The sequence below is a fragment of the Xyrauchen texanus genome, chromosome 27 (assembly GCF_025860055.1).
Source record: "Xyrauchen texanus isolate HMW12.3.18 chromosome 27, RBS_HiC_50CHRs, whole genome shotgun sequence".
NCBI lineage: Eukaryota > Metazoa > Chordata > Actinopteri > Cypriniformes > Catostomidae > Xyrauchen > Xyrauchen texanus.
In genome coordinates this window covers 42,505,590-42,649,768 of record NC_068302.1, presented here as the reverse complement: position 1 = coordinate 42,649,768, position 144,179 = coordinate 42,505,590, and the positions used below count along the sequence as shown (strand labels likewise).

At 38.3% G+C, this 144,179-nt stretch overlaps 7 protein-coding genes across 7 annotated transcripts in view; 5 read left to right on the top strand and 2 right to left on the bottom strand.

Moving 5' to 3' along the window:
• The first annotated feature begins 49,817 nt into the window (after window positions 1–49,817).
• Window positions 49,818–56,516, top strand: LOC127621061 (calcium-binding mitochondrial carrier protein SCaMC-2-A-like). Its single transcript, XM_052094496.1, has 10 exons — window positions 49,818–50,058; window positions 50,879–51,005; window positions 51,142–51,229; window positions 51,438–51,549; window positions 53,299–53,457; window positions 54,376–54,528; window positions 54,623–54,730; window positions 54,853–55,020; window positions 55,108–55,258; window positions 55,335–56,516. Exons 1-10 carry the CDS (start codon window positions 49,900–49,902, stop codon window positions 55,517–55,519), a joined length of 1,410 nt encoding a protein of 469 aa, XP_051950456.1. The 5' UTR covers window positions 49,818–49,899; the 3' UTR covers window positions 55,520–56,516.
• A 3,790-nt stretch (window positions 56,517–60,306) lies between these two features.
• On the top strand, window positions 60,307–67,874 carry zdhhc12a (zinc finger DHHC-type palmitoyltransferase 12a). Its single transcript, XM_052094737.1, has 5 exons — window positions 60,307–60,582; window positions 60,768–60,904; window positions 61,642–61,737; window positions 64,801–64,967; window positions 67,379–67,874. Exons 1-5 carry the CDS (start codon window positions 60,486–60,488, stop codon window positions 67,692–67,694), a joined length of 813 nt encoding a protein of 270 aa, XP_051950697.1. The 5' UTR covers window positions 60,307–60,485; the 3' UTR covers window positions 67,695–67,874.
• A 1,673-nt stretch (window positions 67,875–69,547) lies between these two features.
• seta (SET nuclear proto-oncogene a) lies at window positions 69,548–81,279 on the top strand. The gene is made up of 8 exons (XM_052094544.1): window positions 69,548–69,783; window positions 71,215–71,272; window positions 71,390–71,532; window positions 73,341–73,444; window positions 73,533–73,646; window positions 73,740–73,910; window positions 74,056–74,175; window positions 79,660–81,279. The coding sequence occupies exons 1-8, from the start codon at window positions 69,711–69,713 to the stop codon at window positions 79,681–79,683; spliced, it is 807 nt and encodes a 268-aa protein (XP_051950504.1). The 5' UTR covers window positions 69,548–69,710; the 3' UTR covers window positions 79,684–81,279.
• Window positions 81,280–83,709: 2,430 nt separating this feature from the next.
• Window positions 83,710–97,352, bottom strand: LOC127621090 (mRNA export factor GLE1-like). Its single transcript, XM_052094543.1, has 16 exons — window positions 97,178–97,352; window positions 96,433–96,666; window positions 96,210–96,344; window positions 92,442–92,590; window positions 92,277–92,337; window positions 91,783–92,037; window positions 90,548–90,773; window positions 90,164–90,273; window positions 89,989–90,058; window positions 88,122–88,264; window positions 87,794–87,984; window positions 87,057–87,186; window positions 84,602–84,706; window positions 84,431–84,513; window positions 84,296–84,359; window positions 83,710–84,208 (listed from the first exon to the last, which is right to left on the bottom strand). Exons 1-16 carry the CDS (start codon window positions 97,274–97,276, stop codon window positions 84,140–84,142), a joined length of 2,124 nt encoding a protein of 707 aa, XP_051950503.1. The 5' UTR covers window positions 97,277–97,352; the 3' UTR covers window positions 83,710–84,139.
• A 30,072-nt stretch (window positions 97,353–127,424) lies between these two features.
• Window positions 127,425–133,183, top strand: acaa2 (acetyl-CoA acyltransferase 2). The gene is made up of 10 exons (XM_052094323.1): window positions 127,425–127,556; window positions 129,787–129,953; window positions 130,260–130,388; window positions 130,479–130,595; window positions 130,728–130,875; window positions 130,960–131,135; window positions 131,973–132,102; window positions 132,199–132,269; window positions 132,367–132,521; window positions 132,620–133,183. The coding sequence occupies exons 1-10, from the start codon at window positions 127,541–127,543 to the stop codon at window positions 132,702–132,704; spliced, it is 1,194 nt and encodes a 397-aa protein (XP_051950283.1). The 5' UTR covers window positions 127,425–127,540; the 3' UTR covers window positions 132,705–133,183.
• Window positions 133,184–136,617: 3,434 nt separating this feature from the next.
• Window positions 136,618–139,965, top strand: LOC127620878 (60S ribosomal protein L6-like). Its single transcript, XM_052094213.1, has 6 exons — window positions 136,618–136,788; window positions 136,876–136,989; window positions 137,149–137,292; window positions 139,382–139,430; window positions 139,519–139,703; window positions 139,784–139,965. The coding sequence occupies exons 1-6, from the start codon at window positions 136,636–136,638 to the stop codon at window positions 139,934–139,936; spliced, it is 798 nt and encodes a 265-aa protein (XP_051950173.1). The 5' UTR covers window positions 136,618–136,635; the 3' UTR covers window positions 139,937–139,965.
• A 1,069-nt stretch (window positions 139,966–141,034) lies between these two features.
• LOC127620879 (dynein light chain 1, cytoplasmic) overlaps window positions 141,035–144,179 on the bottom strand; it is a 3,357-nt gene continuing 212 nt past the window's right edge. The window contains exons 2-3 of the mRNA XM_052094214.1: window positions 143,304–143,440; window positions 141,035–141,363 (exon numbers count right to left, since the gene is read on the bottom strand). Coding sequence (XP_051950174.1) covers window positions 141,226–141,363; window positions 143,304–143,435 — 270 coding nt within the window. The 5' untranslated portion in view covers window positions 143,436–143,440 and the 3' untranslated portion in view covers window positions 141,035–141,225. The remainder of the gene's footprint in view (window positions 141,364–143,303; window positions 143,441–144,179) is intronic.

Here is a 144,179-nt window from a genome sequence, read left to right as displayed (position 1 = left end):
ACATTCAACGAAAGACAAGGACTGAACCAAAAACCAGGATATAAATACACAAGGACAGGATGATTACAAATGATGAACAGGTGTGAACAATGACACAAAATGGCAGTGATGATGACAGGTGGATACTGGGAAGTGTAGTTCTTTTAACAATAGACTAGTGAGACAGTGGAGCTAAACAAGGGACAAAAGTGAACCTATGGAAAACAAAAGGGGCAAAAATGGAAACCAAATGGGCAACGGTAAAACAAGACAAGGTAACCCTAACACAACCGGTACAACTAATAGATTTGAGATTAATCGAGGTATACAGCAGGGTAGCCCATTATCTCCATTCTTCCTCAAATTATGACCCTACACATAAAAAAGAGCAGAATTAGGAAGAGTATTTAAATTGTGCCAACTGGCGGACGATACGACTATTTTTCTTAAAAATGACCTAGAAGTAATAAAGGCGGTTAATTGTATTAAAGAGTTTTCTTCAGTATCAGGTCTTAAAACGAATATTAATAAATCTGTGCTGTTTTCACTTAAAACATGTGATTTAACAGAATTAAACGGTATTCCCATTAAGCATAGTTACATATTTAGGAGTTATAATAGATAAAGATGAGAATGAACGCAGTGTGCTTAACTTCAGACCTATAATTAACAACATTACAAGGAGATTTAATGTATTGATCCCTGAATGGAGGGTCTTACTGTCTAAAGCAGAAGGGATATCACGATCTGTGTATGTGTCTTTAGCTTTACATATGCCATCTAGTGTATACAAGGAATTAGACACAATATTATTTCATTTTTTATGGAGAAACAGACAACATTATTTGAGAAAGGACATTTTATGTAAGCAAAAGAGTAAAGGTGGGTTATCTGTGCTTACAGTGAGGAAAATAAGTATTTGAACACCCTGCTATTTTGCAAGTTCTCCCACTTGGAAATCATGGAGGGGTCTGAAATTGTCATCGTAGGTGCATGTCCACTGTGAGAGACATAATCTAAAAAAAAAAATCCAGAAATCACAATGTATGATTTTTTAACTATTTATTTGTATGATACAGCTGCAAATAAGTATTTGAACACCTGAGAAAATCAATGTTAATATTTGGTACAGTAGCCTTTGTTTGCAATTAAACGTTTCCTGTAGTTTTTCACCAGGTTTGCACACACTGCAGGAGGGATTTTGGCTCACTCCTCCACACAGATCTTCTCTAGATCAGTCAGGTTTCTGGGCTGTCGCTGAGAAACACGGAGTTTGAGCTCCCTCCAAAGATTCTCTATTGGGTTTAGGTCTGGAGACTGGCTAGGCCACGCCAGAACCTTGATATGCTTCTTACAGAGCCACTCCTTGGTTATCCTGTCTGTGTGCTTCGGGTCATTGTCATGTTGGAAGACCCAGCCTCGACCCATCTTCAATGCTCTAACTGAGGGAAGGAGGTTGTTCCCCAAAATCTCGCAATACATCCTCTCCTTAATACAGTGCAGTCAGCCCTGTCCCATGTGCAGAAACACACCCCCAAAGCATGATGCTACCACCCCCATGCTTCACAGTAGGGATGGTGTTCTTGGGATGGTACTCATCATTCTTCTTCCTCCAAACACGGTTAGTGGAATTATGACCAAAATGTTATATTTTGGTCTCATCTGACTCACATGACTTTCTCCCATGACTCCTCTGGATCATCCAAATGGTCATTGGCAAACTTAAGACGGGCCTTGACATGTGCTGGTTTAAGCAGGGGAACCTTCCGTGCCATGCATGATTTCAAACCATGACGTCTTAGTGTATTACCAACAGTAACCTTGGAAACGGTGGTCCCAGATCTTTTCAGGTCATTGACCAGCTCCTCCCGTGTAGTTCTGGGCTGATTTCTCACCTTTCTTAGGATCATTGAGACCCCACGAGGTGAGATCTTGCATGGAGCCCCAGTCCGAGGGAGATTGACAGTCATGTTTAGCTTCTTCCATTTTCTAATGATTGCTCCAACAGTGGACCTTTTTTCACCAAGCTGCTTGGCAGTTTCCCTGTAGCCCTTTCCAGCCTTGTGGAGGTGTACAATTTTGTCTCCAGTGTCTTTGGACAGCTCTTTGGTCTTGGCCATGTTAGTAGTTGGATTCTTACTGATTGTATGGGGTGGACAGGTGTCTTTATGCAGCTAACGACCTCAAACAGGTGCATCTAATTTAGGATAATAAATGGAGTGGAGGTGGACATTTTAAAGGCAGACTAAAAGGTCTTTGAGGGTCAGAATTCTAGCTGATAGACAGGTGTTCAAATACTTATTTGCAGCTGTATCATACAAATAAATAGTTAAAAAATCATACATTGTGATTTCTGGATTTTGTTTTTTAGATTATGTCTCTCACAGTGGACATGCACCTACAATGACAATTTCAGACCCCTCCATGATTTCCAAGTGGGAGAACTTGCAAAATAGCAGGGTGTTCAAATACTTATTTTCCTCACTGTACCTTTGAAACATTGAATAATACATTTAAGGTTAATTGGTTAATTAAATTAATTGGAATTTATTTGGAATAATAGAAGTATTCAATATAAAAATAGATCTCTCTCCTATAAAAGCTGGTATGAAAATAATTTTGTGTTAGTTAGACAACTTTTAAATTCAAACGGTAATTTGTTAACTTATAGTGAATTCCTGGATAAATTTGGGTTTCCAGTTACACCAAAAGAGTTTCCTGTTGTGTTTGACGCCGTACCTCAGCAGGTTACACATTTTGTAAGATCTTGTGGAAGTGATATTTCTGAGACAATGTTTGTTAAAGACGGCATGTTTATAGGAGATATTGATATCCTTAAACAACATTGTACCAATAACCATATTAGGAATATTTTAATAGGCGAAACAGCTACTCATAAAAGTTCATTGTGGAACAATATATTTAGACATATAAACTGGACTAAAGCTTGGAATATTTGTGAAAAATATTGTTTAAATAAAGTAAAAGAGGTTACATTCAAAGTTTTACATGGTATATATCCAGCTAAAGGTGTATTAGAGAGATTTAATTTAGATATTGATTATTCCTGTGATTTTTGTACATCTTTTTATAATTGTATATCCTCTAAACTTTTTGGGTGGATATGGAAAATGTTATCAGAAGGAAAACCAAAACTATATTCAAACTAAATAATTTTGATATATGTATTTATTATTCCAATGAAAATAATGATAATAACTTTATTTTTCTTGTGCAACTTTTTATTATTCTGGGGAAGTTCCACATACATAACAAGAAATGGTCAGGGTCCAAGCCAAATTTCATTCATTTTCTCCAGGAGATCAAGAACTACAGCACCTGTTTGGAGAATATTGGCAACAAAAAAGCAAAAAAGACTTGTAGTATTTTTCGTGGTTATCTTTTTGATTAAGGAATTAACATTTTGTACACTCTGGTATTTTCTGTATATATTTGTATAATGTTGTATATTATGTTCTGTTAATAAATTTTTAAAAAAAAAAAAACAACGTTTGTGGTCGCATATGGCGGATATCCCGCCCATTTGGCGCCTCGAATGATTCCTATTGGATGAGTTTTCTTATCCATGATGACGTTGCTTCTTGTAATTGGTCGATTTCTGCTCAATCAGGAAGTACCTTTATAGAGGCTCATGCTAGAGTTTTTGTCAGCCAGAAGAGGACGCAAATTCATAACAAATCTTTTGAAATCCGAAATGTGACACATGACAAAAAATACAGATTAAATAATGTATTTTAAAAAACAAATGGAAAAATACCAGGTAAAAAGCATAAAATATTGTCATCAACATTTACTATTTACAAATAATTTAAAGGGGCACGTGTTTACAGTTCTTTGAAGATGAAACTGTTTGGATGTATTGCTTGATTTATTTTTCAAAAACTATTATTTTAAGCCTAAATAAGAGATAAAGATGACCAAATCTTCTTCTGTGAATGTGAAATTCATAATAAAATACTTATTTTCTATTATTTTGTTCATGCCATAAAACCCCCAAAATACATCCTTAAACAACAGAGAAAAAATAAATTAAATGTATTAATACAATTTAAAGAGTAAGAAAACCTGATGGCAGGAGTTCTTCAGTGCCAACCTGGAAGGCTTTGGGGTCGAAAGTCGGAAGCAATTACAAATGAAAAGTTTTTTTTTTTAAGTCATCTTTATTGCCAAAAAAGGATACAAATCACAAGTGACTAATCAAAATATACATAACAATTTTCAAACATAATATGTAAACAAAATATAAGAATTTTGCCAGGGAAGCTAGAGCCATATAGGTCATTATAACGTAAAAAGAGGACCATATGTTGACAGTTTTAACTGCCTTTTTGTTGTTGGAGCCAGAAATCATATTAATATAATGTACAACTTCATGGAGAAAAAGTACAAAATTAGTTTTTTAGTGCTGAATTTACTTTTATGAATATGAAATTTAGCCAACAGAATTAGTAAATTTATAATGAAGTACATCTTTTCTTTACTTTGCCTTCTATAAAAGCAAAATAACAAATGAAAAGTTTCGAGGTGTTTCGAACACAGCATTAGTTGCATGGATAAGGGGTTCTGCTGTCCATGTGCTGAAAACTGTGAACTTTACCAGAAACCAAGAGTTGTTTTACATTTCTGAGGCATAACACACCTCATTATGACAGACAGAAACAATCTCATTATGTCAACCTGAGTGGGAGGAGCCAAAGCACTACAGCAACAACACTAAACCTCAGAGAAAAATTCAAGAGGTCAGATAAGTTTGGCATATAGTCACTGCTATCTGTAATCTGTAGATACATAGCCAAACTGATCATAAATGTGGTGTATTTTATTGGCTCTAACTGGGGAGTTAAGAAAGCTTACAACTACCTTACAACGTTTTGGCCTTGATCGAAGATATATTTATTTACATTTATGCATTTGGCAGACACTTTTATCCAAAGCGACTTACAGTGCACTTATTACAGGGACAATCCCCGGAGCAACCTGGAGTTAAGTGCCTTACTCAAGGACACATATGACTATATATGACTGGATAAATGGTGGTGGCTGTGGGGATCGAACCGACAACCTTCTGGTTAACAGTTCAGTGCTTTAGCCCACTACACCACCACCACCATTTATCCAGTCATATATAGTTACCCCCATTTTAAAGAAAAGTTTCATGTTTTCATAGGCAAGGCTCTTGTCTGTTTTTTGTTGAACTAAATAATACTGGATTATAAGAACTCAACTATTATAATCCTCTGTCAAATTTGTCCTTGATAATTCCATGTTGTTTTGGTTTAATGATAATAAAAGAGTCCTAACCCCCAAATAGAGGACAAAAATATGACAGACTCAAGCCCTAAAAAGTGAGCACAAGCTTTCGACATGCAATTTTGAGAACACTAAGGAATGAGCATGTTGTTTTCGCCTGTTTGGTCACTTCAAACACACTGCCTCTTTGGTTTACCTGTTGACACGTTCATAACGTCGAGGACGCTTTTGACGGGTCAGTGTGCGATCAGACGCCCGACCAGCCGTATATGAATACTTTGGCTTGCCATATGGGTGCACGAACACCGCTCGCGCACCGATGTGCCTCTTTCCGCGTGACTCTCATTGAAAATGAACTCGATACTCGTGAAAGTGAACGTTCTAAACACTTGCTAGTGTGTAACGGCCTTTAGAACGTTCGCTTTCACGCATCCAGTGAAGACAGCTTCAAGCCGGCAACATTGATTATGCCAGACAATCCACCAGAACTCAAGTAAAAGAGGATGCGGTCAGTCTATTACTGCTCATATGTGGCTGTTGTTTGTGTGTTGGATGTTAAGTATCCTACTTCAATAAAGACTAAACGTGATCAATTATCTGAGAAGCGCGACATGACCCATTTCATTTCACCAAAACCATATCAACTATCTTATTTGAAATAAAAGCAATAAGTACATTTTCTTACAGGAATATGATGATTATCATGTGAGCTATTTTGCGTGTGACAAAATTTTGTTTATTTTGATTTGGAGATTATTAGTTTATTCTGACAGATTTGATTGGGTGGACCAGTGCTGCTCGTCATAGTAACATCATTACATTTGTGCATAACTTTATAAACATTTGTAATTGACCTCCCTGGACATGTTAATTAACTATATAATTAATTTTTTTTTTGCAATAGTTTGTGCAGAACTATTGTGTATTTCTTTTACACAATCATTGCTTCAGTGGCGGAGCTAGGGGGTGGCCAGAGGTGACCATGGCCACCATGGACCGAAGCCTGGCCACCCCATTGGTCACCCCACTCGCAACTGCCACTTTGATCATATTTTGTCTTGGGCACAATTTAGTTTTTAGAGGTGGAACTGTCTGTGTACAACCGCAACACACAGGAGTCTTTAACATGTGCGTGCAACAAGGTCGCCGCACCTCTCTGTCCCGGTGTCACTTCTTATTATGGAGCACCAAACAAGGAGACTTGTGGAACCTGCGCATTAGGGACATTCACCAAACAAGAGGTCTGCTCTTTACTCCTAGAGGGATAACAGTGGCAGAAATGTGATGCTGCACAACTCATGTTGTCTTTGTGTCTCAGAAAGGAAGAGGAGACGATGAGAAAAGTCATTGACATTTTTCTGCTCTCTCTGATTTTATTTGACCTATTCATCCATTTATATTTATATTTTATACATTATTATTATCATTATTATAATTATTAATCTTGGATGGGTTTCCGAAGCACTAAGTAGGACGTTAGTAACACTTAAGTAGTACTTTCACATTTCCAAAAATCATTGTTATCTAAACATTTCGTAAAAACATTCACAAATGAGCGGCTCTTGAACCGCTCTTAAGTCCATTAAGTGCACATTAAACATGTCTTTCTGGCATCTTTCACAGTTTATCAAAGACGATGGGACATTTAATAAATTATATTAATATATATAATTGAAACACCATTGAAAACTATTTCAGAGGATAAAAAAGTGTTGAAAAAATCGCAATGAAATCAATAGGCAGTCTCCGCAGTCGTGATCGGTGTAAATTGTCATGACACGCAATACAGTACAACATTATATTAACCTTCATCGATAGGCATAATTATAACTATAATAGTATAACTATAGCTGTATAGACGGACGCCTGGTGAAACCGGAAGTCACTATGACCCCACTCGCTAAACCAAAAATCAACCATGGCGTCTTTTGCAACTATATTCCACCTCTTTTTCTTCTTCTTCTTCTTCTTCTTCTTCTTCTTCTTCTCTGGGTTTTCACAAATGTCTCCTTTTATAGATGACAATATCAGGATGTTTGTGCAGATATTAATATGATGCCACTAGACAACCTGACACATGAATTTGAGAATATTTCTTTATTTAGTTTCTGTGTCGACTGTTTTGACAGCATGAACCTTTAAAATAAAATATTTATCAGATGGATATGTTAATGCTTTTAAGAATATGTTTGTGCAGCATCATTATGAGGACTCTCCATAGACATGATGATTTTTATACTGTATGATTCTGTCCCCTAAACCTCACAAAAAACTGTCTGCATTTTTACATTTTCAATTAAACATTGTTTATTATGTTTTTTTAAGCCATTTGAATGATGGGGAGACTAGAAATGTCCTCATGAACCACATTTATAGCAGAATACCCTTTTAATGACCAGTTTATAACCTGAAGAAAATGTCCTCATAAACCACCTAAATCTGCCCAAACACACACACACTCAAAATACACACAACACACACACATACACAAACACACACACACACTCAAAATACACACAACACACAAACACACACACACACAACACACACACATACACGTTTACTAAAGACCAAAATAAAAAATTATAAATAAATAATACAAAAACATGATAAAAATGATAATGTGCATAATAAACAAATGCTTATTATAAATTATAGGAATTGTACAACCACAACCTAATCACTTAGTCTTTAAGACATTTTATCCATATCCAGAATAAAAAACAAGCTTTCATGATATTAATATTTGATGAAATGGTTTGTGACCAAACTTCCTTTATCAGGGAAAGTGCAGTTCTGATACTCAAGAGATGTTGAACAGAAACACTCAGAAAGCCTTTAGTACATATTGTACAGAGTAAATGTGAATAAATGACAAATATATTCTACATATATAACATGTAAATATACAGTATATACTGTATGCAGGGTTGGGGAGTAACAGAATACATGTAACAGGATTAAGTATTTAAAATACAAAATATTAGTAACTGTATTCAACTACAGTTACAATTTAAATCGTTGGTTAACAGAAAAGTAATCATTCAAAAAGTATTTAGATTACTGTGGCAGGGCGGAGGGCGGGGCTGGGTCGTGATTCTACACACCCGTTCCCTTATTCGGCTAATCAAGCCTCCGAGAGGATAAAGGCCGACTCGCGGAGGATGTTGCTGGGAGAGAGAGATCGTTACTGGACATGTCCGTCATGTGTGTTTGTGTCTTTTGTTTCAGTTTATCATTAAAATATTATTTATATTATCAAGCCAGTTCTCGCCTCCTCCTAGCCCGTCTGAAATCCCTTTACACTGGTGTCGAACCTTGGGAAGGAGGAGGGATACGCCGTAGTAGAGTTCTCGCCACTACCGTCCACCCAAATGGAGCAGCCGCGACCATCTGCTGGGGGCGAAGTAAGTTTGGAGTAAGTTTGGAGTAAGTTTGGAGTAAGTTTGAAGTAAGTTTGGAGTAAGTTTGGAGTAAGTTGGGAGTAAGTTGGGAGTAAGTTGGGAGTAAGTTTGGAGTAAGTTTGAAGTAAGTTTGGAGTAAGTTTGGAGTAAGTTTGGAGTAAGTTTGAAGTAAGTTTGAAGTAAGTTTGGAGTAAGTTGGGAGTAAGTTTGGAGTAAGTTTGGAGTAAGTTTGAAGTAAGTTTGGAGTAAGTTTGGAGTAAGTTTGGAGTAAGTATGGAGTAAGTTTGGAGTAAGTTTGAAGTAAGTTTGGAGTAAGTTTGGAGTAAGTTTGGAGTAAGTTTGAAGTAAGTTTGGAGTAAGTTTGGAGTAAGTATGGAGTAAGTTTGGAGTAAGTTTGGAGTAAGTTTGGAGTAAGTTTGAAGTAAGTTTGGAGTAAGTATTTAGTAAATAGAAATAAACCTTTTGTAAAATGTCATGTGAACATTTAGCTTTATGCTAACATGATCATATTGTTTATCAAGAATATTCATGTAAGATCATATTTGTTTTCTCTCTAGTAAGAACTTTGATAATAGGCCAAAAATCTTATTCTTTATGATCATTTATGTATTTTTGTATTTTTTTGGTAAAACTATCTAAAAATACTTAAAAAAAATGAAGTAGAAAGCCTTTATTATTGTCAAACATTATACATTTGTTTTTCATATATACAGTGAAATGTCATTGTTGTCACATATCTCAGCTAAGCTGGGGTCAGAGTTCAAGGTCAGCCATGAGACGACGCCCCTGGAACAGATCGGGTCAAGGGCCTTGCTCAAGGGCCCAACAGTGGCATCTTGGTGAAATTGGGGCTTGAACCCCCGACCTTCTGGTCAATTAAAAGGAATAATTCATTATGAAGAAGCATGTCTGTGTTTAAATAGGATGATTCATTAAGTAGAGATTTCATCTTTAGGTATTGTTCTGGAAATATCAATATTTGGATCACATGAAACTGCAAGTACAGATGCATTTCTTTTGTTTTCAATAATAAAAGTTACTGATATATTTCTAATAATTCACTGAAAGTTGACTATTCTACCTTTCATTTCATGTTTTGTCTTTTTTATATTCTGTTCATATTGTTGTTTATTTTCCTGTATTGAATTCTGTGAAGTCTCCAGTTTGATCCTTTCAACTAGTTTTGCATCTTTGTGGTTTTTCATGATTTTGATTCATTTGCTGATTGCTCGTGTCAGTCGACATGCGGTTCGTCTAAAACATCTACATTACAGATCGATGATGTTTAATGCAGCTTTGAGGTTTTTCTGTCAGTCATTATCTGACATAACCACTGTCCATTTGAAGTGATGTTTCCTGAGTGAATTCAGACTATAAAAGAAGCACGATCAGCTCATAAACACCATCATCTACTGATGAGCAACATCTTCAGTCCTGATTCCAGGTAAGATCTTGTCATCTCATGTGGACATTGTGTTGTCTATATAGTCAGCTGTCATTGTGGATCTTTACAACATCTTTTCTTTGGGTGTTTTCTTTCAGGTCCTTGATGTGCCAGAATCACTCTGTATTTGACGTGTTCTTTGTTCGTTTGGATGATTAAAGTCCTGTAAGATATCACGATCAGCTCCTAAACAGCATCATCTACTGGTGAGCAACATCTTCAGTCCTGTGAGTGGATCTACAGTCTGATTCAGGTGAGATCATGTCCTCTCATGTGTGTGTTCATATTGTCAGCTATCTTTGTGTTTTACACTCTGATTCTTTCAGTGAATAAATCTAAATGCATGTGATTTTTAATCATGTTGATTCAACTTGAATGAAAATGTAAAGTGTGAACCTGATGAGTAACTCGAGTGACATCAATTAAACAGATCAAAAGAAACATGTTCAGTGATTTGACCGACTGCATGATATTGACTGAAAACATCAACGTGTTTATTTCTGTTGTGAAATCATGTCAAATTAATGACAGGTTTGATATTTTATATTTCAGTGTTTACTGGGAAGATTTCATGACATCATGACACAATACAACAACATCAGCACCAACAACACCAACGATCTGATTGATCATGCACTGAATGAACGTGATAAACTAGCGTTTGCAGAATCGTGGTTTATTTGGGTGATTTCGATCGTTGAGGTTCCGTTCATGCTCGTGACTCTGTGTGCGATGTGTTTTCTCATCAAGTCTCAACGTGCTGCTTCAGTTTTTGTCATAAATTTGATTCTTTCAGATCTCGTACAGATTATTTGTCTGTTAATATCAGCAGCAGCACAGGACTGGTCTGGTGAACTGTGGATTACATATTTTTACTCTTTGATGGTGAGTGTGTATTTTATGGCATGTATCGCTTTTGAAAGATATCTGTTGGTTTCTCATCCAATCTGGTACAAAACTCACAATTCACTCAAATTCTCCTGTTTGATTTCTGTCATCATCTGGTTTGTGCCTCTCATCTTTACAGCAATGGCCTTCTATTTCTCTTCTGGTAATTTTATTCTCCTGTCTCTTTTTACTGCCTTTTTGATCCCCTTCCCAATCATCATTCTGTGTTTTGTTGGTACTTGGAGAGGTCTCTCTCACGCAATATCACTCACTTCTCACAAGCGCAAATTAATTTTGGGCAGTCTGTTCCTGGTGCTGCTGAATTACACATTTATCATCCTCCCTTCAGCAATTATGATGTTATTGTGGTACATGAAAGTTATTGAGGTGTGGTGGGGTTCAACCAATTATCGAGTTTTTAGATTTCTTTTCTGTCTCCAGTTTCTGAATCCACTTGTTGACTGTATCTTGTACTTGTTCATGAGGAGTGATGCTGGTGATATAATGAAGGCTCTCTTTCACAGACATCAGAATTCATCATAACACACAACCAGTACAAACACTGAGCATCATAATGTGCAGTAGACTAACAGGTGTGTAAAGTGTGCAAGTATTTCCATGTGATTGTGACACCATTATTTGTTCATTTCTGTCTGATGGATTTTGTGTGTATATTTTTCCGACTGTATCTGTAAATATGTGTATAAAAATATATTGAATGTGTTTGTAATATTTATATTATTATAGACGATCTGATTAGAAGTTCATAGATCAGTTTGTATAAAATATTTATCATCTCAGAAAATTATATGTATATCTACAGAATATTGTGTGTGTGTGTGTGTGTGTGTGTGTGTGTGTGTGTGTGTGTGTGTGTGTGTGTGTGTGTGTGTGTGTGTGTGTGTGTGTACAAGATCTTCAGCACAATAAAGTTTTATGTACCGTTAACAATCTTTGCATTTCTGTCATTTTTGCTCTAAAGGTTTTTTAGCTGAGTGTGTTTCTCAAAACTATTCACACAGATCACTAAATAAACTCTTCATTTTGAGAACAATTCAATTTCACAACATTTTCTGATAATGCATTTAATTAAACGTAACCTCAACATGCTGTGCAACATGTCTAACTAAATCTGGGTTGTTATATGGTTACATCTATTACAGTTTTATAACCTTCATTAAAAAAAACAGGAACTTCAGTAACTGCAATTTATCCTTTGTGCGAGCTTCGGGACATTTTTGTTTTTCATTTTTTATTTTTTCCATCATTTTGTCTGTGTTAAAGTGATAGTTCACCCAAACATGAAAATGTGCTGATAATTTACTCCATCCATGATGCATCTGAGTTTCTTTCTTCATCAAAACAGAATTTAAGACTTTTAGGATTTCATTTCAGGCCTCCTCCTTTAAACAATGCTAGTGAATGTCCTCCATTTCAGGCCTCTGTGATATAGTGAAAACAAGTTATGTTTATGTATATTTCTATTTTATATATAAAATTGCTAAATGTTATTTTTCTAATATTGCTAAATATTGTTATATTTCATATCTGTGCTTTGTTAAAGAAAGAGTGTTATGTGCATTTAACTAATTAATTATTTTCATTTGACGTCATCGCACACTTCAGTTGATATTTCGGAGAATTCGGCTCTTGTGTGCAGAGATTGGGGTTCATTTAAGGGTTACAGTTTTTCACAATTGTTAAGACTTTAAACTCTTCAGAAAATCTTCAAACTACATTCAGAAAACCCTGACTCTTCTGGCAAAATCAAACAATGCTTTCACATCATACACACAGTCAGTCAATATATAAACACTACAGATCATTCATTAGACACTACATTAGACAGTTCTGGTGTCTTGCCTCGTCCTTTTTACATCACTGGGCTTTCACTAGCATCTTAGCAGGATGCTATGTTACGAGTGTGTTTCAGTCTGATGTAATGACAACATAACACACCCAAATACTCACATTTCACAGGATGAACCCTGAACTCAGTGACAGAATATTCAACAGCAACAGGGAGCTGATAAGAAAATATTGTCAAAGTTCACAATCTGATCTTTGCACAAAGGGTTCTTGATCACAATGTATTTACAATGAAAACTTGGCAATGCCAAAATTAACTTTACAACTGTTCTTATGTGCACATGTGTGTCGCTACCTGCATCGTGTTAAATGATGTAATTATGAAATGTTTTTGACATGCACAATGTCAATACTGAACTCTACAACTTCATTGTGTTGCACTGTTGCAAATATTTCAGACTATTTTTAAGATTTACACATTTCAGTTAAATAGAAAATTTCCATCAACTGAATCAAGGAATTTTAGGGAAAAATGTAAATAATAATAAAAAGTTGATTCTCATTTATTTCATTTTGCTAAAGATTTCTCAATACAGTTTGTTGGAAATGTGTTATACAATGGAAATGCGAGTTTGCTTTAACAAAATAAAATTAAATATGCTCTCCAATAAATCAGAACTGTGATATCAGTAACTATCATGTAAAAGATGCAAATGCAATACATTTTTATAAAGACTAAATTGTCTTATATTTTAAATAAATATTTGTATTTGTAAAATGTTGATAGCAATGTGCTTAAATGACAACATCAACATAAACTACAATTTCAACATGTCAAATATTGTTTTGTTTTTCGAAGTACAATAAATATAGTGTTGGGGCTTCGTTCGGAGTGGGTGTGGTTATTAGCAATAATGAATCATTAAAGATATTATGAATTATTAAAATCAATAGCTTTAGTGGGCAACCAGTCAAGAGCTGCAGGGTGATATGGCTGCTGGTATGCGGTATATGATATGGCAGGAGAATGTGGCAGCAAATGTGGGCGGAGAGACTGGTTAATGGCATCTGCCCGTTTAACGTGTCTCTCTGCTGGAACGATAACTTAGGGACAAAGCGGGGCTCTGTCGCCAAGTTATCTATTCACCAAATGTGTGTGCGGGTATGTTTGTGAGGGGTCATGTGTTGCGCGGTTAGTACGAGAGAGAGAGAGAGAACAGGGTGACGGCACCGAAGCCGGTTTAGCGATCGTGGGAGAGATGGCAATTGTTCGTTTTATCACTCAGAGATGCGGTGAACGGCTCGTAATCCATCCACTATGGCCGTGTGTTCTTTGATAAATAAACTCAGTGTGCCAGTCTCACCCACGATGGCGGATATGTGCAAATAGACCAATGTGGTTGGATAACATAGCACAACACAGCAAATCTTTTTCGTGGTATCAGTAAGTTACAGTAATACCTTTGAGTATAATTAGCAGCAATGAGCTGACTCGGCAGTTCGTAAACTGTACAAGCTATAACATTGATACACAAGAATAACACATTGTGGGGGTCTGGGTAGCTCAGCAAGTATTAATGCTGACTACCACTCCTGGAGTTCGAATCCAGGGCGTGCTGAGTGACTCCAGCCAGGTCTGCTAAGCAACCAAATTGGGCTGGTTGCTAGGGAGGTTAGAGTCACATGGGGTAACCTCCTTGTGGTCACTATAATGTGGCACGCTCTCGGTGGGGGCTCTCAGTTGCGCGTGGATGCTGCGGAGAATAGCGTGAAGCCTGCACAAATACTATGTGTCCGCGATAACGCATTTAACAAGCCACGTGATAAGATGCGCGGATTGACGGTTTCAGGTGCGGAGGCAACTACACCACCATAAGGACTTAGAGCGCATTGGGAATTGGGCATTCCAAATTGGGGAGAAAAAAAAAGAATAACACACTGTAATAATCTATCTCTGTCCAGACGTAAACCTCTTACTAGGAGTGGTGGTGGTGTAGTGGTCTAAGCACATAACCGGTAATCTGGTGATCAGATGGATGCTGGTTTGAGCCCCACAGCCACCACCATTGTGTCCTTGAGTAAGGCACTTAACTCCAGGTTGCTCCAGGGGGATTGTCCCTGTAATAAGTGCACTGTAAGTCGCTTTGGATAAAAAGCGTCTGCCAAATGCATAAATGTAAATGTTACTAGGGTCACGTAAGGATGAGGGTAGAATGTGTGTTCGACTGTAGTTTGACTCCGAATCGGTTCCTCGAATCTCGGGTGATAACAGGAGGATGTTTCCTCTCTCTGTCGGCAGGTGGTATGGCGAAGTCGACTCGGTTGAAGAAGGAAGAGAAATCCGAAGGAGATTGCTCAGCAGTCTCCATTAGCATACTCGGTGGAACACAGAGATGGGCTCATCCTGCGAGATGGAGATTGTATGGTCAAAGTTCAGTAACATACGCTACTTCCTTGGGCAGCGATGCTACATCTGGGAGCAGGAGGGCTGCAACTAGACGAGGTGCGTACTGTCGCTCCAATAGGAGTTGAGAGTTTGATCCGTCAGAATTTCAAACCTAGGTGTAAAGTGAGCAAGGCTTGATGAGATCTGTAGTCTGTTTAGACTCCCTTTGTTTGATTTTGCATTTTGTGTTATCAGGCTTTGAGTGTTCCTACAAGCCTCAGTCAGGCTTTATGACTGTATGTAGGTCTACCTTTGTCTCCTATCTGAGCACGAGTCCCAACAATAAATGGTAAATGGTCTGCACTTACAGTATATAGAACAGAGCTGCCATTTAAGCCGCTAGCCTGCCATTGGGAGCAATTTGGGGTTCAGTGTCTTGCCCATGGACACTTCGGCATGTGGCGTTGGGAATCGAACCGCTAACCCTGCGATAATAATAATAATAATAATAATAAGTTCAATTTTTGTGGTTTATATCTGTCTTTATTTAAAGATTTTTCCATTGCAAATGTGCTATTCTAATAAATTAGTAACTAAACAAGAGCCTCTATACAGGATTTCTTTAAGTCCTGTTTTTTGTTGTTAAGAGTTTTTGAACCTCTGCAAAATCTTTGTTGACAGCTTTTTGTGATTCAGTGTCCCGTTACAGTGACGGTGATGTAATTGCAGGTAAAGCAGAAGATCGTGTTTTTCACCTGACAATCTAACTTCTTGGTAAAGTTTATTGGATGTACTTCAAGGGATCAGGGGTAATCTGGAACGAGATCAAAACAAAGACAGGACGTTTGATGCATGTTAACCTGGAACTTGACCTTAGCCCTGTATTTTGGTTAATATACACAATACATATACACAATAGGCCGGTATTTGAGTTGAGCATCAGGTTGAATGTAAGAAACTTTTTATGAATGGGCTGTTTACATCTTCATATATAGGATTAGGATGTATCCATACGGGACATAAATAGATAACGCTGAGGTCTTATCAGTATACAGTCAGCAGAATGCAGACAGTTCAATGTTACCTGAAAAACAAGCTAGTTTGTTTCATCATTTGTTTTCAGAATAGCATTATCACCTCATGGCCTGATTATGACTGAATGAAAAAAAATCTTTAATAAGGCAAAATAGTTTATATGAGATGAAATAAACACACACACAAAAATTAAATACTCTAAATGTTCATTTTGGATTTGACAAATTATCATAATCATTCAAGATAAAGACTGCAGGTGAAATTTATATAGAGAGGAGAAATGGGCTAAAGGCACTTTTGATTTTATTTTCACCCAAAATAGCAACAAAAAGGGTTAGCGGTACTTTCATAAACACCTGTGTAAACAACCCCATAAAACACATAATTTTTCTTAAAAACAGATCAAATAGATTTGTTATGAAAAATTATAAAAGTTGGCTCCCATTGACTGATTCAATCCCAATGGAGATTCATTTGTTTATAAAATACTATTTTATAAACAAACTTTTATTTAAAATGACCGCTGTCCTCATATGTGGACATCATGTTTATTAGGTGCTACAACTTATGGAAAATGGAAAATGTTCACATTTGGGTCTCAGGAGGTTAAAACCTCTTGTTTTTATCAAACAACCTTCCATTATTTTTACTTTCATACAGATTATATTGCTTTATAATATTCAATAAAAAGATACTGAATCTTGAATCTTGATACACATTACGACTCAGAAAACTGCACAATTCCCTTATAAGGAATAGTTCCCCAAAAATGAAATTTGATGCCATCCCATATGTGTATGACTGTCTTTCTTCAACAGAACACAAATGAAGATTTTAAGGAGATAGAGCGCTGTCAGATCCTTATAATGCATGTACTCACGTCCAGCACTTTGAATGTCCAAAAGTCACATTTAGGCAGCATAAAAGTAATCCACACGCCTCCAGTCGATCAATGAATGGATGTCTTCTGAAGCGAATCGATACGTAGGACGTTAACTTTTAAAAAGCGATTTCTGCCAGCAGCTGACGCGAAGCGTGACGTAAGTGCATCGCGAATTCAGAAGCGCCGCTTATTTACGACAGAAGAACGAAGCTCACGCGAGAGTTCGCCCATTTCAAACAGCATCAGAGCCCTGAACGGAGGTGCAGATTTAAAGTTAAAAACTTTATAAATATTGACTTGTTTCTTACATAAACCTATCGATTCACTTCAGAGGACATTCAGTGTCATGTGGATTACTTTTATGCTGCCTGAATGTGACTTTTGGACATTCAAAGTGCTGGGACGTGAGTACTTGCATTATAAGGATCTGACAGCGCTCTATATTATTGTGTTATTATCAAAAGCTCAGAGTACTGAGACGTTAGTGAAGGAAGCTGGTTTATATTACAATGCTGAGCTCTTTTGACAAATGTTATGACATTATCCATTCCGGTTTGGGAGTAAAGGAAAGGCTGAATGTAAATGTTTAAGAATGAGTTCACTCGGTAATTACTCTCTCGTGTGACACTATCATTAACCCCACTTTCATGGATTGAAATGAAAGCTAAATGAAAGAGTAATTCAAAAGTAACATTGTTTTCTCTTACATGTGTTATTTTGAAGAGAGACTTAATGTTATTATCACATGCTACATTGGAGCCCTTAGTGGATGAAATGATCCATGACGTTTGAGTGAAAGTTTTCCTGTAAATATTGTGAATTTTGATATTTGAACAGGTCTAATTCACAGCCATTTCAAGACTGGGCTTTTCCCACTCAGTGTGCAAATCTCTGCAGGTTACAGATGGTTAATAAGTTTGTGTCCCCTTCAGCATAGACTACCTTATAAATCTATCTAGAGCTCGTCTCGGCAGGATCACTTGTCCTTCAACTGACTCTGACGTAAGATTGCAACTATTTTTTTTATTCCCTCATCATGTAAATATGTATATGAATATGGTAATCATATATCAAATTATCATGGTAGTAACATGGTATGCTTTGAAGAATTTTGTTGAAGAATGGTGCATGAATAGTTGTTTATCAAAGTACCATGGTATTACCATCTGATACCATCAGAAATCACATTGTTATTGCCCAGATGTGCTCTCGCTCCCTCTCTCTCTCTCACACACACACACTCGCACACACAGTACCGCCACTTTCATAAAATGTTTATTACAGGGATGTAAACTCATGAGGGGTGAAAAAGTGAAGACAATCACTGGTCCAAGAAATGTTTTTCTGGGGATATTTCTTTTAAAGAATAATCTAAAAGCACCAATTCCATCTATTTTAGCGACTCAATTTATTCAAGTTTACAATTGTGCAGAATTAGCTGCAAAATAAAGAGTATTTTCACAAATTTGTTACATTTAATGAACTGATTAGTTCAGTGAAACCTTCTGGAAATGTCTCTAGGTGGCAACAAATGAGCGTCTGATGTGCGATGAGTGAGTCAGTGAATCATTTTGAGTCGTTCATGAAATCTACCAAGAGACTTTATAGTGTTTAAGCATTAAAAGAACGAAGCAGATCTAGAGTCTTCCTTCAGTCTGAGCATTATTCTTCATCCAACAAGACAACAATAATAGTCTAAGAATAGTGAGTTTCAATAACGTCCTTCTCTTTTATTTAAACTTGCATGAATCTGCAGACTTCAGTATAAGAATTATAAACACAAAGCAGATCTACAGGATCATTTTCCTACAGCATTTAAACTCTGAGCATGGCTTTTATCAGAAAAGACCACAATAATAGACAAATAATAATCATGTTGAGTTTCAGTAATGTTTTTACATCATTGTAAAGCGCATTTCACATGAGTTGAGTCGAGGCGTCAAGCGCCGCATCGCCCTGCACATGACAAGAGTTGAAGAAAGTGTCACAGAGGGCCGATTGTACGAGTTTGGCATGTAAAAAAGCGGGAGGTGTGCACAATAAACATTGAAAACATGTATTTGGAAGAGAGAGAAATAGCTTGCAGTTGCTTTGATAGCAGAAAGAAATAAAAGGACTCGTTTATGTTTTGAAGCGTTTTCTTGTTGAATTTAAATGAGTTCAATAACTGGGGTCTCTGACACTCGTAAACAATAAGGTCATATTTAATTAATAGAAATTATGATACATTCAAGAACAGAGTGGTGTAACATGCCAGATGTGCTGCTGCATTCTGGATCATTTGCAGAGGTCAATTTGCACATGCAGGGAGGCCTGCAATGAGAGCGTTACAGTAGTCCAGTGTAGTTATGACAAGTGACTGAATAAGCAGTTGTGTGGCATGTTCAGAGAGGATAGGTCTAATTTTCCTGTTATTGTAGAGTGTAAATCTACATGATCTTCCAGTCTTTGAGATGTGGTCTGTGAAATTTAGCTTGTTATCAATGTATACCCCTAGATTTCTGACTGTTTTGTAAGGTGATACTGTAGTTGAACCCAGCTGCACGGTGATGTTGTGTTCAACAGCAGGGTTGGCTGGAAAGACGAGGAGTTCGGTCTTGGCTGGGTTGTCTTGCAGGTGGTAGAGTTGGTAAAGACAAGTAGAGTTGCATGTCGTCAGAGTAGCAGTGGTAAGAGAAACCATGTGACCGAATGATGGGTCTCAGTGAAGTTGTGTTTATGGAGAAGAGAAGTGGCCTAAGCACTGATCCCTGAGGTACCCCAGTAAGTAACTGATGTGGCTTGGATACCTCACCTCTCCAGGCTACCATGAAGGACCTATCTGAGAGATAGGAGGTCAACCAGTCAAGCACAGTTCCTCTGATGCCCAGAGTAGAGAGGGTGGAGAGTAGGATCTGATGGTTGACTGTGTCAAAGGCTGCAAAAAGGTCCAGCAGAATCAGAACAGATGATCTGGATTCAGCTTTCGCCTGTCTCAGTGACTCCGTGACAGACAGCAGGGCAGTCTCAGTGGAGTGTCAACTTTTGAAGCCTGACTGATTGTCATCCAGCAGCTTGTTCTGTGAGAGATAGGCAGAGATCTGATTGAAAACTGCCCTTTCAAGTGTTTTTGCCATGAATGGGAAGAGAGAGACTGGTCTGTAATGTTCTATCTGTGTGGGGTTAAGGGCTGTTTTTTCAGCAGTGGGGTTACTCGAGCCTGCTTAAATGTAGTGGGAAAAGTGCCTGTAAGTAGAGATTTGTTAATTATGTGTGTAATTGCACTTAGGCTAGACGGAGAGATGGCCTGGAAAAGGTGAAAAGGAATGGGGTCAAGGGAACAGGAAGCCATGAAATGCTTATCTTTAGACAAATCTCCAGGTTCAGATGGTCTAACAAGCAATTTCTAAAAGAATTTTGAGGAATTTCTCAAAGATCTAATTTTCCATATGCTGAAAGAAATATCTGAATATTCTTCCAACTACTGTGAAGCAAGGGACCATCACTCTCATCCCCAAACCAGGAAAACATCCAAAATTAATAGACAATCTTAGACCCATATCACTGCTTAATAATGACTATAAAATCTTGGCTCATATTCATGCCAACAGATTAAAAAACAGCATTACACAAATGATCTCAGATACACAGTCAGGTTTTTTAAAAGGTCGTTCAATTCATAACAATATACTGATTCATTCTTGATTTACTGGATTACCATTATTTAATTGAAGATGAAGGTTTTATTTTATTTTTAGATTTTTTTTTTGAACATAATTTTATGTTTCAGTACATTAGAATTGTTTGGATTAGGAGAAAACTTCATCAATTTTGTTTAACTAATTTACAAGGACACCAATAGCACTTATTACCACATGGAACATCTCCAAGATTTTCAGTTGACAAAGGAATTAAACAAGGGTGTCCTATCTCTCCTTTACTATGTATTACTGCTGCTGAAATGCTCTCTATTCTTATAAAAGAAACTCTTTGAAAAATGAAGAAAAACACACTACATTAGGAAAGGAATTATGGTGAGCTTGATGAAGGAGGTCTGAAAGTCATTGATATCGAGTGTACTAATGGTACTATCAAAACGAATCGGCTTAGATTCTTTGTGAAAAATGAAAACAGCTTTTGGGTCCATAACAACATTATTATGAAACTAGGGGCATCAACCTCCTTCTTAGATGTGATTATGACCTACAAATCTCCCTGTCGAGTTATCAGATTTTCATCAGCAGGTATTATTATATTGGACAATGATTTACAAGCACAATTTTAGCCCTCATAACATCCCGTTGTGGAAGTGTAGATATGTGGTATTTAGGAACAAGTCTTTATTCTACAACAGTCGGTACGAGAGAGGAATATGGTCTGTGATGCACCTTTTGGAAAATACAGGAATCATTAAACCTTTTGAGACTTTTTGTTTAAAATGTAAGATAAATGACTGAAAACAGTATGATATTGTTATCAAAGCAATCCCACAATCTATAATTCAAATGTCTTATAGTTTATGTCAAAGTAATGTAACTCCTTATCTTCCTAAACTCTTGCTGAACGGACTAGCTCTTACTAACCTGAAACTGCCGAACATCACAATCCGGAAAGCTTTTGTTAATTAATTATATCCATTTACTTATTTTACATTTTCCAATATTTTTCTAATAATGAGGTTTAGAACTTGAGAACAAAATTATTTTACATTTCCAGTCGTACCAAAAGCAAAGGAAGTCCAGTTTAAAACTCTTAATGGATTATTTCCTTCTGGAGAGTTTTTAAGATGCAGATTTGGTCTCGATCAGAACAGTTGCTCATTTTGTGATGAACAAATTGAAACGACAGAACACTTATTTAATGAATGTAAATGTGTTAATGCCTTCTGGGAAGATTTACATTATTGATTATTTCCTAAATTTGACAATTTCTCTGAATTAACAAAAGAAAATGTGATATTTGGTATATTTGCTAAAGAGAGAACACACAATTATTATTCTTGAAATATAAAATAGATTAATTAAAACAGAACTTTTATACATTTCACAAGGAGCGATGCCATTATTTCATATCACTGATGTCAATGAAGAAGAAGGTTACCTTGTAACTTTATAGAAGAACTTAAACTTGCTGAGAGTTTCTTTAGTTGTTTATGTATTTATGTTATGTACTTTAGTTACTCATCCTTTATGCTTGTCTGTTGTCTGGATAATAAATGTTTGCTATTGTACCAGGTCATTTATGTTTGTAATGTACCTTTCTTACTAGTCAATAAAAGTAAAAATGTCTCCTTCAGTATTACAGACTCTCTGGTAATGTTGAATGTCTGACTGTAGAGCGCCCTCAGCTGGTCAAACTACACATAACACTTACATTCACTACAGAAACTTCATGGGATCACATGACTCATGTTAGAAAAACATGGTACTTTTTAATAGTGTTGCAAATATCTGCAGTTAACGGAGTTAAAGGAATATTCCGGGTTCAATACAAGTTAAGCTCGATCAACAGTGTTTAGCATAATGTTGCTAACCACGAAAAATTATAAGATTTACATTTCTGCATTTAAACCCTCCAAAATTTGGCCACATTCATTTCCATTGCAAGTGCTTCAATGTAGAGGTCGAGCGATGGTAGATTTTGCTGATACCGATAACTATTTTATTTGTATTTTTTCTTTTATCGATTTCTAGAATGATCAAATAGTTCTTAGTCTTTCCTTAGTATGAAGGAAACATACAAGCTACAAGAGTCCAAAATGAATCAAATCCCAAAAGCAGTTTATTGTGCAGCCAACCTTCCAATTATAACCAGAAAATTAAGATTTGGTGCATAATGTGAGACTTTTAACTACAAACAAGCCTGTAAAATGATTACGTTTTTCCCACGACTGACGCAGCGTAATGGCTTCTTGAATCGACTTCCGACAACGTTTGTGTTCGAGGGAGTTCAGCCAAGATGGCGGAAAGAGTGGTTGTGCGTTTCCACTGAGGAATGTTGGTAGTATTGTCACACACAGTCAGCAATATTTACATAACATAGTTGCATAGCTGTTGTTTAATATATGTATATAGTTGTTAGTTTAAGTTAAATTGTGCACGTTTGGTTCATCATATTGAGAGCTGCAGCTTAGAATCTGTTATACGTGGATATGGACGGAAATTCGACAGGTGAGTCTTGTACAACGGAAGAAATGGAAGTGGTTACCATCAAAGATAAAAGAGTGATTCAAGACACACACTCCTACTCATGCAAGGCTTACAAGGAAAGTGATGGGACCTGTGATTCAAGCCCTAATACACCGGATAAAAAACTTGCTGAAAGAGCAGAATAATTTGCAAGGAATGCAAGTAAGTTCTGAACCATCTCTGGCTGAGTTACAGGACAATATCATTCACGTCATCACTGATCAAATCAACGAAAGACGGACCAAACTGACGAAGCTGTTAAACAAAACGCGCTGCAAATCGACGGGCTTAAAAAAATATCTGGACTTTTGTCATCAAGAAGTGGGAGATTTAAAAAAAGAAAATGCTTCAATGAAAATGAAAGTGGAACAAATGCAAAGGAAATTTGGTGAAATGGAGCAAAAGGTGAATGAAGCTGACCGATATACTCGTCGTTATAATCTTCGCATGGAGTCACTGAAAAACAGGAGGAAAACGTTAAAGTTGAGGAGAAAGAGATTTACTGTGCAACAATTCCAGGCAGTGATGGAGAGACAATCGCGGTGGATGAGGCCCATCGCATCGGCAGAATGGACAACAGAGGAAAGCACAAGTTTCATCGGCCAGTGATTGTCAGATTTATGTCTAGATCAGCAAGAGTGTACCGGTGTGTAAATGTTCAATTACTGCATAAATGGGGACAGCGCCATCTAAAGGTGAATGATGGTATTTGACGAGTGGAATAACTCCCACAGCAGAGCTAATGAGACATGCTGTGGGTAAGTGGCACATTTTGAGTGTCTAGAGAATTATCTTTTAAAAGTACTAAAAACACATAAATAACTGCCCTATTGTGAATTGATCTTGTAATGAACATGTTCGGGATCTGTTGACATGTGTTTGGCGTCGAATGATTTTTTTTATATTGAGTTATTCTGACTTTGTTTCACGAGCCTTGATCGTAATTGTGTCACGAAACCATTATTTCCATTTTTGTATCTCCATTATGCAGGTAATGTTGCAAAATGTTATTGATTTAATCAGTTTAATTGATTAATTGCATTATATGTACTGAATTGCCTGTGTTCACCACTAGGTGGGACGTTTCGTTTCATATTGAATTTATTTGAACTCTTCTAGAAAGAATTGAGTGAAAATGTTTATTGTAACCGTCAGTTTGCTAAAATTGTACAAAGATGGTATTTACTCATAATTTTACACCACATGGCTCCACCCTGTGGAATAACAGAGTGATGATAAGTAGAAAAACACTTTTTTTCAGAAATTGGTTTGAAAAGGGAATAATTTTCATCACAGATATATTAGATGAACAAGGTAATTTTCTTATGTTTACGGATTTTAAAACAAAATTGAATATACAAAGTTTAATAAGGGATTATAACAAGGTATGTAAAGCAATACCAATAGCCCTATTAAAAACTATCTACATTATTCCAAAAGTCAAATAAATTTGCCTATACTGCAACTAAATCAAATTCCCCTAAATAGCGAAAAATGTAGCAATAATTGTATTAGCAAAATACTCAAATGTAGACTCTCTCATGATTTTGACCAAAATGTAAAAATAAGGCATTATGATGACAAAATAACAAATAATTACATCAGGTTCGTGAAATGGCCTATACCTCCTAAAATCAAAGAAATGCAATTCAGAATTATAAATGGTTATTATCCAGCAGCAGCAATGCTTAAAAAAGATTTGGTTTTGCAGTGGAGCCATGTGTGTTCTGCTCCCAGGAGGATGAAACTATTGAACATTTGTTTTTCTCTTGTCCAGTGATAAAAAGATTCTGGCAAGACGTCATGAATTGGCTGGAAATAAAAATGGAGAGAATTATACAATTAAAGGTAGAGCAAATTCTTTTTGGTGATGAAAACCTTCCGAAGGAACTTTTTAGAAGTTACAATATCATAACAATTATGGGGAAATACCATATTCATAAATGTAAATGGCAAAATAAAAATCCATCCATAATGGTGTTTAAAATTGAACTGAGGGAACATTTTGCTTCTTTGAAACTTCTGAAAGTCTCCAGTGATTGAACATTTATTCTATATGTGAAGATGTCTCAAAATATTTGTCATTATAATTTGCAAAGCTTCCAGGTTACTTTATTTTAAGAATATATGAAGACTGAGGACAATATATATTTGTGAATAACTTTGACATCCCTTATGGACTGAAGTGCCTTTGCTTAATTTATTGTATAGTTATTTGTATTTATTTTCTTTATCGAAATTTGTTGTATTTAACTGTTTATGTTCTGCACATGAGTCTCCCAACGAGAGATTTTGTAAATTGTGTTTTGTAAATAAGTGTGTTTATAAATAAAGAAATTTGTACAAAGAGCTGATAAGAATTTCTCACTGTATGATCACAAAGTTAAAAGATTTAAAAGGAAAAAGAACAGTTTTAATTAAAACAGAGCAGAGCTAATGAGACATGCTGTGGGACTGATTCATTCTCTGTCACGAAACCATTATTTCCATTTTTGTATCTCCATTATGCAGTAAATAGACCACTCTGGCAAGACCGTCACAGATGCTTTCTGGAAAGGCGCCGAGAACAACGAATTCCTAAAAAGTGAAGGAAGTCCTGACAGCTGAAGACAGGGCAACGCCTGCTCGTCTGTGGCCATTAGTTGAGAAGGCGAGGAAAAATGGAGAGAAGGCTTACCTAGTTGGCAACAAAGCATTTGTGAATGGAAAAGAAGTTAAAGTAGGATGAACATTTCAGTTGTGTCCCGATTTGTGCTTTTTGCTCAGAATAAGGGATTTCTGATATACTGACTGGTATCACTTAGTGTCTATTGAGTGACCGTTATTGCAGTCCGAAGTTTTATTTATTTTTCCCGGGTTAATGCAACACGTTCAAAGTGTGACAATGTTCTCTTTAAGTGTATTTAAGATACAGTAAGTTCATTTCTGTTGTGTTCATGTCAATTTCAATTTTTTCTCTTAATCCCAGAGGTATAAGAAACCAACTGAAAAGGAAATCTTTATTTTTGTATTGTCAAAGCAAAAGTGCTGATTTTTATTTTATTCAGGAGTCTCGTGCTTGTGAAGTAGACGTGACTTCTTGGAGGAGTCAGTGGGGTAATGATATTTGGTTCTCAATCTGCAGGGGTAGTTATATTAAAATTAAATTTCAAAGGACAAGTTCACAGTAAACAAACAGATACTGAAGGTAGATGGATAATTCTACATGTTAGTATTGATCTCTCTCACTTTATTAGAGTGAATGTTTATGCCACTAACAATAAGCAGAAGAAGAAGAAGAATTTGTTTTTAACAATTGAGAATAAAATTAACCAAATTAGTTCTAAATTTCCTTGTGCAAAAATGGTTTGGGACTTTAATACAGTTATGGATGAAGAAATAGACAGATGGCCTCCAGGAAATAATGGAAAAACATGTGAATTAAAACACATATGTGTGCAAGAATGGATCTTTTAGATATTTGGAGATCTACATACCCGCACCAAAGAACATACCCGGAGTAACAAGGATTTGACTGAACAATCTCGTATTGATTTTTGGCTCATTTCTGCAGACAGTGCAAATAATGTTGAATTAGTTAAAATTGATACTTCAATACTAACAGATCATAAGGCTATAATTATTCAAATCAATGATGTTGAAGATCCAGTTGGTCCAAAAAAAGCCTATTGGAAGTTGAATCAAACCTTGTTAGAGAATGAATGGTTTAAAAAATAAAGCTGTTGAAATTATTAAGAAATATTGGAAAAGGGCTTGTACCCTTAATACATTTGGTCACAATTGGGAATGAATGAAATTTGAAATAAGGAGTGTAGCTATAGGTTTGGGGGAAAAAATTGCCAAAATAAAAAGAGAGAAAGAAAATAAATTAATTGAAGAGATAATGAAATTATCCAGTAAGCAAATTTTAACAAACGAAGAACTTAAACAATTGGCCTCCTTGCGGTTACAATTGGACACAACTGATGAAGATAAAGCTGGAGGTGCCTTTATAAGGAGTTGACAGAAGTGGATGGAACGAGGGGAAAAGAGCACTAAATATTTTTTTAATTTAGTAAAACAGAATTGTGAAGTATCATCTATGCGTAAACTCATGATTAATAATAGAATATGTGAAAACAATCAAGAAATTGCTGAATATGTCACTCGGGTTTATAAAAGTCTTTACACTTCAGACCCTTTTAATGACATACAAACAGATTTATTTTTGAGCAGAATTTCTGATACAACAAAGAAAATACATGAAGAATTTAAATTATTTTGTGACAAAGATATTAAATTGGAAGAGGTTCAAAACTGTATAATGGGATTAAAAGATAATAAATCTCCAGGGAACGATGGGCTTATTAGTGAATTCTGTAAGACGTTCAAAGTTCAGTTATCTCCTTTTTTAGTAGCCATGTTCAAAGCATCTATAGCAAACAGGGAATTACCTGCAACTCTTAAACAGGGTCTTATTACAATTATTCCCAAGCCTAATAAGGATCAAATGTATATTGACAACTGGAGACCAATTACCCTTCTGAATAATGATGCAAAGTTATTTGCTCTGATTTTTACAAGAAGATTAAAGAAAGGTCTGGAAGAAATTATTGATGAAGAACAATCAGGGTTTATGACTGGGAGGCATATCAGTACTAATATTAGGTTCATTTTAGATATGATTGATTACAATTGTTACATACCAAATGATTCATTCATTTTATTTATAGACTTTTACAAAGACTGATACCGTGAGTCATGAGTTTATGTTTAGATGTATTGAACACTTTGGTTTTGGAGAATACTTCCAAAAAGCTATTAAAACTATTTACAATAGCTCAGTCAAATTAACAACCGGTACAACTAATAGATTTGAGATTAATCGAGGTATACAGCAGGGTAGCCCATTATCTCCATTCTTACTCAAATTGTGGCCCCACACATAAAAAGATCAGAATTTGAAGGTATTAGCGCATTAGGAAGAGTATTTAATTGTGCCAACTGGCGGACGATACGACTATTTTTCTTAAAAATGACCTAGAAGTAATAAAGGCGGTTAATTGTATTAAAGAGTTTTCTTCAGTATCAGGTCTTAAAACGAATATTAATAAATCTGTGCTGTTTTCACTTAAAACATGTGATTTAACAGAATTAAACGGTATTCCCATTAAGTATACAGTTACATATTTAGGAGTTATAATAGATAAAGATGAGAATGAACGCAGTGTGCTTAACTTCAGACCTATAATTAACAACATTACAAGGAGATTTAATGTATTGATCCCTGAATGGAGGGTCTTACTGTCTAAAGCAGAAGGGATATCAAGATCTGTTTATGTGTCTTTAGCTTTACATATGCCATCTAGTGTATACAAGGAATTAGACACAATATTATTTCATTTTTTATGGAGAAACAGACAACATTATTTGAGAAAGGACATTTTATGTAAGCAAAAGAGTAAAGGTGGGTTATCTGTGCTTACCTTTGAAACATTGAATAATACATTTAAGGTTAATTGGTTAATTAAATTAATTGGAATTTATTTGGAATAATAGAAGTATTCAATATAAAAATAGATCTCTCTCCTATAAAAGCTGGTATGAAAATAATTTTGTGTTAGTTAGACAACTTTTAAATTCAAACGGTAATTTGTTAACTTATAGTGAATTCCTGGATAAATTTGGGTTTCCAGTTACACCAAAAGAGTTTCCTGTTGTGTTTGACGCCATACCTCAGCAGGTTACACATTTTGTAAGATCTTGTGGAAGTGATATTTCTGAGACAATGTTTGTTAAAGACGGCATGTTTATAGGAGATATTGATATCCTTAAACAACATTGTACCAATAACCATATTAGGAATATTTTAATAGGCGAAACAGCTACTCATAAAAGTTCATTGTGGAACAATATATTTAGACATATAAACTGGACTAAAGCTTGGAATATTTGTGAAAAATATTGTTTAAATAAAGTAAAAGAGGTTACATTCAAAGTTTTACATGGTATACAGTGAGGAAAATAAGTATTTGAACACCCTGCTATTTTGCAAGTTCTCCCACTTAGAAATCATGGAGGGGTCTGAAATTGTCATCGTAGGTGCATGTCCACTGTGAGAGACATAATCTAAAAAAAAAAAAATCCAGCAATCACAATGTATGATTTTTTAACTATTTATTTGTATGATACAGCTGCAAATAAGTATTTGAACACCTGTCTATCAGCTAGAATTCTGACCCTCAAAGACCTTTTAGTCTGCCTTTAAAATGTCCACCTCCACTCCATTTATTATCCTAAATTAGATGCACCTGTTTGAGGTCGTTAGCTGCATAAAGACACCTGTCCACCCCATACAATCAGTAAGAATCCAACTACTAACATGGCCAAGACCAAAGAGCTGTCCAAAGACACTAGAGACAAAATTGTACACCTCCACAAGGCTGGAAAGGGCTATGGGGAAATTGCCAAGCAGCTTGGTGAAAAAAGGTCCACTGTTGGAGCAATCATTAGAAAATGGAAGAAGCTAAACATGACTGTCAATCTCCCTCAGACTGGGGCTCCATGCAAGATCTCACCTCGTGGGGTCTCAATGATCCTAAGAAAGGTGAGAAATCAGCCCAGAACTACAGGGGAGGAGCTGGTCAATGACCTGAAAAGAGCTGGGACCACCGTTTCCAAGGTTACTGTTGGTAATACACTAAGACGTCATGGTTTGAAATCATGCATGGCACGGAAGGTTCCCCTGCTTAAACCAGCACATGTCAAGGCCCGTCTTAAGTTTGCCAATGACCATTTGGATGATCCAGAGGAGTCATGGGAGAAAGTCATGTGGTCAGATGAGACCAAAATAGAACTTTTTGGTCATAATTCCACTAACCGTGTTTGGAGGAAGAAGAATGATGAGTACCATCCCAAGAACACCATCCCTACTGTGAAGCATGGGGGTGGTAGCATCATGCTTTGGGGGTGTTTTTCTGCACATGGGACAGGGCGACTGCACTGTATTAAGGAGAGAGGATGTATTGCGAGATTTTGGGGAACAACCTCCTTCCCTCAGTTAGAGCATTGAAGATGGGTCGAGGCTGGGTCTTCCAACATGACAATGACCCGAAGCACACAGCCAGGATAACCAAGGAGTGGCTCTGTAAGAAGCATATCAAGGTTCTGGCGTGGCCTAGTCAGTCTCTAGACCTAAACCCAATAGAGAATCTTTGGAGGGAGCTCAAACTCCGTGTTTCTCAGCGACAGCCCAGAAACCTGACTGATCTAGAGAAGATCTGTGTGGAGGAGTGGGCCAAAATCCCTCCTGCAGTGTGTGCAAACCTGGTGAAAAACTACAGGAAACGTTTGACCTCTGTAATTGCAAACCAAGGCTACTGTACCAAATATTAACATTGATTTTCTCAGGTGTTCAAATACTTATTTGCAGCTGTATCATACAAATAAATAGTTAAAAAATCATACATTGTGATTTCTGGATTTTTTTTTTTAGATTATGTCTCTCACAGTGGACATGCACCTACAATGACAATTTCAGACCCCTCCATGATTTCTAAGTGGGAGAACTTGCAAAATAGCAGGGTGTTCAAATACTTATTTTCCTCACTGTATATCCAGCTAAAGGTGTATTAGAGAGATTTAATTTAGATATTGATTATTCCTGTGATTTTTGTACATCTTTTTTATAATTGTATATCCTCTAAACTTTTTTGGGTGGATATGGAAAATGTTATCAGAAGGAAAACCAAAACTATATTCAAACTAAATAATTTTGATATATGTATTTATTATTCCAATGAAAATAATGATAATAACTTTATTTTTCTTGTGCAACTTTTTATTATTTTGGGGAAGTTCCACATACATAACAAGAAATGGTCAGGGTCCAAGCCAAATTTCATTCATTTTCTCCAGGAGATCAAGAACTACAGCACCTGTTTGGAGAATATTGGCAACAAAAAAGACTTGTAGTATTTTTCGTGGTTATCTTTTTGATTAAGGAATTAACATTTTGTACACTCTGGTATTTTCTGTATATATTTGTATAATGTTGTATATTATGTTCTGTTAATAAATTTTTTTTTAAAAAAAACAACGTTTGTGGTCGCATATGGCGGATATCCCGCCCATTTGGCGCCTCGAATGATTCCTATTGGATGAGTTTTCTTATCCATGATGACGTTGCTTCTTGTAATTGGTCGATTTGTGCTCAATCAGGAAGTACCTTTATAGAGGCTCATGCTAGAGTTTTTGTCAGCCAGAAGAGGACGCAAATTCATAACAAATCTTTTGAAATCCGAAATGTGACACATGACAAAAAATACAGATTAAATAATGTATTTTAAAAAACAAATGGAAAAATACCAGGTAAAAAGCATAAAATATTGTCATCAACATTTACTATTTACAAATAATTTAAAGGGGGCACATGTTTACAGTTCTTTGAAGATGAAACTGTTTGGATGTATTGCTTGATTTATTTTTCAAAAACTATTATTTTAAGCCTAAATAAGAGATAAAGATGACCAAATCTTCTTCTGTGAATGTGAAATTCATAATAAAATACTTATTTTCTATTATTTTGTTCATGCCATAAAACCCCCAAAATACATCCTTAAACAACAGAGAAAAAATAAATTAAATGTATTAATACAATTTAAAGAGTAAGAAAACCTGATGGCAGGAGTTCTTCAGTGCCAACCTGGAAGGCTTTGGGGTCGAAAGTCGGAAGCAATTACAAATGAAAAGTTTTTTTTTTTTTAAGTCATCTTTATTGCCAAAAAAAGGATACAAATCACAAGTGACTAATCAAAATATACATAACAATTTTCAAACATAATATGTAAACAAAATATAAGAATTTTGCCAGGGGAAGCTAGAGCCATATAGGTCATTATAACGAAAAAGAGGACCATATGTTGACAGTTTTAACTGCCTTTTTGTTGTTGGAGCCAGAAATCATATTAATATAATGTACAACTTCATGGAGAAAAAGTACAAAATTAGTTTTTTTAGTGCTGAATTTACTTTTATGAATATGAAATTTAGCCAACAGAATTAGTAAATTTATAATGAAGTACATCTTTTCTTTACTTTGCCTTCTATAAAAGCAAAATAACAAATGAAAAGTTTCCGAGGTGTTTCGAACACAGCATTAGTTGCATGGATAAGGGGGTTCTGCTGTCCATGTGCTGAAAACTGTGAACTTTACCAGAAACCAAGAGTTGTTTTACATTTCTGAGGCATAACACACCTCATTATGACAGACAGAAACAATCTCATTATGTCAACCTGAGTGGGAGGAGCCAAAGCACTACAGCAACAACACTAAACCTCAGAGAAAAATTCAAGAGGTCAGATAAGTTTGGCATATAGTCACTGCTATCTGTAATCTGTAGATACATAGCCAAACTGATCATAAATGTGGTGTATTTTATTGGCTCTAACTGGGGAGTTAAGAAAGCTTACAACTACCTTACAACGTTTTGGCCTTGATCGAAGATATATTTATTTACATTTATGCATTTGGCAGACACTTTTATCCAAAGCGACTTACAGTGCACTTATTACAGGGACAATCCCCCCGGAGCAACCTGGAGTTAAGTGCCTTACTCAAGGACACATATGACTATATATGACTGGATAAATGGTGGTGGCTGTGGGGATCGAACCGACAACCTTCTGGTTAACAGTTCAGTGCTTTAGCCCACTACACCACCACCACCATTTATCCAGTCATATATAGTTACCCCCCCATTTTAAAGAAAAGTTTCATGTTTTCATAGGCAAGGCTCTTGTCTGTTTTTTTGTTGAACTAAATAATACTGGATTATAAGAACTCAACTATTATAATCCTCTGTCAAATTTGTCCTTGATAATTCCATGTTGTTTTGGTTTAATGATAATAAAAGAGTCCTAACCCCCAAATAGAGGACAAAAATATGACAGACTCAAGCCCTAAAAAGTGAGCACAAGCTTTCGACATGCAATTTTGAGAACACTAAGGAATGAGCATGTTGTTTTCGCCTGTTTGGTCACTTCAAACACACTGCCTCTTTGGTTTACCTGTTGACACGTTCATAACGTCGAGGACGCTTTTGACGGGTCAGTGTGCGATCAGACGCCCGACCAGCCGTATATGAATACTTTGGCTTGCCATATGGGTGCACGAACACCGCTCGCGCACCGATGTGCCTCTTTCCGCGTGACTCTCATTGAAAATGAACTCGATACTCGTGAAAGTGAACGTTCTAAACACTTGCTAGTGTGTAACGGCCTTTAGAACGTTCGCTTTCACGCATCCAGTGAAGACAGCTTCAGGCCGGCAACATTGATTATGCCAGACAATCCACCAGAACTCAAGTAAAAGAGGATGCGGTCAGTCTATTACTGCTCATATGTGGCTGTTGTTTGTGTGTTGGATGTTAAGTATCCTACTTCAATAAAGACTAAACGTGATCAATTATCTGAGAAGCGCGACATGACCCATTTCATTTCACCAAAACCATATCAACTATCTTATTTGAAATAAAAGCAATGCAAGTACATTTTCTTACAGGAATATGATGATTATCATGTGAGCTATTTTGCGTGTGACAAAATTTTGTTTATTTTGATTTGGAGATTATTAGTTTATTCTGACAGATTTGATTGGGTGGACCAGTGCTGCTCGTCATAGTAACATCATTACATTTGTGCATAACTTTATAAACATTTGTAATTGACCTCCCTGGACATGTTAATTAACTATATAATTAATTTTTTTTTTGCAATAGTTTGTGCAGAACTATTGTGTATTTCTTTACACAATCATTGCTTCAGTGGCGGAGCTAGGGGTGGCCAGAGGTGACCATGGCCACCATGGACCAAGCCTGGCCACCCCATTGGTCACCCCACTCGCAACTGCCACTTTGATCATATTTTGTCTTGGGCACAATTTAGTTTTTAGAGGTGGAACTGTCTGTGTACAACCGCAACACACAGGAGTCTTTAACATGTGCGTGCAACAAGGTCGCCGCACCTCTCTGTCCCGGGTGTCACTTCTTATTGCGGAGCACCAAACAAGGAGACTTGTGGAACCTGCGCATTAGGGACATTCACCAAACAAGAGGTCTGCTCTTTACTCCTAGAGGGGATAACAGTGGCAGAAATGTGATGCTGCACAACTCATGTTGTCTTTGTGTCTCAGAAAGGAAGAGGAGACGATGAGAAAAGTCATTGACATTTTTCTGCTCTCTCTGATTTTATTTGACCTATTCATCCATTTATATTTATATTTTATACATTATTATTATCATTATTATAATTATTAATCTTGGATGGGTTTCCGAAGCACTAAGTAGGACGTTAGTAACACTTAAGTAGTACTTTCACATTTCCAAAAATCATTGTTATCTAAACATTTCAGTAAAAACATTCACAAATGAACGCTCTTGAACCGCTCTTAAGTCCATTAAGTGCACATTAAACATGTCTTTCTGGCATCTTTCACAGTTTATCAAAGACGATGGGACATTTAATAAATTATATTAATATATATAATTGAAACACCATTGAAAACTATTTCAGAGGATAAAAAAGTGTTGAAAAAATCGCAATGAAATCAATAGGCAGTCTCCGCGAGTCGTGATCGGTGTAAATTGTCATGACACGCAATACAGTACAACATTATATTAACCTTCATCGATAGGCATAATTATAACTATAATAGTATAACTATAGCTGTATAGACGGACGCCTGGTGAAACCGAAGTCACTATGACCCCACTCGCTAAACCAAAAATCAACCATGGCGTCTTTTGCAACTATATTCCACCTCTTTTTTCTTCTTCTTCTTCTTCTTCTTCTTCTTCTTCTTCTCTGGGTTTTCACAAATGTCTCCTTTTATAGATGACAATGACAGGATGTTTGTGCAGATATTAATATGATGCCACTAGACAACCTGACACATGAATTTGAGAATATTTCTTTATTTAGTTTCTGTGTCGACTGTTTTGACAGCATGAACCTTTAAAATAAAATATTTATCAGATGGATATGTTAATGCTTTTAAGAATATGTTTGTGCAGCATCATTATGAGGACTCTCCATAGACATGATGATTTTTATACTGTATGATTCTGTCCCCTAAACCTCACAAAAAACTGTCTGCATTTTTACATTTTCAATTAAACATTGTTTATTGTGTTTTTTAAGCCATTTGAATGATGGGGAGACTAGAAATGTCCTCATGAACCACATTTATAGCAGAATACCCTTTTAATGACCAGTTTATAACCTGAAGAAAATGTCCTCATAAACCACCTAAATCTGCCCAAACACACACACACTCAAAATACACACAACACACACACATACACAAACACACACACACACTCAAAATACACACAACACACAAACACACACACACACAACACACACACATACACGTTTACTAAAGACCAAAATAAAAAAATTATAAATAAATAATACAAAAACATGATAAAAATGATAATGTGCATAATAAACAAATGCTTATTATAAATTATAGGAATTGTACAACCACAACCTAATCACTTAGTCTTTAAGACATTTTATCCATATCCAGAATAAAAAACAAGCTTTCATGATATTAATATTTGATGAAATGGTTTGTGACCAAACTTCCTTTATCAGGGAAAGTGCAGTTCTGATACTCAAGAGATGTTGAACAGAAACACTCAGAAAGCCTTTAGTACATATTGTACAGAGTAAATGTGAATAAATGACAAATATATTCTACATATATAACATGTAAATATACAGTATATACTGTATGCAGGGTTGGGGAGTAACAGAATACATGTAACAGGATTAAGTATTTAAAATACAAAATATTAGTAACTGTATTCAACTACAGTTACAATTTAAATCGTTGGTTAACAGAAAAGTAATCATTCAAAAAGTATTTAGATTACTGTGGCAGGGCGGAGGGCGGGCTGGGTCGTGATTCTACACACCGGTCCCTTATTTGGCTAATCAAGCCTCCGAGAGGGATAAAGGCCGACTCATGGAGGATGGTGCGGGAGAGAGAGATTGTTTACGGACATGTACGTCATGTGTGTTTGTGTCTTTTGTTTCAGTTTATCATTAAAATATTATTTATATTATCAAGCTAGTTCTCGCCTCCTCCTTGCCCGTCTGAAATCCCTTTACACTGGTGTCGAACCTTGGGAAGGAGGAGGGATACGCCGTAGTAGAGTTCTCACCACTACCGTCCACCCAAATGGAGCAGCCGCGACCATCTGCTGGGGGACGAAGTAAGTTTGGAGTAAGTTTGGAGTAAGTTTGAAGTAAGTTTGGAGTAAGTTTGAAGTAAGTTTGGAGTAAGTTTGGAGTAAGTTTGGAGTAAGTATGGAGTAAGTTTGAAGTAAGTTTGGAGTAAGTTTGAATTAAATTTGAAGTAAGTTTGGAGTAAGTTTGGAGTAAGTTTGGAGTAAGTTTGAAGTAAGTTTGAAGTAAGTTTGGAGTAAGTTTGGAGTAAGTTTGAAGTAAGTTTGGAGTAAGTTTGGAGTAAGTTTGAATTAAATTTGAAGTAAGTTTGGAGTAAGTTTGAAGTAAGTTTGGAGTAAGTTTGGAGTAAGTTTGAAGTAAGTTTGGAGTAAGTTTGGAGTAAGTTTGGAGTAAGTTTGAAGTAAGTTTGGAGTAAGTTTGGAGTAAGTTTGAAGTAAGTTTGGAGTAAGTTTGGAGTAAGTTTGGAGTAAGTTTGAAGTAAGTTTGGAGTAAGTTTGGAGTAAGTTTGAAGTAAGTTTGGAGTAAGTTTGAAGTAAGTTTGGAGTAAGTTTGGAGTAAGTTTGAAGTAAGTTTGAAGTAAGTTTGGAGTAAGTTTGGAGTAAGTATTCAGTAAATAAAAATAAACCTTGTGTAAAATGTCATGTGAACATTTAGCTTTATGCTAACATGATCATATTGTTTATCAAGAATATTCATGTAAGATCATATTTGTTTTCTCTCAAGAACTTTGATAATAGGCCAAAAATCTAATTCTTTATGATCATTTATGTATTTTTGTATTTTTTTTGGTAAAACTATCTAAAAATACGTAAAAAATGAAGTAGAAAGCCTTTATTATTGTCAAACATTATACATTTCTTTTTCACATATACAGTGAAATGTCATTGTTGTCACATATCTCAGCTAAGCTGGGGTCAGAGTTCAAGGTCAGCCATGAGACGGCGCCCCTGGAACAGATCGGGTCAAGGGCCTTGCTCAAGGGCCCAACAGTGGCATCTTGGTGAAATTGGGGCTTGAACCCCCGACCTTCTGGTCAATTAAAAGGAATAATTCATTATGAAGAAGCATGTCTGTGTTTAAATAGGATGATTCATTAAGTAGAGATTTCATCTTTAGGTATTGTTCTGGAAATATCAATATTTGGATCACATGAAACTGCAAGTACAGATGCATTTATTTTGTTTTCAATAGTAAAAGTTACTGATATATTTCTAATAATTCACTGAAAGTTGACTATTCTACCTTTCATTTCATGTTTTGTCTTTTTATATTCTGTTCATATTGTTGTTTATTTTCCTGTTTTGAATTCTGTGAAGTCTCCAGTTTGATCCTTTCAACTAGTTTTGCATCTTTGTGGTTTTTCATGATTTTGATTCATTTGCTGATTGCTCGTGTCAGTCGACATGCGGTTCGACTAAAACATCTACATTACAGATCGATGATGTTTAATGCAGCTTTGAGGTTTTTCTGTCAGTCATTATCTGACATAACCACTGTCCATTTGAAGTGATGTTTCCTGAGTGAATTCAGACTATAAAAGAAGCACGATCAGCTCATAAACACCATCATCTACTGATGAGCAACATCTTCAGTCCTGATTCCAGGTAAGATCTTGTCATCTCATGTGGACATTGTGTTGTCTATATAGTCAGCTGTCATTGTGGATCTTTACAACATCTTTTCTTTGGGTGTTTTCTTTCAGGTCCTTGATGTGCCAGAATCACTCTGTATTTGACGTGTTCTTTGTTCGTTTGGATGATTAAAGTCCTGTAAGATATCACGATCAGCTCCTAAACAGCATCATCTACTGGTGAGCAACATCTTCAGTCCTGTGAGTGGATCTACAGTCTGATTCAGGTGAGATCATGTCCTCTCATGTGTGTGTTCATATTGTCAGCTATCTTTGTGTTTTACACTCTGATTCTTTCAGTGAATAAATCTAAATGCATGTGATTTTTAATCATGTTGATTCAACTTGAATGAAAATGTAAAGTGTGAACCTGATGAGTAACTCGAGTGACATCAATTAAACAGATCAAAAGAAACATGTTCAGTGATTTGACCGACTGCATGATATTGACTGAAAACATCAACGTGTTTATTTCTGTTGTGAAATCATGTCAAATTAATGACAGGTTTGATATTTTATATTTCAGTGTTTACTGGGAAGATTTCACAACATCATGACACAATACAACAACACCAGCTACAACGACACTAACGATCTGATTGATCATGCACTGAATGATTATGAATGGCAAGATCCACTTGATAAACTAGAGTTTGCAGAATCGGTGTTTATTTGGGTGATTTCGATCGTTCAGGTTCCGTTCATGCTCGTGACTCTGTGTGCGATGTGTTTTCTCATCAAGTCTCAACGTGCTGCTTCAGTTTTTGTCATTCAATTGATTCTTTCAGATCTCGTACAGATTATTTGTATGTTAATATCAGCAGCAGCACAGGACTGGTCTGGTGAACTGTTGTATGCATATTTTTATTCATTGGTCGTGAGTGTGGATTTTATGGCATGTATCGCTGTTGAAAGATATCTGTTGGTTTCTCATCCAATCTGGTACAAAACTCACAATTCACTCAAATTCTCCTGTTTGATTTCTGTCATCATCTGGTTTGTGCCTCTCATCTTTACAGCAATACACACTTATTCTGTTTATTTTACTTTCTTGTCTCTTGGTATTGAGTTTTTGATCCCCTTCCCGATCATCATTCTGTGTTTTGTTGGTACTTGGAGAGGTCTCTCTCACGCAATATCACTCACTTCTCATAAACGCAAATTAATTTTGGGCAGTCTGTTCCTGGTGCTGCTGAATTACACATTTATCATCCTCCCTGCAGCAATTATGATTTTATTGATACACATGAATGTTATTGAGGTATGGCCGGGTTCAACCAATTATCGAGTTTATAATTTTCTTCTCTGTCTCCAGTTTCTGAATCCACTTGTTGACTGTATCTTGTACTTGTTCATGAGGAGTGATGCTGGTGATATAATGAAGGCTCTCTTTCACAGACATCAGAATTCATCATAACACACAACCAGTACAAACACTGAGCATCATAATGTGCAGTAGACTAACAGGTGTGTAAAGTGTGCAAGTATTTCCATGTGATTGTGACACGATTATTTGTTCATTTCTGTCTGATGGATTTTGTGTGTATATTTTTCAGACTGTATCTGTAAATATGTGTATAAAAATATATTGAATGTGTTTGTAATATTTATATTATTATAGATGATCTGATTAGAAGTTCATAGATCAGTTTGTATAAATATTTATCATCTCAGTAAATTATATGTATATCTACAGAATATTGTGTGTGTGTGTGTGTGTGTGTGTGTGTGTGTGTGTGTGTGTGTGTGTGTGTGTGTGTGTGTGTGTGTGTGTGTGTGTGTGAGCGTGTGTGTGTGAGCGTGTGTGTGTGTGTGTGTGTGTGTGTGTACAAGATCTTCAGCACAATAAAGTTTTATGTACCGTTAACAATCTTTGCATTTCTGTCATTTTTGCTCTAAAGGTTTTTTTAGCGCTGAGTGTGTTTCTCAAAACTATTCACACAGATCACTAAATAAACTCTTCATTTTGAGAACAATTCAATTTCACAACATTTTCTGATAATGCATTTAATTAAACGTATCCTCAACATGTTGTGCAACATGTCTAACTAAATCTGGGTTGTTTTATGGTTACATCTATTACAGTTTTATAACCTTCATTAAAAAAAACAGGAACTTCAGTAACTGCAATTTATCCTTTGTGCGAGCTTCGGGACATTTTTGTTTTTCATTTTTTATTTTTTCCATCATTTTGTCTGTGTTAAAGTGATAGTTCACCCAAACATGAAAATGTGCTGATAATTTACTCCATCCATGATGCATCTGAGTTTCTTTCTTCATCAAAACAGAATTTAAGACTTTTAGGATTTCATTTCAGGCCTCCTCCTTTAAACAATGCTAGTGAATGTCCTCCATTTCAGGCCTCTGTGATATAGTGAAAACAAGTTATGTTTATGTATATTTCTATTTTATATATAAAATTGCTAAATGTTATTTTTCTAATATTGCTAAATATTGTTATATTTCATATCTGTGCTTTGTTAAAGAAAGAGTGTTATGTGCATTTAACGAATTAATTATTTTCATTTGACGTCATCGCACACTTCAGTTGATATTTCGGAGAATTCGTCTCTTGTGTGCAGAGATTGGGGTTCATTTCAGGGTTACAGTTTTTCACAATTGTTAAGACTTTAAACTCTTCAGAAAATCTTCAAACTACATTCAGAAAACCCCTGACTCTTCTGGCAAAATCAAACAATGCTTTCACATCATACACACAGTCAGTCAATATATAAACACTACAGATCATTCATTAGACACTACATTAGACAGTTCTGGTGTCTTGCCTCGTCCTTTTTACATCACTGGGCTTTCACTAGCATCTTAGCAGGATGCTATGTTACGAGTGTGTTTCAGTCTGATGTAATGACAACATAACACACCCAAATACTCACATTTCACAGGATGAACCCTGAACTCAGTGACAGAATATTCAACAGCAACAGGGAGCGATAAGAAAATATTGTCAAAGTTCACAATCTGATCTTTGCACAAAGGGTTCTTGATCACAATGTATTTACAATGAAAACTTGGCAATGCCAAAATTAACTTTACAACTGCTGTTCTTATGTGCACATGTGTGTCGCTACCTGCATCGTGTTAAATGATGTAATTATGAAATGTTTTTGACGTGCACAATGTCAATACGAACTCTACAACTTGATTGTGTTGCACTGTTGCAAATATTTCAGACTATTTTTAAGATTTACACATTTCAGTTAAATAGAAAATTTCCATCAACTGAATTAAGCAATTTTAGGGAAAAATTTAAATAATAATAAAAAAGTTGATTCTCATTTATTTCATTTTGCTAAAGATTTCTCAATACAGTTTATTGGAAATGTGTTATACAATGGAAATGCGAGTTTGCTTTAACAAAATAAAATTAAATATGCTCTCCAATAAATCAGAACTGTGATATCAGTAACTATCATGTAACAGATGCAAATGCAATACATTTTTATAAAGACTAAATTGTCTTATATTTTAAATAAATATTTGTATTTGTAAAATGTTGATAGCAATGTGCTTAAATGACAACATCAACATAAACTACAATTTCAACATGTCAAATATTGTGTTGTTTTTTGAGTACAATAAATATAGTGTTGGGGCTTCGTTCGGGAGTGGGTGTGGTTATTAGCAATAATTAAACATTAAAGATAATTATGAATTATTAAAATCAATAGAACATTGATTAGAATCAATTAGCTTATTAATCCTTCAAATCAACAATCATTAAAGATAACTATCAATAGAGCACTGCTGTGTGGCCATTAAAAACCCTACCTGAGAAGAGCAACTCGTCTTCATGTCCTCCCTAACGTCCTTAACCCGTTACAATACATTACTTCCTTAGGCAGCGATGCTACACCTGGGAGCAGGAGGGCTGCAACTAGACGAGGTGCGTACTGTCGCCGGAAGCAAGGCTTAGGAGGAATCTCCGGGGTTTTATACTCTCGATGACATCTTGGTTGAGGGATGCGTTCTATTGTGCATTTCATCCAATAGGAGTTGAGAGTTCGATCCTTCAGAATTTCAAACCTAGGTGTAAAGTGAGCAAGGCTTGATGGGATCTGTAGTCTGTTTGGACGCCCTTTGATTTTAGTTTAGTTTTTGTGTTATCTGGCTTTGAGTGTTCCTACAGGCCTCAGTCAGGCTTTATGACTGTATGTAGGTCTGCCTTTGTCTCCTATCTGAGCACATGAGTCCCAACAATAAATGGTAAATGGTCTGCACTTACATTATATAGTGCCTTTTTTTAACCAAAGTGCTTCACACTGCATCTCATTCACCCATTCACACACACATTCACACACCAATGTCGACAGAGTTGCCATGCAAGCCGCTATCCTGCCATTGGGAGCAATTTGGGGTTCAGTGTCTTGCCCATGGACACTTAGGCATGTGGCGTCGGGAATCGAACTGCTAACCCTGCGATAATAATAATAATAATAATAATAATAAAAAGTTCAATTTTTGTGTTTTATATCTGTCTTTATAGAGTTTTATTTAAATATTTTTCCATTGAAAATGTGCTATTCTAATAAATTAGTAACTAAACAAGAGCCTCTATACAGGATTTCTTTAAGTTTGCCTTTTCTCCAGTTATTTGTTGATTCAGTGTCCCGTTACTGAGGGACACACAGTGACGGTGATGTAATTGCAGGTAACGTAGAAGATCCTGTTTTTCACCTGTCAATCTAACTTCTTGGTAAAGTTTATTGGATGTACTTCAAGGGATCAGGGGTAATCCGGAACGAGATCAAAACAAAGACAGGACGTTTGATGCATGTTAACCTGGAACTTGACCTTAGCCCTGTATTTTGGTTAATATACACGATACATATACACAATAGGCCGGTATTTGAGTTGAGCATCAGGTTGAATGTAAGAAACTTTTTATGAATGGGCTGTTTACATCTTCATATATAGGATTAGGATGTATCCATACATGACATAAATAGATAACGCTGAGGTCTTATCAGTATACAGTCAGCAGAATGCAGACAGTTCAATGTTACCTGAAAAACAAGCTAGTTTGTTTCATCATTTGTTTTCAGAATAGCATTATCACCTCATGGCCTGATTATGACTGAATGAAAAAAATCTTTAATAAGGCAAAATAGTTTATATGAGATGAAATAAACACACACACAAAAATTAAATACTCTAAATGTTCATTTTGGATTTGACAAATTATCATAATCATTCAAGATAAAGACTGCAGGTGAAATTTATATAGAGAGGAGAAATGGGCTAAAGGCACTTTTGATTTTATTTTCACCCAAAATAGCAACAAAAAGGGTTAGCGGTACTTTCATAAACACCTGTGTAAACAACCCCATAAAACACATAATTTTTCTTAAAAACAGATCAAATAGATTTGTTATGAAAAATTATAAAAGTTGGCTCCCATTGACTGATTCAATCCCAATGGAGATTCATTTGTTTATAAAATACTATTTTATAAACAAACTTTTATTTAAAATGACCGCTGTCCTCATATGTGGACATCATGTTTATTAGGTGCTACAACTTATGGAAAATGGAAAATGTTCACATTTGGGTCTCAGGAGGTTAAAACCTCTTGTTTTTATCAAACAGCCTTCCATTATTTTTACTTTCATACAGATTATATTGCTTTATAATATTCAATAAAAAGATACGAATCTTGAATCTTGATACACATTGCGACCAGAAAACTGCACAATTCCCTTATAAGGAATAGTTCCCCCAAAAATTAAATTTGATGCCATCCCATATGTGTATGACTGTCTTTCTTCAACAGAACACAAATGAAGATTTTAAGGAGATAGAGCGCTGTCAGATCCTTATAATGCAAGTACTCACGTCCAGCACTTTGATGGTCCAAAAGTCACATTTAGGCAGCATAAAAGTAATCCACACGCCTCCAGTCGATCAATGAATGGATGTCTTCTGAACCGAATCGATACGTAGGACGTTAACTTTTAAAAAGTGATTTCTGCCAGCAGCTGACGCGAAGCGTGACGTAAGTGCATCGCAAATTCAGAAGCGCCGCTTATTTACGACAGAAGAACGAAGCTCACGCGAGAGTTCGCCCATTTCAAACAGCATCAGAGCCCTGAACGGAGGTGCAGATTTAAAGTTAAAAACTTTATAAATATTGACTTGTTTCTTACATAAACCTATCGATTCACTTCAGAGGACATTCAGTGTCATGTGGATTACTTTTATGCTGCCTGAATGTGACTTTTGGACATTCAAAGTGCTGGACGTGAGTACTTGCATTATAAGGATCTGACAGCGCTCTATCTTCTTAAAATCTTCATTTGTGTTCTGTTGAAGAAAGACAGTCATACACATCTGGAACGGCATCAGGATAAGTGAATCACATTTTTGGGTGAACTATTCCTTTAAGGGGTGCCTTTAGCCCGTTGTACCATATGTATAGGATAAAGTTCATATTTTTGAAGCTGTAACTTGCCACCAGGTTTTTGCAGTTTATTTCAACAGCCATGCAGTCACATAAGATTTAAGTACAAATGCATGCATAATAATTAGCAAAATGCTGTTTAACACAATTTAAGATGGAGTACAGCCTGTCAACAACACGATATGTTGACTTCCAAAATGTATGTCATGTACATTTGAAGTATACTTTATATTTATTGGTCCTAACATATACAGTGAGGAAAATAAGTATTTGAACACCCTGCTATTTTGCAAGTTCTCCCACTTAGAAATCATGGAGGGGTCTAAAATTGTCATCGTAGGTGCATGTCCACTGTGAGAGACATAATCTAAAAAAAAAATCCAGAAATCACAATGTATGATTTTTTAACTATTTATTTGTATGATACAGCTGCAAATAAGTATTTGAACACCTGAGAAAATCAATGTTAATATTTGGTACAGTAGCCTTTGTTTGCAATTACAGAGGTCAAACGTTTCCTGTAGTTTTTCACCAGGTTTGCACACACTGCAGGAGGGATTTTGGCCCACTCCTCCACACAGATCTTCTCTAGATCAGTAAGGTTTCTGGGCTGTTGCTGAGAAACACGGAGTTTGAGCTCCCTCCAAAGATTCTCTATTGGGTTTAGGTCTGGAGACTGGCTAGGCCACGTCAGAACCTTGATATGCTTCTTATAGAGCCACTCCTTGGTTATCCTGGCTGTGCGCTTCGGGTCATTGTCATGTTGGAAGACCCAGCCTCGACCCATCTTCAATGCTCTAACTGAGGGAAGGAGGTTGTTCCCCAAAATCTCGCAATACATGGCCCCGGTCATCCTCTCCTTAATACAGTGCAGTCGCCCTGTCCCATGTGCAGAAAAACACCCCCAAAGCATGATGCTACCACCCCCATGCTTCACAGTAGGGATGGTGTTCTTGGGATGGTACTCATCATTCTTCTTCCTCCAAACACGGTTAGTGGAATTATGACCAAAAAGTTATATTTTGGTCTCATCTGACCACATGACTTTCTCCCATGACTCCTCTGGATCATCCAAATGGTCATTGGCAAACTTAAGACGGGCCTTGACATGTGCTGGTTTAAGCAGGGGAACCTTCCGTGCCATGCATGATTTCAAACCGTGACGTCTTAGTGTATTACCAACAGTAACCTTGGAAACGGTGGTCCCAGCTCTTTTCAGGTCATTGACCAGCTCCTCCCGTGTAGTTCTGGGCTGATTTCTCACATTTCTTAGGATCATTGAGACCCCACGAGGTGAGATCTTGCATGGAGCCCCAGTCCGAGGGAGATTGACAGTCATGTTTAGCTTCTTCCATTTTCTAATGATTGCTCCAACAGTGGACCTTTTTTCACCAAGCTGCTTGGCAATTTCCCCGTAGCCCTTTCCAGCCTTGTGGAGGTGTACAATTTTGTCTCTAGTGTCTTTGGACAGCTCTTTGGTCTTGGCCATGTTAGTAGTTGGATTCTTACTGATTGGATGGGGTGGACAGGTGTCTTTATGCAGCTAACGTCCTCAAACAGGTGCATCTAATTTAGGATAATAAATGGAGTGGAGGTGGACATTTTAAAGGTAGACTAACTGGTCTTTGAGGGTCAGAATTCTAGCTGATAGACAGGTGTTCAAATACTTATTTGCAGCTGTATCATACAAATAAATAGTTAAAAAATCATACATTGTGTTTTCTGGATTTTTTTTTTAGATTATGTCTCTCACAGTGGACATGCACCTACGATGACAATTTCCAAGTGGGAGAACTTGCAAAATAGCAGGGTGTTCAAATACTTATTTTCCTCACTGTATAATCACTCTGTAGTTTGCATGCTTTAATTGTCGTGAATAAATAAAACCTCACTGTGAAGGTATCACAGGACCAAAAGGTTGTTTCTCTCTCTCCATCCCACATCCCTGTTTGTTGAAATAAGAGAGCTGTACCGACTCCTAAACCCTGCGTTCAGTGTATGTCACCTGTGTTTCGTGATCCCCTCTGTGTGACTTGGCTAAATTTAGTTTTTCGAGATCACTGGAGTCAAATGGTATCACAAGGCCGCTGTAATGCCCCCATGGGTCAATCAAAAGCTCAGAGTACTGAGACGTTAGTGAAGGAAGCTGGTTTATATTACAATGCTGAGCTCTTTTGACAAATGTTATGACATTATCCATTCCGGTTTGGGAGTAAAGGAAAGGTTGAATGTAAATGTTTAAGAATGAGTTCACTCGGTAATTACTCTCTCGTGTGACACTATCATTAACCCCACTTTCATGGATTGAAATGAAAGCTAAATGAAAGAGTAATTCAAAAGTAACATTGTTTTCTCTTACATGTGTTATTTTGAAGAGAGACTTAATGTTATTATCACATGCTACATTGGAGCCCTTAGTGGATGAAATGATCCATGACGTTTGAGTGAAAGTTTTCCTGTAAATATTGTGAATTTTGATATTTGAACAGGTCTAATTCACAGCCATTTCAAGACTGGGCTTTTCCCACTCAGTGTGCAAATCTCTGCAGGTTACAGATGGTTAATAAGTCAGTGTCCCCTTCAGCATAGACTACCTTATAAATCTATCTAGAGCTCGTCTCGGCAGGATCACTTGTCCTTCAACTGACTCTGACGTAAGATTGCAACTCAAGCAGACGGCTTTGCTGCAACATTATGCCTCACAAAGTACAGCAACAGTAAATTAGGAAACAACCTACTGAGTGGCCATTTATATAACATCAATTGCTGCTACTAACCATTACAACATCCTATATGGACCTGCTGGTATGTTGAATTAATATTTAAGCCTCATCGTTGAGAAACGAGTGCTACGGTCACAGTTCACCGTAAAATATATTACAGTATGAAGGTACAGATATCAGGAGATATCATGAAATGGAGTGCAATAATGTTGTTCATGTTATAGGAAAGTAATATCAAATATTATTCTATTATTATATATACGTATATAAACAGTGATGGGCAGAAGCTTCGCTACAAACTGCTCTCAGTTGTCAACAAGTTCATGTAATATTTGATAACACGGCAAATAAAGATAACGCTGGTTACAGTGGATCTACAATCAATCAATGGAAAACAAACCTGTAAATGCATATCGTTTGCCATTAATGAAGAAATTCTTTATAAAGTTTAATACGAGTGCAGCTTGTGAACGACTTCTGCAGGTAAATACATTTTCCAACCAAAAGAGTATCAAAACACTTATTAGCCTACACGAAAACACTTAAAAATTACCATGATATTACCATGTTTTTTGGACATGTACCATTACCTGGATGCACCATGTTAATACATTGGTATATGAATGTGGTAATATAGCGAGTAATATATGCTAAAGGAGTGGTGGTGGCGTAGTGGTCTAAAGCACATAACTGGTAATCAGAAGGTCACTGGTTCAATCCCCACAGCCACCACCATTGTGTACTTGAGCAAGGCACTTAACTCCAGGTTGCTCTGGGGGATTTTCCCTGTAATAAGTGGAAAAAAGCGTCTGCCAAATGCATAAATGTAAATATATTGTATTTTTTTAATTCCCTCATCATGTAAATATGTATATGAATATGGTAATCATATATAAAATTATCATGGTAGTAACATGGTATGCTTTGAAGAATTTTGTTGAAGAATGGTGCATGAATAGTTGTTTATCAAAGTACCATGGTATTACCATCTGATACCATCAGAAATCACATTGTTATTGCCCAGATGTGCTCTCGCTCCCTCTCTCTCTCTCACACACACACACAGTACCGCCACTCCATATAAGCAGACTATGTCGTCTGCGTAGGGCACCAGCTCCCTAGGGGGGCACCATCTTGCCCTAGGATGGCACCAGAAAGTCCACCAGCTGCCCTTACTCGCACGTTATACATTATTCAAGGATCCAAAAGCAGTTGCGGGACACAGATGATTGCTTAACGCTTATATCACTTCTCACCGGAGCTAACGCTACACCTACATCATACACCGGAACTCAACTCTCTTGTGAACGTGCAGACGGCCGTTACCAGAAGCCAGTGATTATAGTTTATAAAGTTATAAATATGGATATTGTTCTTACAAACACACATTGCTTTGCTTCAGAAGGCCTTTGTTAACACCCTGGAGCCGTATGGATTACTTTTTTGATGGTTGATGTGCTTTTTAGGGGTTCTAAGGTACCATTCACTCCCATTATAAAGCTCGGAAGAGCCAGGATATTTTTTAATATAACTCCCGAATGTGTTTGGCTGAAATAAGAAAGAGTGGTGGTGGCGTAGTGGGTAGTGGGCTAAAGCACTGAACTGGTAAGCAGAAGGTTGCTGGTTCGATCCCCACAGCCACCACCATTGTGTCCTTGAGTAAGGCACTTAACTCCAGGTTGCTCCGGGGGGATTGTCCCTGTAATAAGTGCACTGTAAGTCACTTTGGATAAAAGTGTCTGCCAAATGCATAAATGTAAATGTAAGATACTGACAAAGCTCAAACTTAAATTGTGAAAAACTAGGTGAACTTTTCGACCAACGACAATTATGAATGTGATATTTCCCTGAAATAATAAACAAATTAAGAACAAAACAAATGTTCTTTTCTAAAGGCTTATTGTAAAAAAATCTCATATTTATTTGTCCTCCAAAGTAATATCAGATCCAGAAATGTACATATACATTTACATTTATGCATGTGGCAGACGCTTTTATCCAAAGCGACTTACAGAAATCTCCTTAAAAAAAGACCTTAAAATCACATCAGAACACTTTAGTGCAAATACATAAAAAAATAAAATAAAAAAAAAGCCTCTCTTCATTCAAATTACAAAACACACATTCCAAATCAATATCTTTCTTAAATATTTGTATGACCTGATTTACTGGGTAAAATACAATGAATAATTTTAAATGAAACCTCTCGAATTTCTCCTGGAAACCATAAAAGCCTCCTCCCACTCAATATCCTGGAAAACTTTTAGCTAAGGGTATCCTAAAATACCGACAAATCTGTCTAAGCAAACTGCTTCGAAAAGTTCACATGGTTCATTCTGGCAGTGCATGCTGATATTCATCCCGCCCTGGAGTAGTGAAAGGGGCGGGTCCCTTTAAAGGAACTGGCCTGTGATTGGACATTCAGTATCTGCCATCGTGGCCAGGCGTTCAAATGGACGCATGCGTACGAAACACTAGCCAATCAGAATCCGACGCTCTTTACTAGACGGCCGCGTCTGAGGGTTTTCCTCGGCGTGATCAGCTAGCTTACCGGCATTTCAACACCGACGGGCGAGACTGTCCCTCGTACTATTTATTTATTGTCGAAAAATTTTATATAACGTTAAATATGTTGTGCCTTTGCCTTTATGTGCCTGTCCACAATTCCGATCAAATCGAAGTGGAGTATTTCGAATCAAAAGGATTACCGTCCGAGCTCAAGTCGCTCTTTAAACTCAGTGTTCTTCTGCCGTCCCAGGAATTTTCGACATACCAAAAATGGAGAAAGGTAAGACATGATAAAATGTTCTTTTCTCCTTAACATACATTCATGCAGTGTATATGTAAATTAATACAACGTGACTGATAATAGTATTGACTAATAAAGAGTGTGGACGATAATTATTTAATATGCATATATTTGTATGTTAAAATTTTAAATTGGTTTTAAGGATTTTTAAATAAATGCACTTTTTCGTCATGACTCATATCATTTCCGGTTCGCTTTTCGCACTTTCCGTTCAAATGACCATATATGGAGTTCTACGTCCTGAAATTCTGACACTGCGTGTGGCGCCCCTAGCGGTGGCCTTTAAACGATGGAATATCATTGCCTCCTTAAATTCAAAATGTATAATGAACTTCTGCAGTTAAATTCTTATCTGTGTTGTATCTGGATGAGTGCATAAACAGGACCGTGATCTCATGAGCTAATCTGAGAATGCATTCAGCAAATCTTGTATGTAGAGGAAATTATTATGGTGGCTTAAAGTCTGATGATGAAACTTTTAGGGGTTTATGTCATTTAAATCTTTATCAGATGTACCAGTAAAATCACCAATATTTTTCCAAGACCTCATTGACAAGGCTAATAGTGGCCAAATGTTGGGTGTCCTTTTAAAATTAGGTGACCGCAAAGAGGTTTGTTAATTTTAACCATGCAATAAACCTCTCATGATTGGGATTTTTACTAGTTTGACAGCTGTTGGCATTCGCACACTTACCCCTATTGATTGCAATAATTTACAGAAGTGTTTTCCACCTGTGTTTGATAAAATCCCAAGCGTATATGTGCTTGCATTAAAATGCATGCAAACTTTCCCCCACAGAAAGCCTTTAAAACCGAAGAGAAGGAACATGGTGGGCAACTGGATTTTGAGGAGTTTGTTCACTATCTCCAAGACCATGAGAAGGACCTGAAGCTTGTCTTTAAAAGCCTGGATGGGAAGAATGCCGGTACTACATCTTGATTTTACAAAACTGTCTCCACAGCACAGCTTGCTGGTTAAAATCTGCCTTAATTTATTATTGAAAAGCTTTTCTTTTTAAGTCTTTTCAAAGCCTGATCGACACTGTTTTTGTTTCATGTTAGGTCAAGTGAACGCCAATGACATTGTGAACTCCTTGCAAGATCTTGGAGTCCATATTTCCCTGCCGCAAGCAGAGAGAGTGCTTAAAAGGTGAGTTTGAAAGGTGTTTCTTTTAGAGATTTTCTGAGGACTAATTGAAATTGCTGTGACTAATCATGATGTCGATAAAGTCTTGAAGCTGCCATTATGTGTGCTCTAATACTGGAGAGGTTTTTATAATCACTTGTTATGCAATTTGGGCATTACAGGCTTTTAAAGAGTTCTCTTTCTGTCTTAATTTCTGTTTTTGTTCCTGTAGCATGGACAGAAATGGAACAATGACCATTGACTGGAATGAATGGAAGAAGGATCCATCAAAACAGCCTGCCGAGAACATTCCAGAAATCATCCTCTACTGGAAACACTCGACTGTAAGAATTCCTCTTTTCCCACACGTTCACCGTATTTCAACCAATACCAGTCAAAATCCCAAATGCTTAAACAATCTACAAATGTTGTATAGTTAAAAGCTGCTTCACTCGTGACTGCAAATGGTTGTTTGTCTCTGTTTTGACTGCTGGGAATTATTTAAAATTCCTCCAATTTGCTTCGATTATGCTGTTTAGACCTTTTCACTAGTTAAAAGATTTTATAAGCATAATGACAGTTTGTAAAGCGTTAAGCATTATGGTATAGGTTTGTGACCGTCTTAAAGTGAGTGTACCTAAAAATATCCAGTCCCATTGGAACACCGTGCTCTAGGACAGGGTCCAGTTTAATAGGTGTTGTGTTGCAGCTACTAAATCTTGACTAGTCTGTTTCCTAAGCATCCTCATAATCGTGTCTTGCATGAGTTCCCTGCTATTAATATGGCCACTACAGTCTGAGCATACATCTGCCAATCAAAAATGCCTAGCAAATGTCAAAATACCCCAATTAAATTGGGGCTACATGTCCTGGCCAATGGGAGACCACCTTATGCAATGAGTCTTCTTGATTTCTGTGCTGAGTGTTGCTAGTATTAAGCCCTTGAGGCAGTAGACTTGGTGTGGAGGTTTAAATCTTGAATTTCAATATCAGTGACCTACTTTAAACTTTTAACATTTGTTTAAACTGGACCGAAACCTTCAGACTTTGTCCGTATGTGACATTGTAAGTGCATAATGAGACTGACACAAAGTTCACAAGAGTTTGTGAAGTCTGTGATGGATTTTTGGATGAAGTGGCACTAAAACCATTTTGGCTGCGTCAGTGATCTGTCAGACCCCGTTGACGCAAATGCTTTCCCAGGTCATTGCACCTTACTGTAAACTTAACTGAAGTAATGCTTTATGGATATTTAATCATTTCAAGATTTATTTATTATGAATATAAAATGGCAGATTTTGTATTTTAAAATTAAGATTTAATTACCATGGTTATGTAATAATAAAACTGGTTTCTAGACCATGAAAATCTTCGATTCATGCTCCATTCTAAAATATTTCATGAGCTATAAATGTAGTAATTTTCCATTTTATGATTTCTGGATAGATCACTGAAATTCATTGGTCAATTCAATGTGAGACCCCTGTAAAATAGACGTTGACTGAAGGATGATTCCCAATTAATCGACCGATTACTTTACTTTTTCAGATAGTCAATTAATAGGATGTTAAACTTTCTTAGCCTTTCCACACTATGATTGGCCCATGTTATAAAATCCTATATGCAGTTTGTGAAACCAAAAAATTAAGATTCTGAGCAAAATATTGGACTATGATAGATCCCAAAATACACTTCGGGGCTCTTAATTTGAGACTCTTGAGTCTTTGCTCAGTTACAATGCTATATTTTAAACTATTTACCGAATTAAGCTTTTTATAGCCTTAAAATTCACCAGATTAGGTTTCGTGTCATTTATTTACAAGATATGAAGTTGGAGACACACTGTATGCGCTGACGACTTATTTCTATAGTGTCACATTTTTCTTGTTATGCGCATGTCAATTTGGAACATTTGATTATCTAGCTAAAACAACCAAATTTCCATTTGAAGTGAGGATAAAAAATATAGATGAGTATTGTCTGACTCGATCATAATAATCGATCATTCCAAAAAGCAACTATCGGCATAGTTTCTGTAAAACCGATATATCCTTCTACCTGCAATGTAAATATATTTATCTCTTTCTCTGTAGATCTTCGATATTGGTGAGAATCTGATGGTTCCGGATGAGTTTACAACACAGGAACACATAACAGGGATGTGGTGGAGACACCTGGTAGCAGGCGGAGGTGCTGGAGCTATTTCTCGAACATTCACTGCTCCACTTGACCGACTCAAAGTTCTTATGCAGGTGAGGCGATGCATAGGTACACCTTTCATTACCTGCAAAAAGATGAAATTCCACCGTAATCCTTTGCCAGAGTACTTCTAGGTTTTATAGATCTAAATTTGTGTTCTATCTTGTGTATTGATCATTGTCCCTGAATTCTATGCATTAGATTAAGATTTGTATCCTATATTCAAATGTTGCATTCATCTTGCAGTATCATTGAGTAACTTGCTCTATCAGGTGTGTAAGGTTTTAATGCATGCCAATTCTAACTTCTCTATACACTGAAGCAGGTCATTTTTAATTATTTACAAAAGCAGTTTCCATAATTTTATGAGCAGAGGAAAGTTGGTTTCATAGCATTATGGGAATTTTAGTCAAATTGGAACAATTGGTCTTGTTGGCCAAGAGCCATAAATAAGATTATCTGTATCGGTTCATAAGTTTATGTTCTAGGTAAAGGATCTTGACTCTTTGAATGGTTATACGGTCAAGTCAAACACACAATCGGAATCAGAGAAGTCCAGCTCACCCTCTGTCTTGTGCTCAGATTGGTTACAGACGTTAATGTGTTTTGCAAGGCCACCTTTGGTTTGATGCGTCACAGCTTGTGCGATAGTGAAGATAGGTCAGTTAATCACATCAGTTGTTGCATAAGTGCGTTCAGTGACTCTGTCCAAAACCTTTCACCCAGTAACTGCAATTTTTTTTTTTTTTTTTTTTTTTTTTAAACTGAACATTTAACTACGTTCCCTGTAGTCAAGTGAGTGTAAAGGCCCAATGTTTTGTACTGTTTTTAGATGATTAGTGTCTTAATGATACACAATCCTATCAGTGAATCCAAAAGGCAATGCAACAAATATGATTCTATTTAATATTCTTGACTTTCAATATATCCTTAACTTCTGTTCTTTGCATTTTCATTTTATTTTTTTGTAGGTTCATGGTTCCCATAGCAACAACCTGTGCATCATGACCGGTCTCACCCAGATGATCAAGGAAGGAGGGATGCGATCGTTGTGGAGGGGTAATGGCATCAACGTCATCAAAATCGCCCCAGAGTCGGCCCTCAAATTCATGGCTTATGAGCAGGTACTAAGCTCTGGCATGCCTCCTTTATGGTTGGATTTTGAGAGAATATTTGTATTAAAAATGTGTACATAACTTGTTTTTCCTTACTTGATAGATTAAGCGACTGATGGGCAGCAGTCGGGAAACTTTAGGCATCACAGAACGTTTTGTAGCCGGTTCTCTAGCAGGAGTCATCGCTCAGAGTGCAATTTACCCCATGGAGGTGAGTAGCTGTCCAATATTGCCCCATATGTTATTTTTAGGACCCTTTAGGGTCCTTCCTCATGCTTTCAAATGGACCATAAACTGCCACTGAACTTAAATTTGTAATCCCATTCTGTTCAGGTTCTCAAAACTCGCCTGGCATTGAGAAAGACGGGCCAGTACAAGGGCATGTCCGATTGTGCCAAACAGATCCTGAGGGGTGAGGGAGTCTGTGCATTCTACAAAGGCTACGTACCAAACATGCTGGGCGTCATTCCTTACGCTGGCATCGATCTAGCCGTCTATGAGGTAGGAAATGGGAAAATGTTCTAATGGTACAAACATAAAGGGTCTAAGAAAAAGCTCACTTTTCATTTTTTGGTCCGTTCTCTTTAGACGTTGAAGAACACATGGCTTCAGCGCTACGGTACGGACAGTACAGATCCTGGTGTGTTTGTTCTTCTAGCCTGCGGTGCCATTTCCTGCACTGGTGGCCAACTCGCCAGCTACCCGCTTGCTCTTGTACGAACACGCATGCAGGCACAAGGTAAGCTCGCAGACCAGCATTTATATTCTTGATATTTCCCTCCTTTGTTTTACTAAATTTAATTTTTTTTCTTCAGCCACGGTTGAAGGTGCTTCCCTGGTCTCCATGACTGGGCTCTTCAAACAGATCTTGAAGACTGAAGGTCCCATGGGTCTCTACCGGGGTCTGACCCCAAACTTCCTGAAGGTCATCCCTGCTGTCAGCATCAGCTATGTTGTATATGAGCACATCAAGTCAGTATTAGGAGTGCAGTCAAGATGAGGAGCATATCAAGGGACTTTGGGTTGTAAATCTTGGGGTTTTGAACCTTGAGGTGTGACTGCCATCTCATTCTGTGAATGTGAGTGGGTAGGGGATGAAACGGTTAACGTGCACAAAGGTATTTTTACGGAGAAAGGGGAAGAATTTACTCCCCAAATCTGTAACATCTAATTTATTGTTCTAGAAAGTAAGAAAATAACCACTGTGTTAATGTTGTTCAAAAGCTGAAATCAGGGACCAACCTTTTGGATTTCATGTGGCGATTATGCTGATCTCGACAAAGGTGGCACTGTGAGAGAATCGAATACTGTTATGATCCATTTGGGTATTGCAGAAAGGTGTCAAACACTACAACCAAAACTGTCCAGTTTGTACTGTGAAATATTTGCATTATTACTTGCACATCGAACTTTCACTGCCCTTTTTCTTACAAATGCTGCTTTATATTGACTAAAGTAATATTTATGTACCGTAACCAGATATTTATTTGTTGTGGCATCCAGTGAAGTTTTACAAATGCATTTCTTGGCACATCTTAAAGCCTGTTTTTGTCAGCAGTGTTAACCGTGTTATAGGGTTAAACTGCTGACTAATTTAATATTAAATCTGCACACACTTAAGTACTTTGCCTTAATGTAAGAGAACGTCTGGTTGAATTGGAAAATGAATGCACTTTAATTGCTTTGGTCAGTTTGGAATGTGAGCTTAATCTAAAGGAAACCGAACGATTGTTAACATCGTCAATCGGTGTGAATGATTTGTAATCTGGGACCACGTGTTCAATGAATAAATGCACATGATATGCTTGCAGTATTGTTTGGGTGAAGAGGATTTGCATACACCAAGCAAAAGTATGTGTTTGAGATTAATTGGTGTGGCTGGATTTGTGGAAAGCTCCATCCAGAATACCTGGAACTGCTTTTGAGGTCAGCTTGGCTTTTGTTTTAGTTTATTTTAAACATTTTGTAATTTATTTTTCAATAAAAAATGTCATTTATGTTTTGTCTCCTAGTAATTAACTTGTGCAAGCAAATGAGCTACTTTTTAATGTCCTACAATAAGTTTGGGTACCAAGAACTCTTCTAGGTGTGGTAAATTATTATATGCTTTGTTAAAAATAGTGTTTCTATAAATGAGGTGTGTGTGAGTAAGGAGATTTCTAATGAAAAGACTGCCAATTATCTATGAAAGCACACTTTAGGGAACATGTATTATGTGAATGGTAATATTTAACAGCTAGTAGCATTATGAATAATGGCTTTAAAGCCATCTAATACAATTATGAGCATTAATCTTGGTTGCTTTGGGGCTTGATAAACGAATCTATTATGCCATCATTACATAATGTGTCTGTGATTAAGCCAATGTGGCTGGCCTATTTTCACAAGGTTACAGCTTCAGCCCTAGTTAGATGTGACCTGGTCTCTGAAGAGAAACCGATAATATCTCTGTTTTATTTTTACCTTTACTAACCACAGTAGTGCACGCCTTGCTATGTTTTTGATAGGTGTTTGAACACTGCCACCTGTAGTTTAACTTTTATCACTTCAAATAACACACTTGTGCTTATTAAGGGTAAAAGATACAATGGTTTGGCATCATTTTCTATAATTAAGCACATTTTTCCTTCTCCGGTTTAAACATAACCTCTGTGTTTAATAGCTCATTTAATAATCACTTTAAATATCACAGCCTATAGTAATGAAGATTTGTAAGTAATGAGTGTTTGAGGCTGAAGACACCAATCTGGACAAGCACACCGATACCATAACATCATATACCAGGGGTGGGTATAAAATATTGTACAATCATGCCAGGAACACCCTGAATAAGGAAATCAGAATGGCTAAAAAAAACAAGTTTTCAGCTAACGACCCTGCATCAGTGTGGAGTGGCCTGAAACACCTTACTAACTATAAGAGACTCACCCCCAACATTGTAGTGGACCAACATCTGGCTGATGACCTGAATTGGTTCTACTGTAGATTTGAAAGTCCCAATCTCACACCCCACACCTGTTCTGACTTTCACTTCACACAAACAGCAACACCTCCTGCAACTTCCCTCCTCCCGTGCTCAACAAGCACTTAAGATCTGTGAAGATGTGTGCCATGTCTTCTGGAAACAAAAGACAAGGAAAGCACAGGGAACAGAATCCTGTGCTAACCAACTGGCCTCCATCTTCACACTGATCTTCAATAGATCACTGGAGCTGTGTGAAGTTCCATGCTGCTTCAAACGCTCAATCGTCATTCCTGTCCCAAAGAAACCAAAAAACACAGGACTTAATGACTACAGACCTGTCACTCTGACGTCTGTGGTCATGAAATCATTTTAGAGACTGGTGTTGACCTGAAGGACATCACTGGACCCTTGCAAGGATCCTTTTTGTGGACTTCAGTTTGGCTTTCAACACCAACATCCCAGCTATTCTCCAGACTAAAGTGCACCAACTCTCTGTTCCCACTGTCAGTGGATCACCAGCTTTCTGACAGACAGGCAGCAACTAGTGTGACGGGAAATTCACTTCCAGCACGTACAATCAACACTGGTGACCACCAGGGATGACTGCTCGCCAAGGACCCTCTGTCAAGCTCCTGAAGTTTGCAGATGACTCTACTGTCTGTATACAGAAGGGAGGTTGATTGGCTGGCTCACTGGTGTAGTCAAACAACCTGGAGCTGAACAAACTCAAAATGGTGGAGATGATTGTGGACTTTAGGAGGAACACCCCAACATTGTCCCCTCTCACCATTCTAAACAGCACTGTGGCATCAGTGGAGTCATTCAGGTTCCTGGGCACTACCATCTCACAGGACCTGAAGTGGTAGACCCACATTGACTCCACTGTGAAAAAGGCCCAGTAGAGGTTTTACCTCCTTTGCCAGTTGAGGAAGTTCAACCTGCCACAGGCGCTGCTAATCCAGTTCTACTCAGCAGTCATTGAGTCTGTCCTCTGCACTTCAGTAACTGGTTTGGTCTGGTTTGGCTCAGCTATGAAATCGGACATCAGAAGACTACAAAGGACAGTTCGGACTGCTGAGAGGATTATTGGTTGCCCCATGCCCTCCCTTCCAGAACTGTACACTTCCAGAGTGAAGAAAAGGGGCTAGAAAAATCACTCAGGACCCCACTCACCCTGCCCACTACCTTTTTGAACTGTTGCCTTCAGGATGGTGCTACAGAGCACTGAGCACCAGAACCGTCAGGCACAGGAACAGTTTTTTCCCTCAGGCTATTCATCTCATGAACAGTTAAAACTGGCCCATTGAGCAACAATTATGTGCAGTACACCACTTAGTCTATTTATATTTATCCAATATATTTATCCAATATGTCATAGAACTGTACACTTCCATGCGTATATATATATATATATATATATATATATATATATATATATATATATAATTAATGCATATGCAATTAATCGCAATGCCCCTGTATAAGGAAGATTCCTGAGAAATGCAAGCTTGTAGTACCACCTGTTTACTCCAGAGGGCAGTAAGTGAAACTACAGCTGTATGAGCAACACACAGTTTATACAGTGAACGAAACAACCCTTCAGCAGAACAACACAAACATGCGTTACGTTCTTGCATTCAAAACACTTGATGGAGCGCAAATCCGAACTATGGGATCTCAAGATGTGTTTAAAGATTAAGTATTAAACTATATTTAACTTGACACAGTGACCTAAACATTTTATGTTTATGACGCAAAACACACGAGACGCTACACAAGCATGTCTGACGCAGGTGTAGATTGACGGGTCCTTAAACAAGCCCTCATAATAAATCTCAAACTGATTGACAAATTCACTTGTGTAGTGGATTGCTGTGAACTGCGTGTCAATGATTGACTTATGATCAATAATATGGTATTAAACAATACATTGTATTCTAAAGCCGCTTTTTGTATTGTCTTATCAATGATGAACTCTTATGCTACAAGAATGTAATGCATTTTAATTATCTGAATATATATATATGTAAGTATTAAATATTTAAAGATAACTATGTATAATTATTTCATCATTATATATTGAATTATTGTCATATGAGGGGCTTTCTCAGCAAATATTTGTATATGCGATTAATTAATCGGGCACCATGTAATTAATTAGATAAAACATTTTAATCGATTGACAGCCCTAATATATATATATATATATATATATATATAGTCCTATTGTGTATTTCTACACATATATATATATATATACTTTATTTTCTATACACTTTTTATTTTTATATTTATATTTATATACTTATTATGAAGTCAGTTTTAATGAGGACTCTTATTTTGAAGTCGGTTTTATTGAGGACTCGTATTTTGAAATCTGCTTTATTGAGTACTCCTATTTTGAAATATGTATTATTGAGGACTCTTATTTTGAAATTGTTTCATTGAGGTCTCTTATTTTGAAATCTAGTTTATTGAGGACTCTTCTTTTTAAATCTGTTTTATTTATGACTCATTTTGAAATCTGTTTTATTGAGGACTCTTATTTTGAAATCGGTTTTATTTATGACTCACTTTGAAATCTGTTTTATTCATGACTCATTTTGAAATCCGTTTTAATGAGGACTCTTTTTTAAAAATCGGTTTTATTCATGACTCATTTTGATTTCTCTTATTTTGAAATCTGCTTTATTTGTGATTCATTTTTAAATTGTTTCATTGAGGAATCTTATTTTGAAATCGGTTTTATTAATGACTCATTTTGAAATCTGTTTAATTGCGGACTCTTATTTTGAAATGTTAAAAGCGCTCATTCCCGGAAATGTCAGACAACGCAGTCTGAGAAATAAAAACATCACCAGCGATTAAATGAGAAATGAATTGAACATTTCTCTGAAATGTTCCTGAATATAAGAACACGGATATCATATTCATTTCATATTCAGTCTCAGCCATGTTTTGGATGTTTTCTTGTCATTTTGGTTTATAACACAGAGGCAGGATGTTTAAAAGCATGTTTAAATCAGGCTGTTTAGTGCGAACTGCACATGTTATTCTCACCTGGTTCACAACTTTAATTCTGTTTCTCCATAGCACAGGTACATCTGATTCTATAAAGGATGTCTGTGATTTTATTGATTGTATTGTGTGTGCCTTAACTGTGGAAATACCTTGCAGTGTTATTTAAATGCCAAGGTATTACCATTGCTGAATACTGGCACTACTGTTTACTATTAAATGTCTAATAAAAACGATTCTCTAATATCTTCATAAAATCTTGCAGATGTTCGGAAGTGTCAGGAGAGAGGAGAGCTTTTACAGCCTGTGATGTTCACATCTATAGTTCTGCTCTCAGTACTGCTGCACTTCACCGTGTCACTGATGGATCCTGGATTTGTTCTGTCTGACAAGGACACAAAGGTAGCCAAGAAACCAAAGTCCTTATCAGATCATTTCTTACTAAAATAACTAGAAAGGTGCTCTGAGCATTTCATCAATACTAATTCAAGTCTATGTGATATTTGACCATTCATCGTAGGAAAACACATACAGTGCCTGGCCCCCAAAAAAAGAAAAGTCACTGTTTGTATGATTGGATCATTATTGCAGTGATTTATATGTTTCAGCTGGCGATAATTATTTTAAGGTTGCTTCAATTGGTCAGGTTTAGGGTCAGCAATGTTATGCGGCAATATGAAGTCAGCTGACTACCTGAATGACCAGGATATCCCATCAATTGATTTTTTCTTCCCTGACGGCACGGGCATATTTCAGGACGACAATGCCAAAATCCATCGGGCTGAAATTGTGAAAGAGCGATTCAGGAAAGCATGAGGAATAATTTTCACACATCCCCACAGACTCCTGACCTGAACCCCATTGAAAGTCCAAAGACTTTACGGAGTGGTTCGACTCTCCCGTCATCAATACAAGAGCTCGGACATAAATCAATGCAACTCTGGATGGAAATAAATGTTGTGACGTTGCATAAGGTTGTCGAAACAGTGGCATGATGAATGCATGCCATATTCAAAGCTAAATGCGGTCCAATTAAATATTGGATTTTGACAAAAGCGTAACCCAAGTTTGTACAACGATATATAATTTGTCATGCCACTATAACTGTTTAAAATAGACATATGTTTGGACTCTTTCAGGAGACCTCAGTGGATAATAATGAAGAATTGGAAAAGATGATTCCTCAAGAGGAAAGTGGGATAAAGCAGCGACGATGTGGCTACTGTTATTTACTGGTACGGTACCTGGGGCCGGATTCACGAAAATTAAAAACTAAAATTAAGTGTAATAAATGAATGGCATTAATTGATTTAAAAAAAAATAAAAAATTTTACAATAAATTATAAAAAGTTCATAAGAATGTTCCTAAGTGTAATTCTTGAAAAATTCTTTAAATGCTCTAAAAATCTATTTTTTTTTTTGGTTTGTTTTTGTTTTTTAAGAATAAAATGACATTATCTGATTAATCTAGCCTGCTCATGAGGTTGCCTTGTCTAATACAAAATCTCTCTATCTATCTATCGCCCTTTGTTTAGGTAGCAAACACCTCCCGGTCATTTTTTTTAAATGTAAAGTGTGTGGGATGTTTGCATTAAAGCAGTGTTTCCCAAACTTTGGGAACCGTTGAGCTGTGGCACACTTTTTAGGACTAAAACATTCTCTGGCACATCACTATCCAACATGGGCTAACCATCGTCAATGATTTTCCTTTTCAAGAACTCGCCATGTTTTCTGTCCGTCTTAGTAGCGTGTTTACGTGTAATGTGTGAAAATCGTCTATGCAAAAATGTCTCATATATTAGACCTTCTCATCATCCATCATATTGATCGAGAGGGTCGTAAAAATTCCATCATAATCGATTATTACTCGTCATTTTAAATGATAATAAGACATTTAATAGCTTATATTTTCATTCACATTTTCATTTTTAATCATGAACACACCGGACGAGCATACTGTCGATTATGCATTTATTTATTTATGAGGAGAACAGACGAACAACTGAGACACGAAGCAGATGAATGTTTCAGCGGAGGCACTAAAACACGACATATGAACTAGGCAATATTACAAAAAACAAATACTCAAACCTTCCTCCTGGTCCGCATCGACTTAAACTCGCCTTTGCGTAATCAAACGCATCAAGTGAGACTGACGCGGAGGTGATCGTTATTAGATTTTGTGTCTATTCATTTTTTTGTGTCATTCATAATTGATGATTATTTCGCTTGATTTGTAATTGCAATTATTCATTTAGATTAAAATGCTTTTTGTGGTGCAGCTGCATGCTATATTCTTTATGTAGGCTACACATCCAACAGAACGCGTGAAACACAATACACGAATACTAGGTTGTCATTTATGATATGCTAATAAAACATTTTGTTAGTAGAAAATCTTAACACTAGAGGAATATATCTAAATTAAATGACGTAATTCACACTTTTCACCATTTGGTAATTGCAGCACCTGTGATTGTAATTTCAATAATTTTTTTGATTAATGTGCATAATTTGAAATAGTTTATCAATATACAGCCGTGGCCAAAAGTATTGGCAGTGACATACATTTTGTGTTTTGCAAAGTTTGCTGCTTCAGTATATGTAGATTATTTTTTCACATGTTTCTATGATATACTGGAAAACAATGATAATAATTTCATGAGTTTTAAAGGCTTTTATTGGAAAAAAAAAAAACTCAATTTATGCAAAGAGTCAATATTTACGGTGTTGAGCCTTGTTCTTCATCACCTCTGCAATTCGCTCTGGCATGCTGGATATCATCTTCTGGGCCAAATCCTGACTGATGGAGATCCATTCTTGCCTTATTAGTGCTCAGAGTTGATCACAGTTTATGGGCTTCTGCTTGTCCACTCGCCTTTTGAGGATTGACCACAGGTTCTCTATGGGATTAAGATTCGGGGAGTTGCATGGATCCAAAATGTCAATGTAATGATCTCCGAGCCACTTCATCATCACTTTTGCCTTGTGACATGGTGCTCCATCATGCTGGAAAATGCACGGATCATCACCAAATTGCTCCTGGATCATTGGGAGAAGTTGCTCTTGCAGGACGTTTTGATACCATTCTTTATTCATGGCAGTGTTTTTGTGCAGGATTGTGAGTGAGCCCACTCCCTGTGATGAAGAGCAACCCTGCACATGGATGGTCTCAGGATGCTTCACTGTTGGCACAGGACTCATGGTAGCGTTCGCCTTTTCTTCTCCGGACTATCGATTTTCCAGATGTCCCAAACAGTCAGAAGGGGAAATAACTTTGCACCAGTCTTCTGCTGTCCAATCCTTGTACTTCCTGCAGAATTTCGGTCTGTCCTTGATGTTTTTCTTGGAGAGAAGTGGCTTCTTTGCCGCCATTCTTGACACCAGGCCATTGTCCAAATGTCTTCGCCTCACTGTGCAGATGCCCTCACACCAACCTGCTGCCAATATTGAGCTCTGCACTGGTGGTGACACGATTCCATAGCAGACTCCTCAGGAGGAGACTGTCCTGGCACCTGCTGGACACTCTGGGACTTCCTGAAGCCTTCTTCACTGTAGTTGAACCTCTCTCCTTGAAGTTCTTGATGATCCAGTAAATGGTTCTTTCAGGTGCAATATTCTTTGGCATTGCATGTGAGGCCATTTTGATGCAAAGCAATGATGGCTGCACGTCTTTCTTTAGAGGTAACCATTGCTAACAAGAACACAATGATTGGAAGCACTTCTTCTCTCCTTTTATTGCAATAGTCTGCTCTTATAATCCAATCAGATAGAGTGATGTCACCTGACTAGTACTCGTTCACACTTTCCCAGGTGCTGCTGATATGATTAGTGAAATGATGTTAGCTGGTCATTTTGTGCCAGGGCCAAAAAACAGCTTTTTGCAATGATTTAAAATGCATCTGATCAATCTAGAAACAATGTGAATCAACACCACAACAACTGAAGCAGAAAACTTTGCAAAACACAAAATTTATGTCACAGCCAATACTTTTGGCCACGGCTGTATTATTGTTCTGCAATCAACTGAACATTGCCCATTTTATGTGGTTAAGTATGGGTTCCTTTATAATTCCTTTATAATTATTATGCTTTTATGACCCCATATTAAATGAAAGACTACATGGAATATTTGTACTTTTTAAAACACACTGCAGGACCATTTAAAAGGAACCTAATACAAACGCTTCCCCCTTATATGTAATATGTTGTACATTGATTTTAAGTGCACTTTAAATTCATAGTCCATAGACATGCGTCAACTACTAAAAAACCTGTTTCTCTTTTATGTGAACCAGCAACCAATGAGGGCAAAGCACTGTAGGATATGCAAGTGCTGTGTGAGGCGTTTTGACCATCATTGCCCCTGGATAGACAACTGTGTTGGGGAAAGAAACCACAGATGGTTCCTGTTGTATCTGTGTGTGCAGTTCATTGCTGTATTCTGGGGACTACAGGCTGCATGGTGAGCAAAGCAGAACCAGTATAACATGCTGTATTTGTTATAGTACTCCATAGACACCTATTCACATACATAAATGGGCTAAATTTGGAATAGCATGCTAGCATATTAATACCCATGCTATCTGTATGTTTTGTATGCACATTGCCATGGTTCAGACATGTTTACACAAAATTGGATTTTAAGGAATATTCCACATCATTTTTTACCAGCAGAATTAATATAAGTGCTTTTATGAAATTGTAAGATTCACATTTCTGCCACCAAAAACTGCCCCCATTCACTACCATTGTAAGTGCCTCGCTGTAACCTCGAGTTTTTCTTTTTGTGGTAATCTGCATAATCCACAAAGGCTGTCGATTGATCTTAATTTGTATTAAACCCAGAATATTATTTATCTAGATGATGAATGTAATCATGCACATTATGTGTGTAAAATGTTAATTGTTGCATGATAAGTATGGTTTCATTTGCTGTTGGTAAAATTTAGAAATTTGCTGAAATAGTTTTGCGTTCCCTTGCGATACCTTTAGCATAGTTTTACTATAGTAACCATATTTTAACCTTGATATTTGTAGTAAAACCACAAGATTAACCATGGCAATCTATAGTAAAACCAAGGTTGCTATATGGATACAGTATACTGTATTAAAACCAATGTTTCCTCCAAAAAAATGGTTACTTTTCATAGTTACTACAATATTACTATAGTAGACTAGTATTTCTGCCAACAAAAAAAACTAATATTTAGCCTACTTCCAGGGGCGTTGCCAGACTTCATTGACATCCGGGACTTATTAAAATAGAAATATAAGAAGAATCCTTCCTTCCATGGCATCAAAAATGACCACCCTACCTGTCAAATAACAATTAGGGCCTATATATATAATTATTATTATTATTATTATTTTCTCCCCAATTTGTAACTCCTATTTCCCAATGCTCTCTAAGTCCTCATGGTGGCGTAGTGACTCGCCTCAATCCGGGTGGCGGAGGTCGAAACTAGGTTGCGTCTGAGACGTCAATCCGCGCATCTTATCACCTGACTTGTTGAGCGCGTTGCCGTGGAGACGTAGCACGTGTGGAGGCTTCACGCTTTTCTCCGGAACATCCGTCAGTAGAATAGGGATGGTCACGAAACGGGGCCGAATGGGCCGCCATGTTTTGCAGAACGGGCCACAAAACGCCGCTGCGATATGCAGAAAAGGACAGCGACCATCAACAACATTTTGTGCCAGATTTCCACCCCCGCTCAACAACTTTTGGGCCAGTTTCTATGTAAAATCACGGGCCGATTTCTCTTCCCAGTCCGCTATTCGAATCATTTTAACTCTATTCTCATACGACATTTAATATTGTAATGCTTCAGTTTTATTCTCAAACTATGACGACTTTAATCTCATAAAGCTTCAATTTAATTCTTGTTTTTACATTATTCGTGAAATATTACGACTTTATTATCGAAACCTTTATCTATTTTTTTAACCTGCCAATAAAACGCCATCGTGGGATCACAGAGTAAAGTTAAAAATAATCGCATTAAAAAAAACGCATCTCGAAACGCCTCCGTTGGGTTTCACGATTCCAGGTTGTTTATAACAGAGCAAAGTTTCGACAGCGTGATAAACGGTAAGACCTTTTGCACTAGTGTGCAGACTTACAATACGAAGTACAATCATTTGACAAGTTCAATGTCATTTTATTTTATACCTCTTAAAAATCAAGGCACCACAAAAAGCCGACTGACTCCCGACTAAACCCGAATAACCGAACAAGTTGACTGGTGCATGCATTAAATTCTACTTATAGATTATGTATTTAGAATTAAGGCTTGTGTAATAAAACCTCAGTGCCTCTGATACACCTGTGATAGAAAATAGAACGAGGTCTGATGAACTTGAGCAGCTATAAAAGTCAAATTAATGCAATGGTAATATAATGTTGGGCTCATTGATTGGAATTAATTTACATTTGCTTTTGTACCCTGATGAAATTAACATTAAGCCTTCATCACAAAAACACATTCAGGGCTATTAACAAAAGATCCGGGGCTTCAGTCCTATCAGCCAGGGTCCAGCTACGCCGCTGGTTACTACAATAGTATCTATGGTTTCACAAACAAAAATATATAATCGTAAAAATATGGTTACTGTAGTACAGCCGTGGTAAATTATAGAGAGGGCAGCGGGACACGCAAAACGTGAATGTGGCTGCTTCGGAGCCCCTTGGAGTACAGGGCGGGATTTTATTTCTAAAATAGTTTTGCGTATCCCTTTAAGCTGATTTACGCTTTCTCCTCATTGCAAGTGCTACTTTATTGATCAAATGAAGCTGCTTAACTATCACTCTCCAGTTGCAAAGAGCAGTAATGCATCACTTACAGTATGAATTAACCTCAAGCTTATCTCTGGAAGGTCTGGCATCGTCTCTGCGCCCACCTGGCAGCAGTGGTTCACTCAGAATATCTTCCTGCTCGGGGCGCTTACAGTGACCGCTGTGTTTACTGTGGTCATGGTACTCCTGCTGTGTATTCACCTGTACCTGGCCTCCGTCAACATCACCACCTGGGAGTTCATGTCACGGCATCGAATCCCATACCTCAAACACTGTGACTCAGAGGAGAACCCCTTCGACCGAGGTGTGATCTGCAACCTGTGGAACTTCTTCTGCATCTGTGGAACTGTAGCGTGGGAGAGAATCTATATCAGACACACTAATGAGACTGTATGACTGATTCTGCTTTATTAAAGGCCACTAGAGAACTTTGATTATATTTTTTTAAATAATACAGATGGGATGTATTGATTACGAAGCTGTGCTCTAAAACAATGCCTATTTACATAGAGCATACCTGCAGGAAAATGTACAGATTCTACGTTTATGAATTAACTAAGCCATTCTTCATTTTTGTACCACTATTACTGTTGTTAATAAAAGAAGGGTGTGTACCCTTTTTTATTAAAGGAATGGTTCACTCATTATTTACTCGGCCTCATATTTGATTCGACAAGAAGAATAAACCGAATATATTCCTATAGAATTTATATGGGAATATAGATACACATTTAAAAAGTCATGTGACCGGTCCTGGGTATCTCAGCGAGTATTGACGTTGACTATTTCACACCTGGAGTCGCGAGTTCGAATCCAGAGCGTGCTGAGTGTCTCCAGCCAGGTCTCCTGAGCAACCAAATTGGCCAGGTTGCTAGGGAGGCTAGAGTCACGTGGGGTAACCTCCTCGTGGTCGCTATAATGTGCTTATAGCGTGGGGTACGTGGCGAGTTGTGCGTGGATGCCGCCAGGGGCGGACTGGGAAGTGAAATCAGCCTGGGATTTTACATCGACTCTAGCCCAAAAATGTGTTGATGGGTCGCTGTCCTTTTCTGCATAACATGGCGGCCCATTTCAGCTTATCGCGGCCCATTCGGCCACGTTTTCATGGCCGGCCCTTCGGGAAAATTCACGGTTCTCCCGATGGCCAGTCCATCCTGGATTTCGCAGAGAATGGCGTGAAGCCTCCAAACACGATATGTCTCCATGGTGACGCGCTCAACAAGTCACATGATAAGATGCACGGATTGACGGTCTCAGACGTGGAGGCAACTGAGATTCGTCCTCCGTCACCCAGATTGAGGTCCCCACACCACCACGAGGACTTAGAGCGCATTGGGAATTGGGCATGCCAAATTGGGGAGAAAAATTTGAGAAATAAAATAAATAAAATATCAAGTGGCTTTTCCTCAAGCCATGTGAATACATCATTTGCTCTGAGAATATCAACAATATAATCGCATGGCATCTGAAATGTTGCTCTGGTTATTCGGAAACGCCAGACTGTACATATTATATTAATAGTACTACCACATTACCTCTAGGTGGCGCTTATTTGCGACATGGATTATTTCAGTCCTTATTTTGTTATTGTATGTAACATGAATGCAAAAGTGACAGTGTGCAATGCAAAATTCAGATTCTACGCTTTCAAATGATACCACATATGCCTGACTTATGTAACCAGAGACTTTATCGTTTTTAGCGTCATTTTACTTAGCGAAAATAATTTGGCATAGGACCCCATAGATAACTTTATTTTCTGTGCAGAGAAAATATAAATATTTAACGGAGAAAACGGTTAAATATTTTAACCGTTTGACAGCCCTTGTTTTTATATCACATTATAATAGTTTAAAACTATTAAATATTATATTATTGCCGGCTAAAAAAACACATTAATGCAGCAGAAAAGTAATCCATTAAACTCCTTACTTCTTTTAATTCTTTCAAATAAATTATTTAAAATCAAATAAATTATTCATGACCTGGCCAACGAATTTAAGGGGCAGCGTTAAATTAGAAAACACATAATATTAGATTTTAAATTTCGCTTTTAAATTCACAATTGTTTTATATAGGATTGTTCTATGTTTAACGCAATTACAGCAGAAGTAACTTTAATTACATGACTGAAAAATTAAGCGTAATTTCGGTTCCACGCTACGCCCCGCCTTCCCCTGGCGCTGCCCAATCAGAGCTCCGAACCGGGGGCGAGCGTCAAGCTCGGCGGGTTGTTCTGGAAGGGGCGGAGTTCATTTGTCGAGCGCATGTGAGTGCAAGTTTGTGTGTGGAGAAGTGCGGGCTCAATCATTTCAGTTTTTGTCTTAAATAAAATCTACACAACCCGAGTTCAAGGAGGACGATCTTCTACCTCAAGGAGTTTGAAACCTCACAGTCACACTCAGTGAAATCATGTCTGCCTCAGCGGCGAAAGTCACTAAGAAGGAACTGAACTCAAACCACGACGGAGCGGACGAGACCTCGGGTGAGCGGCGGCCATTTTCACTTTCTCGTTTATCTTAGAAGGGGTTTTAATCGCCATTATCGCCAGATAAATAGCGGGGACTTGCGTATCCCTCGTTTATGTCGACAGTGGCGGTTTGGCGACCTCTCGGTGGGCCGTTGCTCCGGTTGGAAGCTCGCTGAGGGGGAAGAGCGGCAGCAGTAACCGCATGTTTGATATTCAGCGCGCCACAAAGCCCCAACAGACACGCACGAGAGCCGCATCGCGCGGGAGTTTATTTGTCATCCGCGCGCTGAAGGAATGTTTAAAGGGGCGCGCGAGATTAAAGAGCGTGAAACGCGCCGCATGTGCAGCTTAAGCGTCCGCGTGCTGCTTTTATTGTTGTTGTGCTTTAGCTTTAGCTTAGCGTCTCCGCCATGATGTAGCGCGTGCTAATGATTGCTTGTGCACTTAAAATGGGGAATGATGGAGGAAATAAATATTAAAGCGACTTTAATCTCGATTTGGCAGTTTTAGGTAGTTGAAGCTCACTGCGGAAGCCAAATGTGTTTTTTGGGGAATTTAGATTTTTCAACCTCAGTTCCTATAATATATCTATTGTATTTTATTATAGGACCTTCAGGACAAAAATGTGCAAATTAAAACGGCAATATTTGATCCCAGTGTCGTTTAATGCTGAAAATAATGAATTCTGTAATATAATATAATTTTCAGAGCCCTGGCTGCAAAATGTACATTTTTATGTTCCACCAGATGGCGCCATTTTCCTCATGTTTAGCCTATGGAGCAAATACAAGCTTTTCCCCTATTTTCTGTTTGCTGTATTATTGAGCACTGCAGGACAACTGATTAAATGATGCAGCTAAAAGTTTGTGGGTGTGTTTGTATGGATGTCAGAGTGTGTTTTGTAGGCTTGTATCGAGAAACGTGTGTGTAAACAAACTGGCATTTAAGGAGTAAAAATCCTGAAAAAGAATTAATATTTGGTGGTTATGATCAGGACTGGTGTTAGTCCTCAGACTTTCACTTCGCGCCTCGCCGTTGAAGACTGGTGTTCAAATGGCAGCTGTCTTGCCGCTGCAATCCTGCTACAATTTTAGGAGCGCTCTTGGTGTGTTACTGTTGTGCTACATTGATCAAATGCTTTGCATATGTATCAGCATAATGCCTCCCATAGTCTGTTTTCCCTACGGTCAATGCATGTGACATTATCGGCGTTTGCACGAATTGACTCTTCTAATGAACTATGGTTTATTCAAAGGTCATATTATGCGTTAATATGTCGTATAAACTGCATTTAAAACATTTGTGGCGTTAAACAAATTTTTGCGTAAACTTCGACAGCTCTAATTAAAATGCATTTTTGTACTTGCTGTAATTTAATACAGGAAAATCTTTTGGCTATGTTATGTGCATTGTATTTTCTGTAACACTGTTTTCTCATTTATTCAGAAAAAGAGCAACAAGAAGCCATTGAGCACATTGATGAAGTACAGAATGAAATTGACAGGTATGTTCAATATTTATTGAATGCTTAAGTGTTTACTTTTTACAAGGTTCCCATTGTAATGTTGTAGGGAACACAGTTTGAAAGGTTAAAATGTGTTTTGTGCCTTATTCTGTCCAGGCTGAACGAGCAGGCGAGCGAGGAAATTCTCAAAGTTGAACAGAAATACAACAAACTCCGTCAGCCGTTCTTTCAGAAGAGATCCGAACTCATAGCTAAAATCCCCAACTTCTGGGTCACAACATTTGTCAACCACCCACAAGGTAAGATCTAATACGACCTGTTATACTTTAATTGAATCATCCACTGAAATATATTAAACTTGTGCACTGTACGGTTTTTAATAGTCCTTAATAGTCCTTTACGATTGTTGTTTGTCAGACTCTATGATACAAATGCATTTATATCGCCATGGCAAACTGAGCGACAATGTCAGACTGTACACATCGTAGCCGACTGTGGTTCCAGTTGTCCCGATCAGTGAACGTGACTCGCGTTAAGGTAGTGTTGCAGAATACAAGTGAAATGGTGAAGTTTGCCCACCACCGAAGAGCATTTTTTCTCTCTCTCTGAAAGTCAGGACGTCCGCATTTCTGTTGCTTCAATACCTCAAGTGTTTTCTGCTTTTTTATTTATTAAAACGTTGTATATAAAATGAAAAGCAAAATATTGAAAGTGCTCGAGTAGAGTGATTACTGGGCACAAATGTTGCTATGGTGCAGACGCGGCGGGACAGGTTTCTTTCGGGTGCGAGAGAGGACCGGAATATCTCATCTGGCCATCGTAATGGCAGTCACACTATACGGCTGCGATGCTAAATTTCAGACACTGCCAGAACTTCGTTGGAGGTTGAGGCCGTCTGTGAACATGTCACAATGAACGTTGTAAGATTGTCGATTTTGCCCTGCGACGACAGAAATCCCGAAATTTGTCTCTGATGGCAGTATTGTGACATAAATCGTACAGTGTGCTCCCGCCTTTAGACTCGCTTTTTTATTGTTTGCGGTCAAATTTGACCGCAAACAATAAACGTGTAATTGTATTTTTATGAAAGAAATGTACTAACTAACTTCAATGAGGAAAAACACTAATGTTGTGCATATTTGGGTGGATTGTATGCTATTTAGACCGTATCTACCTTTTATGAGTGGAGTGGTGGTGGTGTAGTGGGCTAAAGCACATAACTGGTAATCAGAAGGTTGCTGGTTTGATCCCCACAGCCAACACCATTGTGTCCTTGAGCAAGGCACTTAACTCCAGGTTGTTCTGGGGATTGTCCCTGTAATAAGTGCACTGTAAGTCGCTTTGGATAAAAGTGTCTGCCAAATGCATAAATGTTATATTCAGGGATTCAAACTACTCGCCTTTCAGCTAGTCCCCTTTTCTGAATCTAATTTGACCTAATTGTTTGGTAGTATTTTCTACATTCTCCTTATTAAAAGGGTCACTTGAAAGGGTTATTTTATGCTTAAACACTTAAAGCTTTAAAGACAAGAAAAAGCTTTACATGCAACAAACAGATAAACTGAAAATGTGCATCTGGAACACTGAGTTTACATCCCTGTACATTTCTCACATATTTCAATACAGTATAAAGCTACAGTTCTATAAGTTGAAACATGAAGATGAATGAGAATGTGTCATGTATTGGGGCCAGATGGTGCAAAAAAAAAAAAAAAGAGACATTTCATGACAAAAACAGCCAGTAAATGGATGCAGAGATCTACTAATTCATTCCTTGTTGTAACTAGATGAGTTTGTGTGTGTGTGTTCTGCACTGTGGCTGAATTACTGATTTTAATTGACAAATTCCCCCCAAAAATTGCTCTGTGTTATAGTCTCGCCCATTCATTTTCTATGGTGGTGTCAAAAGTGTCACTTGGTCTAAACTCAAGATGTCAGATGAAAGTTAAGAAACTAAGCCTCAAGCCACTCAGATAAAGTACATCATATTTATTAAAGAAACCAAATTGATTTCGGTCAACTGACCGAACCAAAAGGGTTAATCTGTGCTGGTTGTTTGTTTGAACATATGAATGAATTCTTGTGTAATATCCATTTGTTTCTCTAGTTTCGGCTCTTCTTGGTGAGGAGGATGAGGAAGCACTTCACTATCTGACCAGAGTAGAAGTGACAGAGTTTGAAGACATCAAATCAGGCTACAGAATAGATTTTGTAAGTATTAATAATTTGAATAATTTCATGGTTGAAGCTGCTTTACTTTCATACCTCACTGCCTCCTTTCTGTTGTTGTCTTTTTTAGTATTTCGATGAAAACATGTATTTCGAGAACAAAGTCCTCTCCAAAGAAATTCACCTGAATGAAAGTGGAGACCCAACTTCAAAGTCAACAGAGATCAAATGGAAACCAGGAAAAGTGCGTATGGTGTTTATCATTGCTCCGTTTGACTAGCTCCTCGCGGTTTTGCAGTCCTGGGGTTTTATGTGAAATGTTTGTACTTTTTGAAAGGATCTCACAAGTCGCTCCGGTCCGACACCGAGTAAAGCCGGCAAGAAGAGGCAACATGAAGAACCGGAGAGTTTCTTCACCTGGTTCACCGATCACGCCGATTCAGGGGCGGACGAGTTGGGCGAAGTTATCAAAGATGACATCTGGCCAAATCCTCTCCAGTACTACTTGGTGAGAACATTTACATGCAAACTGAAGCCTTTGTTATTTGGGTAAATATGTGGCTGTACGGTTCTTCCTGTTGAGGCAGCTGAATGGAAATTCAGATTCATTTGCATTCAAACCACACCGGACACCAATTTCAATCTGCGTGCAGGTCCCAGACATGGAGGATGAGGAAGGAGAGGGCGAGGATGAGGAAGATGATGAGGAAGGTCTGGATGATATTGATGAGGAGGGAGAGGATGATGGAGAGGAAGATGATGACGATGGAGAGGTTTGTCATGCGCTGCCGCTGACTTCAGTAGAATTGACACTGGCATTTTTCACATCTAAATGTTATTTAACAATGGGATAAAAAGTGCTTTTAAAGTGTTACGTCATCCCCAAAAATTTGAATTGTATATTTGACTCACCCATATGCCGTTCCAAACCAGACACAAATTTTTGAAGAATGTTAAGGCCACTCTTTTCCATATAGTGAAATCACTTATTGTTTTTTTCTATTTATATTGTTGGAATTGACGGTCATTGAAATGATTAAGTGTAACTTTAATAGCATATATGAACTTTTCAATGCTTGAGAAGGGCCAACTTGAAATGTCAGCCTGATGTTTTGTTGTTGTTGTAGAAAATCCGTTCCACCAGTATCTATAATATGATTATGAAAATCCTATTTGATAATCGTGAATAGTGTCTGGTTTAATCTGATTGCAAAGTAACTCGTTAGAGTAATCTAATTACCCTTTAGTCAAATAAGTAGTGTAAAATATTTTTGCTCTCTTTAATTACTTTTAAAGTACATTACTTGAGTTACACATTTCAGAAATATTTATGTAGAATTGTTGCGCTCTCGTTAACATGCGCTAATTTAAAGACACCATTTACAGAAATGCCAGGTTTCCTTAAAGAGACAGTACCGTTTTTTTTAGCAGGTGTTCAATAATTCAATGTGACTATACCATAGACTGTAATAAAAGATGGACGACGCCCCTTCACTCTTTTCCATTGGTGAGAACTGAAGCCGCCGGTGTCCCGATATGGCGCTGACATCTTGGGACTCGAGTCTGCGCAGTTGCGATTTCGGGAGATTTGAGCTTTAAATTTAATATCTACATTTCTATAATTAATTATTTCACACCGTCATAAGTCAAAAGTGCAGGGGCGTGTGCTTGCGATTGATTCAGCGAGAGTGAGGGCGGGGCCTTGATTTCGTGGCTTTACTTCCTGTTCACTACTGCGCAGGTCTGGTCCACTAGTAGGTATATACCTACTAGTGTTGTCAAAATATTCGGTACTTCGGTACCAAGTCGGTACTAAAAAAAAAAAACGTCTCAGTATCAAGTACCAGTGGTACCGAGTACCCGGTCAAAGTTCACGCATGCACGCACGAAGCGCGTGAAGTTGCGTCGTCCTCATGAAAGCGCTGAGACATGGCGACCGCCGGCGCTGCTGTGGTGACTGCTCTTATTGATAAGAAAGGAGGAAAGAGCCATGTGTGGAAATATTTCGGATTTGCGGCTGATGACGAGGGGAACATCATAGATCATCAAAAACCAATTTGCAAACGATGTCATCGAAGTTTTCTCTCAAAAGCAGGAAACATATCAAACTTGATAAAACACCTTAAAGACCGACACCCGGATCTAATGAAAGAGTTCAAGCAGGTAAGTTTCAAATTAATTTCATATTTAGAGGTTCTGTTTTGAGTTATATACCATATTTTAATTTGAATGTCGGATTGAAATAAACACAATGTTAGCCCTGTAGTAAATCATTAGCATAACGTTACGTGGTGCAGCTAACGCAAATATAATGAGTGTTAGAATTAAGCTTCTTTATTGACTATTTAATGCTACTATACATTTTATTAGGGTTAAAAAAAAAAAACAGGAGGACAGTAAATTTGTAATCTTATCTAGATTTATTATAAAAGCTGATGTTTGTTATTTACAGAAACATTATATTTTAGCTGGTGTCAATGATCTAATGTTGCATTTGGTCAGACAGACTTGTATCATATGTTCCTTTTACAGCTGCAGGCTGAGGATGATCATGAAACACCCCAGCAAACTCTAAAACAGCCAACAGTTACAGAAGCTTTTCAGCGGCAGCAGAAATATGACAAAAACTCACCTGAGGCAAGAAAGCTGAACCGAGCTGTTGCTGAATTCATATGTATGGATAAAGTGCCCATTTATACTGTTCAAAAATGTGGATTCCAGCAGCTGCTTCATCACTTCAACCCAAAATACCAGCTTCCAAGTCGAAACTTTTTTATGTACAATGAGATTCCACGCATCTACAATGACACCAGAGACCTCATAATGCAGCATCTCGGAGAGAAACCGTTTTACAGCTGCACAACAGATCTTTGGACAAGTAGAACTGCAGACACTCATGTCTGTAACTCTGCAGTACATTATAAATCGTGGGAATTGCAATCCTGGTGTCTTGGCTGTTGTGGTCTCAACACAGATCACACTGCTGAAAGTTTGAAGGAGGCCTTTGAAGAAAAACTTGAAGACTGGAAGTTGGACATTGTAAGAAGAATGTCAGGCATCACAACAGACAATGCCACAAATAACAAAAAAGCCTTTGAGGACTACACCTGGATTCCTTATTTTGGACACAATCTTCACCTTGCTGTAAATAAGGCAATAGACATAAACAGGGTGTCCGCAGCGCTGTCAAGGCTTCGAAAAACTATTTCTGCCTTCACAAGATCACCAAAACTTTCACGCCAGCTGGCCAAAAAACAGAAAGATCTGTCCTCTCCAGACCACAAACTCATTCATGATGAACCCACTCGCTGGAATTCATCATATGGTATGGTGGAACGTTTCTTGGAGCAGCAGCAGGTTGTCTGTGCAGTCCTGGCTGAAGACAGGAAAAAATGGTATCTGATGCCAAAAGACTCGGACATTACAGTTTTAGAAACTGTTAAAGCAGTTCTTGAGCCACTCAGTCCTTTTACTGATGCACTTAGTGGGGAAAAACATACCACCCTGTCCTCAGTCTTGCCATTACTCTGGAAGATATTTGAGTGTCTCAGTCATGAACAAAGTGACTCTGCACTAGCCCAAGAGATGAAGGAAAAGATACACGAGTATCTTAAGCATCGCTATGATGACCTGCAGCTGCAGTTTCTTTTGAACACTGCAACTTACCTTGATCCAAGATTTAAAAACAGCTTTGTTTCTCTTAAGGTTGATGATGTGAAGCAAAGTCTCCTGGATGAGGTGTGGAAAATGGGCAATGAAGGAAGTGCATCTCGGGTGTCTGGAGCAGAGTCAAGTCAAGAAGTCAGGCCATCAAAAAAATCCAAAAATGACCTGAAGCATCTGCTTTCCTCCATACAAGGGGAAAAGAAAGAAAAAGGAGAACCAACATCCTCAAGTCAAGCACATCTTTCTGCAAGTGACGAGTTAAATGGTGAATTCTTGGTGTACGGTCAGATGCCTGAGGTCAGTGCTGAGGATGATCCACTTTCCTGGTGGAAAACAAATATGGGTACACTACCTCAACTATCACAGTTTGCCAGGAAGTATCTGTGCATTGCTGCATGAAGCTGTTCATCTGAAAGAGTGTTCAGTACTGCAGGGTATATTGTTAGCCCAAGACGCTCAAGACTGAGTCAGGAACATGTTGATATGTTAGTGTTTCTTTCAGAAAATCTGGAAATGGCAAAGAAAGTAACTTAAGGAATAAATGTAACTGTAGGCCAGTATTGTTTTGGGTGAAACTTTAAGCATAGATTAGAAACTTGTATCTAGTTATTTAATTACTCAAACGTTTACAATCCTTGGCTTGATATACTTAAATTATGCCTTTTTTTTTTTTTTTTTTTTTTTGCTTTTTTTATAATAATATTTTAGTTTATAAATTGTTGTTCAGTCATGGCATATTTTGTTTAATTTATAAAAATGTTTAAGTTTATAAATATAACACTGAGTGTTTATTCAGTCATGGCTTATTGTTGTGTTTTTTAGGTGTGTAATTTATTTTCATTTATTAGTTGTGGAAAAACTTGAAACACAATTTTAAATAAGTATAAAGAATGGCATTGTTTACCTTTTATTAATAAAAATAGTGTGTTGTTCAATTAGCATGTTTTTGTGTTTTGCTTTGGTACCGAGAACCATGGATTTTTTCTTGTAAATTTAGTCTAAATTAAACTTTGGTTTGGTACCGAAATTGGTACCGAGAACCGTGGATTTTCACTGGTATCCAAATTTTGGTACCGTGACAACACTATTAAAGAGACAGTACCGTTTTTTTTAGCAGGTGTTCAATAATGCAATGTGAATATACCATAGACTGTAATAAAAGATGGACGATGCCCCTTCGCTCTTTTCCATTGGTGAGAACTGAAGCCGCCAGTGTCCCGATATGGCACTGACATCTTGGGACTTGAGTCTGCGCAGTTGCGATTTCGGGACCAGACCTGCGCGGTAGTGAGCAGGAAGTAAAGCCACGAAATCAAGGCCCCGCCCTCACTCTCGCTGAATCAATCGCAAGCACACGCCCCTGCACTTTTGACTTATGACGGTGTGAAATAATTAATTATAGAAATTTAGATATTAAATTTAAAGCTCCAATCTCCTCAGTCCTCCGAAGATCCCGAAAAAAGTCAGTTGGTGCTTCAGTGACTACTTCGCTCAGAGAACCTGTCAATCACAGCTGTCAATCATGATGTCACAGCACCGTTTTATAGCATCAAATAACTAAAAACAAACTTATTTTGAAAACAAACACTTGAAATGACATCAACGTGATAGAAACGACAGTAAATGACAGAAACTATCTTTGGAAAAAAGATATGTGAAGTGTAATTTAATTGTTTAGTTGGTCTCACGTCCCGTTGAATAACATGGGGAGGCGGGGCTTATGACCTATACTAGGACCAGTCACCGGGGGGCGATCGAGACGTTTTGGCTTCACTTTTGAGGGCTTGTGCGGCACACTTGGTATATACCTACAAAGTATGCAGTTAAACGATACAAATTTTATAAAATATATATGCAATATATTTGTTTATTTTTTAAAAACCTAAAATGTGGAAAATGTAAAAAAAACTAATAAAATATTATTAGTAAAAATAAATATTCATATTGTATCTGTATTGATAACTAGCCCTGTGTATAATACTTTTAAACATGAATTATTTAAATGTCTGTTTGTGTTTCTGTGCCCGCTGAAGTGCGTGCAACAATAAAACATACGGTGGCCCAAGGGTGCACAACAAAACAAAATTTGCAAAGTAAATACAAGCTGAGGACACAAAGGCAATATAGCACAGCAGAACGGAAATAAACCACAAATTGAACGAAATCATGACCGAGTTGCCATAATAATAATAATATATATAATAGTTTGAGTTGTGGTTTATTTCCGTTGTGTTGCGGCTTAATTATGTTTTTTATTTAGTGTTTTCAACTTTTTTTGCATTGTCAATTTTGTGTTGTGCACCTCTGGGCCACCGTAGAAATGGAGGAAATATAGACGTTTTGAATTTGAGTTGAAAAGTGTAAAGTTTCTATGAAAGTAACGAAAGTAGTTGGAAATCTGATTACATGGCGGTGAAGCGTTTTGTAATCTGGTTAGATTTTAGGTAACTTGTAGTGGATTACTTTGAGTAATTCATCAAACCCGGATGAATGACTGAAAATGTCAGTTTAGCATTTGTCAATGCTGATGTAAAACGTATATTAAACAGTGATTTTCTGCTTATTTATACCCGATTTGCCTCTCGTTACAGGATGACGAAGGCGAGGATGACTGAAGCTGAAGTCGAGGAGGAATATAATCCCGTAATTTCCCCAGTCCCACTTCCAAATCGCTTCTTTGGCTTTTTTTGTTATTGTTTTTGGGGAGCTAGATGCTTCGTATTTTCTTCCGTTTTGTTTTTTGGTTCTGAGCTTCATCACATGTTCCTCTATCCTGAACTCGCCATGATCCAGTCCCCCTCGAACAGACTCGCGCTAAACTGACTGCAAGATCTTGCCGACATGGCATCCACCATCTCAATTTTCCAAATGCGTGTCAAGGTTTATAGCAAAACACTGTAGTTATTGGCAGCAACGCTGTCTGGAGTAGAATTGCGAGTAGTGTTTTCATTATTTTTGTTTTTTAATAAATATATATATGTACAAATATGTATAATTTTCCTTTGTTTTGTGTGGTTAATTGAACTGAAGCCATGAAGTGCAGTAATTGCTAGTTCTCCACGGTTTTGTTACTTTATTCGTGGTGTTTAATCAGCAGATAGACATCAGTAGTTGTATCGATGTTGCCTCTTGTTACCATGTCTGTTCAGGAGGGTTGAGGAAAGAGGGGTGTGAACGCCAGCATTGTGGGTTTTTGATTTTTATCTTGTCTTGTTTTACAGACACAACCAGATTTCAAATCATTTTTGATAAAGAAAATAAAATCTTCCAAAAAAAGTCAAAAACATGCTTGTAACTTTTGACCCCACTGCCTCATGTTTTGTTTAGTGGTCGTATGTACATCCCTTGAATATTTTTTTTTTTAGCTTGTTCTGTTGAAATAAAACACCCTGTTCGGGATTCGTCCATTGGCAAAACATAATATAAAAGTTTTGTAACAAAGTGAACAAAAGATTTTCATTTCCTTTGGGTCACTCAAAGGTAAAGGCAGGCAATCTAGTCATAATAAGTAATTCCCATATAAATGGCTTCATTGAAACTTAACGGGACAAATTGTCAACTTTTAAAAGTGATCAGAAGTAGTGATCCGTCAAACTCTTCTCGGGTCACCGTCCTGGGCCAGTTACTGGGCTGAAATGCCCAACCTGATGATATGATGTTACACCATACACTACATTTCCAAAACGGAAGGTACTTTTAAAGCACCTCAGTATGAAGTTAATATTGACATTGTTATTAATGTCAGGATTTTGTGTTAAATGTCTGAGATATTTGCATTTCACTTAACCCTCCTATTGTGTTCGGGTCATTTTTGTCCGGGGAGCGGTAGATAATTTGGTTTCCATACTAAAACTATCAAAATACATGAACATTTTTAAAAGAGACCCGTTAAATTGTCCACATTTAACCAGCTTACAGCAACCGTTCATGAGTAAATAAGAGTAGATTTAGCTTAAAAACATAGTAAGGAAGTATTAATGTTGTATACTTGAGTTGTTTAAAATTATGTTTAGTTGAACGAATATGTTGGTTTCATAACTTTTGACAACCAAGTTGTATAGAGCAGTTATAGGTAATAATAAATGCATTCAAATGACTAATAATCCCCATACTTTGTTAATATAAAGGACATTTCATAAAGAAGTGTTCACCTGTATATCTGGTTTTGCTGCAGTTAATGTATATTTTGAATTTCTAAAATAAAATTGCATAAGTTAACATGCCAAAAATGTTTATTATTTGATTTGTATTAACAGTTAAGAACCTATTAATTACTTACAATATAGTTTTAGGTCAAAAGCATCACGTTATGAATCATTTATAAGCTTAAAATCCACCGGGTCAAAATCGACCCACAAAAGGTTTATACCGATACTGAATGCAATATATATATATCATGCGGGTAGGTGTAGAGCAGGACTATTCAACTGGCGGCCCGTGGGCCAAATTCAGCCCATTTCATTTTCAGTGGCCCGCATGAAGTTGTCAGCTGTCTTAGGGGCTGTTCACACTGAACGCATTTCGTGTCTGTTTATTTAATTGCGTTCCTAATTAAATTCGTACTCGACGGACGTTGTGCCACATCTCGGTGTTTTTACAGTGGTCTCCTAAGCAACCAAATTGTCCCAGTTGCTTGGTAGGGTAGAGTCACATGGGGTAACCACCTCCTGGTCACGATTAAGGTGCGTACACACTGCCAGCGACAGCGACTCAATACCATTCATTTTCAATGCGAGCACAGCGACTAATGGCGACACAAGCTGTCGCGACCGTTGGCGCTAGATGTGGGCGTGTCCAGCGACAAAGTTGAGAAAAGTTCAACTTTGGAGCGACTTACGGAAGCGACAGCCAATAGGAGAGAAGACGGGAGAGCTCACGTGATCCTTTCTCTCTCTCTCAGCTCCTGCAGTAACGGAAAGGTGGATGAAAGGCTAATTCTTGCTGTTAGAAATTTTCCAGTGCTTTATATGTCTCTTCCCACGTACAAGGACATTTTTAAGAAAAATACTGCGTGGAAAGGTGTATCTGAGATCGCGGGGATTTTATGGACCCAGACAGACCGGCATTTGCATTTTCGCCGCAGATAAACAGCCGCTATGGCAAACAGCACGCCTTGTTTCTCATTCATCTTTGATATAAAGCATTTTATGTACTGATTCCATTTATATTTAGTCTTTTCCCTCCAAAATGTTTGTTTTTAGTGGCAAGAAAAGAGATTCGCTGTCAACAGCAATGGAGTGGCATCCGTGAATGTCATTTATAAACGTTACTAGGCAACCAGTAGTGGGAACACCCACTAGCGACTTCACCGCCAGCCACTGGCGACCTGCAGCGATAAAGTCGCTGGCAGCGTGTACGCACCTTTAGTGGTTCTCGCTCTCAATGGGGCGTGTGGTGAGTTGTGTGTGGATCGTGGAGAGTAGCATGAGCCTTCACATGCTGTGAGTCTCCGGGTGTCATGCACAACGAGTCACGTGATCAGATGCGCGGATTGGCGGTCTCAGAAGCGGAGGCGACTGAGACTTGTCCTCCGCCACCCGGATTGAGGCGAGTAACCGCGCCACCAGGAGGACCTACTAAAGCTGTGTACACACTGCCAGCAACATCGCGCGAGACCGACACATCCCATTCATTTTCAATGAGAGCAAAGCAACTTCCGGCGACACGAGCTGTCGCAACCGCTGGCGACTAGATGTGGGCGTGTCCAGCGACAAAGTTGAGACAAATTCAAATGAAGAGCGACTTACGGAAGCAACAGCCAATAGGAGAGAAGACGGGAGAGCTCACGTGAGCCTTCTCTCTCTCTCTCTCTCAGCTCCTGCAGTAACGGAAAGATGGATGAAAGGCTAATTCTTGCTGTTGGCAATTGTCCAGTGCTCTGCCTCTATGATATGGATATGGTATATCCAGCCACAGCTCTTGCACCAGCCGGTGGTACTCGCCGTGCTGACTCCGAGATTGAATGGTTTTGTGGACCCAGACAGACCGGCGTTTGCGTTTTCGACGCAGATAAACCGCCGCTATGGCAAAGAGCACGCCTTGTTTCTCATTCATCTTTGATATAAAGCATTTCATGTACTGATTCCATTTATATTTAGTCTTTTCCCTCCAAAATGTTTATTTTTAGCGGCAAGAAAAGCACTTCGCTGTCAAGAGCAATGGAATGACATCCGTGAATGTTATTTATAAACGTTACTAGGCGACCAGTAGTGGGAACGCCCACTAGACACTTCACCGCCAGTCGCTGGCAGTGTGTAGGAGAAAAGGGGATACAAATTAATATAAACAAAAAAAGTATGTAATATGGCTCAAAAATTCACGTTTGAGGTATTAAAGTGTGTAATTAGTTAAACGGCCACGTATCGTCAAGTAATGTTTACAACAAACCTTATTTTACTCGTAGTAAACACCCATTGCGAATACTCCGCCGGGATTTTGCACTACCTATTTATAGAACATGCCGCCCCGGAGCGTTCCAAAGATGGCGAGTGGACTGACTTGCCTTGAAAAGGGCTTTGGCATTACTGTACATAAAAGCAATATGTAGCTCATTAAAATATTAAGAGATAATTTAGAAATTTCCATGACATTTCCAGGCCTCGAAAAACACAATTTAAACATATACGATACTTGAAGTGACTTTAATGTTTTATTTCATCTTCTGCACAAACCGTATCTTACATTACAGTGAAGATAAATGAAAGCCACTTTCTAGGTAATCAGTATACTCTTAAACATCCCATGTCGATATACATTTCATCCCTATACATGCACAGGAGACATCTTATTCCGAAAATAAGGCTTGCGTTCAGCGGTGATCTGAAAAAACTAAATATTGACTTGCTTTGTGGGATAACTGGGAATTGGACAGATACAGTGGTTAAAAGTAAGATGCTCGCAAATATTAAAAACCAATTCAGTAAAGTTGATAGTTCCTCAAACGCACTGATAAAAAAAAATACAACTGAATTTAGGATGGCATGATATTAACGTTAAACGAATCCTACAGATGCTTATGTACACAGCAACTGCGTATTTGATTGGTTAATATCCAGCAGAGTTGTCCACCAATCAGGACCTCCAGAAGGCAGAGTTTAGCTGGCCCTTGGGAGAGGGGATCTGCTTTGTTCTAAGAGAGGTCTAGGGAAGATAAAGATGTCACATTGAGTATCACAATGGCGCAAAAAGCAGCGTGCACAAAATATGCCATAAAAACACAAAGCCTGCCTCTAAAAACTGCTTCAGTCTGGTTACAGAGCCCATCTGACCAGAACTGGTGACCGCTTCAATTCTGAAAAGAATCAGATGAGGTTTAGAAGACAAAACAACAGTACACCGAGGTGAAATGAGGTCATGTCGTACCTGGGAAAATATTCTTCTTTAATGAGCAGCAGCAGTTTCCAGAACTGGCCTTGATATTGCTTCATAAGGGCATTTCCACAAACCTAAACAAGTAAACATATGACATACGGATGTCCTCACGAAACAAAGATATAATAGCACTGATTATTTTCAGAGAAAAGCAAAATGTACCTCCAGGAAGTCGAAAAGAATCGTTGCAGTGACGTCAGCGAGAGGCTCCAAGTTGAGTGTCTGTGCCAGCCAGCGCCAGCCGTGATTCAGCCCATGAGGATGAGGCTGATAAACCAGTACAGACACACATGAGCACAACTGCATAGCAAAGATCAATTCGGCAGAAAGCATGAATCACCATGTCAAAAGAATAGTTTCCCCAAAAAATAGAATTCTGTCATTATTTATTCACCCTCGTTTCGTTCCAAACTCGTATGCTGCTATTTTTTTATGTGGATTGCAAAAGTCTACATTTTTTAATACGTGTCCCAATATAATTTATTTATAATAAAAAACTGATGTTTTATTTATATTTAATTAATAACCCTATTATTTTTTCCATTTAAATCGCGCTTTTATTTTGAAGCCCTCTTCCGTTTCTGTGTTTTTGACGTTAGCTTCTAATTTTTGGAAAAGCACGTCACTACGTGACACAATGTGATTATTAGGCATTGTTCAGACTGCCACTAAAAATCAGATTTTTTGGCATATTCAGATTCTCTCCAGATGAGTTTTTGATGGTCTGGACCATAGACTGTAAAAAAAGATGGATGACGCCCCTTCGCTCTTTTCCATTGGTGAGAACTGAAGCCGCCAGTGTCCCGATATGGCGCTGACATCTTGGGACTCGAGTCTGCACAATTACGATTTCGGGACCAGACCTGCGCAGTAGTGAGCAGGAAGTAAAGCCGTGAAATCAAGGCCCCGCCCCCACTCTCGCTGAATCAATCGCAAGCACACGCCCCTGCACTTTTGACTTATGACGGTGTGAAATAATTAATTATAGAAATTTAGATATTAAATTTAAAGCTCCAATCTCCTCAGTCCTCCGAAGAGCCCGAAAAAAAGTCAGTTGGTGCTTCAGTGACGTCGCTCAGAGAACCTGTCAATCACAGCTGTCAATCATGATGTCACAGCACCGTTTTTATAGCATCAAATAACTAAAAACAAACTTATTTTGAAAACAAACACTTGAAATGACATCAACGTGATAGAAACGACAGCAAATGACAGAAACTATCTTTGGAAAAAAGATATGTGAAGTGTAATTTAATTGTTTAGTTGGTCTCACGTCCCGTTGAATAACATGGGGAGGCGGGGTTTATGACCTATACTAGGACCAGCCACCGGGGGGCGATCGAGACGTTTTGGCTTCACTTTTGAGGGCTTGTGCGGCACCACATGAAATGTGATTCAAACAAAATTAAATGCGATTGAAATATGATTTTTTTTCAGATGCGTCTCAGTCCGGACGCTCTGGCTGCTCAAATCGGATTTTAAATGGTCTTTTAACGCGACACACAACGATGACGGGTGTCTCTCGTTGTCAAGGCAGCCTGCTAGGTAGGATGCGTCCTTTGAAGGCTGCTGTATACAGACCGTCCTCCTTTAATCAAGCCTTGTTTAAACGAGACGGCCTTTGTAGGACAAATGGAAACGGAATGTTTCACGGTTGCTATGACAGCACGCCACTCTTTAACAAGCGTGAGCGCTTTGAGTGAGACGGGAACAAAGTCCCTCTGGAAGGGAACGTATGAGGTACATTTTAGGAGAGTTATAATGATGTAAGGAGTATTTTACTGGTGTACTTTTAGTCTAATACTTTATTTTAATTATATGTTAATATAGTAATACATATTATATAGTCTGCACCCGTCTACTGAGGTACTTCAACATGGGAATTAGCATTACTTGCATTTCAACATCATATTTACGGGCAAATTGGCGTTTTGTTTTTTATTTTTTTTAAGACATTTCCGTTGAAGCAAAGAATTGTGGGTAATGAGTGCCCACGAATGATACACCTCATGCATCCTCCGAATTCCCGTGAAAGAAGGCCGCATTCGAAGTGTCAAATTATCGCTAAAATAAATTGCAGACATAATATTAAATTATAATAATACTAAATTCTGTATGGAAATGGCTGAAGGGCAGACCAAAACCTACGCAACAAAGTGTTTTTATTTTTTTTTTAAGAATGACGTCATGACACCCCATTTTATTGGTCAAAGGCCATTTGAATGGAAATGAGCAGGAGACATTTTTACAAATGTTATTTTTACATCAAGGAGCTCTAAAAGTCGGGACAACGTTCACTTTGAAGTGCCCAGCACATGCAATCTATATATTTATCTCATTAAATCGCAGCCTTTGCCCTTTTAATAACCTCACTAGGACATCACATGATTTTTATTTGTGTGTTGAATGTTTAAGGAATGACATTCGTACGACAGATTGTATTGGTGCATTTTTACGAGAACGAGTAGAAGTGCATGAGCGCAGCAAAATTATCTTTTGTTCCACTGAACAAAAAGTGATACGGGTTTGGAATGACACGTTTTGGGTGAACGATTCCTTTAGGTTATGTTGACATGTTGTGATGTAAATGAAAGTGCATGTGTTTGATGGCACGCACCCCTTGTTTGTTAGTATAAGGCCATCTCAGCTGGATTATCGCCGCATACAGACGGATCATTCCCGACATTCTTTTCAGAAAACTATCCTGACCCTCTACTTGCGAGTCATCCACTCGGTATCCCAGAATCCTGTTGGGAAAGCACATTCAACATACGTCACACCAGATTAGGAATTTGGCTGTTAACACAGGACATGCTTTTGTGTTTAAAAACAACTGGATTGGAACAACTGGGGGGTGTTCCTCCCCTTTTCTCCCCAATTCGGAACGCCCAATTCCCAATGCGCTCCAAGTCCTCGTGGTGGCGTAGTGACTCACCTCAATCCGGGTGATGGAGGACGAATCTCAGTTGCATCCGCGGCTGAGATCGTCAATCCACGCATCTCATCACGTGACATGAGCGCGTTACCATGGAGACGTAGCACGTGTGGAGGCTTCACGCTATTCTCCGCGGCATCCACGCACAACCTCGCCACACCGAGAGCGAGAACCACATTATAGTGACCACGAGGAGGTTACCCCATGTGACACTACCCTCCCTAGCAACTGGGCCAACTGGTTGCTAAGGAGACCTGACTGAGTCACTCAGCACACCCTGGATTCAAACTCGTGACTCCAGGTGTGATAGTCAGCGTCAGAGATACCCAGAGCCTCCCTTAATAGTTTTCTTGCTATAAATGACTGATAAATCAGAGCAAATAAACAATGTTTTCACGGATGTTTGTTGTAATACATACTTCTGATACTCCTCTACAGACATGCCATCTTTCATAGGTGGGTAGTGTGGCACAGCATACGGGCACATCTTATGGAGGTGAGCCAGTATAAGGTCTCCAACCTTAGGATGAAGTTCCCACATGCCTGACGCCACGACTGCGATAGGGAACGCTGCCTCATGATGAGACGCCACCTCCTCTTCTCCTTGTTTCTGCAAATGGATTTCTGCCATCAATTTTATGAGTTTGCAGCTTTCGATTCTTTGAAACACAAATGCACTTTAGATCAAAAGGTTTTTAAAGTTGTGTCCAAACATTTCACTGGTAGTGAAGGAAGAGATTTTCTCACCACAAACTTTTCTGCCAGTTTATAGCTGACAAACTCTTGCCCGTGTGGATGCTGCGATGTGGACACAGACTTTCCACTGGACGTTACGGATCGCCCTGATAACAGCTTATCGATCTTATCAAAGATCTCCTTCAGTGGGGAACCTTCATGCAAACAAGGAAAGGTTACAAGCATGAGGTGTAAAATCCGCCTTGGATAAATTAGACTTTATGTTGGCATTTCACACTATATGAAAATGGCATTGACTGCATTTATATGCACAATGATATGCTGATAACTTCCAAAAATCAAGAAACTGTGATTACATGAGATATGAAATGATCAGGGTTTTGATAAATAGACATGTAAACTTTTTATCGTACGCCTTCAGAGGACTTGTAGCATGACACATAAACCACATGGACTACCTTTATGAAACTTAGTGTCCTTCAATGCTCCCTTTTTAACCGTTTAAAGCTTGAAGTAATACATACGACTCAAGTGTTTTAATCCAGGTCTTCTGAAGTGATATGATCGGTTTAGGCTGAGAACAGACCACAATTTAATTCCCCATTCACCATATATCTTGACAACCTGCTTAACTGGAACACTAAGCTAAGGCTGCAAGATGATGATTCATTGACGCTGCACGTGGGTATTCTAGGTATCGTAATTAGGGCTGTCGATTTAATGCGTTAATTCAGTGCGATTCATTTTACCAAAAATAATGCGCTAAAAAAATGTACGCAATTAATCGCAATGCCCCTGTATAAGGAAGCTTCCTGAGAAATGAAAGCGTGTAGTACCACCTGTTTACTCCAGAGGGCAGTAAGTGAAACTTCAGCTGTGTGAGCAACACACAGTTTATACAGTGAAGAAAACAACCTTCAGCAGAACAAAACAAACATGCGTTACATTCTTGCGTTCAAAACACTGAGAGCAAATCTGAAGGGATCTCAAGATGTGTTCTAAGTATTAAACAATATTTATCTTGACAAAGTGACCTAAATATTTTATGTTTAGGAGTGGTGGTGGCGTAGTGGGCAAAAGCGCATGACTGGTAATCAGAAGGTTGCTGGTTTGATCCCCACAGCCACCACCATTGTGTCCTTGAGTAAGGCACTTAACTTCAGGTTGCTTCGGGGGGATTGTCCCTGTAATAAGTGCACTGTAAGTCACTTGGGATAAAAGTGTCTGCCAAATGCATAAATGTAGATAAATGTTTATGATGCAACTCACCCGAGAACCTACACAAGCATGTCTGACGCAGGTGTAGATTGACGGGTCCTTAAACAATTATTTTGCACTTTCAATGAGATAATTGTTTTAACCATCATCAGTCCTGATCATAGCTACCAAATATTCATTCATTTTCAGGATTTTAACCCATTAAATGCCAGTTTGTTTATATAATGCCACTGTTGTTTTTTTACACACACACACACATACAGCAAACAGAAAATAGGAAAAAAGCATGTATTTGCTCCATAGGCTAAACATGAGAAAAATGGCGCCATCTGGTGGAAAATATAAAACATTTAGATTTTGAAGCCATCCAGAAGGAAAGCATAATATCATAGAATTCATGATTTTATGCTTTAATGGCACTGGGATTAAATATTGCCGTTTTAATGGGTTTCAATGGGGACATTTTTGTCCTGAAGGCCCCGAGTGTGACTATTTTGTGTACACAGTGTGTTATAGATGTATTATAGAAACTGAGGTTGAAATATCAAAATTCCCCCCAAAATACTCCCCTTTGACAACATGTATGCCGTTGGCATTAACAGCCAAAATGATTGAAAAAATGAAAAAGACAAAAGTGTCCCGAAGGTCGCACAAGGGTTAAAGCATAATCAGTGTGATATAAACATGCCTGTTGTCTCACCTGAAGTGCTTGCTATCTGGCTCACAGGAATGGTTGCAGCCTTTTGGAGCTCCATTTTTAATTTCTTCGTCTGCACACATTCATAATATAAAAACCAAAGGGAGAAAGAAAAGATAATTATCCAATAGAACACCACATCGAACAGAATGACACACAAAGCTGATAAACGTCTCACCTGTGTGTCTTTAGCGTTGAGGTCTTCAAAAGACCGAGCACACTGACCGGCCGCTTCCTGCAGCTCGTTGTACCACTTTAAAGTGCTGTCGTCCGCTCTCATCTGCAGACCTGTAGAGATGAAGATCATGTGTTCAGAGAGGCATTAATGGGATAGTTCCCCAAAAATAAACAGATACAAATTCTGTCATCATTTACTCACCCTCGTGTTGTTCAAAAACCCATATTAGGTTCTTCCGTACAACACAAAATTGAATGGCCTGATGCAGTGAGAGCGAATGGTGATTAAGTTAACATTCTGCCTAACATCTGGGTTTGGAACAACATGAGGGTGGATAAAAAAAAATACATGTTTTCATGCATGTTCATTTGCTTCATTCATCACCCTCTTTTCTGGCTCTCTCTTTAGCGGCCTGCTCTACATTTCTCTTCTGCTCTTCTTGTTGGGCTTTCAGCTCAGCCTGTCGTTTCCTCTCTTCCTCTTCCTCCTGTTCCTTCCTCTTCCTCTCTGCAGCCTCTGCCACCTCTTCCTGCAGAGCTCTGACCAGTGACCTCATTTCCTGTAGTGCTCGCTCTGCCACCGTCATGTCCTCCACACTGAGAAACTGACCCTGCACAATGAAAACAATTCATGTTTTATCTCTTTAAGCTCTGAAGGTGTTTTTAAAGATTTCCTGTTTTATTGGCATAACCAAAATCAAAGGTTATCGCATTACTAAAAAGTGTCCAAAAAACGACTCCAAACAAATAAAACATAACAATTGTACATAAGAACCAATTACACATGCAAACACAACAATGACTAAATGTTTGCATAGCATGAAGACATTATTTTAGTAATGTTTCATTGTAGAGTGAGTTTCATTCTGTGTCATTTGAGGCATCATTGTGTTTGTATCATGTACTTGGCGCCATCTCCTGGTGGCATATGTAATTACAATGAATGATCACAATGAATGATCACATGACTCTCTGCCCAAATGTGGAGGACTATCACCTCTAGTTGGAGAAATCTGCACCCAATCCGATTGGTTTAGCATTACATGATCCTACAGCATTTCCAATGATGTCATTTGATCCAGGAAAACTAACATGTTTGTAGCCAGAGAGCAAAATGCTGTGAGGACATTGTGCTTCATGTGGATTATCTAATGATCTATGCATCTGATTACATTGTGTGTGGACTCGTTTGAAAGTTAATCACCTCCTCCAAGGAATGGTATGTTATATTTTATGTTCTGTTTATTTTTCGTGAAGTTATACCAAAAAAAGGGGATTTGAGCAACATGTATGTCAAAGACATATACTAGACTATTACTCACTACATTTTTGTCAGTGAGTAAAACAAATAGTCTGGTTGTATTTTACTCTTTGAGAGCTTTCCAACAACATATGACACATGAATATTTGATGAGATTATGATTAGTTTTTTGCCCAATTACCATAATATGTACAGTGCAAAATTATTATTGAATTATCAAAATTTAAAAGCATTTGTTCAGTTTTGGTCATAATGCCTACATATTTTAATGTTATTTTGATGTTAATAATTTAAGCTTGGGCCCATCCTCATGAAGGGCCCACAAAACTCATGGTAAGATGAAACAGATGTTGATTCACCTCTGATGTGGTCCGCACCACCTCTGACACCTGTGAGCAAAGCTGGTTACTGCGGGTGATGTAAGAGGTATGGTCAGGGGCGGGGCCTGTCTGTGTGGGCGGAGCCGGCTGCAAGAGCTGGTTGAGCTGTAGCACTTCCTCTTGAATGGCATTAAGCGCTCGGAGTCTCTCTCTGCCCTCCATCTGCCTCTGCCGCTCAAGCTCCGCCTCCCGCAGACGCTGTTGCTCCGCCTCCCTCAGACGCAGGTTCGAGATCTGTTGCACAGGCAATCAAAGTCACAATACACTCACAGCAGAATGTTTTTGAGAACTAAGAAACTGACCGACTGATTCTTATCTTCGATAAAAAAAATCTTATTTTTGCTGCCTGTTCTAATATCTTGAGAGCAGGGTGACTGATGGCCGATATGACAAAGATATATACATGATACTTGATCTTGAGGATTGCGAAAGATACTTAATTGCTGAAGGAACACTTCTTATCCATAACTCACCTTCATTCTGTGTCTGTGTTCCTCTCGTAGTTTCTCTTGACGGCCGAGACTCTCCTGTGTCCTTTAAATACATCATCAACGCTCATGAAATATCATCATTGTAAATCTGACACTTATCTATAATGAACAAGTCAGTGTAACAGAGCCAGGTCAGAGGTCACCTACTCTTTCTCCATCATGTCTCTCATACTCTGGTATTCTTGTCTCTGTTTGAGCTCCATGAACTCCTCAAAGCGTTTGAGCTGCTCTAACTCACGACAGGCCACCGCAGAAACCACACGCTGTTGCTGCTCCTGTCTCAAACTCAACTCCACCTGTGAGACAGACAGAGAGAGAAAACATACGTACTTCTATTTATACGTCACAATTGACCCTTTAGACCTGATATTAACATGCGTCTCCAATGAACACTTGTTTTGGGATTTAATATCAACCTACATCAATCATTACGTCAGTGTGTTACTGCATGATGTTAAAGTGCAAAAAGCTAAAACAGCGCACCGGAGATTTAGTGTTTTGGTGTAGTTCCTGTATTAACTGGGCTTCAGATGTGTGTGCTTGTCACCGTGTCACTGCATGTTGATATCAGACACACTGTAGAAGCTCTGCAGAGTTCTTGTGCATGTACATGCCTCCTGTATGCAGCTCTTCCATCCCCATTTCATCTCGTCTGACTGAAACTGAGGTCTATTAACTCCTCTCCAACCACCCCACCACCTGTTCCCTTGACCCCATTTCTTACCACCTTCTCCAAGCCATCTCTCCGTCCATCCTACCTGCACTCACACGTCACCACTTACAGGCATTTTTCCCAGTACATTTAAGCAGGCTCGAGTAACCCCGCTGCTTAAAAAAAAACTGCACTGAACCCCACAGACGTGGAAAACTACAGACCAGTCTCTCTCATTCCATTCATGGTGAAAATACCTGAAAGGGCAGTTTTCAATCAGATCTCTGCCTTTCGCTCACAGAACAAGCTGCTGGATGACAATCAGTCAGGCTTCAAAAGTGGACACTCCACTGAGACTGCCCTGCTGTCTATCACGGAGTCACTGAGACAGGCGAAAGCTGAATCCAGATCATCTGTTCTGATTCTGCTGGACCTTTCTGCAGACTTTGACACAATCAACCATCAGATCCTTCTCTCCACCCTCTCTACTCTGGGCATCAGAGGAACTGTGCTTGACTGGTTGACCTCCTATCTCTCAGATAGGTCCTTCAAGGTAGTCTGGAGAGGTGAGGTATCCAAGCCACATCAGTTACTTACTGAAGTACCTCAGGGCTCAGTGCTTGGGCCACTTCTCTTCTCTATATACACAACATCACTGGGACCCATCATCCAGTCACATGGTTTCTCTTACCACTGCTACGCTGACGACACGCAACTCTACTGGTCTTTCCAGCCCAACGACACCACAGTGACCGCTCGAATCGCTGCCTGTCTGGCAGACATCTCGGCCTGGATGAAGGAACACCACCTGCAACTCAACCCAGCCAAGACCGAACTCCTTGTCTTTCCAGCCAACCCTGCTGTTGAACACAACATCACCGTGCAGCTGGGTCCAACTACAGTTTCACCTTCCAAAACGGTCAGAAAGCTAGGGGTAACCATCGATAACAAGCTAAATTTCACAGACCACATCTCAAAGACTGGACAGATCATGTAGATTTACACTCTACAATAACAGAAAAATAAGACCTTTCCTCTCTGTACATGCCACACAACTGCTTGTTCAGTCACTCGTCATAACTAGACTGGACTACTGTAACACTCTCATTACAGGCCTCCCCGCATGTGCTATTAGACCTCTCCAAATGATCCAGAATGCAGCAGCACATCTGGTCTTCAATGAACCAAAGAGAGCGCATGTTTCACCACTCTTTGTCTCACTCCACTGGCTGCCGGTTGATGCACATATTAAATTCAAGGCTCTGATACTGGCATACAGAACAGTCACTGGGTCTTCTCCAGCATACCTAAAATCATTTCTGCAGAGCTACGTTCCCACCAGAAGCCTGCGGTCGGCTAATGAGTTGCGCCTTGTTGGACCAACACAGAGGCACCAAAACACTTTCCCAGACTTTCGGTTTCACTGAACCACGTTGGTGGAATGACCTTCCCAACTCCATCCGTGAACCTGACTCACTCTCTGTCCTAAAAAAAATGGCTAAAACACATCTTTTCCATGAGCACTTAACCATTTACTCATATAAAGTAATAATAATAATTATATATATTCTTATTGCACTCTAATCTGTCTTGTATATTTCTATTCTGATGATAGTGAAAATTTGTAATGCAGCACTTTTCCAACGTCTCAAGATGAATCGCTAATGATGTATTATTATTCCTCTTTTGTAAGTCGCTTTGGATAAAAGCATCTGCCAAATTAATAAATGTAAAATGTACATGTAGGCACTTCTTAAAATTGTCAGTTTGGATGGTTATTTCCTTTTAAAGCCATGTCGTAGTGCATCGCTGCTGTCTGGGACGCATCTGGATGGATTAGCGTTTACAACTCAAATGCAATGTGGTAACGTGTTTTTGACTACCTCTGAATGTGCTTTTTGTGATCCGATCACAGAACATTTTAGACCCCCAATCCACCTGTATTTAGCAAACAGAAACTGCTCCTACATTTCCAGCCAAAATAAAAGTTTGATATATTACTTTTGTATAATAATTATAATAATAAATATTATTTTACAAAAATATGTAATAATATATTTATAATACTCAATATTGACTGTTTCGAAAAAATTATAAATGATAAAAATCACCGAGTGGACAAAAACAGGTACAAAGTGAATATGAAGAAAACTGTTTGTTTCACTGTTTTGTTTATTTAATTGTTTACTTTTGGCTGTAGTGAAAAAGGTTTGAGTTTGGGAGGACTCTCAAGTCTGTTTATTTGCAGTAGAGCATATTCAAAACATGATCTAATTTTTGTAAAAAAAAATAATTTGGCTAAAACGCTAATTTTAGGATTCATGCATTTCAATTTCATAACAAAATTCCTTAAAATGTAATTGTGTAATCTTTTAACAAAATAAAGTGTTTTTTTATTTTTTAAGTCACAAATTTGAAATGCGTAAATCTTAAAGCTGAAATATGTAATTTCTGTGCCACCGAACGGAATTGCAAAAATAAACATTGTTTTTTTTTTTATATTATTACGCCCCTCGTCTGCAGTTGTTTAAACAGTCAGATAGTACCCCCCCCTGCACTGTGTCTATTGTCCTGTTCATTGTCAGACATTTATTGTTCTGTCCCGTACTTTTTGCACACGTTTGCACGTGCACTTTATATAGGCATGTTATTTAGTCTGTGTAGTCTCATGTGGTTCTGTGTTTGTCCTATGTTGTTTTATGTAGCACCATGGTCCTGGAGGAACGTTGTTTCGTTTTGCTGTGTACTGTACTAACTGTATATGGTTGAAACGGCAATACAAACCACTTGACTTGACTATAGTGCCACGCAGAGGCAGTGTTTACAGTTTTTGTGAAAATGTAAATATTAATGGCTTACTTATAGTTGTCTCTGCATATTAGTCAAGATATAAGAATGTATTTTAAGACTGAAATAGTTGCATACATCAGCTTTAAAAATAGGCTTTAAAAAATTTTGTGTACTTTTTTGTTTATCATATCGAAACTGCAATATTTTTCAACATAATCGCAATGTGAATTTTTGTCCAAATCGCACAGCCCTATTGTGTAGTTTAGTATCCATGCATACTGTCTGAATTACAAAAAAAAAAATGTAATAAAAAGAGAGAGAGAAAAGTTCATTTTGTGGTAAAATTAGACCTGGAAATGTTGGTGTGAGATTCACCCAAGTGAACAGAAAATGCTCAATCACTTTTGCATTTGCAGTAAACAAAAACATACAGATTTAAGTTTTAATTGGTGTGTTTTATGCTACAGTTGTACCTTTGCTTTAGCCCTGTGTTTTTGTTCACACATGCTGATGCAACCGGCCATCTGCGTTGCTCGAGGCGACAGGACGGAGATCGATGGAGAAGAACTGACAGCCACAACTGGAGCTTCCCGTGTGTCCTCTGCTCTCTGATATCATAAAACATAAAGACAAATGCATGATGACAGTTTCAAAGTGACCAGTTGTGCAATGTCAAAGCAGCTGTGATGTCACCACCTCCTCATCAGTGTGGATGGAGGCTGGAGGTGCAGAGGTGCTGGGTGAGATCTGATCTGGACTAATAGGAACTGAACGGCAGACTGGAGCATCATCATAAACACTGGGACTCGTGTCACGGATGGAGGAACCCAGAGAGCAGCTCTTTAGCAGCGGTCGAGGGCTCAGTCTATTTAAGATCTGCCCTGACAGAGGAGACAGACTGGAGATCTCAATACAGCCTGAGAGAATATCCTGCAAAACAAGACAGCAAAGAATCAAGACACAAGGGTGAAATATAATTCGATATACTATACTTGTCATTACTTTTAAAACAACTTTAACCCTTAAAGGGCCACCGGTGGGCCGATGAGAAAATTAAGTCTTGACCAACACAAAATAGGTGTCGATTGAAAGTTTATTAGCTCTACTTTCCAATGTGTACATACAGGCATTATGACCAAAATTTAACAAGTGCTTTTAAAATTGTACTGTACGTGTTATTGTAATCAGTAAAAAATATATAAATCTCATCAGATATGCATGTGTCATATGTTGTTGATAAACTCTAAAAGAGTAAAATACAACCAGCCTGTTTGTTTTACTCACAGACAAAAAATATAGCACGTAATAGTTAAGTATATGCCTTTGACAATTATGTTGATGTTGCTTATATGCCGCTTTTTCACTTATAACTCCACGAGAAATAAGTGGAAATTAAAATATAACCTACCATTATTTAAAGGAGGCGATTTGCATGTCTTACCTCTCCTTTCTCCTGCCAGTCAGGGCTGTATTTTAGTTTCCCCTTCGGAGAGTTTTTCAAAGCATCTAAAGTCTCCCATCTCAGGTTTTCTGTCGGCATTTTGAGGCATTAAAGTGAATTATTGCACCGCGCGATTACGTTAACCTCCAGACTCAAAATAAGTCGCCGGTCCTCACTTCCACTTCCGCTTCCGCCTAAAGCAAAATAGCAAAATAAAAGTCTGACGGGCAAATTAAGTAATACAATTGTTTTTTTTTTTTTTTTTTACTTTTATTGACCAGTGAGAAAGGTACATTACAAATATAAATGACCTGGTACAATAGCAAAAATGTCATAAAATTTTTTTTAATAAAAAAACAGACATGGGAAATATGTTAAGTATGAGAAATTAAAGTACATAACATAAATAAATAAAATAAAAAATAAAAATAAAAAAAGGGGGTCTAGGGGTTCTCTGCAAGTTTAAGTTCTTCTATAAAGTTACAAGTTACAAGGTAACCTTCTTCTTCATTGACATCAGTGATATGAAATAATGGCATCGCTCCTTGTGAAATGTATAAAAGTTCTGTTTTAATGAATCTGTTTTTATGTAAAAACAATTTCACAAGATTAATAATTATGTGTGTTCTCTCTTTAGCAAATATACCAAATATCACATTTGTTTTTTGTTAATTCAGAGAAATAATCAATAATGTAAATCTTCCCAGAAGGCATTAACACATTGACATTCATTAAATAAGTGTTCTGTCGTTTCAATTTGTTCATCACAAAATGAGCAACTGTTCTGATCGAGACCAAATCTGCATCTTAAAAACTCTCCAGAAGGAAATAATCCATTAAGAGTTTTAAACTGGACTTCCTTTGCTTTTGGTACGACTGGAAATGTAAAATATTTTGTTCTCAATTTCTAAACCTCATCATTAGAAAAATATTGGAAGAAAAAAAAAAATGGATATAATTAATTAACAAAAGCTTTTCGGATTGTGATGTTCGGCAGTTTCAGGTTAGTAAGAGCTAGTCCATTCAGCAAGAGTTTAGGAAGATAAGGAGTTACATTACTTTCACATAAACTATATAGGTCGGGCAGTTCTCGCACACTTTTTTGGCGCTACTCTTGCTGTGGCGATAAGCAGCAGGTGTGTTTGTTTGTCTGCGTTTTGTTGTTAGAAGTGCTGTAAGTTTCCTGTTTTTGATTCGTTGTTTGATGAAAATGGACTAGATATTATTGTTCATTCAAACAGTCGCCATGGAGATATACTACGCTGTTATCTTATGGACTTTATGGATTTACTATGTCCAAGGCGAACGCAGCCAGCAACGTGAGTCGGTAAGGACATACTCTCGAGAACGTTTGATGCGATGGAACAATCCGTGTATGGGAAATATATATCTGGACCCGCTTGTATCTGAAGACATTCTAGCTGAGATCTCTAGGCACAGGTCTCCTGGAAATGATCGCAAAAACTCTCGCAAAGAGAGGAAGCGAGGAAGGAGAGGTGGCGTCCGACTTCGGTTAAAACGACAAAAAATACGCCGTATTCCGCTCCCTTCAATAATACTCGCAAATGCTCAGTCGCTCAGAAACAAGATTGATGAGCTTCAAGCAAACTCGAACTATTTACAGGAATACAGGAACGCCTGTATTATGGCCTTCAGTGAGACGTGGCTGTCGTCTAAAGACACCGACATGGATTTCTCAATCAGCGGCTTTGGGGCACCTGTCAGGTTGGATAGAGACGCAGAAGCCACGGGGAAATCTCAGGGTGGTGGTGTGTGTGTAGGAACATCACCGTCAGGGAAAAGATATGCACTCCTGACATCGAACTGCTTTCCATCTCCGTTCACCCGTTCTATCTCCCAAGAGAATTTCCCCAGATATTTGTGACTGTAATATATATTCACACTAAAGCAAACACACAAACTGCTGCCGATATTATTCGCAAAGTGACTCAAAGACTTCAATCTCTTTCCCCGGATGCCCCGTGTCTGCTTATGGGGGATTTTAATAACTGTAAACTGAGTAAAACCCTCAATTTTTATCAATATGTCACATGTCCAACTAGGAAAAATAAAACTTTGGACAAGTGCTATGGTTCAATTAAAGAGGCTTAAAGCCTCCCCTCTGGCTCCCATAGGATCCTCAGATCACTGTATTATTAATCTCATCCCGGTGTATAGACCTATGCTTAAAAGGGGGGATGTCAAAACTAGAGAGATTGAGACCTGGGAGGATGAGTCTGTTCTGAAATTACAAGGTTGTTTTGATTGCACCGATTGGTCTGTCTTCATTGACTCTGCTGCTGATATTGATGAGCTTGTTGACGCTGTATGTTGTTATATTTCTTTTTGTGTGGATTTTATTATTCCCAAAAAGTATGTCAAAGTGTATGCAAATAATAAGCCATGGGTCACTAGCTCACTGAAACAAGTGTTAATGAAAAAACATAGGGCTTTTCACAATGGGAATGAGCGTGAAATTAGGGAGGCAACTAAGGAGGTCAGAGCAGAAACCAAGAAGGCTAAATTGCAATATAAAAATAAGATAGAGGAAAGATTGGGCAGTAACAACTTGAAGGTAGCATGGGATGGTGTGAAAAGGATGATAGGTTTGCAAAAAACACATAATAAACCAGTCCAATTGGCAATGTATAAATATGATAGCGAGTTATCTGAAGCGTTGAACATCTTTTTTTCACGTTTTGATATTCATGACTTTTCAGACAAACTAAAGAAATTAATCGAGGAACAGGCCCAGGTAGAATCCATACCTTTCTCAATTACAAAGGTGGAGGTTAGGTCTGTATTTAATAGAACTAAGGTAAATAAGAGTCCAGGACCAGATGGAATTACTGGGAGATTGTTGAAGTGCTGTTCAGAGCAGCTCTGCGGGGTGTTGGCTGACATCTTTGAGATGTCCTGGGAACAGGGAAGGGTCCCAATGGCTTGGAAAGAGTCTATTATAGTTCCAGTGGCAAAGGGCGACTCTGTAAGCACATTAAATGACTTCAGACCAGTAGCATTGACTTCACTGGTCATGAAGTCTTTTGAGAGGATTGTAAAGCGACTTCTGCTGTTCAGGGTGGGTGGGGCCCTGGACCCCAGCCAGTTTGCATACAGGGCTAGCAGGGGGGTAGAGGGTGCACAGATTGCACTTTTAGATCTGCTTTATAGACATTTAGAGGGTCCTGGTACACACGCCAGGCTTTTGTTTTTAGATTTTTCTTCTGCTTTTTACGGAGCCCCCGAAGTGACCTGTGCAAAAAAAAAATCTAAGAGAATTTCGCGTGCGCACGAGAAACTATCGCGTGCGCACGAGAAACTTCGCGTCGCGCACGAGAAACTATCGCGTGCGCACGAGATACTTCGCGTCGCGCACGAGAAACTTTCGCGTGCGCGCAGAAACTATCAGCGTCGCGCACGAGAACTTTCAGCGTCGCACGGCAACTATCGCGTGCGCACGAGAAACTATAGGCGTGCGCACGAGATACTTCAGCGTCGCGCACGAGATACTTGCGGCGTACGCGAACTATCAGCGTCGCGCACGAGAAACTTTCAGCGTCGCGCGCAGACTTTCAGCGTCGCACGAGATACTTCAGCGTGCGCCGCAACTATCGCGTGCGCACGAGATACTTCGCGTCGCCGCGTTACAGTTTCGGTGTGTGTATAGCTCTTTTCCGATTGCGTCATTGCCATCATTCATTTACTCAAAGATACTGAGAGCATGGATGCGCATGAATTTATAGAGATATATTTTAAACTTGGCCTTCAATACAAAGACATTACTGTCTATGACATTTGTAATACTGTCATGGCTGAGACACGCTTTGATCTGCCAAAGGACACTAATCAAGCAATAGACTTGTACTTGTACTTGCATTTAACACGAGAACTACCGGAATTATATAACTACTAGAATGGCCATAGTGGTCATTCTGACCGTTCATACTAGACTGGACCAAATGTCATGTCATATTTACATTCGAAACTTCTATTGAGGTTTTAGAATGAAGCTTCTAATGTCTGTCGTCATATTTTATATCGTCATCACCCTAAAAATGTATTGAATAAAATAGAATAATATGGATCAAATGGAGCGCTAAGCTAACGCAGATAGTCCTACATAATACGATCTTTTTTTGTAATATATAATAGTGCTAGACTATACACATACATAGGCCTATATATATTATATATTAGCTGCTAGACTGCCCGGAAGGTGCGTGCCTCGCTTTGTGTACAGCAAGTTTTTTTCCACCACAGTGAAAAGGGTTTTGAAAGTCTAAACGCCAACAAACATGGATTGAGGCGGAATATTTCGTTAGATAAAAACATGTTGTGAATTTTGGAAATTATTACATCTATCCTTTTTCAAAACATGTTGACTTTTGGACTTTACAACGCTCTGGATTTATTGGAAATTGGAAACAATCCTATGCAGCCGCCACTGGAATCAAAATCCATGAATAAATGAATCTGTTATATTAATAATAAACACCAGGACACGAAATTTTAATTCTAATGAATGTGAAAATTTATTAGTTCATCGACAACCACAGAACTTGCTATTGTAGCTGATTACAGATACAAATTTGATTATTTATATTAAATTATTCTCCTAAAATGGGGGCCCCCTTTTTTGTTCAAGTGAGCCCACTTTTAGGAGAATTCGTTCATAATGATTTTACAGCATAATATTTTCATTATAGTTTTACAGCATGATATTTTTGCTCACAGTAAAACAAATATTGCTTTCTAAATCAGTTTTCCCACAGTTTAGCGAATGTTCATATTCTTTATTAACTGTTTTGGCCATTTTGGGTTAGGCCTATATGTGATTCATACATGTCTAAGGTTTTTACTATGCATTGAAATACACATTGGTGATGTTTTTATAAGCTATTGCATTGATTTGTTTTTATTTTACAAAGAAAATAATAGAATATAAATAATCAAATTTGTATCAATCAGCTACAATAGCAAGTTCTGTGGTTGTCGATGAACTAATACATTTTCACATTCATTAGAATTAAAATTTCGTGTCCTGGTGTTTATTATTAATATAACAGATTCATTTATTCATGGATTTTGATTCCAGTGAAAAAACTTGCTGTACACAAAGCGAGGCACGCACCTTCCGGGCAGTCTAGCAGCTAATATATAATATATATAGGCCTATGTATGTGTATAGTCTAGCACTATTATATATTACAAAAAAAGATCGTATTATGTAGGACTATCTGCGTTCGCTTGGCGCTCCATTTGATCCATATTATTCTATTTTATTCAATACATTTTTAGGGTGATGACGATATAAAATATGACGACAGACATTAGAAGCTTCATTCTAAAACCTCAATAGAAGTTTCGAATGTAAATATGACATGACATTTGGTACAGTCTAGTATGAACGGTCAGAATGACCGCTATGGCCATTCTAGTAGTTATATAATTCCGGTAGTTCTCGTGTTAAATGCAAGTACAAGTACAAGTCTATTGCTTGATTAGTGTCCTTTGGCAGATCAAAGCGTGTCTCAGCCATGACAGTATTACAAATGTCATAGACAGTAATGTCTTTGTATTGAAGGCCAAGTTTAAAATATATCTCTATAAATTCATGCGCATCCATGCTCTCAGTATCTTTGAGTAAATGAATGATGGCAATGACGCAATCGGAAAAGAGCTATACACACACCGGAAACTGTAACGCGTGCGCACGCGAAAGTATCTCGTGCGCACGCGATGAGTTGCTCGTGCGCACGCAAAGTATCTCGTGCGCACGCTGAAGCTTTCGTGCGACGCGAAAGTTTCTCGTGCGCACGCGATAGTTTCGCGTGCGCACGCGAAGTATCTCGTGCGCGACGCGAAAGTATCTCGTGCGCGACGCCATAGTTTCTCGTGCGCACGCGATAGTTTCTCGTGCGCACGCGAAATTCTCTTAGATTTTTTTTTTGCACAGGTCACTTCGGGGGCTCCGTAGCTTTTAATACTAGGGCTGGGACGGTTACCGCATTACCGCAATACCGCGGTCACGTGACTCCAACCGCGGGTCTGAGCTTGTCACCGTCGTCACCGCAAAAAAACAAAAACAAAAAAAACATTGGCCTGCACATGTGTGCACGTTGTGTCTAATGACATGGATTCATTGATTCTAATGATATGGATTATGTCTAATGATATTAGCCTACATGGATTCAAGGTTTTCTAAACAAAACTTATCAAAATATGGAGCAAATCCGACCTTTCGCGAGTTGGGGAGCGCAATGTTCCATTCCATTTGTATTAGAGATGCGCGGATGGGCTATTATTATTTAATCCGCAACCGCATCACAAAACTCATCTGTCCGCACCAACGTTTTTTGATAAATTTTCAAAACCGCATCCGCGGCGCTGACTGTTTTAAGGTCTGAGCGATGCAAGGCGCTGCTGCCGCGAGGCTAGAAAGCTCTTGGCTGTTCTAGAAAGGAGACTGATCCAATGCAGCAAAGATATTTTAAAGGCTAAAGTCCCTAGTAGGCTATAGCCTATTGGCTATGTTGTATCCCCAGAATATCAGCAGTGAAGTCCGTTTCCGATTGGCGCACAGGGATAAAAATAAATAAATAAATAAATAGTAACGCACATCGGCAAACCTGACTACAAGGCTACTGTAGCCTAAAATTTTATCATTTTGTTTTGAATTTTGTTTAAAATGCATTTTAAGATTTCTATTTATTTCTCATGTCTGTGAGGCAGTAGGCCTAGCCGCCGAGTTTCGGTTCATTTATGAGAGAGCTCACGCGCAACAGATCGCATCGGCGCTTCCACGTCCTGCTGCTGATTATATGTCTGCTATATTTGCTTCTTATTTATTAATTCCAGGCAATTAGTTAATGAAACAGTGATTAAAATTAAGATACAATTTATACAAAACGAACTTGGACTTCTCTGATCCAATGTAATGTATTTAATGCGGTTTACCGCTATACCGCGGTAATATCTTGCTTTTCAACCGCGGTTAGAAAAAATCCATACCGCCCCAGCCCTATTTAATACTATCCAGCCACATGTTTTAGTTAGTAAATTATTATCAGAATTTAATATTGAGAGTAATCTTGTGAGCTGGATTATGGATTTTTTAACAAATAGAACACAGCGAGTTAAGGTGAATGGTTGTCTTTCTGAAAGGTGTGTCTCTTCCACTGGCTCCCCGCAGGGTTGTGTACTTTCACCTCTACTATTCATCCTCTACACTAATGATTGTAGGAGCCAGTATAGTAATAGACACATCCTGAAATATGCTGATGATATTGTCAGTTTACTGCAGAAACATGAATCTCAGCATGGGCCAGTGGTCGATGAGTTTGTCAGTTGGTGCGACAGTTCTTTTCTCCAGCTTAACATCTCTAAAACCAAGGATATGTTTATAGATTTTAGGAGAAAACAACCTGGTTCTCCTCTACCCACCTATATAAAAGGAATAAGCATAGAGGTGGTAGAGCAGTATAAATACCTGGGTACTGTGATAGACAGTAAACTCAAATTTGACATTAACACAGAGATTATCTGCAAAAAGGGACAACAACGATTGTACTTCCTAAGGAAGCTTAATTCTTTTAATGTCGATAAGGTTATCCTGTATTTATTTTATAAATATTTTATTGAATCTGTTCTTACTTTTGCTTTTATTGCCTGGTATGGGGGCATCAGCCTGAGGGAGAAAAATAATCTACGCCATATTGTGAAGGTGGCTGGTAAATTAATAGGCTGTCCACAGGTTTCCTTGACAAATATTTATGAGAGGCAGGTTATGAGGAAAGCAGATGCCATATTGGACAGTGTAAATCATTCCCTTCATTGTTCTTTTGAGGTCCTCCCCTCAGGTCGGAGATTTAGAGTCCCTTGTTTTAAGTCCAATAGGACGAAGAACTCTTTTATACCAAGTGCAATTCGGTTGCTAAATTTGCACAATTCTATGACATAGATGGGTAATACTGTAACAGTGTTTTTAACGAGTAGTTTGTGTTGTTTATTGGTATTTGTATGTGGTGTTTAGGCTACCTGTTGTGTCACCTGTATGTTTACCTGGCTGCAAGACAAGTTTCCCTTAGGGGACAATAAACTGACCCTAACCTAACTAAGACATTTGAAATATAGATTGTGGGATTGCTTTGATAATATCATACTGTTTTCAGTCATTTATCTTACATTTTAAACAAAAAGTCTCAAAAGGTTTAATGATTCCTGTATTTTCCAAAAGGTGCATCACAGACCATATTCCTCTCTCGTACCGACTGTTGTAGAATAAAGACTTGTTCCTAAATACCACATATCTACACTTCCACAACGGGATGTTATGAGGGCTAAAATTGTGCTTGTAAATCATTGTCCAATATAATAATACCTGCTGATGAAAATCTGATAACTTCGACAGGGAGATTTGTAGGTCATAATCACATCTAAGAAGGAGGTTGATGCCCCTAGTTTCATAATAATGTTGTTATGGACCCAAAAGCTGTTTTCATTTTTCACAAAGAATCTAAGCCGATTCGTTTTGATAGTACCATTAGTACACTCGATATCAATGACTTTCAGACCTCCTTCATCAAGCTCACCATAATTCCTTTCCTAATGTAGTGTGTTTTTCTTCATTTTTCAAAGAGTTTCTTTTATAAGAATAGAGAGCATTTCCGCAGCAGTAATACATAGTAAAGGAGAGATAGGACACCCATGTTTAATTCCTTTATCAACTGAAAATCTTGGAGATGTTCCATGTGGTAATAAGTGCTATTAGTGTCCTTGTAAATTAGTTAAACAAAATTGATAAAGTTTTCTCCTAATCCAAACAATTCTAATGTACGAAACTTAAAATGATGTTCAATCGTGTCAAAAGCTTTAAAAAAATCTAAAAATAAAATAAAACCTTCATCTTCAATTAAATAATGGTAATCCAGTAAATCAAGAATGAATCGTATATTGTTATGAATTGAACGACCTTTTAAAAAACCTGACTGTGTATCTGAGATCATTTGTGTAATGCTGTTTTTTAATCTGTTGGCATGAATATGAGCCAAGATTTTAGTCATTATTAAGCAGTGATATGGGTCTAAGATTGTCTATTAATTTGGGATGTTTTCCTGGTTTGGGGATGAGAGTGATGGTCCCTTGCTTCATAGTAGTTGGAAGAATATGGGTTTCAGATATTTCTTTCAGCATATGGAAAATTAGGTCTTTGAGAAATTCCCAAAAATGCCTATAGAAATTGCTTGTTAGACCATCTGAACCTGGAGATTTGTCTAAAGATAAGCATTTCATGGCTTCCTGTTCCCTTGACCCTATTCCTTTTCACCTTCTCCAGGCCATCTCTCCATTCAGCCTAAGTGCAATTACACACATAATTAACAAATCTCTACTTACAGGCACTTTTCCCACTACATTTAAGCAGGCTCGAGTAACCCCACTGCTGAAAAAAACAGCCCTTAACCCCACACAGATAGAACATTACAGACCAGTCTCTCTCTTCCCATTCATGGCGAAAACACATGAAAGGGCAGTTTTCAATCAGATCTCTGCCTATCTCTCACAGAACAAGCTGCTGGATGACAATCAGTCAGGCTTCAAAAGTTGACACTCCACCGAGACTGCCCTGCTGTCTATCACGGAGTCACTGAGACAGGCGAAAGCTGAATCCAGATCATCTGTTCTGATTCTGCTGGACCTTTCTGCTGCCTTTGACACAGTCAACCATCAGATCCTTCTCTCCACCCTCTCTACTCTGGGCATCACTGGAACTGTGCTTGACTGGTTGACCTCCTATCTCTCAGATAGGTCCTTCAATGTAGCCTGGAGAGGTGAGGTATCCAAGCCACATCAGTTACTTACTGGGGTACCTCAGGGCTCAGTGCTTGGGCCACTTCTCTTCTCCATAAACACAACTTCACTGGGACCCATCATTCAGTCACATGGTTTCTCTTACCACTGCTACGCTGATGACATGCAACTCTACTTGTCTTTACCAACTCTACCACCTGCAAGACAACCCAGCCAAGACCGAACTCCTCGTCTTTCCAGCCAACCCTGCTGTTGAACACAACATCACCGTGCAGCTGGGGTCATCTACAGTTTCACCTTCCAAAACAGTCAGAAATCTAGGGGTAACCATCGATAAAAGCTAAATTTCACAGACCACATCTCAAAGACAGCAAGATCATGTAGATTTACACTCTACAATAACAGAAAAATAAGACCTTTCCTCTCTGTACATGCCACACAACTGCTCGTTCAGTCACTTGTCATAACTACACTGGACTACTGTAACGCTCTCATTGCAGGCCTTCCTGCATGTGCTATTAGGCCTCTCCAAATGATCCAGAATGCAGCAGCGCATCTGGTTACGCATGTTACACCACTCTGTTCTTGAATGTCTCATAATTTCTATTAATTAAATATGACCTTATTGTTTACGAGTGTCAGAGACCCCAGTTATTGAACTCGTTTAAATTCACCAAGAAAACGCTTCAAAACATAAACGTGTCCTTTTATTTCTTTCTGCTATCAAAGCAACTGCAAGCTATTTCTCTCTCTTCCAAATACATGATCAAATCTCCCCGAGTCATTCCTAAATGACAATGAGGAAACGTCTACTAAACGTTTGACAAGTGCAATCACAGCGATTGAAATCTGCATTGGCGCATATATATATATGCATGTATAAAACAATATGGTATTTTCCTTTACAGGATTTTATTTGCACTGTAATTTGTAACAACAACGCAATTTGAGTTCAACCAGCAGTTGAAATAAAAGTTATTTCTGTATTTGCGTCCTTATTTTATGACCTACACATGGGTCATTTAACTTGCTTTATTTGTTATCCAGTGACCTTCATCTGTATTTCTATCTGTTCATTTTACAATAAAGTCAGCATAAGCAGTATTTGAAAAACACTGTTATTTAGTGATTGCCTAGAACACGGGGTCAAATTGTCTTTATTAATACTGTATTAGAATCAGAAGAATCAGCTTTATTGCCAAGTATGCTTACACATATGTAAGGCGGGTGCCAGTGAGTCTGGGCTACTCCTCGAGAAAACAAAAGGCTCTCATGAGAATTAACATCTGAACTCTCTAACAGCAACATCCGAGATGCAACAAACTGTGCAGCTAACACCTCCCTTCTAAAGTCTCTTCATCTCACTCCTCCTCCTCCTCACTTAAAGCTCACTAAAAACCTATGCAATGTGAAGTGTGTACACAAAAGTAACTATAACATGTTTGGTATCATTTAAAGTGTCTCAGTGTTATGAATGAGCAGCGAGGCAGACGAGGAGGTGCGGACCAAACGCAGTTGACTTTATTGAAAGATCAAATAAACAAATAAACACAAAATAAAAAACCCACAATGGGGAAACAGGAAACTTAAATACAGCGAACTCGGGCAGGGAAAACACACCAGGCTATCAAAACTAAATTATGTTAACTGATAAAGCTATCAGGCTAACAAAAGTGAACCTATGGAGTGCAAAAGTGACAAAAATGGTAAACAAAAAGGGCAACAGTGAAACAAGACAAGGTAAACATAACACTCAGTGCGCCTGGTTATCTGGTCTCATCCTCCCAGCCATAATGAAAAGCAAAAAGAAGTAATAAAATATGAGAACTGTGGTGTGCCCCTTAAAGGTGTGCCCTCCCCCAGATCCTCCATACAAACCACCTCCTGTATGTAAATCTACAGGAACCCCCTCAACAGGGGACCAAAATCTAATTATAATGACAGACACCACCATTTGGTTAGCATATTGAATTATCTGGGTATTTAAGGAGATGTGACACATTATTCAGGGTTCTCTGTAGTCAGACGATCCCACACAGTGACTGTGTGTAATTTATATCAGGTGATTGCAATTCGAATTTCTTATGTTTTGATAAAATGTCTAACTTTGACTTATCACTGTCTAATTGGAATTGATGAATTGATTGTTACCTGGTCAATAAATTGTCAACATTTGATTTGATTCTGACTGACTCTGACATTGTGTTTCGCAAAAAGATTAAACGATTCGTATGTTACCACAAGTCTGTGTCAGATTAGTGACGACTAATATGTGGCATCAATTCAAGTGTACTTGGTTTGCAAAGACAAAAAGGGAATTTCCGTTTAGAACAGCAAATGCTGCTTGACCAATCTAAATTCGGGTGTGTCTTACCTCTGTTTTGATTTCTCCAGATAAGTGTACGTGGGAAATCACGCATGGCCAATCCAAAACTATTACAAGAGAAGTTATGTTGGTCAACTTACATCTGTAATAGTGGCCGTGACCTCTACTGAATAAAACGTTAAATTAAATTCAAGTGTATGCAATTCCATGGGGGCTATACTGAAGTATATTTGATTGTGTGAGCGTGAATGTGACCGATCTCAGGTATATAGCAATTACCTCTGTTTGATGATCCAATACTGGCCGCTTGTGATCGTGAGACCCGCGGTGTAGAGAAAAACACGCGAGGACCTCAACATAGTTTCTTAATCTAAATGGGTAAAATATAATTAAAGGAGTTAAAAGAATAATCAAACATTCGCTCACTTTTAATGATGCTCAGATATCATTAAAAACCTTTTTCATTTATGGAGTCAGATGAAATAACGAGATAATACATAAGAGAAAATGTATTTCATTTAATATTGTTGTGTTGCGTAACAAGAAAGACAGATAAACGGGCTTACACATACAAGGAATTCTTGAGATAAAGTTTGGAGCTTTCAGTGTACAACAATACAAACAATACCAAAAACAGCAGCAAGACATAGGTTATTAAAAAAATAAAAATAATTATAATTATACATATACGTACATACACTCACCTTCATACCCACATACACACATGTAGTGCAAATCTATTACAATCTCTATATAAAGAACAGAAATACAGTGTATTATGTACAGAGCAATGTAAGTAATGGCAGAAGTGGATATGTTGGATAATATAAACAGACTTAAACTGTGTATTGCACATAATTATTGTTCAATGGGGCAGTTTAATTGTTCATGAGATGGATAGCCTGAGGGAAAAAACTGTTCCTGTGTCTGATGGTTCAGAATCGGTTCTTTCTTTTGGGAGAAAAATATTAAATATGCATTTTTGGACTGTCAAAAAATGGAGGACATTCACTAGCATTGTTTAAAGGAGGCCTGAAATGAAATCCTAAAAGTTAAATTCTGTTTTGATGAAGAAAGTTTCATTGGGTTTCATTGGGTGAACTATCCCTTTAACACAGACAAAATGATGGAAAAAATAAAAAATGAAAAAGACAAAAATGTCCCGAAGCTCGAACAAAGGATAAATTACTGAAGTTACTGTTTTTTTTAATGAAAGTTATAAAACTGTAATAGATGTCACCATGAAACAACCCAGATTTAGTTAGACATGTTGCACAGCATGTTGAGGTTATGTTTAATTAAATGCATTATCAGAAAATGTTGTGAAATTGAATTGTTCTCAAAATGAAGAGTTTATTTAGTGATCTGTGTGAATAGTTTTGAGAAACACACTCAGCGCTAAAAAAACCTTTAGAGCAAAAATGACAGAAATGCAAAGATTGTTAACGGTACATAAAACTTTATTGTGCTGAAGATCTTGTACACACACACACACACACACACACACACACACACACACACACACACACACACACACACACACACAAATGTTGTGTTTCCATGTTTTATGGGGACTTTCCATAGGCATAATGGTTTTTATACTGTACAAACTTTATATTCTATCCCCTAAACCTAACCCTACCCCTAAACCTAACCCTCACAGAAAACTTTCTGCATTTTTACATTTTCAAAAAACATAATTTAGTATGATTTATAAGCTGTTTTCCTCAAGGGGACCGACAAAATGTCCCCACAAGGTCAAAAATTTCGGGTTTTACTATCCTTATGGGGACATTTGGTCCCCACAAAGTGATAAATACACGCTCACACACACACACACACACACACACACACACACACACACACACACACAATGACATTTAACTGTTTGTGATATTCTGAGACAGTTCATGGAGAATAATGAAAGTTTTCACATGATCTGAGAACAATATTCTGTAGATATACATATAATTTTCTGAGATGATAAATATTTTATACAAACTGATCTATGAACTTCTAATCAGATCGTCTATAATAATATAAATATTCCAAACACATTCAATATATTTTTATATACATATTTACAGATACAGTCGGAAAAATATACACACAAAATCCATCAGACAGAAATAATCAAATAATGGTGTCACAATCACATGGAAATACTTGCACACTTTACACACCTGTTAGTCTACTGCACATTATGATGCTCAGTGTTTGTACTGGTTGTGTGTTATGATGAATTCTGATGTCTGTGAAAGAGAGCCTTCATTATATCACCAGCATCACTCCTCATGAACAAGTACAAGATACAGTCAACAAGTGGATTCAGATACTGGAGACAGCGAAGAAATCTAAAAACTCGATAATTGGTTGAACCCGTCCACTGCATCTCAATAACATTCATGTGTATCAATAACATCATAATTACTGAAGGGAGGATGATAAATGTGTAATTCAGCAGCACCAGGAACAGACTGCCCAAAATTAATTTGCGCTTGTGAGAAGTGAGTGATATTGCGTGAGAGAGACCTCTCCAAGTACCAACAAAACACAGAATGATGATCGGGAAGGGGATCAAAAAGGCAGTAAAAAGAGACAGGAGAATAAAATTACCAGAAGAGAAAAAGTAGGCCATTGCTGTAAAGATGAGAGGCACAAACCAGATGATGACAGAAATCAAACAGGAGAATTTGAGTGAATTGTGAGTTTTGTACCAGATTGGATGAGAAACCAACAGATATCTTTCAAAAGCGATACATGCCATAAAATACACACTCACGATCAAAGAGTAAAGATGTGCAATCCACAGTTCAACAGACCATTCCTGTGCTGCTGCTGCTATTAACATACAAATAATCTGTACGAGATCTGAAAGAATCAAATTTATGACAAAAACTGAAGCAGCACGTTGAGACTTGATGAGAAAACACATCGCACACAGAGTCACGAGCATGAACGGAACCTGAACGATCGAAATCACCCAAATAAACCACGATTGTGCAAACGCTAGTTTATCAAGTGCATCTCGCCATTCATCAACATTCAGTGCTTGTGTGTCGTTGGTGCTGTTGTTGTATTGTGTCATGATGTCATGAAATCTTCACAGTAAACACTGAAATATAAAATATCAAACCTGTCATTAATTTGACATGATTTCACAACAGAAATAAACACGTTGATGTTTTCAGTCAATATCATGCAGTCGGTCAAATCACTGAACATGTTTCTTTTGATCTGTTTAATTGATGTCACTCGAGTTACTCATCAGGTTCACACTTTACATTTTCATTCAAGTTGAATCAACATGATTAAAAATCACATGCATTTAGATTTATTCACTGAAAGAATCAGAGTGTAAAACACAAAGATAGCTGACAATATGAACACACACATGAGAGGACATGATCTCACCTGAATCAGACTGTAGATCCACTCACAGGACTGAAGATGTTGCTCACCAGTAGATGATGCTGTTTAGGAGCTGATCGTGATATCTTACAGGACTTTAATCATCCAAACGAACAAAGAACACGTCAAATACAGAGTGATTCTGGCACATCAAGGACCTGAAAGAAAACACCCAAAGAAAAGATGTTGTAAAGATCCACAATGACAGCTGACTATATAGACAACACAATGTCCACATGAGATGACAAGATCTTACCTGGAATCAGGACTGAAGATGTTGCTCATCAGTAGATGATGGTGTTTATGAGCTGATCGTGCTTCTTTTATAGTCTGAATTCACTCAGGAAACATCACTTCAAATGGACAGTGGTTATGTCAGATAATGACTGACAGAAAAACCTCAAAGCTGCATTAAACATCATCGATCTGTAATGTAGATGTTTTAGTCGAACCGCATGTCGACTGACACGAGCAATCAGCAAATGAATCAAAATCATGAAAAACCACAAAGATGCAAAACTAGTTGAAAGGATCAAACTGGAGACTTCACAGAATTCAATACAGGAAAATAAACAACAATATGAACAGAATATAAAAAGACAAAACATGAAATGAAAGGTAGAATAGTCAACTTTCAGTGAATTATTAGAAATATATCAGTAACTTTTACTATTGAAAACAAAATAAATGCATCTGTACTTGCAGTTTCATGTGATCCAAATATTGATATTTCCAGAACAATACCTAAAGATGAAATCTCTACTTAATGAATCATCCTATTTAAACACAGACATGCTTCTTCATAATGAATTATTCCTTTTAATTGACCAGAAGGTCGGGGGTTCAAGCCCCAATTTCACCAAGATGCCACTGTTGGGCCCTTGAGCAAGGCCCTTGACCCGATCTGTTCCAGGGGTGCTGTCTCATGGCTGACCTTGAACTCTGACCCCAGCTTAGCTGAGATATGTGACAACAATGACATTTCACTGTATATATGAGAAACAAATGTATAATGTTTGACAATAATAAAGGCTTTCTACTTATTTCTTTTAATGATTTTTAGATATTTTTACCAAAAAAAAAAACTTAAAGAATAAGATTTTTGGCCTATTATCAAAGTTCTTACTAGAGAGAAAACAAATATGATCTTACATGAATATACTTGATAAACAATATGATCACGTTAGATAAAAGATGCATGTAAACTGGCTGGAAATAGCATTTTAGCTTAGCATGAAGCTAAATGTTCAAATGACATTTTACACAAGGTTTATTTCTATTTACTGAATACTGCTCCAAACTTACATCAAATTTACTTCAAACTTACTTCAAACTTACTCCAAACTTACTCCAAACTTACTCCAAACTTACTTCAAACTTACTCCAAACTTACTTCAAATTTACTTCAAACTTACTTCAAACTTACTTCAAACTTACTCCAAACTTACTCCAAACTTACTCCAAACTTACTTCAAATTTACTTCAAACTTACTTCAAACTTACTCCAAACTTACTCCAAACTTACTTCAAACTTACTTCAAACTTACTCCAAACTTACTTCAAACTTACTCCAAACTTACTTCAAACTTACTCCAAACTTACTTCAAACTTACTTCAAACTTACTCCAAACTTACTTCAAACTAACTTCAAACTTACTCCAAACTTACTTCAAACTTACTCCAAACTTACTTCAAACTTACATCAAACTTACTTCAAACTTATTCCAAACTTACTTCAAACTTACTTCAAACTTACTTCAAACTTACATCAAACTTACTCCAAACTTACTTCAAACTTACTCCAGGCTTAGCTTCAGGCTTGCTTCAGGCTTACATCAGGCTTACTCCAGGCTTACATCAGACTTACATCAGGCTTACTCCAGACTTGCTTCAGACTTACTCCAAGCTTACATCAGGCTTAGCTTCAGGCTTACTCCAAGCTTAGCTTCAGGCTTACTCCAGGCTTAGCTTCAGGCTTACTCCCAGGCTTAGCTTCAGACTAACTTCAGGCTTACTCCAGGCTTACTTCAAGCTTAGCTTCAGGCTTGCTCCAAGCTTACTTCAGGCTTACATCAAGCTTACTTCAGGCTTATTCCAGGCTTAGCTTCAGGCTTACTTCAGACTTACTCCAGACTTACTTCAAGCTTACTCCAAGCTTGCTCCAAACTTACTTCAAACTTACTCCAAACTTACTCCAAACTTACATCAAACTTACATCAAACTTACTCCAAACTTACTCCAAACTTACTCCAAACTTACTCCAAACTTACTTCAAACTTACTTCAAACTTACTTCAAACTTACTTCAAACTTACTTCAAACTTCCATCAAACTTACTCCAAACTTACTTCAAACTTACATCAAACTTACTCCAAACTTACTTCAAACTTACTTCAAACTTACATCAAACTTACCTCAAACTTACTTCAAACTTACATCAAACTTACTCCAAACTATTAAATAAAATAAATGACAATAAAATGCAAAGTGATCTCTTCAGTAATTGTAAATGATTTCAGACGGACAAGGAGGAGGCGAGAACTGGCCCAGACTGCTCCAGGTCGGTGGCTGTTCCTCCGCTTCCAGGCGGCCAGTCTCCTCGTCCCCCGCCAGATGGCCGCGGCTGCTCCATTTGGGTGGACGGTAGTGGCGAGAACTCTACTGCGGCGTATCCCTCCTCCTTCCCGAGGTTCGACACCAGTGTAAAGGGATTTCAGACGGGCAAGGAGGAGGCGAGAACTGGCTTGATAATATAAATAATATTTTAATGATAAACTGAAACAAAAGACACAAACACACATGACGGACATGTCCGTAAACAATCTCTCTCTCCCGCACCATCCTCCGCAGTCGGCCTTTATCCCTCTCAGAGGCTTGATTAGCCAAATAAGGGACCGGGTGTGTAGAATCACGACCCAGCCCCCCTCCACCCTGCCACAGTAATCTAAGTACTTTTTGAATGATTACTTTTCTGCTAACCAACGATTTAAATTGTAACTGTAGTTGAATACAGTTACTAATATTTTGTATTTTAAATACTTAATCCTGTTACATGTATTCTGTTACTCCCCAACCCTGTATACAGTATATACTGTATATTTACATGTTATATATGTAGAATATATTTGTCATTTATTCACATTTACTCTGTACAATATGTACTAAAGGCTTTCTGAGTGTTTCTGTTCAACATCTCTTGAGGATCAGAACTGCACTTTCCCTGATAAAGGAAGTTTGGTCACAAACCATTTCATCAAATATTAATATCATGAAAGCTTGTTTTTTATTCTGGATATGGATAAAATGTCTTAAAGACTAAGTGATTAGGTTGTGGTTGTACAATTCCTATAATTTATAATGAGCAGTTTATTATGCACATTATCATTTGTTTTATGTATTATTTTTTTTATTTTGGTCTTTAGTAAACGTGTGTGTGTGTGTGTGTTGTGTGTTTGTGTGTGTGTGTGTGTGTGTGTGTTTGGGTGTTATGTATAACTTGTCTTCCAGGGCTCCGCCTCTCGGGCCTCCCAGGGCTCCGCCTCTCGAGTCTCTTGAGCCTCCCAGGGCTCCGCCTCTCAAGCTTCTCGAGCCTTCCAGGACTCCGCCTCTCAAGCCTCTCGAGCTTTCCAGGACTCCACCCCTCAAGCCTGTCGAGCCTTCTAGGGCTCCGCTGCTTAAGTCTCTCGAGCCTCCCAGGGCTCCGCCCCTCAAGTCTTTCGAGCCTTCCTGGACTCCGCCTCCTGAGCCTCCTACTGCTCCAGAGCCTCCCGAGTCTCCCTCGGCTCCGCCTCCAGAGCCTTCCAGGTCTCCGCCCCTAAAGCCTCCTACGGCGCCCCCTTCCTCGGCTCCGCCTCCTGAGACTTCCTCGGCTCCCCCTCCTGAGCCTTCCTCAGTTCCGTCTCCTGAGCCTCCCTCGGCTCCACCTCCAGAGCCTTCCAGGCCTCCGCCTCTAGAGCCTCCTACGGCGCCACCTCCATCGGCTCCGCCGTCAGAGCCTTCCAGGTCTCCGCCTCTAGAGCCTCCTATGGCGCTACCTCCCTCGGCTCCGCCTCCTGAACCTTCCAGGTCTCCGCCTCCCGAGCCCCCCTCTGCTCTGCCTCCTGAGCCTCCCATGGCTCCGCCCCCTGAGCCTCCAGAGCCTCCCTCAGCTCCGCCTCTTGAGCCTCCAGAGCCTCCCTCAGCTCCGCCTTCTGAACCTCCAGAACCTCCTTCAGCTCCACCTCCTGAGCCTCCCTCGGCTCCGCCTCCTGGGCCTCCCGCAGCTCCGCCTCCTGAGCCTCCAGGGCTTCCCTCAGCTCCGCCTCCTACGGCTTCTCCGCCCCCCCACGGCTCCAAGGCCTCCCCCGGCTACGCCTTCTACGGCTCCGCCCCCCCGGACCGGTCCCTATCCTGCGGCCACCTCCCAGGTCCCCCAAGCCAATCCACATCCCGTGGTCAACTTCCTGGCCCCCAGGACCGGCCCCTGTCCTTCGACTGCCTCCCAGGCCCCCCAAACCTGTCCTTGCCCTGTGGCCATCTCCCAGGCCTCCTGAACCTATCCTTGCCCTGTGGCCAGCTCCCAGGCCTCCTGAACCTGTCCTTGCCCTGTGGCCAGCTCCCAGGCCTCCTGAACCTATCCTTGCCCTGTGGCCACCTCCCAGGCCCCCTGACCCAGTCCCCTCTATACCCCCCTTGGACTGCCGGTCTGCCCTTTGTGCCCCCTTGGACTTCCTGCCTGCCCTCTGTGCCCCCTTGGACTTCCTGCCTGCCCTCTGTGCCCCCTTGGACTGCCTTCTTGCTCTCGTGCCCCCCCTGGTCTGCCCGTCTGCTCCTGGTGCCTTCTTTTATTTGTTTCTTTTTATTATTTAGGATCGTCTGGAATCCGATCCTTTGAGGGAGGGCTCTGTTATATATACCTTGTCTAGTCTCACTGTTGCCCTTTGTTTGTCATTTTTGTCACTTTTGTAGTTCCTTAGTTTTCACTTTTGTCACCCTTGTAGCTCCATAGTCTTCTTGTTAGCCCTCGTGTTCGCTGTTCATTGTTTTCACCTGCCCTCGTCAGTTTCCCATTGGTTTCTGTTTATCACCTTGTCATCTTGTTTGAGTTCTGTCTGTTCATTGGCTCCCGTTTTCCCATGTCCATGTATTTTTACCCGGTTGTTTTCACTCCCCTCTGTCAATCGTTGAATGTTGTCATGCCTGGTATGTGTTCCCTGCCCGAGTTCTCAGTTTTATTTCATTGTGTTTAGTTTCCTGTTTTCCCATTGTGGTTGTTTCTTTTGTGTTTATTCATTTATTTATTTAATAAAGTAAGTTGCATTTAGATCCACTCTCCTCGTCTGCCTTCGCTGCCTCCATTCGTAACATTGGGCAGGTTTATGTGGTTTATGAGGACATTTTCTTTAGGTTATAAACTGGTCATTAAAAGAGTATTCTGCTATAAATGTGGTTCATGAGGACATTTCTAGTGTCCCCATAAATCAAATGGCTTAAAAAACACAATAAACAATGTTTAATTGAAAATGTAAAAATGCAGAAAGTTTTTTGTGAGGTTTAGGGGACAGAATCATACAGTATAAAAATCATCATGTCTATGGAGAGACCTCATAATGATGCTGCACAAACATATTCTTAAAACCATTAACATATCCATCTGATAAATACTTTATTTTAAAGGTTCATGCTGTCAAAACAGTCGACACAGAAACTAAATAAAGCAATATTCTCAAATTCATGTGTCAGGTTGTCTAGTGGCATCATATTAATATCTGCACAAACATCCTGACATTGTCATCTATAAAAGGAGACATTTGTGAAAACCCAGAGAAGAAGAAGAAGAAGAAGAAGAAGAAGAAGAAGAAGAAGAAGAAGAAGAAGAAGAGAATGAAGAAAAAAAGAGGTGGAATATAGTTGCAAAAGACTCCATGTTTGATTTTTAGTTTAGCGAGTGACTTCCGGTTTCACCAGGCGTCCGTCTATACAGCTAAATTCATGACTAAACTCTTTGAAGCATAAAAGAGTTATTTTAAATTGCTCTAATCGAAAGAATAAATGCATTGTATTATCAGCGCTTGCATTTAAATGTGTTGAATTTACAGTGTTTGCATTTTGGGAGGCTTAAATTTAACATGGTTGTATTTTTAAGCAGTGAATATTTCATTTGGAAACATTTCACAACTCATTTAATTATTAAAAATTATACAATAAATATTCACCTTCCAAATTTCGTTTCCAAATATTCAGTTCATTTCGATTTTTCAGTGGGTAAAATTCAGCCCGTTCTATTTCACTTAACAAAACTGACTTCCTCAAATTCAGATGGAAATTCAACATCCGGGAACTGCAGGAAAAGCAGCAGAGCACCGATGCACAATCTCCACCTGATGCTGTTCGTTCACGTGTGTTGACTGCTGAAGACCAAAGATACAGGTAGAGAGAACAGCCATGTATGCTTTGATAGTTTGTTTTTCAAAATTGTTCATGGGTAGAAAACAGATCCATATTTGACTTGCACATGTTGGTGGTCACTGATTGGTCAACCCACATCATCAATTCCTCAATGCTGTGCAACAGAATAATTATCCACCGCTACTCAACTTTTAACACAACTACATATGATCTCTCTCTCATTAAGCAACCGGACTAAGGAAAGTGTGACACAAAAGTACTAGTTAGGGAAGGGGCTTCATGCCAACATACTTCTGTGTAGACATGCGTTCTGCCACCTACATGTGCCAGAGAAATATTAGTTGTGTGTTTTAGAAATAGACTATTGGCTGAACGGTCTGTGGTCATTTCCTGCTGTCTGAGACTGACACTAACCCTTAGCAAATAACCAAATGAAATTCACCTTCAAACATTCTTGACTTTATAGTGTTCTACAAGTACAGAAACTATGAAATAATAATGACATTGCATTAATATACATGTTCAGATAAATTCTTAATAATTATAATAATGATAATAATAATGTATAAAATATAAATATAAATGGATGAATAGGTCAAATAAAATCAGAGAGAGCAGAAAAATGTCAATGACTTTTCTCATCGTCTCCTCTTCCTTTCTGAGACACAAAGACACCATGTGTTGTGCAGCATCACATTTCTGCCACTGTTATCACCTCTAGGAATAAAGAGCAGACCTCTTGTTTGGTGAATGTCCCTAATGCGCAGGTTCCACAAGTCTCCTTGTTTGGTGCTCCGCAATAAGAAGTGACACCTGGGACAGAGAGGTGAGGCGACCTTGTTGCACGCACATGTTAAAGACTCCTGTGTGTTGCGGTTGTACACAGACAGTTCCACCTCTAAAAACTAAATTGTGCCCAAGACAAAAAATGGCCAAAGTGGCAGTTGCGAGTGGGGTGACCAATGGGGTGGCCAGGCTACGGTCCATGGTGGCCATGGTCACCTCTGGCCACCCCCTAGCTCCGCCACTGAAGCACTGATTGTGTAAAAGAAATACACAATAGTTCTGCACAAACTATTGCAAAAATATGTTAATTATATATTTAATTAACATGTCCAGGGAGGTCAATTACAAATGTTTATAAAGTTATGCACAAATGTAATGATGTTACTATGACGAGCAGCACTGGTCCACCCAATCAAATCTGTCAGAATAAACTAATAATCTCCAAATCAAAATAAACTTCATTTTGTCGCACACAAAATAGCTCACATGATAATCATCATATTCCTGTAAGAAAATGTACTTAGACAATTGCTTTTATTTGAAATAAGATAATTGATATTGTTTTGGGTCATGTCACGCTTCTCAGATAATTGATCACGTTTAGTCTTTATTGAAGTAGGATACTTAACATCCAACACACAAACAACAGCCACATATGAGCAGTAATAGACTGACCGCATCCTCTTTTACTTGAGTTCTGGTGGATTGTCTCTCATAATCAATGTTGCCGGCTTGAAGCTGTCTTCACTGGATGCGTGAAAGCGAACGTTCTAAAGGCCGTTACACACTAGCAAGTGTTTAGAACGTTCACTTTCACGAGTATCGAGTTCATTTTCAATGAGAGTCACGCGGAAAGAGGCACATCGGTGCGCGAGGGGTGTTCGTGCATATATGGCCGGTCGGGCGTCTGATCGCACACTGACCCGTCAAAAGTGTCCTCGACTCTATATGACTGGATAAATATATCTTCGATCAAGGCCAAAACTTTGTAAGGTAGTTGTAAGATTTCTTAACTCCCCAGTTGGAGCCAATAAAATACACCACATGTATGATCAGATTGTCTATGTATCTAGATTACAGATAGCAGTGACTATAAGCCAAACTTATCTGACCTCTTGTATTTTTCTCTGAGGTTTAGTGTTGTTGCTGTAGTGCTTTGGCTCCTCCCACTCAGGTTGACATAATGACATTGTTTCTGTCTGCAGGTGTGTTATGCCTCAGAAATATATTTGTAACAATACAACATAAAACAACTCTTGGTTTCTGGTAAAGATCAGTTTTTTTCAGCACATGGACAGCAGCACCCCCTTAACTAATGCTGTGTTCGAAACACCTCGGAAACTTTTCATTTGTAATTGCTTCCGACTTTCGACCCCAAAGCATTCCAGGTTGGCACTGAAGAACTGCTGACATCAGGTTTTCTTAAAGGCAAATCAAAGACAGACAAATCAACAATAAACACAAGTGCCGTTTTTATTTTACCATTTCTTTATCTCATGTAACAACCGATTATGATTCATCTGACTTCTATTATTTAATTGTCTATCTGCTGATTTTATTGAACTACTAAATGAAGTGCAACAGTTAAAAAAGTGTGCCCAGTTTAAAATCTGTGGTCAACTGCATCTTAATTAAACTGTTGATAGGGCACATCTCCTTGAGGTAAGGGAGTCGGAGTCATCAGATAGGTCTTGGCCTTTTATTTGTGCAGTTTTAACCATATACACAAATCAAATGTGTGTCTGAGGTAGTTTCTGAAATAAATAGGATAAATGTAAACGAATACAGATAATCTGAACTTCTATAGACAAAACTGTAAATTACAACCTCAATAACAACAACTTTTGTACAGTACAATGTGGTATAAGAGAACAAAGAAATATAAATAAGACATGAACATTATACTGTATCATTAATACAAAACTGTAATAATAACGAAATGTGGAATGTATTATTTTACAGATAAATAATACACTTAAATGGAATAAATGTTGTAAACAGTCAAATATGAGCAGCCATTCTGGCGGTTATAATCCTCTCATTAAACATGATAAAATAACACTCATATAGATCGCTAATCATCAACAACACGGCAAACACGAAGCAAGAATTAAACATGGTCAACTGGGAAAAGAGCAAGCTCTCCCCGGTTCAGAGCATCTCTTTTATCGGCATGGAGTTAGACTCAGTCTCAACGACAGCGCGCCTCACAAACGAGCGCACACAGCCGGTGCTGAACTGCCTAAGTTCGTCCAGACAAGGCACAGCGGTTCCACTGCGGCGGTTCCAGATGCTTCTGGGGCATATGACATCCTCAGTGGCGGCCGCGCCGCTCGGGTTGATGCATATGAGCTTCAGCACTGGCTTCAGACTCGAGTCCCGAGATGGGCATGGTGCCGTGGCACATACCCTGTGTTCATCACCTCTTTCTGCTGCCAGACATCCAACCCTTAGACAGACCTCTGTTTTCTGTGGACAGGAGTCCCCCTACAGCAGGTGTCCTGACGCATTCTGGTCACCACAGACGCCTCCAAACAGGGTTGGGGCGCAATGTGCAACGGGCAAGAAGCCGTCAGCTCCTTGGATGGGGCCCCGGCTGGGTTGGCACATCAACTGCCTAGAGTTACTGGCTGTAATTCTTGCCCTGCAGTGGTTTCTCAAGCATGTCTTGATTCGTTCAGACAGCACCACCACGATAGCGCACATAAATCGCCAAGGCGGCGTGCACTCTCATCACATATCGCAACTCGCCAGCAATCTACTACTTTGAAGCCAGCAGCGACTCAGGTCGGTGTGCCCCACTCATATCCTGGGCAACCTCAACACGGCAGCGGACATGCTGTCACGACAGGGCATGCACAGTGGAGAGTGGGGGCTCCACCCCCAGGCAGTCCAGCAGATTTGGGAGCGGTTCGGCAAAGCACAGGTAAACCTGTTTGCTTCCCGAGAGACCTCCCACTGCCTGCTCTGGTACTCCCTAGTGGAGGCTCCCCTCGGGATAAACGTGCTGGCACACAGCTGCCCCGGGGGCTGCGCAATTATGCATTTCCCCCAGTGGGCCTACTTGCACGGGTGAACAAGTAACTCTAGTGGCCCCCTATTGGCCCACAAGAACTTGGTTCTCGGATCTGGCACTCCTTGCGACAGCCCCTCCCTGGAAAATTCCCATGAGGAAGGACCTTCTTTCTCATGGACGGGGCACCCTCTGGCACACTGACGAGGTAAAGACAAAAGAATAGCTACATTGATGATACATTGATACAGGGACCACACGTGTAGGTTCCATCACTCCAGCTAGGCATGCCAAATCATGCCCTGTGCTGGAGAGAGGTGGTCCCTCCTCAGCAGTATTTCCCATGGAGGGCTGTCCAGTATCTCCATCATCTCCAAAAAAACAGGATTGATTGGGCCAATTCGGCGCAACCAACCAAACCGTAGAAATGCATACTTGTGTTTTTCAGGACATTTGTGGGCCATGGTGTCCACCCCCAGCAGGGATTGGGACATGGAGTATTAGAGGGGACAGTGGGCGATCTCCCCGGAGTCACATATGTCGACTTTTGCTTTGCTGAATACTTCCCAAATCCTCAGAACCATCTGAGAGTGAAGTCTCCATTCCCCCGCCATCGCTCCCAGGTGCTCCGCAGTTCAGGCGGCCCGGGACATATGTCACGTTCGGGGAAAGGAGATGGCACTTGCTTCACAGGAGGAGGTGCTGTGTCAGGCTCAACATTGAAAAGTTTTCTTGAGAAACTTCCTTTAGTTTACACTTTAGAATACATCTCAGTGTTTACAATGAACTCAAATGTTGTCAAGGCGTCTTTAATACGTCTTCGATATCAACACAGTATTTTAACTGTTATCTCAGTTACAATAATTCATGACATATTAGTGTGAGTGGAATGAAGGGCCCTTGTTGTGTGTTTGCTGCTAACTGTAATTTGGCTGCCAGATCTCATTTATTTGAACAGGTGAGATTATTCTAAGAATTCAGCGGCCTCAAGCTTTAACACAAATCTGAATTCTCAGAATGGAAATGTCTGGCCTATTTCAGTCCGCTTTTTATTATTTCTATGAAACTAATTTCAAGAAACTGTCCATTTATATGAGATTTTTTGATTAACTTCAAATCATTCATTTCTACCTGTTCAGGTAAGTATTCATCTGGATTTAAACTGTAGAATATTTTCCTTTATAAGTTTACATACACACACAATAAACGTTAAAAATGGCAACATGAATGATGACATCTTTTTAAGTGGACATATTTGCACAGGCCTGTCAATGCTGGACCCAACCTGTCAGTGTTCTTACAACTATTTTTAGACTGTTTTGTATTGACAACAGTCTTGTGAGGTAGATACTTCTTTCAGCCTGATATAGGGGCTCCTGTTTATTATGAGTCACTCTTGGTTTCCTTGTCCCGCCATAAAAGGGTTCCGGTTTGACCAGGTCCAGAAACATCTTCATCCTTGCGTCTCATTGGTGGAATGAACTCCTAATATCTGTCAGGACAGCTAACTCTCTCATCTGATTAAACAACAGCTGAGTTTACAGCCATATTCCAACAGTCTCTGTTTTAAGAGGTTTAATAATTTCAGCATCACTATTTTTCTGTCAATCACATTTATGCGATGAAGAAATGAATTAGTGACACAGATGGATCATGTGTTTTGTGCCAAAGCAGTTCAAGCACTCTCAAACACTTATTTTCCCAAGAAAGGTCCTCAAAGAGGAAATACATTGTGTAGATATTTACTATATGTACAGTCGTTCTTACAATGTTTTATAATTTCATTTGTTCAGATTTCAAATTATTTTTAAATGATTATTTTGTTGTAACGCTCTGCTAACCCTTTTAAATACATAATAACTAATAAAGAAAGATAAGTGTTGTTTACATTATTTCATAGATGTTAAACAACAAAATTACTATTTAAATTTGATTAATACATTTTTTTTTCTCTGTTGTTTAAGGATGTATTTTGGGGGTTTTATGGAATGAACAAAATAATAGAAAATAAGTATTTTATTATTTGTAAATAGTAAATGTCGATGGACAATATTTTATGCTTTTTTACCTGATATTTTTCCATTTACTTTTTTAATATAGGCCTACATTATTTAATCTGTACACTTGTATTTTTTGTCATGTTTGTCATGTGTCACATTTCAGATTTCAAAAGATTTGTTTAAATTTGCGTCCTCTTCTGGCTAACAAAAACTCTAGCATGAGCCGCTAAAAAGGTACTTCCTGATTGAGAACAAATTGACCAATTACAAGAAGCAACATCATCATGGATTAGAAAACTCATCCAATAGGGATCATGCGAGGCGCCAAATGGGCGGGATATCCGCCATATGCGACCAACCACAAACGTTGTTGTTGGAAGTTGATTCAAGAAGCCATTACGCTGCGACAGTCGTGGGAAAACTTACTAATTTTACAGGCTTGTTTGTAGTTAAAAGTCTCACATTATGCACCAAATCTTAATTTCCTGGGTATAATTGGAAGGTTGGCTGCACAATAAACTGCTTTTGGGATTTGATTCATTTTGGACTCTTGTAGCTTCAATGTATGTTTCATTCATAGTAAGGAAAGACTAAGAACTCTTTGATCATTCTAGAAATCGATAAAAAAAACAAAAACACTTTTGGCCGATTAATTAAGGCTATCAGCCTTTTTCATCAACTTAGTCATCGGTATCAGCAAAATCTACCATCGCTCGACCTCTACATTGAAGCACTTGCAATGGAAGTGAATGTGGCCAAATTTTGGACGGTTTAAATGCAGAAATGTAAATCTTATAATTTTTCGTGGTTATCAACATTATGCTAAACACTGTTGATCGAGCTTAACTTGTATTGAACCCGGAATATTCCTTTAACTCTGTTAACTGCAGATATTTGCAACACTATTAAAAGTACCATGTTTTCTAACATGAGTCATGTGATCCCATGAAGTTTCTGTAGTGAATGTAAGTGTTATGTGTAGTTTGACCAGCTGAGGGCGCTCTACAGTCAGACATTCAACATTACCAGAGAGTCTGTAATACTGAAGGAGACATTTTTACTTTTATTGACCAGTAAGAAAGGTACATTACAAACATAAATGACCTGGTACAATAGCAAACATTTCTTATCCAGACAACAGACAAGCATAAAGGATGAGAAACTAAAGTACATAAATACATAAAAAACTAAAGAAACTCTCAGCAAGTTTAAGTTCTTCTATAAAGTTACAAGGTAACCTTCTTCTTCATTGACATCAGTGATATGAAATAATGGCATCGCTCCTTGTGAAATGTATAAAAGTTCTGTTTTAATTAATCTATTTTTATGTAAAAACAATTTCCCAAGATTAATAATTATGTGTGTTTTAGCAAATATACCAAATATCACATTTTTTTTTTTTTTTTTTTTTTTGTTAATACAGAGAAATTGTCAAATTTAGGAAATAATCAATAATGTAAATCTTCCCAGAAGGCATTAATACATTTACATTCATTAAATAAGTGTTCTGTCGTTTCAATTTGTTCATCACAAAATGAGCAACTGTTCTGATCGAGACCAAATCTGCATCTTAAAAACTCTCCAGAAGGAAATAATCCATTAAGAGTTTTAAACTGGACTTCCTTTGCTTTTGGTACGACTGGAAATGTAAAATATTTTGTTCTCAAGTTCTAAACCTCATTATTAGAAAAATATTGGAAAATGTAAAATAAGTAAATGGATATAATTAATTAACAAAAGCTTTCCGGATTGTGATGTTCGGCAGTTTCAGGTTAGTAAGAGCTAGTCCGTTCAGCAAGAGTTTAGGAAGATAAGGAGTTACATTACTTTGACATAAACTATAAGACATTTGAATTATAGATTGTGGGATTGCTTTGATAATATCATACTGTTTTCAGTCATTTATCTTACATTTTAAACAAAAAGTCTCAAAAGGTTTAATGATTCCTGTATTTTCCAAAAGGTGCATCACAGACCATATTCCTCTCTCGTACCGACTGTTGTAGAATAAAGACTTGTTCCTAAATACCACATATCTACACTTCCACAACGGGATGTTATGAGGGCTAAAATTGTGCTTGTAAATCATTGTCCAATATAATAATACCTGCTGATGAAAATCTGATAACTCGACAGGGAGATTTGTAGGTCATAATCACAGCTAAGAAGGAGGTTGATGCCCCCTAGTTTCATAATAATGTTGTTATGGACCCAAAAGCTGTTTTCATTTTTCACAAAGAATCTAAGACGATTCGTTTTGATAGTACCATTAGTACACTCGATATCAATGACTTTCAGACCTCCTTCATCAAGCTCACCATAATTCCTTTCCTAATGTAGTGTGTTTTGCTTTTCCATATATAATTTAAGTTTGCCTGGTTTATAGCTTTTATTGCATTTTTGGGGAGTGACATCGAGTAAGCTAGGTAGATAAATCGTGAAATACATTCAAAGTCAGAGCTGTCCTTCCGCATTGTAGTTCCACTCTCCAGTTCCGTTGGGGGCGCTAATGCGCCAAAAGCTGCTTTGCCAACCGCCAAAAAACAAGAGAAGAAGAAGAGATTATCTGGGTGAAAGTTCAGTCGTGTTGCGCGTCTATCCGGAGCTCAAACCGTCCATATCAAAATCACTATCATGTCTCTCTTAAGAGGTAAGTAAACTTTATATATTTTAAATTCAAATACATGATATTTAAATTAACCTCATGTTCAGGACTCGGGAGAGAGTTTTTATTTTAAGCTGCCTGCACTTGAACTTCAGTGTCTGTTTATGAGCTGTTTGAGTTTATTTACGGTTTTTATTTTGTATTGTTTAAAATCCAGCTCTAAAATCGTGTTAATTGATGCATGATCCTGATGCTCTTTACTAAACAGAATATGTTGTTGTCTCTGGCAAAATGACCGAATCATCTTGAATCTTCATTGTGAATTAAAATATGAACTAAACAAATAAAAACAGATTAACTTTACTGTAAGAAACTCCTGCATCAAGATCACACAGTTCCGATTAATGTCACGATGACTGACAGAAGTAGGTCAAAGGTGATTTCATTGACACGCATTATACACTCTTGTGTTCAATGTTTATTCTTTCTAATTTCTTGTAATTGTTTTAATGTATACCGAGAATAATGTGTAAACTGTGTATATTTTTTTCGTAATGCAATCTTTTAACAAGTTTCTAAAATATCTATCTATCTAACTGTCTGTCTGTCTATCTAACTGTCTGTCTGTCTGTCTATCTAACTGTCTGTCTGTCTGAAAACTAAAAATGTCTATCTATTTAACTGTCTGTCTGAAAACTAAAAATATCTGTCTTTCTGACTGTCTGTCTATCTAACTGTCTGTCTGAAAACTAAAAATATCTATCTGTCTGTCTGTCTGTCTAACTGTCTGTCTGAAAACTAAAAATGTCTATCTATTTAACTGTCTGTCTGAAAACTAAAAATATCTGTCTTTCTGACTGTCTGTCTATCTAACTGTCTGTCTGAAAACTAAAAATATCTATCTGTCTGTCTGTCTAACTGTCTGTCTGAAAACTAAAAATATCTATCTGTCTGTCTGTCTGTCTAACTGTCTGTCTGAAAACTAAAAATATCTATCTGTCTGTCTATCTAACTGTCTGTCTGAAAACTAAAAATAACTTTGTCTATCTAACTGGCTGTCTGAAAACTAAAAATATCTGTCTGTCTGTCTATCTAATTGTCTGTCTGAACTAAAAATAACTTTGTCTGTCTATCTAACTGTCTGTCTGAAAACTAAAAATATCTATCTGTCTGTCTGTCTATCTAACTGTCTGTCTGAAAACTAAAAATATCTGTCTATCTAACTGTCTGTCTGAAAACTAAAAATGTCTGTCTCTGTCTATCTAACTGTCTGTCTGAAAGCTAAAAATATCTATCTGTCTGTCTGTCTAACTATCTGTCTGAAAACTAAAAATAACTTTCTGTCTGTCTGTCTATCTAACTGTCTGTCTGAAAACTAGAAATAACTTTCTGTCTGTCTATCTAACTGTCTGTCTGAAAACTAGAAATATCTGTCTTTCTGTCTATCTATCTAACTGTCTGTCTGAACTAAAATATCTGTCTTTCTGACTGTCTGTCTGTCTGAAAACTAAAAATAACTGTCTGGCTGTCTGTCTGTCTAACTGTCTGTCTGAAAACTAGAAATAACTTTCTGTCTGTCTATCTAACTGTCTATCTGAAAACTACAAATATCTATCTTTCTGATTGTCTGTCTGTCTGTCTGAAAACTAAAAATGTCTGTCTTTCTGTCTGTCTATCTAACTGTCTGTCTGAAAACTAGAAATAACTTTCTGTCTATCTGTCTGAAAACAAAAAATATTTATCTGTCTGTCTGTCTATCTAACTGTCTGTCTGAAAACTAAAAATAACTTTGTCTGTCTATCTATCTGTCTGTCTGAAAACAAAAAATATTTATCTGTCTGTCTGTCTATCTAACTGTCTGTCTGAAAACTACAAATATCTATCTTTCTGATTGTCTGTCTGTCTGAAAACTAAAAATGTCTGTCTTTCTGAATGTCTATCTAACTGTCTGTCTGAAAACTAAAAATGTCTGTCTTTCTGTCTGTCTATCTAACTGTCTGTCTGAAAACTAGAAATAACTTTCTGTCTATCTGTCTGAAAACAAAAAATATTTATCTGTCTGTCTGTCTATCTAACTGTCTGTCTGAAAACTAAAAATAACTTTGTCTGTCTATCTATCTGTCTGTCTGAAAACAAAAAATATTTATCTGTCTGTCTGTCTATCTAACTGTCTGTCTGAAAACTAGAAATATCTGTCTGTCTGTCTGAAAACTAAAAATATCTGTCTGTCTGTCGCTGGAGTCTAACCAGGTGTCTCTCTTCCGCTCTTGTTCAGGTGTGTTTATTGTCTCGGCTAAGAGGACACCGTTTGGCACATATGGAGGTGTTCTGAAGGATCACAGTGCTACAGATCTGGCTGAGCATGCAGCTAAAGCTGCTCTCGCTGCTGGTAATGTGGCACCTGAGATAGTCAACAGTGTCATCATGGGTAATGTCATGCAGGTGAGAGACTAACCGCTCTGAACTACTCTTCTATTTTATGTTATGAAGATAACAAATAAGACCAAATCTGTACTGTTCTTTATGTTCACAATAGTATACTTTAAAGATGGATACCTGTTTATAACATATCTTACGTAGATATGTTACTGCTATAACAAATATTCCCTCAGAACTTCACACGGCATCACAATATTATGATACCACTGACCCATGCCAAAATGAACTTCACTAGTTTACTGATATTATACTGGAGAAAGCCTGGTCTTCTCAAATTATTTTTGTGAATGCGGCCTCTCTGTCATCCAGAGCTCTGCGGACGCTCCTTACATCGCACGACACGTGGGTCTCCGGTGCGGTGTTCCCATACCAGTACCAGCACTGACTGTAAACCGCCTCTGTGGATCAGGATTCCAGTCTATAATCAGCGGAGCGCACGTAAGAGTCCAGATTAAACCAAAAATATATCTGTGGCTTACACATCTCTACAAACGAGTTGTTTATGAGTATTGCGTGTTTATTGTGTAGGAGATCTGTCTTAAAGAATCTGAGATTGTTCTGTGTGGTGGCTCAGAGAGCATGAGTCAAGCTCCTTACGCTGTCCGGAACATTCGCTTCGGAACCAAGTTTGGAGTTGATTTAAAGGTAAGATTGAAGACGCTGGTTTACAATGCAATTTTGAGACTGCAAAATCTAAAAAGACTGGTAAAGTCCTGGAAAGGCATTTGTCAAATGGTTTGGGAATCCGGAATAACATTTGAACATGTATAAAATCAGCTGGAAGACACACTGTGGGCAGGACTGACTGATCTGCACATAAAGCTGCCCATGGGCATCACAGCAGAAAACCTGGCAGAGAAATACCAGATCACACGAGACGACTGTGACCAGTACGCGTATCAGACACAGCAGAGGTGGAAAGCAGGTGAATATTTGGACAACAACAGACCAAAACTGCATCCTGTTCAAACACACTCACACACGGTCTCTCTCTCTGTCTCTTTTGCAGCTCATGAGGCTGGCTTTTACAATGCTGAGATTGCACCTGTTGAAGTCAAAGCGAAGAAGGGCAAAGTGCCAATGACACACGACGAGCACCCGCGTCCACAGACCACACTGGAGCAGATGGCAAAACTGCCACCTGTCTTCAAGAAAGGTGGCACAGTCACTGCTGCCAATGCTTCAGTGGGTATATCTATTCCAAATCAATGGTAGCTTTTGATGATTTTCAATTTTCCTCCAACAGTCTTTTGTTGTTGACCTCCACACTATTTTTTTGTTGACTCCACCCACTGTATTTTATGTTTTGGCTCCTCCCACAGTCTTGTTGTTGACCTCCACACTGTTTTATGCTGTTGACTCCTCCCATAGTTTTTTGTTGTTGACTTTGTAGTTGGCTCCTTCCACAGTCTTTTACATTGTTTACTCCTCCCACAGTATTTTATATGGTTGGCTCCTCCCATAGACTTTTATATTTTTGACTCCTCCCACAGTCTGTTATATTTTTGACTCCTCCCACAGTCTTTTATATTGTTGACTCCTCCCATAGTCTTTTATATTGTTGACTCCTCCCACAGTCTTTTATATTGTTGGCTCCTCCCACAGTATTTTATATTTTTGGCTCCTCCCATAGTCTTTTATATTGTTGGCTCCTCCCACAGTCTTTTATATTGTTGGCTCCTCCCACAGTCTTTTATATTGTTGACTCCTCCCACAGTCTCTTATATTGTTGGCTCCTCCCATAGTCTTTTATATTGTTGACTCCTCCCACAGTCTTTTATATTGTTGACTCCTCCCACAGTCTTTTATATTTTTGGCTCCTCCCATAGTGTTTTATATTGTTGGCTCCTCCCACAGTCTTTTATATTGTTGACTCCTCCCATAGTCTGTTATATTGTTGACTCCTCCCACAGTCTTTTATATTGTTGACTCCTCCCACAGTCTTTTATATTGTTGACTGCTCCCTTGGACTATTATGATGTAGGCTTCACCCACAGTTTTAGTTGTTGGCTCCTCCCACAGGGCGTGTCCGATGGTGCAGCTGCTGTTGTCATAGCCAGTGAAGATGCCCTTAAAGAGCACAAACTCACCCCATTGGCTAGAATTGTGGCCTATCACACCTCCGGCTGTGACCCCAGCATCATGGGAATTGGTGAGTGTAACATGCACCTACAGTTTCGTACAGCTCTATAGCTATGAATAAAATTATTAATAACTATTATAAGTATTAATTTGGCATCTTCTCTAGGGCCTGTACCTGCCATCACAGAGGCCCTGAAGAAGGCTGGTCTTTCCCTCAAAGACATGGACCTGGTGGAGGTACAGTACAGTCCTTCATTACAATAACATGATATTTGTGACCGTGAGAAGATGTGATAAGTCAGTCTGTTATGTAATTGATCTGTTGCTCTGTCAGGTGAATGAAGCATTTGCTTCTCAGTATCTGGCTGTGGCTAAAGCTTTAGGTCTGGACCTGGCGAAGAGTAACGTTAATGGAGGAGCCATTGCCCTTGGACACCCGCTTGGAGCCTCTGGAGCTAGAATCACAGCTCACCTTGTACACGAGCTTAGGTAAGGACACGCATTATGGTTATTTTTAGGATCTGGCAGCCCATGAGAAGTACCATGCATTGTGAAGTCATGTGACGTATTCTATTTTCTGTTCTCAGGAGGCGGGGTGGAAAGTATGCGGTGGGCTCTGCGTGCATTGGTGGTGGTCAGGGCATTGCCATTATTCTGGAAAACGCACAATGAGAAGATATCAAGCATAAATTCACACCATCCGAATTATTAAAAAATAGCCTTGTCTTCAGATGTGGCTTAAAAGGATGCATCTATTTTGCACATGAATAATTATTCCTCTTATCATATGGTCCTGTAGTCATGTTATGTGGCACACATGAGAACATGATGGAAGGTTTTATGGGATGTTTAGTTACAGGCAGTAATAATGTAATGTGCCTTGCTGTACATTTGCCTCTGTGCCTAATCTAACAGCTCTCTGGATTAACCTTTTCTCTTTGTGTCTCTCACTCCTTGCTTTTTTCAGGTCTGTAATATATTCACTCCACTGTGTTACAGCAGAATGTAGTAGAAAAACTCCAATATTCATTGTGGACTTCTAAAAGTTATTTTGTTTAGAATCATGTCTAAATAAAATGTAGAGTTGAGATCCTGTTCAGTTTACTCCCCTGAGTCCTGACTCTTCATATCAATAAATAATGAGCTGTTTGATACTCTGTTCTGTAATGTTCCATCTTTTTTCTTCTTTGGCATGCATATTTTATATGTGCATATGTAGCCACTCCTACTCAACCTGCTCCTAGCGGGATTCGAACCAGGGTCTCCGGCATGGGAGGCAGGAGGTAAAAGGCTACAGCCCCTTGATCAGTCGCTAGTGCACATCTCTGGGCCAGGGGTGTGATGTTTACATACTGCACAGCTATCTATCAGCTGGCTAGCTTTACACATACAGGTAGAGGTACATCTGGATTTAAGCAGTGCTGACCACTAAGGTGAAAGGTCACAGCACTGCACCACAAAAGCAAAGACCTAAATTCAAATTCTGTTTGTACTATGTACTTTGAGCTCTGCAGACATTTAAATAAGTGACTTTTAGAACATCCTTAATTTAGTGTTCTTGTTCTAGTCTCCTGATTTCCTTGAAGGCATTTCACACTTGTAATATTTTATTTTGGGCTCAAAGTAAAAAATGTCATCCCGTGTAATCTTTCAGAGACCAATGCTTTTCACAAACATTTTATATATATATGTATTTATTTATTTATATAAGATTTCTAATTTGTATCACCTCGGACACTCTTATTTATCTATTCCTCATAACGCCGTCTTGTTCCATGTTTCACATTGTACCAACTTTACCCCTGGTAAGTTATTCATACTGTATACTTTGGCACCAAAATTCAAAGTTGGCACCACAAAAGCGATGTTACAAACTTAGTGTTTTAACCCAGTTTTAAAATGGCGCTAAAACACTTACAAATATCTGACCCGAGATTAAAAGTGATGCTAATAGAGCGCAACAGTCGGGTTCCGGAAGTAAAAATCCTATTCATTTTTCCATAGACTAATTGATTTTTATCAATAACTTATACACTTTTACAGACAGCCCAACTGTGAGCTCTCAGGTTGTTAGTCTGTGGTATATGCTTCTTTGGAAGCCATCCGTCTGCGTTATTTCAACTTAATTGCTTAAAATGTACCTTGGCTTTAATAGCAGAATTCATGGTCAACAACTACAGTACCCATAGTACAGCAGTGAAAGATCCACCAATCAGAGAACCGTGGCCAAGAATGCCCGCGACATTAGACCGGAAGTGACCGCCCACTTCAGTGACGCCCTCTGAATGACGCAACCGAGTCGGTTTCCCTGCACTTACATATTTGTGTATATCGGAATATTTTGCAATAAACATATACTATATTGTATCTATACTTATAATCAACAATATAAAATTTGTATTTTTATATATTTCCATAGTTTAATATTCGCTCATGTCGTTCGCAATGCTTCATGGGATTGTAGTTCGTTCCCTCGTGCAAGACGGTGAAATCACAGTCTTGAAACTTTGAATTTCTGAGGGATTTCCAAATACTTATAGATAAATAAAGTCTGTAAGGTTACGATTTACATCGGAGATGGTTGGTTTGGTTCATGCTTTACGGCTCTTTAATTTCGTTTTTTTTGTTTGTTGAAAGTCTGGAAAAAATTAATGGGGAAAATACTTCCGGAACCCAGACGCTGAATAAGTGGGCGGGGAACTGTTGCGCTCTATATGGGTTTAAAGGTGCTAAAAGCGATGGTTATAGGTAATCTAACCCTTCAAACACACGCCTTCTCTCCAAAACCCCCAAAATTGAAGCAATTTTGAACGTGCACTATGATTGACAAAAAGATAGCTTTTTCTGATTTTTTAGAGATATCTGTCAGGCAATAGGGGCATTATATTTGTGGTATTTAAATAAAGTGATTATAGCTCCTTTAAGTATACGGTGAAAAGATTTTGTTTTTGTTTAGTTTTTTCGATTATTTTGGCAGGGTTAATGCCAACGCCATAAATCTTGCCAAAGATACATCTATAATACACTGTGTGCACAAAATAGTTACACTCAGGACCTTCATGACAAAAATGTTCTTTCACTTCGGAGCACTAACTTCAAAAAAATATTTTTTATATTTTCCACCAGATGGCGCCATTTTCCTCATGTTTAGCCTATGGAGTGAATACAGGCTTTTTACATGCCTATTTTCTGTTTGCTGTATTATATAGATCACTGCAGGCCAATTTAATAAATGATGCAGCTAAACTTGAGTGGGTGTGTTTGTATGGATGTCAGAGTGTGTTTTGTATGTGTGTATTGAGAAATGTGTGTAAGAAAACAACAGTGGCATTATGTAAACAAACCGGCAGAGTTAAAATCCTGAAAATGAATTAATATTTGGTAGTTATGATCAGGACTGATGTTGGTTAAAATATATAAGTCAGTGAAAGTGGGAAATAATATTAATATCTAATTTTATTATGGCAGTTTTTTGACATGGACATTTTTGTCCTCTTTACTCAGAGGTCCTTACCTCTGAGTAACTTATTTAGATTGATGCACAAGTGTTAAAATGACCGAAAAAAACACATAAATATTTAATTACAATCTTTCAACGACATGTGCACATTTCTTTAAAACTGCAGGTGAGACATATCACTTCACATTAAAATATTTTTTTTTTGAAAGCACTGGCCTTCAGTTTCTTAAGAAGCTATATTTTTGTCTAAATGAATGTTTCTAGGCCAGACAAATGTACAACTAAAGCCACAACGTTACAAAAGTTTTGAAGTATTTACATTACTCGGCCAATCAGCGGCGCTCTTGATCCACGTGGCAATAAAATAAGCGCATGTTCCTTTAACACCAGAAGAAAATGACGGAAGGAGAAACGTGAGGTCTATACGTCACGACTATATATACGTCAAATGCCCGGATGTTGGTCTTTTTTTTTCTAACTGAAGGTAATTGTGGCGTCCATGTCTGTTCCTCCAAACACAATCTACATTAATCTGATTAATCTACACTTTATATCGCACTCTAGATTGTATAAGAACACATTATTACAGATATATCGCAAGGATCAGCCAATATTTGTGACTGTTGTGTGTTTTTTAAGCCTGTACAGTACTCGGTAAGGCCCGACAGCGGGTTTACGTGATGAAACGGGCATCTGTGTGTTTTGTTTACATATTAAAGTCCTTAAAATGATATACGATGGTTTGTCATGAGAAAACAAGTGTTGGATTGTGCTCTAATAGGACGTGTGTTATTGTGTGCGCTTTAGCATGTTAGCTGTGCTACAGGAGGGCAGCCTCATGCTAGTTTTATTATGAATATATGTTGGATATAATAATAGACTGAGTTATTATGTACCCTACTGTGATCTATGTCCTGTCATTTGTTCATGTGTACTGCATGCGTTATTACCAGTCTATAAGCAACAGTTATACACGTTAATTACTACATGATTGGAATAACTTATGGACTATTCTTAAAGGTGTTTGACTAGACTTAAATTGTCTGTTGAGAATTATACCTTCCTTTACTAGTTTGCTTCAGTAAATAATGGCTATTTGTTTACTAGTGCATGTTGTAATAAATCATTTGTTTTATTTCTCAGATGGCCGAGGGCGATAAGAAAAAGAGGGTCCGTAAGCATCATCATGGAAGCCGTAACCCGGTCCTGGCCAGGGGCATCGGCCGCTACTCTCGTTCTACCATGTTCGCTCGCCGGGCCTTGTACAAGAGGAAGACTCAAGCCTCTGTAACGAAGGTGAGTGTTTGGATCATCTGAACCAAATGAGAATGGTTGAAGGAAATCTCAGTCCAAGTGTTTTAAAGATCCGTGTTGATTTTTCAGATAGAGAAGAAACTCGTGGAGAAGAAACCAAAAGAGAGAGCCCCCACCACCATCACCAAAACCGTCGGTGGAGACAAAAATGGAGGCACTCGTGTGGTCAAACTGCGCAAGTTGGTGAGTCAAACACTAAGTTTGTTTTTGACAGAATACTGCAAATGTTTTACTGCACTTATACGGTCAGATGATTGTATTGGGATACTCGACTGGAAAAGTCTGCATGGAACGAAGTTATGTTCATTTCTCATGTTTCTGTTTCCTGTGTTCTGTGTCCAGCCCCGTTATTACCCCACAGACGATGTGCCCCGCAAGCTGTTGAGTCACGGTATCAAGCCCTTCGCCCATCACAGGAGGAAGCTCCGCAAGTCCATCACCCCTGGAACCGTGCTGATCCTGTTGACCGGACGCCACCGCGGCAAGGTACTTAAGATGCGCTATAAACTGCAGCAAGCTGCACAATGACGAAATCTCGCCAATCATAATACGGGGCACAAAAAAAGGTACCAATGTGAGAACCGATATTGGGAATCTGAATTGAAGTAATAGGTCACCCAAACATTTTAATTCTCTCTACCACTTACCCTGATGCCGCCCCAGTCATATGTATGACTGTTTTCAACAGATCACAAATTAAGATTAAGAAGATTGAGCTCTGTCAGGTCCTTATTATGCCATTTATTCACTTTTAAAAAAGCACTCCCTGCCATCAGCTGACGGGAAGCGTGACGTTAGCGCATCAGCGAGTGCACACGAGAATTCGAGATATTAAACTGTTATTTTGGATACCAACACACTTCTGTTTTCAAACCTCTGAGCATTTTGTAGCCAAATTGTCTTAAAGTGGCACGATTTTCACAGGTATGGAAAACCTGCAAATATCAAGGAATTTTAAGATTGTTTTCAAGGCCAGGAGAAGTCGTGGGACCAGTTGTGCACTGGTCATTATATCATATATTATTGGGATTTACATTTAAAGGGGTATTTAAATGTATTCATGACACCTTTTATATATGCACCGATCAGCCACAACATTAAAACCACCTGCCTAATATTGTGTCGGTCCCCCTCGTGCCGCCAAAACAGCGCCAAACCGCATCTCAGAACAGCATTCAGGGATTATATTATTCTCAACACAATTGTACAGAGTGGTTATCCGAGTTACCGTAGACTTCAAACCAGTCTCTGTGGACCTCTCATCAACAAGAACTGCCGCTGACTGGCTGTTTTTTTTTTTGGCTCCATTCGGAGTAAATTCTAGAGACTGTTTTGTGTGAAAATCCCAGAAATACTCAAACCAGCCCATCTTGCACCAACAATCATCCATGCAGTTATCTGATCAGCCAATCATGTGGCAGCAGTGCATATAATCAGGCAGATACGGGTCAGGAGCTAATTAGCTAGGAGTTAATGTTCACGTCAACCATCACTGTGGCGTGATTGTTGGTGCCAGAAGGACTGGTTTGAGTATTTCTTCGGGATTTTTGCATGTTTATACTCAAAATAGTCCAGATGGGGGGACTAGAGTTGGTGTTCAGGAATAGTTAGGGCACACTAGGCCGGTTTGACCTCTCTCTCTCTGTGTCTGTCTGTCTGTTTACAATACGAACAAGCACTTATGCACCCTTGGACCCGTCTACTAGCGCTTCGTTTGTATCTCTCTCTCATTGAATTATTGGGCCTGAAAATGACATGGGTAGTGGCGGAAGTAGAGAACCAGATGTTTTTGCAGCTATGTTTCAATAAATACTTTTATTGCATTGGGGATTAAGTTATAAGTTCTGACATTTACAGTATGTTTTTATAGTAGAAATATCTCTTATGTCAAAATATCAAGGAACATTTGATTCCTCATGACAGGTTTCCAGTCGGGTCTTCTAAGCTACCAAATTGGCCCGGTTGCTAGGGAGGGTAGAGTCACATGTTGTGTGTGGATCGTGGAGAGTAGCGTGAGTCTCCGCAGTGTCATACACAACGAGTCACGTGATCAGATGCGCGGATTGACGGTCTCAGAAGTGCATAATGTTACATCATGTGGCTATACTTTTAAAACCGAGCATATTAACGTTTACAGATTGGGCCCATTGGCTTCCATTGTAACCCAGATTTTTGCTTTTTATTTTTTAAAGAAGCTTCTGGTATTGAACCCAGAATATTTCTTTAGTTTTGATACAACTTTATTTTAAATCATTTGAAGTCATCTGCTTGTTAACGACTGCTCTAACTAAAATAGTTGAGGTGTTGCCGTTTAAATGGCACATTTACACCAACACACCCTTGAGTAAAAAGCTCCTACATGCAAAATGACCTGTAAAACAACGGCGACCCGCTCACATTCTCTTCTCCCACACAAACACTTCTGCTAGCTGAACATCTGAACTCCTCTGCAGAAATCAGGTGCACTTGATATTCACAATGCCGGAGGTTCAGAGCAGGACTGAAACAAACATCAGGATCTGTTTATTTTATTCATCTACTGTAACATTAATAGTGAATCTCTTCCTCTCTGCAGCGTGTGGTCTTCCTCAAGCAGCTGGACACCGGTCTCCTCCTCGTTACTGGTAAGCCGGATCTTCTGTGACGCTCCAGGCGGTGTTTGTCATCATGCAAGGGAGTGAATAATGAACCGCCATCTCTGTCTTCCCTCAGGTCCTCTAGCCCTGAACAGAGTGCCCCTGCGTAGAGCGCACCAGAAGTTCTGCATCGCCACAGCCACCAAGGTGGACATCTCTGGCATGAAGCTCCCCAAAACACTGAATGATGCTTACTTCAAGAAGAAGAAGCTGAGGAAGCCCAAGCACCAGGAGGGAGAGATCTTTGACACGGAGAAGGAGGTAAACCATTTGCTTTACTTTTGTACCAATTTCTAGAAGTCAAGTATCGTATCTAATGCACTTTATTTTGCGGTGTGCAGAAGTACCAGTTGACGGAGCAGCGTAAGGAGGATCAGAAGGCTGTGGACTCTCAGCTGCTTCCTCTGATTAAGAAGGTTCCCCAGCTGAAGGGATATCTGCGCTCCACATTCTCCCTCTCTAACGGAGTCTATCCACACAAACTGGTTTTCTAAAGATGCAAATAAAATCCGTGTGAACCCAATCCACTCTGGCTCATTGTCATCCTAGATATTTATGGGTGGTGTTGTTATTAATGGGGTCAGTTCTACGACTTGGGATTGTTGGCTCTCATGGCCATGGAAAACCTGGAGGTTTTACAGTGGTGTTTTCCAGGCCTGGGAAAGTAATGGTAACTAATAAAATCTCAAGTCAAGTAAATCTCTTTAATTACAATTCAGTTCTCTGCATTGAATTAGATGAAACTAGAGCTCTTCAAATGTAAGTTAATTTTTCCATTGCATTTGTCTATTGTGTAATACTTAATGGATGCACAAAAGAGGTAGACTGGTTTTACCAATTAATCGGTGCCAATAGTTTTTGTTTAATTATTCCTTTTGTGGTTGGCGCGATTTTGAGTAGATAATCAAGTAATTTTAATTGAAGTGCGGACATACAAAGAAAAATGCCACTATGGAAACGTGCCCTATCAGCACATTTATTGTGTCTTCATATTTTATTATTTTGTGAATAATAAACCTTATTTCTCATCTTGAGAAATGTACATCTGGTGAATATATATGTAGGCCACTAAAAGCTTAATTGTTAAGTACTTGTTGAATGTAGAGCATTTTAACTGAGCAAGTGTGTCATTTCAAAATAAGAGTCCGTAGTGTGTTTTGGGCTTGTTTAAAGCTACAAGTCCCACATTATGCATCAAATATTCATTTATTAAATTTTAGGTTATTGGTATGTTCGGGTTGAATCTGGGATTTTATTCATTTATTCTAATTTGAATTTAAAAACTATCAGCCGATTAATCAGTTTTCTGCCTTTTTCACCACATTTGTTATCATTATCGGCAAAATCCACTATCGGTCGACCTCTAATGCACGATATATCAGCGGCCAAATCGTTATCGGCCGCCAAATGTGAATGTAAAAGCTATCGGTCAGATAAGAAAATTAGGCCGATATATTAAAGCCACGGTAGCAGTCTTAAATACAATCATGCCATCATAACTAATACAGAGAACACTGTTATTGTGGATGTAATCAGTCGATTTGTGCTGTGTCTAAATGAACCCCCCAGTGATAACACACTTCACCCAAACAGCCAAATCATTTCGCTTTAATTAAAAAAACTGAGGTGAGACAAAACATTCAAACGGTGTATAGAAAACAAAAATAAATACAATTGTTTCTTTATAGGAGAAGGCGTCGAAAGAAGGCAGGTCCCAATACAAGAATGATCAGCCTCGTCAATACAGTCTGTTTTTAATTAAATAAAGCTTGATGCTGTTTGCTCAGCCAGACTTGAAGAGCAGGATGGCCACCTGGCCCAGATAGAAGTAGATGAAATGTTTGGTCTCATGAGTCACGTAGCTGCCGAAGTTCCTCCCCACGATGCAATGCCAGGTGGGGTTGTACTTTTTGTCAAACTCCTGTAAGGACAGATAGAATCAACATGAAATGGCGTTCTTTCATAATGTGACAATTCTGAATTAAACTACATTTAATGCGAAAACATGTAGGGTGGGACAAATCACATGCAGGATTTATATTAGATATTCAATTTTCACTAGTAAAAATGCTAATATTTGATATCAGGAATTTAATTACAAATTAGAATTTTTTATCAAATACAATTATTACTAGTTGGTTTATTAGTTGGGAAAGGCCGCTAACGAATTAATTGGCTGATAGTTTTTAAAATCGATTTATAAAATGAAAAAAATATATAAATGTATTCATTCTTTACTATGTCGGGCAAAGAGAAAGAGTACAACATTAATAAATATACAGTTGCAGTTTGTTCAACCGAAATGCCAATAATAACCAGAAAAAATTAGTAAATACAGATTTGGTGCATAAAGGGGGACTTTTAAGTATAAACAAGCCCAAAATACACCGGGAACACTTATTTTGAAATTATAAAAAACTAGCGGCAACTATCGCATAGATATTTGCTGATAACCGATATCTCCAAACAGCAACTATCGGCAACAATTGGTAAAAACGATATATCGGTCCACCTCTAATTTGAATTAAACGAGTTTATACAAAGTGTGATGAAAATAATAAATGATCCTTCTGTTTTTCATATATCTTTTTATTTTCATGCATAAACCGATGGTTTGAATTTGGTCATTAATCGGCCAAGAAATATCTGCTGCCGATTAGTGTTGTCAAATGTTCCGGTAATTCAGTACCAAGTCTGTACTAAAATAAAAAAACAAGTAATGATACCAGTGATTCGGCAGTACTTTATCTGTTACCCACACACTGTCTTACTGACACACAACTGCTTTCAAATGCTCACAGGCTTGTTTGAGCGTGTTCTTTGCTGCTCCTCTTACACTGAAATGCACAACTAATCAAATTGAAATCGTGATATCTCCTAGTGTGATTATTAAACCACGAAATGCTGCAATATTAATCTGTATGAGCTTCAAATGAGAATCATTTGTGTTGTATGAGATGACAGAGCAGAGCATTAATCCACTATGAAGCGTTGTTTTTATATCATTTATTTAAATCAAAGCATTTGCACTTTATCGATCATATTGGACCATATAACGAACAGTTAAAATAAAAGCACGATTCATAATAAAAGCAAAACACCTGAAATTGAAGAAATTGCAACAGAAATATATTATAACTGTATAGTAAAATGTAATCCTCACTGTAGAAATAATAATAATAATTATTATTATAATAAATAATTACTTGTAATAATAATAATAGTAAAAATTAAGCGATATATCACAAGAGTGCTATTGTATTGAATAAAAGATTAAAAATGCAATACCTTTATAAGTAACTGGTCTATGTTTATGTTTTTAAAAGTTTCAGGGAAATTTTTTGATTAAAACACCAATTTGATAATGAAATTAAACTTTAAAATATGGAATTCTGGGAAAAATAATAAATAAATAAAACAGATTTCAGTAGGGCACTGGTTAAAAACAAACTAGAGTTAGAAACACTCGAAGGAAATGTGCATATCTTTTAATTTATTATTTACTTTGAAATGTAACTTGAGGCTAAACGAGTGTGTTCAATAGTACATTACTATATTAGCAAAACATTTTGTGGCATCGACAACCATGAAATTTCACACTACTGAAATTTTGGTACCGTGACAACACTATTGGTGCATCCCTAGATTTCCATCTTCCGCTAAAACTCGCTTCTACGTAATTTAAGTTTAAATTGACTTTTTAAAGGACGAGACGTGACTTTAAGGCTTTTCAAGGCTCCACTAAGCATTTCCACCAACACAGTATTCAAAAGCACATCTACACTGCTAAAAATAACCTCAGGCGCACAAAGATTGATGGATGTGTATAGAGCATTCAGCCCCACAAACACAGGTGTTTACCTTCTTGATGTAAGCAGCGATGTCCTTCTCAATGTTGTATTTCTCCAGCGCCTGTGTGGCACACTCCACAGCGTCCTGCTGCATCTCCTCAGACATGTCTGCGTTCTTGATCACTGCCTTTCTGTCCGACATGGTCACTAAAAAAGCCGTAAACATTATTTATATATCTATATATATCATATTTATTGACATAAACAGGACAACGCCTGACCAACACCTGCAGTTACTCACCCTCATGGCATCCCAAACAAGTATGACTTCTTATGTGGAACACTAAAGGAGATGTTTTGCAGAATGTTAGGAAGCGGCAGCTTCAGTCACCAGTCACTTTCAGTGGTGACTGGAGCAGTCATGAAATAACATTCTGCCCAATGTCTACTGGTCATATGGGTTTGGAATGACATGAGGGTGTGTAAATGACAGAATTCTCCTTTTTGGGTGTACTGTCCCTTTAAGTGAACGTCCCAAACCCATATCTTCTGTGATGGTTTGACTGGTCAAAGATGGTGATGGCTCACCAGCCAGCCTGATTGTGGTTATGTAATATAGAGCTTTTATTCCATCTTTATTGCATAACATCACGTGGCATATTTCACCAGGTTACTGTTGCCATGGACACCTGAACTAAAGACTGTCCTCAGCACCAACATTATTACATCAAACTTACCATACGTATATTGAAATGGCGTTTAATTTAACTTTACATTAATTAAACACAGTAAATTATATTAATTTAATAAACATCAAATAAAATAGCTGTTTTGCCCTGGTGTTTTCAGTGGTAAAACACACAAACGAATGGCGCCATGGTCATTGTTATAAAGGTTTGAAATTATTTGTTGTTTTATGAGCAGCCAAGCAGAGCTTTGTAAAATT

What these genes read in the sequence shown, in the direction of transcription:
- LOC127621061 (XM_052094496.1), top strand. Translation starts at nt 49,900, where the DNA reads ATGTTGTGCCTTTGCCTTTATGTGCCTGTCCACAATTCCGATCAAATC. An exon ending in GACTCAAAGTTCTTATGCAG is followed by an intron (nt 53,458 to 54,375) that starts GTGAGGCGATGC and finishes ATTTTTTTGTAG; the next exon opens with GTTCATGGTTCCCATAGCAA. An exon ending in GTGCAATTTACCCCATGGAG is followed by an intron (nt 54,731 to 54,852) that starts GTGAGTAGCTGT and finishes CATTCTGTTCAG; the next exon opens with GTTCTCAAAACTCGCCTGGC.
- zdhhc12a (XM_052094737.1), top strand. Translation starts at nt 60,486, where the DNA reads ATGTTTAAAAGCATGTTTAAATCAGGCTGTTTAGTGCGAACTGCACAT. An exon ending in GTGGCTACTGTTATTTACTG is followed by an intron (nt 61,738 to 64,800) that starts GTACGGTACCTG and finishes TATGTGAACCAG; the next exon opens with CAACCAATGAGGGCAAAGCA. An exon ending in TGGGGACTACAGGCTGCATG is followed by an intron (nt 64,968 to 67,378) that starts GTGAGCAAAGCA and finishes TATCTCTGGAAG; the next exon opens with GTCTGGCATCGTCTCTGCGC.
- seta (XM_052094544.1), top strand. Translation starts at nt 69,711, where the DNA reads ATGTCTGCCTCAGCGGCGAAAGTCACTAAGAAGGAACTGAACTCAAAC. An exon ending in CAGGCTACAGAATAGATTTT is followed by an intron (nt 73,445 to 73,532) that starts GTAAGTATTAAT and finishes TGTCTTTTTTAG; the next exon opens with TATTTCGATGAAAACATGTA. An exon ending in AAGATGATGACGATGGAGAG is followed by an intron (nt 74,176 to 79,659) that starts GTTTGTCATGCG and finishes CTCTCGTTACAG; the next exon opens with GATGACGAAGGCGAGGATGA.
- LOC127621090 (XM_052094543.1), bottom strand. Translation starts at nt 97,276, where the DNA reads ATGCCGACAGAAAACCTGAGATGGGAGACTTTAGATGCTTTGAAAAAC. An exon ending in AACACAGGGCTAAAGCAAAG is followed by an intron (nt 92,591 to 96,209) that starts GTACAACTGTAG and finishes TCTGTCTCACAG; the next exon opens with GTGGAGTTGAGTTTGAGACA. An exon ending in AACTGGCAGAAAAGTTTGTG is followed by an intron (nt 87,985 to 88,121) that starts GTGAGAAAATCT and finishes ATCCATTTGCAG; the next exon opens with AAACAAGGAGAAGAGGAGGT.
- acaa2 (XM_052094323.1), top strand. An exon ending in CTATAATCAGCGGAGCGCAC is followed by an intron (nt 130,389 to 130,478) that starts GTAAGAGTCCAG and finishes TTTATTGTGTAG; the next exon opens with GAGATCTGTCTTAAAGAATC. An exon ending in CCCCAGCATCATGGGAATTG is followed by an intron (nt 132,103 to 132,198) that starts GTGAGTGTAACA and finishes CATCTTCTCTAG; the next exon opens with GGCCTGTACCTGCCATCACA.
- LOC127620878 (XM_052094213.1), top strand. Translation starts at nt 136,636, where the DNA reads ATGGCCGAGGGCGATAAGAAAAAGAGGGTCCGTAAGCATCATCATGGA. An exon ending in CTCAAGCCTCTGTAACGAAG is followed by an intron (nt 136,789 to 136,875) that starts GTGAGTGTTTGG and finishes TTGATTTTTCAG; the next exon opens with ATAGAGAAGAAACTCGTGGA. An exon ending in TGGTCAAACTGCGCAAGTTG is followed by an intron (nt 136,990 to 137,148) that starts GTGAGTCAAACA and finishes TTCTGTGTCCAG; the next exon opens with CCCCGTTATTACCCCACAGA.